Source organism: Mytilus trossulus, chromosome 10 (assembly GCF_036588685.1).
Source record: "Mytilus trossulus isolate FHL-02 chromosome 10, PNRI_Mtr1.1.1.hap1, whole genome shotgun sequence".
In the NCBI taxonomy this organism is placed as follows: Eukaryota; Metazoa; Mollusca; class Bivalvia; order Mytilida; family Mytilidae; genus Mytilus; species Mytilus trossulus.
Genome location: NC_086382.1, coordinates 37,592,376 through 37,715,976, shown reverse-complemented (window position 1 = coordinate 37,715,976; position 123,601 = coordinate 37,592,376). Strand labels below are relative to the sequence as shown.

At 32.0% G+C, this 123,601-nt stretch overlaps 6 protein-coding genes and 3 long non-coding RNA genes across 9 annotated transcripts; 6 read left to right on the top strand and 3 right to left on the bottom strand.

The window, feature by feature from the left end:
* The first annotated feature begins 4,572 nt into the window (after positions 1–4,572).
* LOC134687874 (location of vulva defective 1-like) lies at positions 4,573–7,537 on the top strand. The gene is made up of 3 exons (XM_063548333.1): positions 4,573–4,591; positions 6,147–6,500; positions 6,708–7,537. The coding sequence occupies exons 1-3, from the start codon at positions 4,573–4,575 to the stop codon at positions 7,535–7,537; spliced, it is 1,203 nt and encodes a 400-aa protein (XP_063404403.1).
* A 7,081-nt stretch (positions 7,538–14,618) lies between these two features.
* LOC134687873 (uncharacterized) lies at positions 14,619–35,071 on the top strand. Its single transcript, XM_063548331.1, has 9 exons — positions 14,619–14,832; positions 15,403–15,921; positions 20,634–20,737; positions 22,358–22,743; positions 30,138–30,427; positions 30,997–31,350; positions 31,981–32,577; positions 33,998–34,101; positions 34,949–35,071. The coding sequence occupies exons 1-9, from the start codon at positions 14,619–14,621 to the stop codon at positions 35,069–35,071; spliced, it is 2,691 nt and encodes an 896-aa protein (XP_063404401.1).
* Positions 35,072–40,160: 5,089 nt separating this feature from the next.
* LOC134687872 (mucin-2-like) lies at positions 40,161–46,726 on the top strand. Its single transcript, XM_063548330.1, has 4 exons — positions 40,161–40,271; positions 43,384–43,752; positions 44,714–45,067; positions 46,002–46,726. Exons 1-4 carry the CDS (start codon positions 40,220–40,222, stop codon positions 46,724–46,726), a joined length of 1,500 nt encoding a protein of 499 aa, XP_063404400.1. The 5' UTR covers positions 40,161–40,219.
* A 1,775-nt stretch (positions 46,727–48,501) lies between these two features.
* Positions 48,502–50,267, top strand: LOC134686217 (uncharacterized). Its single transcript, XM_063545895.1, has 2 exons — positions 48,502–48,682; positions 49,367–50,267. Exons 1-2 carry the CDS (start codon positions 48,629–48,631, stop codon positions 49,877–49,879), a joined length of 567 nt encoding a protein of 188 aa, XP_063401965.1. The 5' UTR covers positions 48,502–48,628; the 3' UTR covers positions 49,880–50,267.
* A 1,402-nt stretch (positions 50,268–51,669) lies between these two features.
* LOC134686216 (uncharacterized) lies at positions 51,670–55,391 on the bottom strand. Its single transcript, XM_063545894.1, has 3 exons — positions 55,305–55,391; positions 53,885–54,063; positions 51,670–52,189 (listed from the first exon to the last, which is right to left on the bottom strand). The coding sequence occupies exons 1-3, from the start codon at positions 55,336–55,338 to the stop codon at positions 51,995–51,997; spliced, it is 408 nt and encodes a 135-aa protein (XP_063401964.1). The 5' UTR covers positions 55,339–55,391; the 3' UTR covers positions 51,670–51,994.
* A 1,446-nt stretch (positions 55,392–56,837) lies between these two features.
* LOC134687871 (uncharacterized) lies at positions 56,838–79,911 on the bottom strand. Its single transcript, XM_063548329.1, has 4 exons — positions 79,798–79,911; positions 58,885–58,972; positions 57,767–57,843; positions 56,838–57,029 (listed from the first exon to the last, which is right to left on the bottom strand). Exons 1-4 carry the CDS (start codon positions 79,903–79,905, stop codon positions 56,838–56,840), a joined length of 465 nt encoding a protein of 154 aa, XP_063404399.1. The 5' UTR covers positions 79,906–79,911.
* On the top strand, positions 62,828–64,308 carry LOC134686215 (uncharacterized). The gene is made up of 3 exons (XR_010101564.1): positions 62,828–63,219; positions 63,614–63,714; positions 63,974–64,308. It is a non-coding gene; the product is annotated as an uncharacterized LOC134686215 (long non-coding RNA).
* On the top strand, positions 70,255–71,472 carry LOC134687305 (uncharacterized). Its single transcript, XR_010101758.1, has 3 exons — positions 70,255–70,646; positions 71,041–71,141; positions 71,401–71,472. It is a non-coding gene; the product is annotated as an uncharacterized LOC134687305 (long non-coding RNA).
* LOC134686214 (uncharacterized) lies at positions 73,258–77,666 on the bottom strand. The gene is made up of 3 exons (XR_010101563.1): positions 77,135–77,666; positions 74,269–74,370; positions 73,258–73,369 (listed from the first exon to the last, which is right to left on the bottom strand). It is a non-coding gene; the product is annotated as an uncharacterized LOC134686214 (long non-coding RNA).
* Positions 79,912–123,601: the final 43,690 nt, after the last annotated feature.

Sequence of the window (123,601 nt, the reverse complement as noted above, 5' to 3'; positions counted from 1 at the left end):
ATATGAAATACGGCGGTCAATTTTGTTGTTTGAATTGTATGAGGTTGTCATGCCTGGGCTTTTTATAGGTGACTACACGGTTTGGGCTATGCTCTTTGTTGAAGGTCGTACAGTAAACTATAGTTGATAATTTCTGTGTCATTTTTTCTAATGTGGAGTGTTGTCTCATTGGCAATCATACCACATCTTCTTTTTTATGCAAGTGCTAACACGGTGATTTCATCCCGTCGAACCAAGATCCATCTTCAAACATACGGACATAAAGCAGTTAAAAGGTAGAACGTATAAAAAACCCAAGTAAGGAACAAATGCGTATCGAACATGAAGTAAAAGGACCGGTTGAGCACAAACACATATAAATAGGTCATAAAAAGATCATTTTACCTCAACAAATTTAGAACTATTACCATATGTAAGAGTATTAACAACTAGATTTGTAATTGCTAGCAATAACGGATTGCAATCTTCCCCCTATTACCAGGTGAGCGGCAGCCATTTTGACAATTCCAAAGTCAAAAAGAGCATCTACAGATGTCTAGTAACATTTTTGCAAAGTTTCATTAAGTTTGAACATTTTGAAATGTTTGATATTTTTGCTGTTTCCATGGTTACGACTGCTATTTTGAAAATTCTAACTTCAAAATCGGACTCTGACTATGCCAGTTACCATCCTGTAAAGTTTCATCCAGTTTACTCAAAATTCTTATTTTTTAAATTTTTGACATTTTTGCATTGTTTCCATGGTAACAAGACCTATTTTGGAAATTCCAACTCCAAATGCCACATCTACCATTGTTGCTCATCATTACTATGAAGTTTCATGAAGTTTTGAGCATTTTGAGAATTTAGAAAATTTTGGTGTAGTTTCCATGGCAACAAGTAGTTCCAATGATCGCCAAAGTCATCCAACACCTGTATATAGTGGGCACCTTCATTGTTTTAAAATATGATGATTCTAAGTTGAAGCATATCCAAACAGTTTACCAAAAACCAAAAACTTATTTTTTTCACAATTGTGCCGTTTCCATGGCAGCCATATTAAACTTTTCCATGTCATAATTAAAAAGGGGGAAGGATATTAAAAATCAAATAAGTAACGAATAGGGAATAGGGAATAGGTAACGAATAGGCAACGAATAGGGAATAGGGAATAGGTAACGAATAGGCAACGAATAGGGAATAGGGAATAGGTAACGAATAGGCAACGAATAGGGAATAGGGAATAGGTAACGAATAGGCAACGAATAGGGAATAGGGAATAGGTAACGAATAGGCAACGAATAGGGAATAGGGAATAGGTAACGAATAGGCAACGAATAGGGAATAGGGAATAGGTAACGAATAGGTAACGAATAGGGAATAGGGAATAGGTAACGAATAGGGAATAGGGAATAGGTAACCAACTTGACGCCCATAGTCTAACAGGCAAACGTAAGATAAAGTTTGAAAGTATTTTTTGTTTAGCTTCTTTTTGCTGATGCAATTTCAGGGGAAATAAACCTAAATTTACAACCGTTCTTTGCAACAGTTACTTGCAACGGTTTGCTGAAAGCATAATCGAGTACACGCAATATTGTTTGATATGAATAGGTAACATATCTATATAAATGTTATACCAAGTTGTAGCTTAAAATCATCTAAATACGTTTAATAATGATTCATGAAACATACATCGACATAAAGGGCATACATGAATTAATTTCAAAGCTTCAATGATGGCTTCCAGTTCGTACTACGGTTGGTACCGTAGCAAATCGTGAAACCTCTATTATGACAATTCTAGAATTATTATGTAAGTCAATTAGAAAGATTTAATCATTCCAACGGTATGAACGATTGTTCCAGTGATTTCCCACCCAATCATGTAATCATATTATCAGGCCACACAGTCAAATAAAGCCAACTTTGAAGATGAATAATCATAATATTTATAAACTCATAATAATATCTATTTTAAACAGTAAACGAAGTCTAATACTCAAGGTGGAAATATTATACCATTATTCCAGACATCGACACACTTTTGAAAACAAAAATAACAACACCTAAAGTGGACAAGGATTTTACTTTTAAATATTTTTTTGTGACATTTTACCTCTATTCACATTTTATCGACGTCTTCTATGGTTGCTGAATATCACACAAAATACAATTAAAAAATTCAACGAACAAGATGCGAGTCAAAATCTGATATTGGTGTTTTCAATTCATAATCTGTTATCGGCATTGCATGTTATATGCAGCATATTAATCTATTGTAAAAAAACCCTCATTATATCTAAAAAAAAATTGTAGATTTAGCTAACGAAGTTCTTATATTTGTATAAAGTAACATTCGCTTATAGTTGAAAATTGTTATAATGTTAAATAAAAGAGGGACGAAAGATACCAAAGGGACAGTCAAACTCGTAAATCTAAAACAAACTGACAACGCCATGGCTAAAAATGAAAAAGACAAACAGAAAAACAATAGTACACATGACACAACATAGAAAACTAAAGAATAAACAACACGAACCCCACCAAAAACTAGGGGTGATCTCAGGTGCTCCGAAAGGGTAAGCAGATCCTGCTCCACATGCGGCACCCGTCGTGTTGCTTATGTGATTACAAATCCGGTAAATAGTCTAATTAGGTAGGTCAAATTCATGAAAGGGAAGGGGATTGTAGTTACGACGTAAGGAACATATCCGATATCATTTGTGAAACGGTTATTCCATAACGGTGAACCAACTCGTGATGGCGTCCGTAAAATTTACGAAGGGATGATTTCAACTTCACCATTTGGAACTCTTGGTTTAAAAGCTTCCTTGTGAGCAGTAACCCTATATCAAGAAAATCATGATAGAAAATGCAAGCACGGGAATATCGTATCAATTGGGAGATATATACCCCGTATGCAGGTGCTGCTGGAATGTTGCTACTTAGAAATGGAAAGTTCACAATTGGAAAGCTGAAATCATCTCTTTTGTCGTAAAGTTTTGTCTTCAACCGACCCTCATTGTCAATTTCTAGATGTAAGTCAAGATATGAAGCCGACTTAACTGTATCTGTAGTATCCTTTATTTCCAATTCGATGGGATAGATGCGATCCACATAGTCACCAGAATTTGAATTGTTTAGTGAAAGAACGTCATCTATATAGCGGAAAGTAGAGTTAAAGGATATTGCTAACTTCTTATCTTTCTTCCTAAGAAGTTCCTGCATGAAGTCAGCCATAATAATAAAGAAACAAGTCAGCAAGTAGAGGGGCACAGTTTGTTCCCATTGGGATGCCGACAGTCTGTTGAAAAACACGTCCTCCGAACGTAACAAATATGTTGTCAATCAAGAAATCAAGCATCTTGATAATATCGGTTTCAGAGAATTTTTTGTTTGAATCAGAATGATTCTTTACAAAGTAGGATTTATCCCTCCCTAAGACAAGATACTTGTATCTACGTTGGCCATTCTTTTTTATGAAGCAAAGTAATACCAACCCTTTTAATTTGTCTTTTAGTTTGGAATGTGGAATACTTGTGTAAAGAGTAGAAAAGTCAAATGTTTTAATACTGTTACAAGATGAAAGAGATTTAGATTGTATGTACTCTAAAAGATCTTTGGAATTTTTAAGTATCCACATCTGATTCACGCCACCTCTAGAATAGGCAGTTTCACAATAACTTTGAAGCCCGTCTTTGATTGCTGATAAAATGTATGTTAATAATTTAGAAAGGGGTTTCGTGGAGCACTTGGAAGACCCAGCAATATACCGTTGTTTGTAAGGACACTTATGTAGTTTAGGTATCCAATACAGTGATGGAAGATCCAGTTCTTCATCTTTGGTTGAAATACCAAAGGAACAAAGAACAGACCTATGATTATCCAGGATTTCCTCTTTGGTAAGTGTCGTGAGGGTATATGTTGGGTTTTCAAGTGAATTGTCTATACCTCATTCGTTTATCAAGCAATTAATGTAATGACTTTTACAGACAAAAACGATGTTATTTGGGGCTTTGTCTGCGGGGACAACAACATATTTATTATGGAGGTCAGATAGGTGTTTAGCAACATTTGGATCTTTGAAGATTGACGTAGCATGGGCATTGATGGACCCATTCAGTTTCTTAATTCTGATTTGTATTAACGACCTCACTGCCTTAATCCATTCGGATAGAGTGTCTACGTCTTCCTTCTCGCGCTTAGCCCATTGCTTGGCATAATCCTCGACTGAATCCATCAAAATTTTAAAATTGTATTTCCAATTGATGGATTTAGGCTCACGATATTTCGGACCTTTTGATAACACGTTTCGTAGAGAAGTGTTATTAACAATGTTAAGGTCACCGGTAATAACGTGGCCAGCAGGATTATATGTGAATTGGGAACTAGAACAAGTGCAATCAGGAGGTTTAGACTTGAAGTCGTCAATATCGAGATCCTGCAAAACACGTTAAATAAGCTTCAATTAAAAATTGCTTGCTAGTCCTTATCTGTGATTATTATTAGATAGCTCTGGTCTTTTTCCAAATCAATCTATCTTGAAGAGGAGATAAGTAATTCGATTTACATTTATAGTCTTCTTAAAAAATTATGAACGATTCTTTATATGGTATGTTATCATCTTTAACATTTCAAATTTATGAAAATATATTCGTACATATACACCAGTGTTTTTGATACACCAATAACATAAACTGAAATATATTGAATTGATACATTTTGTAATTATTCAGAAATATATTGAATTGATACATTTTGTAATTATTCAGAAATATATTTGAAACCTAAACTTAATTATAAAATAATGAATCTGTTAAAGGGAGACAATACTAGCATAACTTTTTCGAATCGGCACATACTACAAAGGAATGTCACTTTTGCATACAAATGGCACATCAATATAATTAATTTACTGTGCATTCGTGCTCCACCTTCAATGATGATTCTAAATTATAAATCTAAACAAAAGTTTTTAATCTATAGATTGTGAAAACTATTGAAAGCTAAACCACAGTTCAAAATATTTCTTTGCAATTTTTTTAAGGTTTTTGTACCCTTCTGTAGCCATTTTTGTACGAACTTTTTAAACTTCAATTGTATCAAAACTACAGATATAATGAATAATAGAGATAGGCCATTGTGTACATATTCCAAGGGGAAACTTGATGCAAAGCATTATTTTTTACTGTTCCATTGTATTTAATAGAAAAAGAGGACTTTGTGGCAAATAAATTATTATTTTAATAGAAAATACACAGCCTTTATCCTTGTACTCTCATATTTGGCAATTTGATGACTGATAGGTATAGGATTACTGCGTGCAGTGCTAGCATTGATTTCCTTAAAACAAGTTTATAAATGTAGTTATTGGTTAAAACATATATAAATATGGCCAAAATCAAGTACACCTTTTAGGGTGCGCTCGACTTTAGTGACTCAGCACGAGGTGTTTTGGAATTTACAGGTTGCTTAGAACTTTTTGTAAAAAATAAACATTAGCACATCATAGAAAATCAAGTGAGTAATTTATGTTTCAAATTTTATTACAAGAATCTCTGTATTAAAGGCTGTGGATTTTCTATAAAAATCTTGATTTATTTGCCACAAAGTCCTCTTTTTCTATCTAATGCAATGAAACAGTAAAAAATAATGCTTTGCATCAAGTTTCCCCTTGGAATATGTACTAAAAGGCCTATCTCTATTATTCATTATATCTGTAGTTTTGATACAATTGAGGTTTGAAAAATTCGTACAAAAATGGCTACAGAAGGGTACATAAACCTTAAATTACCTCAGAAAAATGCTCGAGCCACTTGACTTTCATAGCTCATAATTAACGTTTATACACAATATTTTAATAAAGAAGTTAAATATTATTCCCTTCTCAAATTATAAAACGCAATACAAATCGTATGCTTGCATCATCTTACCCAAATACAGATTTAATTTAGTCCTGAACATTTCTACATTTCTTCGTTTTTTTGTTTGTTTGTTTTTTTTTTTTTTTTTTTTTTAATCAAAACCGGTTTCAAACAAATCACAAGTACGTGTTAAGATCCGACTAAATACCTATATCCCGATATCGTCAGGTAAATTTGCTATTATAAGTACTTTTATCTGACTGTTTCAAACATTTGTTGGACTACATTGTCTTTTCTTTTTAGATCAAGGTCTGGACCCTTGTTCTAGTTTGTACACTACAAACACAAAAGTTTTTCTCTGGAACCCTGGATACCCATCATCCCCTCTAACAGGATCTTCTACCTGCACATGCTCAGTTGAAACTTCATGTGATTCTAGGATAATGTTAACAGCAATAGACCTGCGATTAGGTACCAGTACAACTTGTAAGCAACATATAACAATAACAGATGGCAGCACAGTAATCATTTTTGATTGTAACGACAATAATGATTACCTACCAACACCACTCTATGTCAGTACCTCTCATTTCATACAGATACAGATCGTTGATAACTTAGGCTTGGCAAATGGATACTACTTTCTCTTACTTCAAGGTAATTTGCTCATAGACTGAAGTCTGAATGCATTAGGATTTGATACCAAGATTTTTCACTTATTTCAAAAACATAAGATATTCATTTACAATCTGAACTGGAATACCAACATTTGTTCGTATTACATGCCAAATTCATACATTATTTACTGCTAATTAATTTACTTTTCTTGAGGTAAATTTGAAATCATTATTTTGTTCTCTTCAGGAACCTCGTCTGGGGCAGAATTAACATTGTCCTGTGGCAGTACAGCCCTGGCGTCACCTTCTATACCTTCTACTAGTTTGTCTGATTGTTCAAGAACCGATGTCACAACAAAAATGAAAACATTGCCAACTGTCACCTCTACAGACCCATACATTGGTTCGGAAGTTTCAAATCCACCTATGCTTAGTACAAAAAAAGAAACAATGACCATCATGACAACTCCAAAAGTTGTCACAACAGAAAGCACAACAACACAACCTTTCACTTCTACAAAATCTGACATTAGTTCAGAAGCTCCGATTCTGTCTATGCAAAGCACTAATGTAGAAACAATGATAATTCCAACTGATTTTGGAACATATAGTGTCATTAAAGATTCACATACGACTAGCGATATATCACATAATGTTGTTACCAGTAGAGACCTTCCAATTACTAGGGAAAATGAAGTAACATTAACAACAAGAAATGACGTAAACGCAACTGAAAAAACAATAACAGATTTATATTCAAAAACAAATAATGAAATCACAATACCAGGTGGCAAAACAACAAACAGGTCAACAGATGGGATTTCATATTCAACAGAAATAAACAATTCCCAAACAACTAAAGATGTTTTGAATTATACACCAACAGAATCAGTCTATGTTACTCTTGGGTGGACATCAACACTGCAAAACTTAACTGTAACAAGATCTTTTACTCCAATATCACCAGACAGCAATAATTCTCAAAAGACGCCTTTAACTGAAATTGAGCAAACAACATTCACAAATGCATCAGTTTCAGTTGACAGATCTTCACCAAATACAATCCGTCGTAAGTAATCATGTTGAACGTTAAAATTGATAGTGTTTTTTTTTTATATTTTTCTTTCAGTGTTATCTTTGAAAACAGTCTTTATATTCCGAATTCTTTTACTTGGAGATCGTTTTTAAGACATGATACTTGTGACAATTCTATGTTGTTTGACTAGTTGTTTATTTTAAAAAAAAGGTGGAGTGGTATGCTTGCAAATGAAAATAATTACCCACAAAAATCTTAATGGTGCGGATTTAAGGAACTATTGATCTTCAACAATGAGCGAAACACATATCACATAATTAGCATTGAAAAAAACCTTGCAAGACAAACGTGACCTTATTTATAATAAAATAATTTACTAAAATAATTTACGATAACAAATATGACCGACATCTGTCATCAACAACCAATAAAATTACAGGCTCTTGACTTGGGACATGATAAAGTGAGTTAGATGTAGACGAAACGTGCATTTGGCGTATTTAATTAAAATCCTGGTATCTTTGTTAACTATTTTACACCACTAGCATGACTGGGTCAATGCCACTGCTGGTGGACGTTTCGTCTTTGAGGGTATTACCAGCACAGTAGTCAGCTCTTCGATGTTGACATACATATCAATTATATGGTCATGATTATAAATTTCCTGTTTACAAAACTTTGAATTATTCGAAAAACTAAGGAGTTTCTTATCCCAGGAGTAAATTACATTAGCCGTATTTGGTACAACATTTTTGTAATTTCGGGTACTCAATGCTCTACAACTTTGTACTGTTTGGCTTTTTAACTGCTTTGATATGAGCGTCACTGATGAGTCTTATGTAGACGAAACGCGCGTCTGGTGTAATAAATTAAAATCCTGGAAACTTTTACAACTATTTTAAACATATTGTTCAACCCTCCTTAACCGTATACAACATTGGTGTAACATCACAACAGAAGAAAAAAATTAAAATTTGAAATGGTTTTACTCAATAACTTTTTACGGAGCACAGAACCAACAAGAAAAGGTACCGATCTGAGAGTACTTGCACTTCTGAAAGCAATGGCACCTGGTGGATAGTTATGTTCTCGAGACTATATCTATTTACAAACAAAATTTTCTAATAATAATATGCGATATCGTAAAATTTCTATTATCAAGAAACTTTGCAAACAAAGGTAAGCTTTACTTTTTTTATGACAGAAGAACTCGTATGGTCAAAATATTGTACTTGTGGTAGTTTTCAAGAAAGGTTTAATTTTATAATTTTTTTTTTGAACGCTTCTGTTTTTATTTTAGCTTTGATCATTGGATTATTCGTTGCAGTAATTGTAATATGTATCTTGGTTATGGTGTTTATGCTCTATAGATATAAAAGGAAAGGAATGTGTTGTAAGGTAGGTATGAAAACACCATGTGAAAGAAATAGAAGATAACAAGAGACTATAGAAAAATCATCAGAACAAAAAACACCAAAAACAATATATAACACCTTGGCAAAAAAGAAAATTCAAACCAGACGGTCATTTTGTTGTCTAGTCATGAAAACTCAACAATAAGAACATGATATAGGAAGATAAAGATACCAAACAATAACGAAACTATATTCGCGTACGTTCAAAATAATGCAACATTTAGTTAGCCTTGTTTGAAATAATTAATTCCATTCAAAACACTGTTTCTTTTTCATCACTCTTTATTCGAAACTCATTAATTTCAGTGACTAAGCTTGTATTAAATAAACTCATCATAGATACCAGGATTGAAATTTTGTATTTACATCAGACGTGCAATTCGTTTACAAGACTCAATGCGTCTTGCCAAAACAGGTGGGCTCTGAGTCAAAATTATGTGTCTAGTTATGGTAGTATGTTTCCCTGCCGACCTTAACCTTGTTTTCTAGCATGTTAAAAATCCTTCTCAGCATTTTGGTTTGGTAAACAAGAGGGTTCATACTTGTATAATATTAACATTTTTTTGGCCCGTTATGCGTGCGACATTTGCTACACGACACTTTAACACCAATTCATCACCATATAGAAAAAGTCTTACAATAATCTGAATATGACTTTTTCGGTTTTTGACGTAACGGTCACCTCTAAGTTACCAAATTACTCTTCGAATCAATAATTAGACATGTGAAGAAAAGATTAAACAAGTTATTTTCTATTGAATAATAATGAGTTAGACAATCGGCCGTCTTTTCATTTGAGTAGAATGTCATTTATATTAAGTTTTAATTATACTTTATTGTAAAATATTTAAATCATCTTGAAATATCCCTTATTACTCCTTTCTTATGCTGCCATAATTAAGATCGAATCAGAAAACTAACGTTTTATATTTTTCATTTTGTAGTTTTCTTCAAGAACCAATGATGACGATTGTACAATACACCAAATGACAACAATTTAGACATTAAAAATAGACGTAACCACTTCATATTCTGCCTTAAATGCATTGCTTATTAGACTCCAAAACAACTTTTATACATAGAGAACTATATAAAGAACATTGAAAATTCAGAGAGAGAGTCCTGATTAGATGATGCTGAAAAATTTCTAGCAACAACATCAATAAGCAAGTCGTTGATACAGATACAAACAATAAGAAGAAAAGGAAGCAATACAACAAATATTCAAGGACAATGAAGGGCAGTGAACTGGAGTGAAAAACAAAACCAAGCTTCTTTTTTTTAAACTAGTTCTGTTTCTTCTGACATTAACAACTAAGTTTATTAAGATAAAAAATTGTTTTAAAGATTTAAAAGATTTAATCAGTAATTCATTTTGAATCTTCAGACATTCGATATAATAACGTTTCTTGAAACGTACGATATATATAAATAAATTAAGATTGGTCAATTATTTTTTAATGAGATTTGCATTTTTATTTTTTTGTCTTTGATCATCACTGAAGAAACATTGACTGTCGAAATGCGCATTCGGAAAGTCGGGAAGAAATCTTATTGTTTATTTTTGGTTACGGTCAATCCTTAAAAATCAGGATGCCTAGAATTAAAGTTTTATCCAAATTCAAACTGGAAATTCAACATGGCCAATGTTAGATATATGAGCTTTGCAAAACATGGCGGAAGTGATGCATTGGTGATATCACGAAATGAGTTTATGCCATGGATGTCCAACTACAATATACAATTGCCATATTTAGAAACAAACGGGTTTTTACATTTAAATCAACATTGATATTCTGTCATCTTCAGAACCTCAATGGATATAGCATATTTAATAAAAGACGAATATTTTCAATTTTCAAAACATAATATGTCAGTCATTATTGGTTAAAGATAGATAGAACATGAAATATAAATATAATTGAGACAATGCTTTGCAAATAGTAAGACGAAACATTTTTTCTTGCTATTTTCAACGTTCATGTTTTGAAATAAGTATTTTAGAAATAGATAGCATCCGTGGTGAGTTATATCAATTATTGAACTTTTTAGTTATTTGCATCTTATATATTTTCAATTGTTTTCGTCAAAACACTATTTTAGAATAAGATTGTTATCTGGATTTCTATTGAATTCATGATAAAGACAGGGGATATTTACATATGTTGCTTTTAGAATACACATGAATAGTAGGATAACGTTTAAATTTTCAAACAAAAACAATTACATTTAAATTTCTGAAGTAGTTCAACGCATCAGATATACTGTTATTACTTATAAAATCTTTTCAAATCTTCATCTTCATTTGATAATTATCAAAATACAGATTTATGTTAATCATTTGTTTATGTTTGTGTATAATTTTTATCTATGCGTTGAAAGAAATGGATAGACTTTTTGTTGCAGTTTATGGATGTTATTTTCTCTTATTCAAAGGTATGTAAAGGAATCATTGAACACATGTGCAAAAAAAAAAAAAGATTAAAGTTTTCTCATTTCTTCATTTGCTGAATTTTAATGCAAAGTCCGAGTTAAACAAATAAAACAAATAAAAGAATCGTGACTTAATAAAAAAAAGAGAGAAAAAAAAATACCAAAGGAACAAGCAAAAAGTAAAAAAAAACCTAACAACTTCATGGCAAAAGACGAAAAAGAACAAAAGATAAACAACAGTATACAAAGCATAACATATAACACTAGAAACTGAGCAAAACGAACCCATGGATGACCTCATGTGCCCCGAAATTGGAAGCAGACTCTGCTCAAACTATTGCAACCGTGATGTTGCTTATATTAAAACCTGGCATTAGTCTTATTCAGTAGGTCACATTTGGATAAAAAAAAGACCGCATTGTGGATATAAAAATGGGAACATATCCGTCGACATCTGTAAACATAAATCTTTCATTAAGGTCTACGAAGTCGGGATGGGTTTGTAAAAAATTCGAGGGAATAATTTCAACTTCACCACTAAAAATCACGTTTCACATCTTCCTTGTGAGCAGCAATTTTCTTGGAAGTAAATCACGATAGATAAATAGCATATCCTGGTACCTTTGATAACTCTATAACAAAAAAAAATCGAGTTCGAGGGAAAATCCAAAAATTCCATAAAAACTGAAAAATAAAAGGTTTTCAATCAACAAAACACGAGAACCTCACGATTGTATGACTCTTGTTTATAGTTCTGTTTGCATTGACAATATTTGGTTAATTAACCAAATCGACATATTAGGTTAATGTGGCAATACTTTGGATTTGGAACTGTGTAAACACACATCACAGACAATTCCGTTACATTGACAAATTTTGGTGAGCATCCGAAATAGACTTTGAAAGGTTAATGTGACGTGAATCTGGATCCAGAAACTTAAATGGGCACTAGCTACGAAACATGTAAAACTCTTAAAGATGATATATTTTTATTTAAACATTTATAAAAGTGAAATAGAGAAATAATAATGCGCTGTCAGCAGCCTGTATGGATCAATTTTGTAAAAAAAAAAGCAAAGAAACATTGATACTGTATTATCCCCTTGCAAGTGAATAATTCGACTTCATTAAATCCGTATTCATGTGAACTGCAATTTAAACCGTTAGCTAGAGATGAGTAACACGTGAATTATGTGTGTAAAGTGATTTAAAGAAAAAAAGGGTCAGTAATGAACCTGAAACAAATGTAAATCATTTAATTGACTAATTCGATCCACAAAATAATCATTCTTATATAGGTAAAAACATATAAACATATATTTTTAATCTATAATATGAAATTAAACAGACCTAGTAAAATACAAAAGCACGAGTTCGCTTTATCTATCTATATCTTTATTTATGTTTATATTACTTATATGGTCATCGGAAGTATTCGGAGGCCAACTCGATAGTTAATTAGATAGTGTCTATACTAAATTGCACACGAAACGAAACTTCATATTCTCGACTCGATGCCCGGTTGATTGTTTATTTTAGACTTTTTATAAATTGGATCAATGTTTTACATTGCTATAAATCAAAATTTCAAATTTGAGTCCAATCGGTGAACATGAATTTGACAGCTAGTGCCCCTTTAAGATGATTCTTATACAAAACTTTTAAATCTAACACGCACACTCACCGTTAATGAAATTACATTTTGATAGTCAAATGGGATGAACAGATATGATACCATTTTTAAGGAATACAAAACTCAATACGAGTAAATTAGTCATGCTAGAAATTTCTACTTCTGAATTTAGAGAGTCTTATCAATGGAATTTATTCGCAACACTAATTTAATGTTTAAAAAATAAGCTAAAATACACAAACCATTCTAAAGCAAAGAGGATCTCAATCATTTTGGACTGTTACTGTTTCTTATTAACACATTGATTTGTGTCCTCAAATTATTGAAAACAATGGTAAACTACTTTATATAATTTGCCAAATTTAATATGTGTATTAACACAACTTCGATTTCTAGATGATAAAAAGTAAAATCACAAAAATACTGAACTCAGAGGAAAATCTAATCGGAAAGTCCGTATTCACATGGCAAAATCAAATGACAATACACATAAAAAACGAATGGACAAGAACTGTCATATTCCTGACTTGATACAGGCATTTTCAAATGTAGTAAACCCGAATCGAGCCGTTGATGATGGCGGGTTCTCAAAGTTAAAAATAGTTCATCATCACAATTGAAATTACTATAAAATTGATTGAAGTACAAATAAGTAGCTATATTGATGATGTAGGTGTTTTTTTTATTTAGAAATCATGACACTGCAACTTCAATCCTATACTGTTTGTTATGGCAGCATTGGACTGGACAATTTTCTTCAACCATCGTGTGCAACAGGAGAGAAAATGGCTGTTGTTGGTCTGCACGCATTGGCCAAAAAAATAAGTACATCATGTCCTTTTGAAATTACCATATCGAATGTTGAAGCAACAAAAGACACATGCTGTCATTTCGACCAAGTCGATTGTTCTATTCCCCTTGACAATTCCTTATATAGAAACTACTATCAACAGTGTAACGGAAAAGAAGAGTGTATACGGCAAGTGACATGGGTACCTACAACCTGTAATCAAACTGTGTATCTGGCGAGAACAAATTACATGAAGATGGATTACTATTGTATTTTCGGTGAGTGACTAAAAGTTGGATCTAAATGTCTTTTGATTTGATGCAAATGTGCAAATATGCTTATGTGAGAGCGCCAATTTTATTTATATTTATATAGTTCTTGACCCCCTCCCCCTTCCCATATGTATTGGGTTAATTCTGATTCAGCTTAAAGGAGATACACATACATCTTACAATTATCTTTATACCTATGATGGGCATTTGATCACTTATCTATGGTTCACAACAATAAGACAGAAACAAAACAACTCCACTAAATCAAATATGTAGAGGTCAACATGCAGTCTTGAAAAATAGACAGGTGTACCATACAAAAAATAAGTTTAAAAGAGACTTTAACGTATCCGGCATACTCAAATTATTTCCGTCATCGATTTTCTTTTTCACCTGACAATTTATAAATCATTATATCAAATTTCGTTTTGACCTTCAGATCAAGGTCAAGACCCTTGTTCAAATTTAAACACGAAAGACAGTAGAGTATTTCTCTGGAACAGCGGATACCCATCATCCTCTTTAACCGGATCTTCAACCTGCACATGCTCAGTTGAAGCTTCATGTGACTCTACTATAATGTTAACAGCAATAGACTTGCGATTAGGTACAAATACAACTTGTGACCAAGGTATAATTATAACAGATGGAAGTACAGTGATTTGGTTTGATTGTCGCGATAACAACGATTACTTACCTGAAACAATATATGTCAGTACCTCTCACTTCATACAGATTCAGATTGTGGATAACTTAGGATTTGCTGATGGATATTATTTCATCTTAATTGAAGGTAAACAAATAATTTCTGTTTAATTCTTTTGGTTATGAGAAGTTGAATTATAAAAGTAGAAATAAAATGAAGGCTGACTAAAAATGTAGGAAATAAAAAAACAAAATTCAATAATCATAATTTGAATAACAAGGATAATAAGAATAAATGCTACATAAAAATGGACTAACACTTAAAGAAAGTCAGGGGATGATCAATAGGCGACATGGAGGTAATCGGATATATATTCTCCAGCATATTTTGCCCGATTGATGCTATATATAAGTTTGACATACTAATTTAATAATGATAATAATAATTATGATTATAGTATTAATGTAAAAAAATCATCGTATTTTATTTTTCAGAATTGTGTAGCTCAATACTTAATATTCAGTTTGGTGTTTTTTCTCGTTTATTTTTATCTTTTCATTTTTACTTCTGGCCATGCAGTTAAATGTTCTTATTTCTTTACAATGAATAGTTTACCTGGTTTCCTTTAATTTATATGAAATAACAAGTTTTAAAATTAAACAACCTCGTTCAAGTTACTTACATTTGATAAGTTTTAACTCCATTATGTTACCACAGGAGTTTCAAATGGTGCAGAATTGACATTATCTTGTGGTAGAATTGCTCAAGTCACACCTTCTGTACCTTTCACTAGTTTACCAGTTTGTCCAAGTACCGATGTAGCATCAGATAGTACAATAATACCGCCTGTCACTATTACTGAGGTGTCCATTAGTTCAGATGTATCAATTTCAACTATCAAAAGTACCAACGATGAATCTATGACAAATTCTACTGCTGCTGATATGGACACTTCAACAACTGGCGTCAATACAGCTGCATCAAATACAGACGTGACGATATCAACAGACGTTTCTAATTCTCAGGCAACTGTTTCTAAACCAATGACAATGAATTCAACCAATCACGTACCTGTCTTCCCTTTTAGCTTGTCATCAACAGAAAAAGATATAATTGATAACGGAACCATTACAACGATATCCTCAGTCAGTGAGAGTTTTCAAAGGACGTCTTCTATTGTATCTGAGCAAACAGCACCGAGACATTTAACTTACGAAGAATCGTCGACAAGCAGGTGTAAGTGAAATGTTAAATGAACCAACTTAAAAAAACAAAACATATAAGACTAACAACAAAAGCTCATGACTTGGGACTGGCACACAAATGCGGGGGTTGGGGTACGGGTAGGGTGAATTATTAGATCTCAGTCCTCCTCCTAACCCTCTAGCCAATGTAGGATAACCATACACACAGTGTATCATTCAAATATCTAAAAGTGTTCCCAAAATTTTGTAATCATGCATCACCGGTCATGCAAATCCACATTAAGAGCCAATCCGCCAGAAAACCATGCAATATTCAGAAAATCGTCCAAATCGACAATCACAACTTGACAAATTTTTATACATCATCTTAATCCTTGACAAAAAATAAAAGAATTTGGCCACTTATTTTTTCCCAGAATCGTATCTATTTTTAGTAACAGCCTCATTTGCATAATTCTCTAAATTCAAAATGAAGCCAAGGAAATTTCCAACGTTTTTATGACTTTTAAGAATTACCCAGGAGCATATTAAATGGGGTAGTTGAGTTTTTAGAGTAATGTAAGCTGGAACCCATCCATTTTACTATGTTATGGTCAATACAAATGAAAATTTAAACAATTTGGCACATTGCCAGGAGCACGGACACAAAGGCGGGATTTTTCATACATTAATTTACATGGTTTTTATTTGCTTCTAACTTGCAAGATCCATTCCAGATATGTTTGCAACCTAAAACGGTTTTAATTTTAGGATATTTCTTATATTAAAACAAAATATTAAGCTTGGCAAATGACTATTACATGTTACTTCATGCCTTGGAAAAATGGTGATTTTAGTCCAGAATTGACACATTTTGATTTTGATTTTAATTAAATTCTAAACACAAGTAGTAATAAAATGGCTCATAAAATCATTTAAAAATGTAACATAAATTTGTATAAAAAATGAAATCAGACGTTTTTGTACTGCAAGAGCTACATCTTTTATTCTCTTCCATTAATTGACTTATCTCTCTTGGGCAACATGTCAGCTCCCAGTGATGGTTTGACAGACAAATGTTTGCAGTGAAGTTTGTGACTTGAATGATCTAGGAGGAGCATGTTGGCTATTCCATCATTATACAACTACATATAACAAAGTATTCAAGATATCTGAATGCACTAAAGACCAAATAGCATAACAACTGCCAAATGTTACCTTGTTAGCATACTAGGCTCAAAGGCTCATAAAAAAATTTCTATCTCTTAGTGTCTGTAGAAATCATCTCTATATTGTAACTGTTTACCATGGTTTAAAGTTTTCTCTTTTAAACCATTATTTTAATAACTTTAGAACAAGTGTCATACATATATATTATATATAAAATATCAACATGACAAGATCAAGTACCCAAATTTTTTTTTAATGATTAGACATAACATCTATGAGCTATTGTCCCTGAAATGTGTAAAGGAATAGGTCCAGTAAGACCCCTTTCTGGCCCCAAAATATAGCAGTTTTACAAAGTAAAATTTGAGTTATTTATTGGACAGTAGAATGCTTTTGCTACATAAATATGGGCTGTTTTTGACAATACAATACACATATATCGGGTACTAGCACCATTAAGTCATGCTAAATTACTGAAATCTTCACAATTCTAGCATTTTAGTTAAATTTTAGACGGTTTCCATGTAAAACGAAAGTGGCCGCATTCGTGTTCATCCTTAATATTGAAATGTAAGTTGTATTTGATGATAATACATAACATACATAGAAGTTGTGGATGAACACGGATGCAGCCACTTTCATTTTTGACAAAAAAACATCTGAAAAGTGACATTTTTCGGTATATTTGGTATATTTTTCATATTTGAGCTTAAATCGTATCGTTTTTAATGACTTAATCAGTTAAAATCTTTCACAGAAAGTAATTGATTCAAATGAAATAGACACTTAAGTGTTCAAAAAGTAGTCAAAATCTTTCGAAGGATGAACCTGAAATTTGAGGCCAAAATCGGTCCTTACCAGACCTACTCCTTTACAAATTTTCACATTTTTTTGCTATTACCCGACATCTACAATATATATATGATAAGAATAAATTGCAAAAATGGTCTGAAGAAATGTTAATTACAGTCTGAACTTTTTCTGAAGTGTTTAACTTCTTTTATTTTAATTTTTTGTTTTTTAAATATGTTTTTTTGTTTGTTGTTTTTAAGTGCACAATTTGTCAACATGGTCAATGCAAGCCATATCGGCTCCTTGGAGCCTATAGATTTATAATGAATAATTTGTATTTATGTATGATTATTTTCTTAATGTATTAAATGAAACATTAATTTTTTTTTTCATTTGTTGTTATACTTATTTGTAAGTCCAGATCCTATCATATGTCAGATGTTACAAATGAGACGGCAAAATTGACAAAATTTGAATATGCAGGCTACCCCATTTTGTTGTGGCATATACTAGACACCAACATTATTTGCTGAGCTCACTATTTTTTTTTGATAGGGTATATATGGTAATACTTTGCAAGTAGATATGCTATTTTACAATAATAATATGATCTTGGAGTATTTTGGCTCTGAAAGATGACCAAAATCAGCCATTTTGGACATGAGTCTAAATGAGACATATTTTAACGGGTAGATTATACATACACTTAATAGACAGCATTGTCATTTCTATGCATTCTTACACTTAATGTGATGTTTTTCTAGGAACAACTATCAAAAAATTATAAATGTTGCCATATTTTTTTATTTAAACCAGCGAAATATGTCAAAAAAAGGCTTATTTTTGTCGTTTTCGAGCAATTTCATCTGTTAAAAGATGGCGCCTAAAAAAAATACAGATCGGTTCAATATTTCCCCAAAAAATTTTGTGTGGTTATTCATATCAATAAGGTGCAACAATGTGCCAAATATGAACTCATTTGGCCAAAGTGGCATTCGGACGGTTTTGCATGGTTTACTGGCAGTTTGGCTCTTAAGTCAAATAAAAAGCATGGTACCTTTGATAACTAATTATTACGATAAATCCCCTCAGAAACACAAAGCACAATACTTAATATTCAGTATAATTTTGTTAAGAATTTGTGTTTTCAGTTGTTTGTATATTTCTATTTGTGTGCCTAATGCTGTACACATATAACTAAAGATAATTTGATCTGTTCACATAGTTCAATAGATTAATTTGAAAATAGTCTTCATGTTTACTATGCTTGACATTCCCATCGGCTTTTTCAAAAACTGCCTTATTTTTTTTATTATTTCGTCCCATTTTTCAATAAAACTTGAGCACATTTTATATGGTCAACTTGTTTATGAATACTATCAGATAACTATATTCTGTAAAACATATAAAACCAAATAATCATGTCTGAACAGCATATTGATATGTCACATATGCAAAAGCATTTTAACAAATCAATATTCTTTTATATGTTTTATTTAATTGTTTGGTTTTTTGGGGTAGAACATAAAAAAATATGAAGACGAGGGTACAGAAAAAAACATTTTGAAAATTGACGCTACTACACACTGATGTTAAAACTAGTAAATAGATTAAGAAATGATAAATCAAGCTATTAAACAAAGGCTAAGGAAATCTCAATAAGTAGTGAGACCCAGTGCCTCGACAAGTAAGCGTCTCCTACCACGAAAGCGGTAAAAGTACAGAGCAAGTCAAAAGGTCAAGGATCCTAAATACACGTAGCTAATGAGTTGAGACATGTACATCGTTTTGGATTATAGCTCTTCATCTTTTATATAAGCTTTGGATTTCAAATATTTTGGCCACGAGCATCACTGAAGAGACATGTATTGTCGAAATGCGCATCTGGTGCAAGAAAATTGGTTCCGTTAATTTTATTACTACCACTGGGTCGATGCTTCTGCTGGTTGACTATTAGTCCCCGAGGATATCACCTGCCCAGTAGCCAGTACTTCGGTACTGGCATGAAAATACGGATTTTTTGTTATTAAAATTTGCTGTTACAAAATGATAGAAATTATTATAAATGAAGGAATGTATCTCCCTCATGCAAAGCTCTGATTCCTTTCACGGATTTGGCTATAATTTTTGGACCTTTTGGATTATAGCTCTTCATCTTTTATATAAGCTTTGGATTTCAAATATTTTGGCCACGAGCATCACTGAAGAGACATGTATTGTCTAAATGCGCATCTGGTGCAAGAAAATTGGTACCGTTAATTTTATTTTTAGTACATCGTAAAGGTCAACCAATTTGTGAAGTACTAGTAAAACGTTTATGTAGTGTCATTTCAGTCGCTCTTTCTCATAACAAACGAGGAATATGTTTCGTGTATGGATGTAGAATGAAAGCAACGGTAGTATACCGCTGTTCAGTAGTAATTAATCGATTCAACTGAAAAAATAGGGTCACAAACCAAAACCCAAGGGAACTATAAGAGGAAAACACATAACGAAAGAAACACCGAACTGCTTCAAAGGCCAACATAAAAAAAAATTGATAAAAACTGCCATATTCAAGAGCGAGGCATGATCACAAAAATGGACGGACACGATATTACACAAAGCACAGCCTTCTCTTGAATGAATACACTCAAGAACTTTTATCAGTAAACTACTGTTATATTTATTTATACATAAATTGTAAAGTTATCAAATATAGACAAATAAAACTTATAAGACTACATATTGTATAACACTGCGCTGCCCAAAAAAAGGAAATGTTTTTTTTTTCGTTTTTCATATCTTTTCTTCTGGTTTCAGCTGTGACCATAGGAGCTTTCTTTGCAGCGCTTGTGACTCTTGTCATTTTTGTATTGTTGATACTCTACATATATAAAATAAAAGAAAGTTGTGGAAAAAAGGAGGTAGGTATTTACAACAATAAAGAAATAAAACACCATCAGAAACAGAAAACTGACAACGCCATGGCTGAAAAAGAAAAAGACAAACAGACAAATAATATACTAGTACATAAGTCACAACATAGGGAGCTTAAGACTAAGCAACACCAACCCCATCAAAAACTTAGGTGATATCAGTTACTCCGAAAGAGTAAGCATATCCTGTCCCATATGTGGTACCCGTCGTGTTGCTCTGTTAGTACAAATCTTGTAAACTGTCTAATTCGGTAAAATCATTAGTTACAATAATAAACAGAAAAAGTCAAAGTTCATATCAAATATTATGTACAATATCTGTGAAACACTATATTTAAAGATGACTATTTTTACAAATAGACCATTGATAAATCAGTCAAGTGTCGCGCTCATTCTTTAAAATATCTAAGTAGTGTTTAACGAACTTTATTGTTTTTTCGTTGTCTCTCCTTTTCACATGGTGTTATCAATCAGTTAAACCTGAACTTAACATTGTTGTATGTTCTCTAAGATAATTTACAATTTGAATAATTACTCTCCGATTTAGAACTTAAGGTGGTACCTAACACTACAGGGAGATAACTCTGTAAAATCAGCTAAACGTTTAATAACTGTGTAATGTTACAATATTTAGCTTCTCAATGATCAACATTAGTATTTGTGAAACTGCTATCTATCCAACCATTTTTTTCCCGAGAAAGTGATTGGTTCAAGATATCTGAATTTTTATATTTTTATCAAAGTGTCAAAGTTAATATTTTGTCAAAATTTTATGAAAATTAAATGAATCAAATTAATTTTAGTTAAGGTGTTGGGTACCACCTTAACAGAACATCATTAAAGTGATATAAATTGTTCAAAATCTGATGTATGAAAAATCCTTTTGATTATTTATTTTGTGCATCTTATGGAACCATAAACAGTTTTATGGAAGGACACTTTCTTGTTATCGAAGACCGTGAGTTGGCTCATTGTTTTTGGTTTCTACTATTTATACTGCATAGCATGTAAAAAAAATTAGTATGTGATACATCAATAATCTTTTGACTTATACTAGGTACTACCTATATTGTTATCGATATATAAATAATCTTTTGAATTATACTAGGTATTAAATACGGGTGCCACTTTTTTTTTTTGGTGGGGTTCGTGTTGTTTATTCTTTAATTTTCTATGTTGTGTTGTGTCTTGTGTACTATTGTTTGTCTGTTTGTCCTTTTCATTTTTAGCCATGGCGTTGTCAGTTTATTTTCGATTTATGAGTTTGACTGTCCCTCTGGTATCTTTAGTCCCTCTTAAATAATCTTCTGTATCTATCTTAATTGTCGTTTCTATCCATTTCTGTCTATTTTTTAATGACTGAACTAATCATTTGTTTCAGCTCAATAAATAGGACAAAGGGGATTTAGTAATCATTAAATGACCCATAAAGATGCATGAAAATAAAAGAGTCAGAGAGATTTAAATAATTTCCGAGCCATTAAACGAAGTTTGTGCTATTTGCATGTAAAATTTAACCTAACGATTTCCTTACCATAATGTCATCATCTTATTTATAAAGACTGTGATCAGACCAAGCCTTCGGTTTAAACATATTTTTTTTTGTAGACGTCTACAAGTAAAGACGTAGAAGACACTACATCATGCCATTCCATCTTTGACAATAATTTGAATTTCATAAACAGACCCCATGCTCGACAACTGCCAACTTTAAAGCACTGTCTTCATGAACCACCTAAACAACTAACGGAAGAAAATAAACCAATAGAAGAAATAATGAAAACGCAAAAGAGAAACCCTCGATTGGCAGACAAACATAAACAATCACATCGGGAGCAATACGAAGGAGCAGGAATAGTTAATGAAAACAATGTCAAACAACAGGAGCAATACGAAAGAGCAGGAATAGTTAATGAAAAAAATATCAAACAAAAGAAAAAGAGGAGGAAACATAAGAAATTCTATAATAAAATAAAGGACAGTAAACTTGTTGAGTATAAGCTAAAGCCAAGATCTTATTGAAAGAGTACATTTTCTCCTGACATCAAGAAATTTTTGGCGGATGTTTATTGTGAGTCAAAAATAAAGATATACATGAACATGCAACATAGGTATATATGATCCTCATTGTAACTATGAAAAAGCCGTAAGGATCAATATTGTAGATGATGGGACATCTGGTTATATCTTCAAACATCTGATGTGATGATTATTATGCAGTTCTAATTCACTCAATTTGTATTGATATAGATGTTTGATTAATGAATAATAAGCCCGAACGTTTTTCCCCTATCATTTTACACATTCATTATTTTGCTTGTATTTAATTGTTTCGAATTGTTTTAAGGATATTATATTTTTCTTTATATGCACATATGGGTTTAGACGCAGATGATACGAGTTATTTAATGTTTTCTCAGTGTTTACCTTCCGTTTAAATGTCGCAAAAATCATTGATTGAATAGCAAATATAAATGAATAACATTGGCGTTTTTAAAATTGTAAACGAGCACAGTTAAAAATTGGGATGTATTACCTGTTCGCTGCATTCCAAACAAAGAGTTTAAAGGTTGTACGTCCTTTACTATATACTATGCGATCTCCCATTGGAACTTCTTTTACGTCTTAAACTGTGCCACTTTTACTATCATGTGAAGTTTTGTGAAAAGTAACATCCTAGTAAAGATTGCCTTAGCCGTATTGCGCATACTTAATTCTAGAATTTTCGATTTTTAAAATCTCTACATCATTTAGAAACAACAAAAACTCATATAATGACTTATGAAAGAGGAAAAACATTTATGAGGAAACTCAAATACTTGTTCAGTTTGAAGCTCAATATAAGAATGTCGATTTACAATTGTCCAAAGTATGATTCATAAATCTGTTTCGGGTCCTTAATGCTCTCCAACTTTGTATTTGTTTGGCATTTTAACTGTATTGATCTGAGCGTCACTGATGAGTATTATGTAGACGAAACGCGCGTCTGGCGTATTAAATTATAATCCTGGTACCTTTGATAACTATTTACACCGCTAGGTCGATGCCACTGCTGGTGGACGTTTCGTCCCCAAGGGTATCACCAGCCCAGTAGTCAGCACTTCGGTGTTGACATGAATATCAATTATATGGTAATTTGTATAAATTTCCTGTTTACAAAACTTTGAATTTTTCGAAAAAACTAAGGATTGTCTAACTCCAGGAATAGATTACCTTAGCTGTATTTGGCATAACTTTTTGGAATTTTGGGTCCTCAATGCTCTTCAACTTTGTATTTGTTTGGCTTTTTAACTGTTTTGATCTGAGCGTCACTGATGAGTCTTATGTAGACGAAACGCGTATTAAATTATAATCCTGGTACCTTTGGTAACTATTTGTAATTATATCAATTTTCGGGGATTGAAAAATAAATGGATTTTGTAGATACATTATCCTGGTATCTATGTTGAGTTTTATCTATGTTGAGTTTATTTATATACAAACAGTGAGGATCAAGTGAGAAACTCAAAATTAATCAAATGGCGTATTGTTGAATCTTTGAAATTTCTTTTTTTAGAAAACGACCGAAATAAGAGCAGGTGAAAGAAATCACAATTTTCTCAAATCTACTGTGTAGGAGAATTAACAACTTTGTCTAATGAAATCACGCTACGATTAATTGGAAATTATGTTCTCGACTTAAAACCACAGCAATTCAAATATTCGTTTGTGTCGAACTTTTGAAATCTTGAAATATTTTTATATAGTTTCACTGACTTCGAGATAACGAGAATCGATGTATTTGATATCGTTGATTTGGTGAAGTATATATACATGTATATGGAAAATGTATATTTCATGGAACATTTAAATTCGTTGTTGGCCCCTACCATCAAAATCAACGAAAAACTGGAATGGTAACAAAGACAATATTATCTAATGACGTCATTGATAACAAGGACTCATATGAAAAGCAGTAAATTATAGAGAACCACTTTGATTATTATGCTTATTATTTTAAATTCGTTATACAAATATATCCAGCATCTAACGATTTTATAAAAGTTCTTGTTGAAGGTATTTAATGTGAAACAGAGGTTATTTCTATAAATAATGTCTTAACCAACAAAAAAGACTAAACTTTTCATTTGACTCAACAATAGAAAAATACAAACTTAATACCAATGATTTTATGTTTATGTTAATGTGGTCTTTATAGCAAATGTACCTAAGTTTTGTTTCAAAAATAGTTTTGTGTCATATTAACTATAACAAAATACATGACAACCTTTATTCATTGATGCATGTAAATGTGATTGTACATTAAAAAGAGTAATGATATACTATATATATTGTTTTTTCCAAATGCCATTTTGAGTAAAAGGATAGTGTGTCATAAGTATAAAAAAAATTAAAACAACGCATTTAATGATATTTGCGTCCGGAGCGCTTTTTGTCGAGCCTTCGACTTTAGTCGAAAAAGCGAGACTAAGCGATCCTACATTCCGTCGTCGTCGGCGTCGTCGTCGGCGTCGTCGTCGGCGGCGTCCACAAATATTCACTCTGTGGTTAAAGTTTTTGAAATTTTAATAACTTTCTTAAACTAAACTGGATTTCTACCAAACTTGGACAGAAGCTTGTTTATGATCATAAGATAGTATCCAGAAGTAAATTTTGTAAAAATAAAATTCCACTTTTTCCATATTTTACTTGTAAATGGACTTAGATTTTCTGCGGGGAAACATTACATTCACTCTGTGGTTAAAGTTTTTAAAATTTTAATAACTTTCTTAAACTATCCTGGGTTTGTACCAAAATTGGACAGAAGCTTATTTATGATCATAAGATAGTATCCAGAAGTAAATTTTGTAAAAAAATAAATCCATTTATCCCATATTTTACTTTTAAATGGACTTAGTTTTTCTGCGGGGAAACATTACATTCACTCTGTGGTTAAAGTTTTTAAAATTTTAATAACTTTCTTAAACTATCCTGGGTTTGTACCAAAATTGGACAGAAGCTTATTTATGATCATAAGATAGTATCCAGAAGTAAATTTTGTAAAAAAAAATCCACTTTCTCGGTATTTTACGCTTAAATGGACTTAGATTTTCTTCCAGTTAACATTACATACCTGTAAAGTCTGCAGTTAAAGTTTATAAAGCATTTATTAGAATAATAAACTATGCTGGATTTTACCAAAATTGGACAGAAGCTTCTTACAATCAAAAGATTGTATCAAAAGGAATATTTTTATTGATTTTTTTCCTCATTTTTGTTGAGCCTGCAATTTACAGCAAAAGTAGGCGAGACACTGGGTTCCGCGGAACCCTTACAAATTTTTTGGATTAATATTCATCAGGAACGCTCAAAGCCAAATATTTGAAATCCGAAGATGAATAAGTACCGAAAATAGTTGAAGAGCTATATGTCAAAAATACCTAAAATATTAGTCAAATTCATTTAAAGCCAACTTTGCCTGAGTAAGGGAGTTAAAACCTTAGTTTCATAATAATTTCAAAATCAATAAACGGACAATTTTAGTAAAGTTTGTTAAATCATGTCAGTACCGAAGCACTGACTACTGAGCTGATGGTACCCTCGGGAACTGATAGTCCACCAGCAGAGGTATCGACTAATTTCTTGCGTCCGAAGCACTTTTCTGGATTTACTTCATCATGAACGCTCAAAGCCAAATAATTCCGAAGATGAATAAATACCAAAAATCGTTGAGGAGCTATATGTCAAAAATACCTAAATAAATAGCCAAATTCATAGCCAAATTCATCTAAAGCCAACTTTGCCAAATTATGTTCAATTTTTACTTAAGGAGAAGTGTTAGCTATCTTCATCACTGCATCCGTTGTCTGTCAGCTTCAGCACATGCGAACTATTATATTCGTTTCTTGAATTAAATTAATATTACTGTTCATGATGCATCGAATATTGCCACTCTCGGTAGGTAATTAACCTCAATATTGTTTTTCACTTGTATGTTATTCAAGAGTAAGCTTTATTCATCACTGTGACCGTCAGTTTCAAATTGTGCAGAATTTGTCTATTCGTTATTTGGTTATCAATATTCTGTTTCCAATTTTGTTTTTAACATAGCCACGGTTATAATCTTAGATGTGCTTAACATAGGAAACTAATACTTTATTGGTCTCCTTAAAATGTAAAACAATGATTGATGACTCAAAGATTACTGTCAAAATAAAAAGAGACTCATTTTCCTTCTCAAAACAATGTCAATAAAAAACTATAACATTTTGTAACTGACAGTGACTACCAAAATTCTGATGCATATTGCATTTTTACCACCCAGACGTTTAAAACATTTCTAAAGACTAAAACTGACACAAAAAATACCAACAACTAATTAAAAATAGAAGATGAGATATTGTTATTGTTGTTTGAATATTGTCTGGTTTAGTAGCATTTTTTGTAAACATAATCTGTTACATACATTAAACTTATATATGTTAAAGTAAGAAGACATGATATGATTGCCAATGAAAAAAACTCGCAATTAGAGACCTAATGACATAGAAGTCGATAGCTATAGGTCACCGTTTAGTTATAATTATTCCATAATTTATTTCGTTAAAAATATTTTATTGAGTTAACATAATTACAACAAATATAACATGCAGAGAGAAACACAAATCAAAAGAATAGCTTTCGACATTCAGTTTTCATATGGTTAAGTAATGATAAGGCAGTCATATTTCTGGAAAATGGGTTTATTCGGAATAAGTATTGATATTTACCGGGTTTGTAATAACCGGAGCAACAAGACGAGTGTCACATATGGAACACGATCTGCTCACCCTTCTTGAGCACCTGGGATCACCCCCAGTTTTTGGTAGGGTTCATGCTGCTAAATCTTTAGTTTTCTATGTTCTGTCTTGTGTACTATTGTTTGTCGAATTCACTGCCAAAAAGAATGAGGTAGTTTACATCGACAGGATAAACATGTCCTGCTATGGATGCATTACCCCCCCTTTTGGCAGTTAGGATAATATTTTCTGGTCAGATAAATATTATTCTATAAAATAATTGAATATTGAGAAGTCATCACTTCAATGGTTTATTCACTTAATGTTAAAGGTTAAAAAATGTCCCAGCTGTGTTGTAACATTATTCAAATAGGTGTTTAAATTTCAATTGTATATTTTAAAAGGCAAACATCAGTTAAGCAATCAGTTGTTTTATGAGACAATTGGATGATATGATAAAATTTAAAACTTCAACCTAAGTTAGCTGTAACCGTTCATTCTTTGCTCGTTTAACGAATACCTTTGAAACGTTTTTTCAACCCTGTTTTTTTTGTGCATTTAAAAAATGCAAAATCATGTCTTTTTTTATTTATGTTTGTATACAGTTAAACTGTTGACAGAAATGGCTAAACCAAGCGTGGTAGTTCGTGGATGTTTTTTGCTTTTATTTCAAGGTATGTAAGAAAACAATTACAAACAATTCAATTATTTAAAGCAAAAAGATATTTACCATAATATTTTATTTCGTTGCTTAACGTAATTATGAATGCATATTTAAAAGTCCTAGTTAAATACATCAAAAATTGTTGTCAAAATAAATAATGAAAATGATTTGAAATATTTCAATCCTTTTAGAATTGAAAGATAGTTAACATAGTTTTAAAAACCCCGAAAGTAATCGTTTAAAGAAGTTTAATACATGTGTACATAATTATATTAACATGTATAAAGCAAAGTGAATAGTTACTTCTATGTAGGAAGATAGGCGTTGCCATCTGGGAAAATATTTCGAAGAGTGTCGTATCTGAGACATGGTAAACACACATGGTTTGGTAATTTTATTATATACTGAGGTCAATATTAGGAAAGTTGAAATAATAAAACATTAACAGATACATGGATATACTTTAAACATCTGTTCAAAATATCCGTCAAATTGTGTCTGAGACTTTCCCGGAAATATCTATTTGTTGACCAATTATTTTAGATTCGTGTATTTTTGTATTGGTATTTTATTAGCAACAAACAAAAAAACGAAAAGTAAAAAAGGAACACCTACCAATATACACAGAAAAATAAGAATAAAAACAACAAATCACACCAAAAAAACATACAGTGAACACATGTGCGTTCGAAGGATATGGATTTACTTTGTCAAGCAGTATTACTTACCGTGTTACTCATTGCGTGTGAAAATGATTTAATAATTGGTATGAAATTCTGTGATATACAATGTCAACTATTATTAATTAGACCCAGTACATGTATTGGTTAAAATTTTTCAAAAATAATGAAAGTAAACATAACGTGATATACCTTCAACAATCATTCGAATTATCCGTCAAATCTTTTAAGATGGGATTTCATACACAATGTATACATAATCTCCCAAAGGATTGCAAATGTAATTTCTTGTGCACGATGAAGACAATGTACAGCATCTTTATAATTCATAGATTGAATTTATATCTTTAAAGACATTATGATGGTCTCGTCTACACTAAGGAACAAAATTAAAAGGACACTAGCTGTGAAAATTATTTTTCTCCGATTTGACTCAAATTCTCACATTTAATTTTTAGCATACTTAAACATATATCGTGTTCATCTTAGTTTGGACGCCATCTTATTATCTTTAAACAAGTACATAATTCATTATCGATGTTTCTTTGGCTAAATTGAACCATACTGGCTGCTAAAAAGGAATTATTATTTCACAATTTCGATTTCAATGATGATTGAACAAAAAAAATAATATCATATTTTGATTTTTTGTATATATCTCGTTCCTAGTGCCCCTTTGAGTGTACTCATTACATTGATAAAGCAGTGGGGGAGTGAATTGATAGAATTTTAACTATCATTTTTTATTATTCCAATCATAACATGCATTTCTGTCAGTTTTTATGGACTTTGTGAATTTACTTAATTTTGTTATTTTTGTTATTTGTTAGTATGTTTTCATGCATGCAGATCATAGTTCCCGAATTCAGTCTTTTGTTTTCTTAACGTTAATTTTGCAACATGTGGATTATAGTTTTAGTGTATATTTAAATCTCTTTAACCGAATAACTGCAAACTAGTTCAAACTCCATACAAATACGAACAGTTTCAACAAGTTAAAAAAAAATAGTTTGAAATAGTCAAAGTTACTATTGAATTTTTATCATATGGGTTAAGTCATGAGTTATGCTTAAATTGGATATTGAATTGTTCTCTCTGCCAAAATAAAAAATATTTAAAAAAAAGGTGAGAGAATGACTTTTAAATGAATTTCAAATAAACATACACGAGTCTTGTTTTCATAAAAATAGTTTATATTTAGGTATTTTGACAATACAACTCAGATATTATACTGAATGTTATGGGAACACTGGGCTGCAAAATCTTCAACCTTCTTGTGCGATTAGAGAGAAAATAGCAGTCGTTGGTGTGTATGCCTTTGCGAAAAAATTGAGTACATCATGTCCAACAGAGGTCACCATATTAAATGCTGCAGGAACACCAGATTCCTGCTGTCAGTACGATTCAGACGATTGTTATATATTTTATGTTGGATCGACGTACAGAAGTTACTACCAGCTATGTAACGGAAACGCTTACTGTGACATACAAGTAGCGGCAGTTACTACAACATGTAATCAGTTTGTGTATTTAGCCAGCACTAATTATATGAGCATATATTACTACTGTATTTCTGGTGAGTAAAACCATGTAGAATATAAATTTCTTCAATAGATTTAGGTAGTTATACTTATTCAATTCCTAATATTGGTTAAGAAATCAATGTTAAGTGTCCTAACACATTGTTTCCTTGAATTTGTCAATGCAGAAGATAATCGTTACTACTCTTCCATTCTCGCTAGAAATGTAGCCGTTGTGAGAATAGCCGAGTGATAGTGCGGTCAAAAGTACTTGATTTGTATTTTTAACTGATAAATGTCAATTATTGGTTTCGGGAAAATTAGCAATCAAATTGAATATTGCTTGGTCACAGTTGACATTTTCATACCCTTTTTTCGATATCATATAATAAAATAAATGTACATGATTGTCATGGGTTCAAAGAGAATCCTATATCGTTGTTTTATCTTTTCGATATCAAATATTTTGAGGAGCTGATTAAATAAGTAAACACATATCTGACAAACAATTAAGCTTAATTTGTCAGCAGACAATTAAAAACCATTGATGTTTTCGATCTGACTTTATAATCCTTCTCCTCATTTCATTATTGGAATTATGGTTATTTTGCTGTTTGTTTTTCAGATCAAGGTTTAGATCCTTGCACGAATTTAAATACAAAAGACAGCGTAGTTTTCCTATGGAACTCTGCATACCCATTGCCTTTATCAGGTACTTCAACCTGCACATGCTCTGTTGAAGCATCATGTGCCTCTAGAATAAGATTAAAAGCTATAGATCTTAGACTTGGTACCACCACGAGTTGTGACCAAAGCATTACAATAACAGATGGAAGCACAGTAATGGTATTTGATTGTAGTGATAACAATGATTACCTACCTACCACATTGTATACCAGTACCTCTCATTTCATACAGATACAGGTTGTTGATAACTTATGGTGGTCGATTGATGGGTATTATTTTATCTTACTTGAAGGTAAATTGCTTATTAACTATCAATCATATGTTTTCACGATACGTTATTCATTTAAGTAGAATAATAAGGCTGACAGAATATTGGAGATGTAAGCAGTTGAAAAACATCATTAGTCATACGCGAGAAAACAACACTATGACTAAAGAAGATGGAAGAGAAATACACCAACAAGAAACCGAACGAAATCACTGTTACTTTCCTTTTATTTATTTTTTCTTGATTAAACGGTTATGTCGCCTTCTTCGATTTGTAACAAGATAATATTTGAATACTAGAAAATTGATAAGAAATGTAAGATGAAAACTAACTTAATTGAGGGGCGTCAGCTACGCATGCATGGCTAAGTTGGTTAGATAGTTTATGCTTGAAATATCAGTGCAGGTACAATTAAATTTAGCCATGCGCGTATGATTAGACCTATTTAGTTGGGTAAGTTTTGGATATTCATTTCTATTCAATTTTTTCCTAATTCGACATTATTCCCGATTCAAGCTATTCCTTGCTTTATGATATTTCTTAACTTTCGTTCTTGTTAATTTGTGTTTATGTGGTTTTGTATCATAAAAAGGAAGCTCTTTTGAAGTAATTTCAATGCGATATAAGTTTAAATCATTCTTCTTTTCAACACAGGAATTTCATCCGGCGCAGAACTAACATTATCTTGTGGAAGTACAGCCAGAAATACACCTACAGTACCTTTTACTAGTTTACCTGACTGTCATAGTACTGATGCCACAACAGTTAGCACAACGACGCCAATCGTCACAACAGTTAGTACAACGACATCAATCGTCACAACAGACAGTAAAACGACGATTATTGTCACAACAGACAGTACAACGACGCCAATCGTCACAAGAGTTAGTACAACGACGCCAATCGTCACAACAGACAGTCAAACGACGCCAATCGTCACCTCAGACAGTACAACGATGTCAATCGTCACAACAGACATCCAAACGAAGCCAATCGTCACAACAGACAGCACAACGACGTCAATCGTCACAACGGACAGTACAACTACGCCAATCGTCACTACTACCAAGCAAAACTTAGCCTCATCTGGATTTACCTCTGCAGAAAAAGACACGATTGTTAACGGAACTGTAACAACAATATCTTCAGTCAGTGAAAGTCTTATGGAGACTTCTTCTATTGTTTCTAGGCAAACGACAGAAACAAATATGAGAGTCAATGAAGAACAACCATTCTTATCCAGTAGCGTGTGTAAGTAATAGTAGGTAGCTGCAAAAGGAGTTTATATCTGGGGGATCAGAAGCGACATAGGTCATGCAAATATAAATACAAGTATTAACAGATTATTAGACATTTTTATATATTAGAACACAAATAAACAAAAATCAGGTATTTGGAGAATTTGTTTCTTTTTCAAGATTTAACGGTTTGCAATATATCTGTCGTTGAAATGGATTCAAATTATTATTTTATTGAGTTAACCTTTGTTTGCTTATTTTCTTAGTTTGAGTTGGATAATTTTATGATTTCTTAACAAACAGAATCAATTTATAAAACTATCTTTTAATTTTGATTAATTGATTACGCCTGTAACTATATAAAAAAACTACTTTCGTGTAGTGTGAATTGGTTCTTTTCCCTGATATTCAGTTTCTTTCATTATTTCGTTGAGTTTTATTTGCATTTTTTTAAATTTAATTCTTTGTGTTGTTGATGATATTTTTCATTGGTACCTCATGTTTCTCCATTTTCTATTTATCCTGGCCATTTTATGCATGACAAGGAAACTGTTAACGTCTTTATGATTATTTAGGATTATTTCATAAATGATATTTATAAACAAAAAATGTGTTCGAAGAAGCATTATTATATGAATTTTATATATTTTCAGATTGATATTCGTTCAATGAAAGTTTCATTATAGTTTACTGAAAAAGCGTGAGATTTTGTTTAAATATTTGTTTAAATCAACAATCTGTATTCTTCTTGTTGCTGGTTGATTCTTGTGCATCATCCAGGATAATAAAGTGATTATTTGAAATCACTGATAAAATACAATCATTGAAAAAAAATATTCCTTCAAATACAATTCAACAATAGTTTTGATTAAAAACATAAAATGGGTTCGAGAAATTGTATTTGATGTTGTTTTTTGTTTAAAACTATTTGTGAATTGTGTTGACAATCATCGATTTATTGAATAGCATTATTAACTTGATTCTTCATATCTTCTTTGTTTCCCGGCGCCGCTTTATTTTAATTCAGTTAATAGCAGTTAATTTCACGAGTCAAAATATCCATATGCTTTCTTCAACCCAATGTCTAATTGCATAACAATAATTAATTTAATTGTTTTGAGTATAATAAAAAAACATGAATATATTCATCATTAATGCTTAATATTTTTCACGCTAGACGCCCGTTTCGTCTAAGGAGTGACGCTTGAATAAGAATGTAAAAAGGGAAAATAAAAAAAGAAGCATATAAAAAGGTAGAAAAATCATATCGAATTTAACTTGTCAATCTATCACAAACTTTGCACCAAAATTATTCTGTGTGACCTTTTCTATTAATCAGCTACACAACGATTGAGTTGCTGGGTACTGATGATATATTAAAATAACGACGATTACAGTATTTGAAATTTATCTTTTATTTGTTTTGGTTTCAGTTTTGATCATTGGAGTTACCACTGCAACTATTTTAACGTGTGGATTGGTTATATCGCTAATGTTCTTCAGATATAAGACAAAAGGAAATTGTGGGAAAAAGAAGGTCAGTATAAAAAATATCGGAGGAAAATAAAAAAAACCCGTCATTTCAACAGGCAGTGGCAAGAACATCACTGTTATATTAGGTGGATTAAAAAAAAGGGAATTATTAAAAACATTTTTCTTGCTTTGGTAGTTGAAAAATTTAATCTTAGTTAAATGACGTATAGTCCAATATGTTAACATTAGTTAAAGAGAAATTATGCCATCGAATGAAATACATCTATTTGGAAGTCTGCATCGGTGGACATGAATTTGACAGCTGAAAATTTTTTAAATAGTTAAGCTGTCCATTTAATTTTCACTATAATATCAATGAACTTTGAATGCAGTCTAAAAAAATCCACAAAGAAAGTTAGAATATACTGTAAGTAAATTCATGGGTTATTTAAGGTTTCTGTACCCTTCTGTAGCCATTTTTGTACGAATTTTTCAAACCTCAATTGTATCTAAACTACAGATATATTGAATATTGATATATTAAATGCTGTGGATTTTCTATAAAAATCTTGATTTATTTCCCACAAAGTCCTCTTTTTCTATTAAATACAATGAAACAGTAAAAAAATAATGCTTTGCATCAGATTTCCCCTTCGAATATGTACAAAATTGCATATCTCTATTATTCATTATATCTGTAGTTTTGATAAAATTGAAGTTTGAAAAAATTCGTACAAAAATGACTACAGAAGGGTACATAAACCTTAAAAGAACTCAATATTAAAATTCCATATTTTTTCTGTATTTGAAAAGCAACTCTGAATCCATTCCGTGTTTCTAAACGTAGTTATCATCGACACCAACTAGCCGATGTTTGTAAAGTTTCATCACTTATATACATTTCTTTTTAGGTTTCTTCAATAATTGACGAGGGAGATATTGCAAACATACCTGATCAAATTCCGCCTATAAATCACTGTTTTACGGAAAGACACCAAAGAACTCTTGATAGAAATGATCATCAGCAAATATAACTTACAGAAAAAAGATTTAAAATTATAGTTAATAAACAAATTCAAAAAGAGCAGCATGAAATATCATGAGTTGTTGTTGAAAGAAAACATATCAATAAATATAAGAAGATGTGGTATGAGTGCAAATGAAACAACTCTCCATCCAAATCACAATTTCTAAAAGTTAACCATTATAGTTCAAAGAATGGTCTTCAACACAGAGCCTTGGATCACACCGAATTGCAAGCTTTAAAAGGTCCAACAAAATACTAGTGTAAAACCATTCATACGGGAAAACCAACGGTCTTATCTTTATAAAAAACGTAAAACCATAAATACTTATGAACTACATCAACATATGACAACTTTTGAACATAAGATTCATGACTTAGGACAGGTGCAAACAATTGCAGCAGGTTTAAACGTTTCAATTGTACAACACCTTCATCCTTATCTGAAACAATAGTGTAACAAAGATGAAAAACATCTGCATATTTTAATTACGTTCATTGTAAAAGAAAGATTAAACTACTCAATGATCAAAATTATTTGACAAACTGCTATGTTTTTTATGACATTTTATCAATAACGTGTGTGTGGTTCAAGTTTTTTTTTAAATTCTTATATTTTCATCAAAATGGTAAATATTTTGTAAAAATTTTATAAAAATTAAACGAGCATAATAAATTTCAGTCGAGGTGTTTGGTACCACCTTAACATGTGACAGTTATGAAACAGCATAATATAAGAATATATTGTTAAAACCAGGGTGCAATGGCCTACCTGTGCAGTTTGGCACAAAACCTTACTTACTGTTTTTGAATTTTCAGTTCTGAATTCTATGTAATTTTGCGATCATGCAAAGTTTACCACTGCAGATATAGATATTACATTTGTTCTTTCGACTTCGGTACTCTCTAAAAAGTTTCAGGAAACGTATTCCAGTAACATTTGCAGTGCGCCTGGTAACATATTATTAGTTCTAAGTATGGTCTTTTGTTTCGATGTTTAATAATGATGATAAGTTGACCTTTGACGAATTTAGATATTTCATTTGTTCTTTTGGTTCCAATACTGTCTAATGTGTTTTAGGAAACGTATTCTAGTAACATTTACAGTGGGCCGGGTAACATATCCTTCATTTTTATGTACGGTTTATTGATCCAAAGTTTGATAAGGACAATAAATACTAATACTTGAAAGCGTACAATTTGATTAAGACCAGTCTTTATATAGAGCAAACCCTTAGAAGTAATATTGAAATTGATTGAAGAAAAAATTCTTAAAATGGTAAATGCATACATTTATGAAACGCGCGTCTGGTGTACTAAATTATAATCCTGGTACCTTTGATAACTATTAGCTCTTTATAATTTTGTACCTTTTATAGTTTCACATTGTGAACCTTATTGATTCAAGCGTTACTGGAGTTACCTATCAAAGTACCTATGCTGAGTTTATAAAGAAGAAACTTGCATGATTGTAAATATAACGGAATTTGATGAGAGTGTCAACAAAGTGAAAGGTTTAGCGCTATAAGTTCACGCATCATTGTTAATATAACGGAATTTAATGAGACTGTCAACAAAGTGAAAGGTTTAACGCTGTAAGTTCACGCGTCATTGTAAATAGAACGGAATTTGATGAAACTGTCTACAAAGTGTGAGGTTTAGCGCTTTAAAACCAGGTTTAATCCACCCTTTTCTACATTTGAAAATGCCTGTTCCAAGTCAGGAATATGACAGTTCTTGTCCGTTCGTTATTGATGAATTGTGTCATTTGATTTTTACCATGTGAGTATGGACTTTCCGATTAGATTTTCCTCTGAGTTCAGTATTTTTGTTATTTTACTTTTTACACACCCTATACATGGTTAGTCTAAAACAATTTGACGTCTTGAAAAGCAATGATACTTTTTTCTTTGACGCCTTACATTTAACCGCAGTAAGGCGTCAAAGCAAAAGGTAGACGTCACAATTATTTGGACTAACCCTATGATATACTTAGGAGAAATATGATTTTGCTATTCCAAGTATGCTATTATCTTAAAATTGCATTTACGGAATATAACTCCTAATTTCGAATAATATACTATAGACAACTGACAAAGTATTATTACATTTAAATAATCTTGTAGTACAACAAAATGATATACATAAAGTTTTCATTCAGCCGGAAGTTTAAAAGATGGAAATCATAAAAGTAAAACATTTAGACCAAAAATCCATATATTTTGGACTTTTTGGACCAATTGTTTCGATTGAATATGAAAATGTCATTACAGTAAACGAAAAACAACAAATTCAATAACGACAGAAGATAAAATACAATATAGAAAATAAAAGACTGAACATTACCCTCATTACAAATCGACTGTGATCTTATGTGGTACGGAAGGGTATGCAGATCTTTCTGCATGTGGGACATCCGTTGTGATCCTCATGTAAGTTCAAACTCCATTATAAGTATAATTCGGTGATATGACATTAAAGGAAAAATAGAGAAAGGATTGTGGTGATGCCAATTGGAATGTATTTGTTATCTGTGATAAAGTTCAACGAATTCGTGACGTCTTCCGAAATCTTTTCGATATCTTACTTCAACTTCACCACTTGGAACACTTGTTGAATATCCTTCTTTAAAGATCGATCTTATATAAGAAAATAAATGATAGGAAATGAGAGCTCCGGGATATCGTATCAACAAAGAGATATATACTCAATATGCAAGCCTTTTTCACAATTGTGAAATCGCTTTTTTTACAGTTCACTTTTTGTTCTCAAATGATCCATATTGTCATTTTCTAGATGTAAATAAGATTGGAAGCAGACTTACCTGTGTTTTCCTCATCCTTTATTTCGACATAAATAATATACATGCGTTAACATAAGCAACACACATTGAATTATTTAGTCAGAGGACATAATTTATTTAGCGAAACGTAAAGTTAAAAAATAATGCTAGCTTCCTTTCATTTTTTCTAAGAACCTATTTATTAAAGCATGTTGTATATACAAAAAGGAACAAGTCAACATGAAGAGAAAAACAGTTTTAATTTGGATGCAAAGTCCTGGTTGAAAAAGCATTCTCTAAACTATACAAATATGGTGTAAATCAAGAAATAAATTATCTTGATAGTGTCATATTCATAATACCTTTGTAAATGATAAGCAATGCTCTTCAACTTTGTACTTGTTTGGCTTTTTAACTGTTTTGATCTGATCGTCACTGATGAGTCTAATGTAGACGAAACGCACGTCTGACGTATTAAATTATAATCCTGGTACTTTTGATAACTATTTACAACACTGGGTCGATGCCACTGCTGGTGAACGTTTCGTCTCCGAGGGTATCAACAGCCCAGTAGTCAGCATTTCGGTGTTGATATGAATATCGATTATATGGTCATTTTGTATTAATTTCCTGTTTACAAAACTTTGAAATGTTGAAAAAACTAAGTTTTTTCTTATCCCAGGAGTAGATCACCTTAGCCGTATTTGGCACAACTTTTTGGAATTTTTGGTCCTCAATGCTCTTCAACTTTGTACTTTTTTTAGCTTTTTAACTATTTTGAGCTGAGCGTCACTGATGAGTATTATGTAGATAAAACGCGCGTCTGGCGTATTAAAATATAATCCTGGTACCTTTGATAACTAATTATACTATCGCAAGAGGAAAGATACGTGTATGTAATAAATTAAATCGTTTGATCTTGTAAGTATCTACATATGCACCTGCCTATTGAGTATTTAAATGTAGAAGATACAAAACTGTGAAGCCCAGCTTTAGTTTCTGATATAATTGATGTTAATAGAAAGAACTAAGAATATAATGTTGTTTGTAGTAGTTGTTGTTATTTTGATATCAACTACAGTAAAGGCAGATCCAGGTCATCATGTTGGCTGAAATTCAAAAGTAACCTAAAAAAAAGACCAAAGATTTTCAAGATTTTTTATATGATTAGTGAACCACATCGGCAAACTCGTAGTATCGTAATCGTATCGAGTGCGGGAGGTAGTGGTTTAGGGAAAAACTCTCCTAGGGTCCGTAACCTTTTTAACAAGCACATTCAAAATTCGGCTCAGAATGTCAGTCTTGTACAAAGAAGTCGTAATACTCATATCGCATTAACATGTTTCCATCCTGATATGCAATTAATTTGAAACAATCGTTTGTAATTGAAAATTAATCTTTATATATAAAAAAAATTATATATATATATATATATATATATACGAGTCTAAATTGAAAACTACGTTCAAACCTATGACTGCGTTGGATAAAAACCGCAATTTTTATACGTATATATATATATATATATATATAAAAAAAAGAAACAAAAAGACAAAATAACAAAAATGCCGAACTCCATGAAAAATTGAAAAATTGAAGTCCCTTAACTAATTACAAAATCAAAAGCTGAAACGCATCAAAGGAATACCGGTATCATTTTTCTATTTTGTCATAAATTTAGTGCAGTTTATGCTATTTATTACTTTTAATTGAAACAAATCATAACTGTAATAACTGAAAACTTTGCACAGAAGACGGCGATACCGTGTAAAAATGTATCCTTTTTTTTTTATGATTTCCTTAAAATTCTTTAACACCAACATAAGAACCTTTGATTTTTGTGTTTATTTAGTTCAGACTTAATTATCTCTTTACATGCATGATTGATCTTTTTGGTCCTTAGTCCGATTTAAAGACAAACAATTGAAATAAAATTTCACGGTATTTGGGAAATGCGGAACAGCAAGTTTGGATCCAATTCGCATGTAAAATGTACTATCTTATTCTAGTGAACAGTAACATATTTTCATGTTATCATAATGATTTTAAAAGATTTATTATGTTATTTTTGAAAGTTCAAAAAACCGCTGAGGTATACTATAACATTATTCAAAATAGGTGTTTAAATTTTGATTGAAATAATGATAAAGGAAGGAGTCATTTAACTAATCTGTTGTTTAAGAATACACCCGATGATATTACGATTACATTTATATTTTAAATTGAAACAATTGTATCCAACCGTCATTTTTAGGTCGTCCGACCCTTCAGATAGGGCATTTTTCTATGTACAATCATTCAATAAATTCTGGTTCTTTGTTAAAATGCAGAGACATGTATATCCTGCTTGAATGTTTAGTATAATGGTTGACGGAAATGTCTAAACTCTGTGTGGTAGTTTGTGGATGTCTTTTTCTCTTGTTAAAAGGTATGTTAGGACTTTGAACAGATTGAAAGTTTATTGACTTTTGAACACCGGTATACTATTGTTGCGTTTATTGATATATAGTTAACGTCTCTAAAGATCCACATTATAGTTTTTAGTAGATGTTTGATGGAAAGTTACCTCTACAAAAGAAGACTAGTGATTCCATCTAGAATTATACAGACAAAAAGCAATTAAAAGAAATCTTACGACTTCCTCTTTATATATCTTTATATATTTCGGGAAATGACTGTTAAAACAGGTCTCCATCCTCTGTATAGATTTGAAAGTAGATTAAATCATTTGTAATTTTAAGTATTCACGGCGAAAGGTATAAAAATGTACTTCATTTCATTAACACTGAAATATATAAGAAACCTTATGGAATTTGAAAGTAAAGAAGTCCATATAATGTATCAAAATTATTTTTTACAGAATTTTGTAATTATTACAGTTGATTCCTTTCCTGGAAATATTCCAAAAATAGATTTAAATCTTTACCAACAATTATATAGAGAAATATTTGTTCACCTCTTGGTTTAAGTATATATGGTTGCCAGATATTTTTTTTCACATATTACAATTTTGAGTTCCAGGATAAAAATGTTATTCATCATTCGCCCTAACCACCGACTCATTTCGTTCGTTATCTATCTGAATTCTGAAATCACTGATTACTGAATTAAGATACCTTAAAAACTAGTCTTGATAAATATATGATGAATATAAGCATGAAAGAGTACGGCGTTCATTATCACTGAACTAGCATATATTTGTTTAGGGGCCAGCTGAAGGACGCCTCCCGGTGCGGGAATTTCTCGCTTCATTGAAGACCTGTTGGTGACCTTCTGTTGTTGTTTTTTTTCTATGGTCGGGTTGTTGTCTCTTTGACACATTCCCCATTTCCATTCTCAATTTTATGAAGGTAAGCATTAGGGTTCCAATTCCCTCAGACAAGTATTAATGCTACTTCATTTTTGTCGAGCCTTCGACTTTAGTCGAAAAAGCGAGACTAAGCGATCCAACATTCCGTCGTCGTCGGCGGCGTCCACAAATATTCACTCTGTGGTTAAAGTTTTTGAAATTTTAATAACTTACTTAAACTATACTGGATTTCTACCAAACTTGGACAGAAGCTTGTTTATGATCATTAGAAAGTATCAAGAAGTAACTTTGTGAGAAAAAAAAATCCATTTTTTCCGTGTTTGACTTATAAAGGTTCTGTGGAAAAACCTTACATTAACTCTATGGTTAAAGTTTTTAAAATTTTAATAACTTTCTTAAACTATCCTGGATTTCTACCAAACTTGGACAGAAGCTTGTTCATGATCATTAGATAATATCCAGAAGTAAATTTTGTAAAAATAAAATTACTTTTTGTCCATATTTTACTTATAAATGGACTTAGTTTTTCTGCAGGAAAACATTACATTCACCATGTTCACTCTGTGGTTAAAAGTTTTTAAAATTTTAATAACTTTCTTATACTATCCTTGGTTTGTACCAAACTTGGACAGAAGCTTGTTTATGATCATAAGATAGTATCCAGAAGTAAATTTTGTAAAATGATAAATTAATTTTTTCTGTATTCTACTTTAAATGGACTTAGATTTTCTGCTAGCAACACATTCACTCTGTGGTTTAATTTTAAAAAAATTTGATAACTTTCTTATACTATTTTTAATTTGTACCAAACTTGGACAGAGGCTTGTTTATGATCAAAAGCTAGTATTTAGAAGGAAATTTTGTTAATAATTTGTACCTGTGTATCAGTATTTTACTTATAAATGGACTTTTCTTCCAGTTAACATTACATCCAGTCTGCAGTTAAAGTTTTTAAACCATTTATTAGATTTATAAACTATCCTGGATTTTTACCAAACTTGGACAGAACCTTCTTACAATCAAAAGATAGTATCAAGAGGAATATTTTTATTGATTTTTCTCTCAATTTTGTTGAGCCTGCAATTGACAGCAAAAGTAGGCGAGACACTTGGTTCCGTGGAACCCTTACAAATTTTTATGATTATAGTTACTCATGACAGTTCTTGTCTATTCGTTTTTGATGCGTTTTGTTATTTGATTTTGCCATGTGATTATGGACTTTCCGTATTAATTTTCCTCTGAGTTCAGTATTTTTGTGATTTTACTTTTCACATGTTTGGGTAGTTACAATATTAGCGTTTCTGTTGAAGTAATGTTTTAAAAAAAATCGGATTCAACTGTTTTTTTAATTGTTATCTTTTTTTTTCCATTAAGACTTAAAGTTGTGTTTGCCGATATCTTATTTTTTGATATACTTAGGCATAACACAACCTTTACTTCCCGGTTACAAAGAGTATATAATAACATATTTTAAACAAAATAGTTCATACTCTTAACTGTAACGTTATCAATAATTAAAATGTTTGTGTAACTTGGTATCAAAGGAAAACCTAAGGACAACGGAATCACTGTAGAACTCCTCTTAATAGTTTCTTTTGTTTGTTAAAAAAATAGATAGGAGAGCATAGGTATTATGTTGCTTTGATCGGTACTTATCTATCTTCGGATTTCAACTGTTTGGCATTGAGCGTTCCTGATGAAGGTAAATCCAGAAAAGCTCTTCGGACGCAATAAATTATTAAACGTGTTGTTTTCCATTTTTTTAAAAATAGAAGCACCTGTGTTTTACTGCCCAAATTCCGATAAACAGTCTGCTCTAATATGCAATGCAAGGAATGTTGATTTTGAGCACAAATCTAACTGTTGAGGGTTGAAATGTATTGTTAGAGACGTGTAATAGTAGGGAATTTTGTTTCTCTGATGATTGTTTGCTTCCTTTTCAAAGATTTGCAGAACGCTGTGTTCATTATATTTGACGTCTTAACACATTGTCGCTTTTTTCCATGACGTCACAATAAGAAATCCAAGAAAACCAAGAAAACTTCACGTCTTTTAAAATTAAGATTCGACCAATCATTTGCCGAGAAAAATTATTTTACTAGTGAGGAGAATATTATCTTTTTCACAATCGGTTGAGAAATGTAAAAAAAAACCATCAAGAATGGACACATTCAAAGTTGTTTTCCTATAAATGAAGATTACATGTCTTGGAATCTGTTTTTATGTTTAGGAACTTCGACGTTGGAACTGAAATCCTACTCTGCATGTTACGGCATATTATTTGAAAACTTCCTCCAACCAACATGTTCGACAGGGGAGAAAATGGCCGTCGTTGGTCTCACTTCCTTGGCAAAAGAACTGAGTACATCATGTCCAATTCAGGTTACAACACCGAATACAGTTCCAGAAACATGCTGTCAATACAACCTAATTGACTGTTCTATACGTTACGTAGGGTCCACATACAGAACCTATTATCGACAGTGCAATGGCAACGTTGGGTGCACCATACAAGTATCATGGGTAAATGCAAATTGTAATCAGACTGTTTATCTGGCCAGAACCAATTACATGAAGATGGATTATTATTGTATTTCAAGTAAGTCACAAAAAGATTGATCTTTTTGATTTTCTTGTACGAATGTAACTGTGCCATATGCAAATAAACTCATCACAGATACCAGGACTAAATTTAGTGTATACACCAGACGCGCGTTTTTTCTACAAAAGACTCATCAGTGACACTCGAATCCCCAAAAAGTTAAAACAGCCAATTAAAGTACGAAGTTGAAGAGCATTGAGAACCGAAATTCCTAAAAGTTTTGCCATGCAAATACAGCTATGGTAATCAAAAAGAGGTGTAATCGTTAAATGGCATGAATAATGTTATATGAACATATTGACAAGTAAAATCAGATTGATTATGAGTATTGTTGTATTATTCAAGTATTCACCAATTACATGATTTTGATACAATATGGTACTTACTTAAGTTGACAATATAGAAGAACACAGCATTCCATTTTAAGAAAGAAACGTATATTCGAAAGTCAATTTTGGCTTCTTCATAACTTTTAGTCTTGTACTATCGACCACATTCAAACCAATGACAACCTTTATATATAAGATGAAAACTTTGATTGTTTTTAAAGAGACGCTTTTTAAATATCTGACACTGTTCTTTCAAATACTCATTTATTATAATCATTATATACTTTTAAAGACGATTTGGGTATGCAAGCTACTTCAATACACGAGTGTGTATATTCTATATATTAAGTTTTTAATCGCCTAGAATATGTAACAGAAATACATAAAATAAAAAATACTTTAAGAGATCAGCCATAGATATAGGAAGAAGTGGTGTGAGTGCCCATGAGACAACTTTCCATCCAAATAACAATTGCACTATTTATTTACCTAAATTAATATGTGTATTGTTGTTTTGAAAGGAACGCACAAACAAACAGAAGCCTGCAAAGATCTTTCTTTCTAAAAACATATGTGTCTGTCATCTCACCAGTTAAAACATGTTTGTGATAACTTGGATTTCTTTTCAGATCAAGGTCTAGACCCTTGTTCAAGTTTAAACACAAAAGACAGCCGAGTTTTTCTATGGAACCCTGGATATCCCTCATCCCCTCTTACAGGATCTACTTCCTGTACATGCTCAATTGAGGCTTCGTGTGATTCTACTGTAAGATTAACAGCACTAGACCTTAGACTTGGTTCCAGTACAGCTTGTAACCAAAGTATAACAATAACTGATGGAGCTACAGTCCTGGCATTTGACTGTAATGATAACAATGATTACCTACCTACCACGCTTTATGTTAGTACCTCTCACTTCATACAGATACAGATCAATAGTTACTTAGAAACACTAGATGGATATTATTTTATATTACTTGAAGGTATTTTACATATTTACTGTTAATCTTCTTTTTTTGTCGAGTGATATATGTTCACGACTTTTGCATTTAATATAACGTGACTGATTATATATCATCGTGCATCTTTCAGCTTTGATTTATTTTCACAAATGACTACATAAAAGAATTGGATGTTACAAACGAAATCCAACTCGAAGTTGAATAGAAAGGGTTTAAAGCTTTTATGTTTGAAAATATCTAAGAAAAAATAGCTGGGATACTGTACTAATTCTATAGCACATCAAAACTTATATTTTGATGTTTCCTCTGTTACTTTAAAAAAGATAAAACACTAGCAACTCAAACACATCCTGATTCCAACCAAAACAAGCATGTTTGTGTTTTTCTTCATGTAGATTTTTCATATCTAATTGGTTCCTTCATTTAAGCATTGTTTTATTTGTAAATGATTTTTATGTCAAAACATACACAATGTTCAACCATTCTCTTGTATAATGATTGCTTTGTTGAACAACAGTACTCAGTACTGAAGTCATAGGAAATATGTATTTTATGTTTATTCGTAGAGATGTCATATTCTTTCCTTTCATACAATTAGATTATTACATACTTTCATAGTTTTAAATATTGGACGTGTTCTTCATATAATAATTATCCTGATTTAATAATTAAAAGTTTATAAAAATTGTTTTAAATTAATGCGCTTTTAGGTTTTAACAATTAGCTGTATATAGTGATTTGTGGAAAATCGTACATTTCTTTTTCTTTTTTTCTTGTTTAGGCATAGTTTTGTTGGTAGATTCTTTACACATTTATAGGTCGCGTTTTTTTTTTAATCTTTTATAAGTCCTTTCATACATTTTACATATTATTTGTAGTAGTGGCATGATATTTATAAGTAGTTTAGGAAACTGTTTGACATAATCTACGTGTTAATTTGAATTTTTCTCAACAGGAACATCTCCAGGTGCAGAATTAACATTATCTTGTGCAAGTACAGCGCAATCTACACCTGTTGTACCTCCCACTAGTTTACCTGTATGTCCAAGTACTGATTTGACTACTGAGAGTTTAACAACGCCAGAAACTACAACAGAGGATAACATTAGTTCAGCAACTCCGACTTCATCAGTTAAAAGTACCACTGTCGAGTCGGACACTACTACAACTACTTCTGTTATCCGCACAGACTCATCAACAACTGATGTCATCACCGTTGTGTCCACTACTGGCGGCAAAACAATAACAGTTGGTACAGGCACGGAAATCTCATCTTCTAGGGCAAGTGAAAACCCCATGACAACTATCAGTGGGACAAAAGGGACTGCCGAAACAGTTACAAAATTGAATACAGGAACAACTAATGAAATCACAAGACAAAGTGGCATGTCAACAAAGGGGACTATTTCAATGATATCGAATTTAACCGACGATACTAATTCACAGCCTACCACCACAAAAACAACCACTAATATTTCAATAACGGAACCAATCTTTGTTTCTCTTGGTTGGACATCGACAGAAAAAGACATCAGTGCTAATGTAACTTTCACGACATTATCTTCAGTCAGTGAAAGTTTACAAACGACATCTGCTGTTGTACATGAGCAGACGACACAGACAAATGTAACAGATACTGATAAGGAGGAAGCGTCACCAACTAGTAGCAAGTGTAAGTAATCAGGGTAAAAGTAGTAAGTGTAAGTAATCATGGTAAAAGTAGCAAGTGTAAGTAATCATGGTAAAAGAAGCAAGCGTAAGCAATCAGGGTAAAAGTAGCAAGTGTAAGTAATCATGTTAAAAGTGGCAAGTGTAAGTAATCATGGTAAAAGTAGCAAGTGTAAGTAATCATGGTAAAAGAAGCAAGCGTAAGTAATCATCGTAAAAGTAGCAAGTGTAAGTAATCATGGTAAAAGTAGTAAGTGTAAGTAATCATGTTAAAAGTGGCAAGTGTAAGTAATCAGGGTAAAAGTAGCAAGTGTAAGTAATCAGGGTAAAAGTAGCAAGTGTAAGTAATCATGGTAAAAGAAGCAAGCGTAAGTAATCATGGTAAATGTAGCAAGTGTAAGTAATCATGGTAAAAGTAGTAAGTGTAAGTAATCATGTTAAAAGTAGCAAGTGTAAGTAATCATGGTCAAAGAAACAAGTGTAAGTAATCATGGTCAAAGAAACACGTGTAAGTAATCATGGTCAAAGTATAAAGTGTAAGTAATCATGGTCAAAGTAGCAAGTGTAAGTAATCATGGTCAAAGTAGCAAGTGTAAGTAATCATGGTTAAAAGGCAAGTGTAAGTAATCATAGTAAAAAGTACTAGTAGCAAGTGTAATTAATCATTAGAAATGATAGAGAATTAAAACAATAAATAAATAAATCAATTAATAATTATAGTTTATATATCAATCTAGTACAGCCTGCTAATATTTTTTTATTTTATTCTTCATCTGAACTGTTAATGTCCGTTTTTTTTCCGATTTTGACAAACGTTATCTTTATACCAAAGGGCTCTGTAGGTGTAGTTCAACTTTTGTATCACTACATGTCAACACTACGTTTGTGAGTTTGAACCCAGCACGTGGTATGCTATTTCGACTACAATCGATCATATTTGACAAACGATTGCCACTTCCCTCCGAAGGTTTATGGTTATATGCCGTCGTGCAGGCTTCTTTCAACAACAAAAAAATAAATAGCTAAACACAAAAAAAAATCAGTCAATCAATCAATCAAACCAACGTTACTGTTGTAAAAATTAGATATTCGTTATTTTTCAGAATACAGTTGAAGTAAAAAAGAATACTAACAAAAGAGACATATAGTAATTTGATCCCCGCTAAAAAAAAAAGGAAGTTTACTTATAAAGGAGTATGTTCGATAAGGTCCTAAAATGGCCCCCTTTTTTGGCGCAAATTTCGAATTCGGATTTATTTACCAAAGTCACGATAAATTATGGCTAATACCTTGACTAGATATGATATAAGCCATTTTGTTGAAAAGTTTACGTTTCTGGGTTTCATTATGACGTCAGAAGTTGTACTGAAATTGATTTTTCACGAAAAAGTCAATGAAAATGGGTAAATTTCCATACATTATTGGACAGGAAACATAGAGCGCATACGTCGACAACAAAGATCTTTTAAAATAATGTTTGTGAAGACATTTCACATGTCTTATTTGAATATTTAGCTTGTCGACGCCTGCGCTCTATGTTTCCTAGTCTTTTATTTGGTTGAAATCTTGCTGATTTTGTCAAATTTCACCAAAATCTCTTATCTTAACCTTCTTGGGGTGAAAAAACCAACGTGTTAGAATTAAAATTTGACCAAAAAAAAATCTGTTCAACTTTCTCTCATGTCTTTAAAGCAACATAAAACATTTATTGTCTTGAAACTATCAACTTTATAATTGGGGCCAAATATGGCCCTTACCGAACATACTCCTTTCACATTGTACTCGTCAACCTATCAAATGAAGGATTGTTAAGTGACATTTACGACTATACCAATTTTTAATGTATTTATCTTATCTCTTTTAGCTACAATCATTGGAGTTTCAATTGTATTAATAGTGATATGTGCCTTGGTAATGGTGTTCTTTCTGCATAGAGATAAAATTAAAGAAAAGTGTTGTAAAAAGAAGGTAAGTGAATACGATGTTTTAGTAGGGAAAACAAGGAAACATTACGCAATATATTAAGAAAAAAGACAGTTTTGAGACAAAACACGAATAAAAAATTTTCAAATAGATGTGTCTCAGTTATTCAATTGTTTTACTGACATTCATCATTCAATCAGAGTTTACGACTGTTTATTTCTGAATAAAAAATCCCGCATGTGCTCTACATTATAAGTTTTACAATGCGTAGGAATATGCATAACCGAACACTCACAAAAGCTTGATTTTAAACATTTCTCAAAAATTCTCATATTTTTGTATCGCTTTGGTCTGTCTTTTTCAATCATATTTGTAATAGTTTTCTGTTCTATCTAAATGAGATGTAGTACGAGCAAACTTCAAATGTTCTCGATAAAGAAGTCAACAGAATTTATTAGAATGTAGTAAGTAATTTAAGAATTCAAGAAAGATTATATCATTTTATTGTCAGAGCCATTGCATGACTCCCATTTCAGATGAATGTACCTGTGTTTTTCATTTTTTAGCCATGGCGTTGTCAGTTTATCTTCGATTAATGAGTTTGAATTTCCTCTGGTATCTTTCGCCCCTCTTTTAAACCGGAAATACTAAAGCATAACTTCATTTAAACATTCATGACTCATCCTAGTCGTCGGTTTAAAATTCATTCAACAAATTATTATTTTGTAGATTTCAGTAGAAACCAATGAAGATGTCAACCCATTATACCATACAATATTTGACGAGAATTTTAACATTGGAAACAGAGCTAAACCATTACAGCTTCCTCCATTAATGCACCGATTAAGGGAAGGAAGCCAACAAACCTTCAACGAAAAGGAGAAAAAGAAAAGTAAAAAGACAAAATCTGAATTGGCTAATACACAAATTCCGAAAGAACAATACGAAGGGTCAGGAATTGTTGCTGACAAGTCTAACAGACCAAAGAAAAAGAAAAAGAAAAAGAAATTATCACATATTTTGAAAGACAGTGAACCCGAGTATACTCCGAAGCCAAGATCTTACGGAAAGAGTACTTTTTCGCGTGACATCGGCAATTTTTTGGCGGATGTTGATGTGAATCAAAGGTTTAGACGTACCTCCATTATAGATATAACTGATCCTCAAGGTCATTTAGAGAAATCTGTAGAGATCAATACTATAGTCGATGTTAAACCGCTAGATGTATCGTCAAATGTATGAAATACTTACTATAGCATTCTTCCGCACACAACGTTTTTGGAATATCTAGGTATCTATAGGTCCGTCCGTCCGCCTGTTCGTCCATATGTCTGTATGTTTTTGTCCGTGTGGTACATGTATGTGAGCGCCAATCCTCGTGAAGTGAATGTCTAGATTGGTATAAAAGAAATTGCATACAGTTAAAATACTTCCTGAGGATGTGCACTAAGAAATATAATTCCGACCAAAGAAGAGAAGATATTCGCATTTACTTTACGATAAACTAATAGTATTGCGGGGCGGGTTTGTAATTTGTAAGTTTCACTCACAGTTCTAGTTATTATTGTATATTTATCTATCCGATTTGTATTTATTTAATCTGTTTCATTAAACTAATAAAAAACTTAAATATTTCTTGTAAATCTCTGAGCAGACCTTTTCACAATACAGGATACAGACATGCATGTGATGAAATATGACATTATTATATTTTAAATATTGAGCCCATGACGGGTATATTAAAGTTACTAGTAACTAAAAATAATGAATCGATTCCCTCATGATTTTATTCGTTACAGCCGATTCCAATGGGTGTAATGGGAAAGATAATATCTTTGATTAGCATGCTTGCTAGCTGAACTGTGAAGTCAATATAAGGTACTAAACTTTAAGGTAAACCACCCTCCTAGTCTGACATATAACCAATCTATCTGTCTGTAGGACAAGACTACTTCGAAAGGGGCACAGGGCGTTTTCGCTGTTTTACTTGTAAATTGATAGGACTTTTGCGCTTCAAATAGTATGGATATTTGCGCTTTAAATTTTTATTCATCTTTATAAAATTGACCGGACATTTGAGCTTTTCGTCTTCCTGTAATTTTAATCATTACGTAAATACATTCAACTTATATTTGTCATTAGTAAGTTGACATTAACACAGTCTGAGACATTGGAGTTAAAAGTTATAGAGACTAGTTACGCAAGTGAAAGCAAATGCATATATGGCATGATTGATTTTTATATCGTTTTGATAAAACCCTCAAAAGCTGGGACTATATATAGTCAAAAGAGAAGATCTTTCGTGGAGATGTACCTTGAAAAATTGCAATGCTAGAATTTAACGGGTTAATGGGACTACTAATAGTTTGAGTCAGAAAAATGAACATATTAAAAAAAAATCGTAATGGATTGAAATATGTAAGAAAGATGTTGGTGAAGATTCTTTGCATCCTAAGGATGTACATTCTGTATCAAAGGTTAGGTACAGAGTAAGAATAAAATCTCAACCGAATTTTTCTAAGTCAAGAGAAGATGTTTACACTCTCTTTGAAGGTTATCTCTTACAGACCTCAAACTCCTTAACATTTCTCTGACGGGACAAACCTGTTGGTCTCAAACCTGGAAAAAACAGGAGGGAAGTCTTAAACACCAAATATTGCAAAAGCGCAAATGTCCTTTGTAATAAGCTTAAATTTCCTTTTTTTAAAAAGCGCAAATATCCTATGGTTAGAGGCGTTAGTGTCCAAAATAAAAGCGCAAATGTCCTATGAAAAAGCGCAAACGTCCCGCGCCGTTCGAAAGAAGGGTTGTTTACCTTACCTAATAATGACTTCACGGTTCAGGAAGCAAGCAAGCTAACCAAAGATACCTACACACTAGTTGAAATAGGCTGTAAATGAACGCTAAAAAAAGTTTTGAATTTATAGTGTACGACAATACAATAACCAAAGTCAAAATTAATGCACATAGCGATGAAAATATAAATTGAAGCATATGACTATTAATTGATTATTGTGCTATTTAGTGGTGGTCAGTTTGTTATGGAGGAGGATCCCTGAGTGCTGGAAAAGAATCACTTATCTTTAGTAGAAAACTGACTTTACAATTTTTTTTAGACTGAAGTCGAGCACACCTGCCACGTGTGGGATTTAAACTCACAATCTCAATGTTGACAGGTTGTGAAATAATTGTTCGTCTACCTAGACCACTCGGTAACAGAGGCTTATATTCTCAATGAAGTACAATGATGATGCGGTAATATAAATAGTTTATTTATGGATTTAAACCTATCATTCCTAATATGAGCTTTTGTATTATCTCCAGGCTACGATTTCCGCCGAAGGTTTCAGCCTCTGTCTATTTCTTGGCAACTTTTCTGTATAAATATATATCTGTAAAAAACGGAAATTCTATGATGTCTTTCCCTTTAATTTCCGGATGTGTTGTTAAAATTTTACGGATTTCATCTAATTCCGTTTCTTTATCCTTTTCCTCAAGTTTTTGTAATCCGCTATGCGTTGAACAGTGTCGAAGCATAAACTCCACATCGCCCTAAATTGACAAATACAAAAAGTAAATGGATGCAAAAAACACAAAGTGCGTAACAAATGGTTAGTCAGCTTTATTACTGATTTTTTTTAATCTGATTATATGTGTAAATCAGTATTGACTCGAAATTTAATTTCCAGTCGCAAATAGTGCAAGTTCATCAACACGATATAATCATGGACCATTATTTGTTCTAGATCGATATGCTGGGTGGATTTGTTCCCTCATCAATTTATTGAATGATTTATAGGGTTTTAACGCCACTTTCAGCACTGTTGACTTTTTCGTTTGGGTTAATTTTTTATTGGTTGACCAAACCAAGGTGCTCGGAGAGATTAACCGACCTTCGGCAGAAAAAAATACAATTTAAGACCCGTTTACACTGACAAATAAGATAGATCTTTGGTCCAGTGTAAACGGGTAAGATCGATCTTCAATCGGACTTAAAAAGTCTACCTCTAGAGGTGTTTTTAAAAAGATCAATCTTATTTGAATCGATCCTATATTAGTGTAAACGCTAAGATCGACCGCGATCGATCTTTTTTTTTTTTGGTGTAAACGCTTAGATCGACCGCGATCGATCTTTTTTCAGGTGTTTTTTTTATATTTAGATAGGAAAATAAAGGTCAGATCGGTTCTTTTTATGTTGTAGTGTAAACGCACTGGATTAAATTCGATCGATCGATCGATCGATCTTGCTTGTGCAATGTAAACGCGAACTGGTCTTTTTAAGATCGATTCAAATAAAGATCGATTCAAATTCGTTGCCAGTGTAAACGGGGTCTTAGTCAGATTAATTTGCAGTCGGGTGTACCTGCCAAGTGCAGGATTCGAACTTGGAACCTTAATGTTGAGCTGATATCGTTACAGTAGTAAGACCACCGAGGCCTCTCCACTCATCAAACAGACACATTATTCGGACTCAAAGCAAACCGACTTTTACTCCAACTCCAAAAAATATACCATACTAAGGGTGATACCTGTATGGAACTTGTGAGTTGTCAGACGCCACATTTGGGGTCGGAAGCAATTTTTTTTTCAATTTAGGCAACAATAAATGTCGAAACTGATTAAAATTTGTACTAGCTTCCATTCATCTTTCAATAAATGATTAACACTTTAATGGACCGTTCATACTTTTCTTAATTGAACAGACTGAGCTTAAATTCAAAACATTTACCTGTTGTTATTTTGCATACGATAATCCACAATACTGTAACAACTGCAACAACAACTTGTGTACGGTGAACTATATTTGCTTAAATCTACATCATTTACACCCATGATGTGTTGTCTCATTGACAATTAGACCCCATACCAGTATCTTATATACAAAGGAATCATGTTTACAAGGTTGATCTATCATATATGGACACTTAGTCAGAGAAACCCCCAAGAAAACTGCGTTCGAAGAGTAAACAAAATGAGTTCTTCAAATTTGATTTGTTCACTTCTTACAGGGTCTTTTCTCAAAATAAACCAACGAGTGTGTCATATCAAACAAGATTTTTTTTACTTTTCAAATACGCATTATTTTTTTTAACTTTTTGGTTTTCAATAGCCTTTAGTCTATACTTATTTTTGCTGATTTTGCATCCAGCTTAATCGTATATAGAAAGCGTATACTTTTAGTATATTTTGCCTTTACAAGTTCTATATCAAGTCTTTATATTAATGTTGAAATGATATTTGTGTTACCTTGAAAACCTGTCCTTGTGTTATTTTCTGTTCTACAAACATGAACCCTGGATGAACATCAATAGCTGTTTTCCATTCCTTCCCATGGTACCGACATGGATCAGTTCTATTTTTGTCAATCCTTTTGAGAAGTTGATTGATCCAATCCACATTTCGGTCATTGAAATTCCACAGTAAAACTGAAATTGGTTTATAATCAGTGATTAAAATTTTGAAATGCAACATTTGCATGTAAATTGATATATGAAGATAGGGTACGATTGCCAATGAAATAACTCTCCAATCAACTTGTTTTACCAGACAAGGGGTATTTTTTTTTAAAATTTGGTCTGCATTATAATTAATTGAACGTAAATAGTTTGTACTTGAAGTTAAACAGTTGAAAATTCAAATGTGAAGGGTTTGGTTGCCAATGAGAAACTATCCCCCTGAATACATACACTCAAAACATTCCAAACAGAATAAATTGAAGATAAGGACATACAATTTTGATGCATTTAAAGAGTTGTTTTTTTAAATCATCATCGGTTATGTTTATAGCTAATAAATTCCATAGGCGCTTGGTTATATGATACAGATTTTTCAGTTTTATTTTTTTTTTATTAATTAAAATATTCAATTTTCTATATTTATAATATAACGTATCTATCAATTCCAAATACTTTTCTCTAAGTCGTTTAAATCATTCGAAACTAGGTGAGACATGCACAGAAGTGAAAGATACGTATTATAGATATAGCAAATTGAATATTTTAATCAACAAAAAACAAAAAATATTAAAAAAATCTGTATCATAGACCAAAGCGCCTGTGATATATTCCAAGAGTCACAATTTCAAAGTCATTAAAAAGCAAACAAAGACATTCTCTACAATGAATATGTGAAAAGAACAGACGAACCATATGTAGGTTGTCTTAAACATTAAACAGGAATCACGAAACCTTCTGGAAAGTCCACATCAAAAACAAGATGCAACTCCTCCGAAAATAGCTAATAATCAAAAGACTACACTTAACTGTAACAACATCGAGAAATACATTACACGGATGGCACGGCGTGGAATAGGTGACTGGTTGGAAACTATCGATCAAAGGAACAAATACATCAGAAAACAACACTCATTACAGGTACCTTTTATGAAGCATCATCTTTTATTAAAATATTTCATTGACATGATTTCTCATTTGCCAGTCATTTTTCAAATCGTCTGCCCATTATTTTTTTTAATTGAATTGTGGAGTGTATCACGCCTGTAAACATGACTGTTGAGAAGTTTGAGAAATTGAACTCGAAGTCAGTACAAATATATCAATCTAATACGAGATTTAAAAAAAATACAGGTAAAGTGTCGATAACGACCGACCGTAACATTTTTTGAAATTTCTTTAAAAGTCCAGACCCTCATACGGATTATACCTACCAACATTTCCATGTTCAGTAAGGACACGATGCATTTCATCCAATGATGTCTTTGTCGAAAACCAATGAAAAGACTGTGCAGCAACAATACTCTAAAAAAAAAAAACAATTATATAAAAGCATTCAATTCTATTCAAAATCTTTTATTTGATTCAGTATAAGCTGTGAGCAAAATATTTCGCATATGCCACATAGGCTGTGAGCAAAATATTTCGAAAAAGCCACATGCGGAACAGGATCTGTTTATCCTTTTATGACATCTTAAGTAGATCACCATTGCATTTTGGTAGTGTTTTAGTTGCTCAGCCTTAATTTTTCTATGGTTTGTTTTGTGTATTTCTTTTAATAGGATTCGGATAAAAACATTTTTTTGAATTATTGAAATTTGATATTTTACGAGCTTCCTACTTTGATTTCGTGATCTTCGTTTATATGACGTAATTAATACTACTTTCATTCCACTAGAAACTTTTTGTGGAGGTTTTATGTTTTAATATTTCCTCCAGATTCAAAATATGCAAATCATATGTTGTTTTATTTCGAAAATCAGTAAATATAAGAATTGCATGCTGTGTTTTGAGAAATTTATACGAAATGAAATATGTACAATATATGCACATTGTAGGAAATTATCAAATGTATTTGTCGAGCTTTAAATTTTAAAAACATGACGAAAAGCGAGGATCGCAGAGTATAAATCAATTTCTGTAAAAAAAATCATATATCCGACCATGAGCATTAATAATTTTTATACTGAAATTTACACCCAGCACTTAAAGCTTTTAATTTGGTTGGGTAAATCTGAATAGTTGTTTCTTTTTTTTTTTACAAGGAAATCGAATTGTTTAAATGCAGAACGCGAAGAGGACCCCACAATACTGTAACACTGACAGAAATATCCACTTTTATCGCTTGCTCAACGTGGAAGCGGGGTAACAAGAGACTGTAGTTGTACATTATAGTAGACAGTTTGCAGGATAAAGCAAATAGCCATTTCTACACTTTATGCAAAATGTGATGGTCACTTTTTTTATTCGTATAAATTGCTTGAAGATCTCACAGAGTCAGTATCTTATTTTCATAGAAATGTCTATATGTTTATTAAGATAACATCGAAACAATGTTTATAACCTATTATTTTTTAAAATTATATCAAATGCCAAAAGTAGAGAAAATATTTTCATATTAGAGGAGACAACAAAACTAGAATGAATAAAAACACCAAAAATACTACCACAGTTTTAAAGACTACGAAATAGGATTTCACATGTAAAGAGCGTTAACTATGTATTCCGTTCATTGTTCAAGAATTTCATGCCTCTTTTTCAAATTTACTTGGAGGTAAAAGCGTTGACCGAAGCACGTTTTATATGAATCGCTTCATATTTAGCACTGAAAGCGCTACGCCTTTAAAATAAGCGCACGATCAACGGTTTCATAAGAAGACCATACATCGACCATTATCATTAAAATCTTTGTCATTTGGTCTATATGCCTAGTTGTCTCATTGGCATACCAAACCACCTAATTCTATTTACCACCGAGACTGTACCAAGGCTTCTGTCGTCACGAGTGAAGAATATATATTTTCGTATGATACCTGTATTGACCCATCGTCTATAGGTAGTTTCTCTGTTGCACACTGCTTTGTCTCAACTTCAGGGCAGTTCTTTTTCAAAATTTTGAGAAAATCTGACATTGGCTCTGTGGCAATGTAAGTAACTGTCTAAAAAAATTCATATTTTTATCAGTAATTCAGAATCTTCATGATTTATCCATATTGTAAAAAAGAATTGCGGCTAATCCATATATTTCTTTCCATAATATTAGTATATATAAAGGACATTGGAAAGTCTTATAAAATCCTTTTTATTTTTCATACTATTGAAAGGAAAAAAAGCTGCTAATGTAAAATGCATGACAAATCTACAGAAAACCTTTCCCGCAAATATTAACATCTGTTGAGACCGCATTGTCAAAAAAAGATTCGAATAAAAAAAGTGTTGACAGATACATGTACGTTGATAGAAATATTATCGTGCATGACTTTGAATAAGGATGAGATGAATATTTGATCGTGTAATCGTCGATATAAAGAGACAAAAATCTGAAAGCAAAAAATTATTAGACCATTTTATACTACCACTTATATATTTTTTTAAAGCTGAGATGAGACCTTTCATGAACGTGAACAGACTAAAACAAATATTTACTTCAATCAATTATTAAGTCATTATATACTTACTACATATTATTTTATATGCAATATATTTTATTTCATCATGTGCATGTAAAAATTTGTACAGGGCGCAATATATACATGGAAAGTGATAATTCCCACTAAAATAGGTCTACATACATGTATCCAACATTTGCATTTTTTATCCCTATATCCCACCTAACACACGTTTAATCCCTTATATCCTACATCCCTTTCATCTTTAAGGATTACATTGATCTTACATCGCTTAACTTTGAAATTATTTTCTGTGTAAATTTTCCAGTTCCAGCACCAAGCTCTAGGACTGTCATGTCTGAATCTGTAAAATATATATAGGTACATCTGTTCTTGGTTACAGACAGCAAAAATATTTATATTTATAGCCGATTCCATTGAGTGTGTAGGCAAATGTAATAGCCTCGGTTTTCTTGCTTGCTAGCTGAACCGTGAAGTCATTATTAGGTAAGATATACTGCCTCTTTTCGAAGTAGTCTAGTGACTAGTCCTATATACAGATATATTGTTTATCTTTCGGACTAGTCTACTCTTAAAAAAGGGTAGTTTACTTAACCTTATAATAACTTCATGGTTCAGCTAGCAAGCAAGCAAACCGAAGAGATTACCTTTGCCTTCACACTCAATGAAATCGGCTGTAATATCAATACAGTTTTAACATAAGACTGTGGCATGTTTTTTTTAATTGCCGAAGGTCGTACGGTGCTTGTAGTTGTTTACTTTTACATTAGTTTCTCTGTGGTGGAGAATTGTCTCATTGACAATCATACCACGTCTTCTGATATTTTTTTTTTATATTTAAGAAGTTTTAGATAAGAAAACACCAGCTTATAAACCCCTGGGAACATTCAAAACAGAATGCTTAAAATCAAATGGCAAAATCAAAAGCTCTAACACATTAAATTAAAGGCAACATATACAAAACAAAGAAATACCAAATATTCGACTGTCTTTTAACTTAACTACAGCAGTGCCAAACACATACAGTGATGGTTGGGACAGAAGTCAAATCAGAAGGTACAAAACATAACACAAAACATGACCTATAGAAATATTTAGCGGTTTTACGCGTTGGTTATAGCCTTGACGGTAACACGTCCATTGAGAAGGAAAAAACAGGGTTTTGGTGCATACCACATGATTTGATCATTAACAGTTATGTATTTAATTCAGCTTTCAACCAGCAAATATTAATAAGACCATGAAGTAAAGAATGAAGATAATGATGCTAGATTTATTTATTAAGAGTTGCGCACCTGATCATGAAAATTAAAAAGAATAATCTAGTGCTGTGTTTTTAAGGTCCGTCAGTGTATTTAGTCATTTAACAAACAAAATAGCATACCATATTGAGTATCTCTATACAACATCCGTTTTACTTCATTCGCTGCTTCGTCTGTATAGTTTGGTCTGTTAGAATCGTAATTCGAACCCTGGATTTTGACAAGAATACTTAGAGAAAGACAAATTGAAATATTGATATATATTTTGCCTGTCCCAATTCCACAGTGTAGATACTATTCTGTACGCTATCCGGAAGTCGCGATTTTCGAAGCGATGACTACCAACTGGCTAACAGGACGGTTATGCCTACGGTGACTTTTCTCATCATTTGTTTACACCTATATCTATAAAGTGCTTTGAACATCTTCAAGGTATGTAAAGCATCATAAATATGTGTAACTTTAACAAAAACATGCAGTAGAATATAAAATATACGTGTGCATCATACCAACTTCATAGAAAAAAAGTGAAATCGATGGACAATTTTGCTCTCGTAGTACAAAACAAATAACCTTTTATTGCAAATATTTGCATCAGTTTAAAGTTCAATATATACTGTTTCAATATTCGTTTCGTTTTTAAGTAGAACATTCGTATTTCCCATAAAAAATACGTTTTCCTTGAGGATCCCAAAATAAATTACTGTACGATCAGTCCATAACTGACTGTATTCTAGTAGCGATTTCAATTTTTTTACTGTATGACCAGTCGTGATTTTGAAGAAAAAAAAAGGCAATTTGAAGGTATCTACGTATTTATATGATATTATGAACTGTCTGGAGGGAACTTTAAAGTGTAATATCGTTCATCAGACAATATAAATATAGATATGATGATTTTTGTAGACTACAAAATAATTGTATTTTTGTTCCGTCAGTCTTGTTTAAAATCAAACGCCTAAAAAGCAATACTTGATTTGCTTGTGGACTTTGTAATAGTGTAAAGTTGCAGTTATCTTTTTAGTTATAACATTTTAAAAGACTATTTACACCGTCCGCCGAAACATTCAGGTTAAAAGTTAATATTAGTCGACCCTGAGAAAAACTTTGGGATGGGGTGAAAAGGAGGCACATTGTTAATATCTACTGACTTTGTTATTTGAAAATTATTAATGAAATGAACATGTTAAATTCAAATCAATATAGAATCATATTCAAAACTGTGTGGTCCTGGCCATTGATTGACGACCTAAATTATCCCATTGACTGGGACAGATCAAGTGAACGTTTGTCGGTAACGACCATTGCTCACTTCTTACTTATTATAGAATTTAAACTGTGGGGTCACCATAGGTTCTTAACGCCTTTAATAATAAAATAATTCGAAAAATTATTCAGGAATAACCTTTATGTTTTGATTTATATTATTGATATAAATCAACACATCGTATTATTCCGGATTAGTTTTTCGAATTACTTTATTTAGGTGTTGAGAACCTTATGTGACCCCACAGATTCAGTGTCTTTAACAAGTACATAGTGAGCAGTGTTTGTTACCGACACACGTTCACCTAATCTGTCCCAGTCAATGGGATAATTTAGGTCGTCAATCAATGGTTGTCAAAAAAAAGGCAGGATGAGTAACATGGCAAAAAAAAGGCAGGATGAGTAACTTGGCAAAAAAAAGGCAGGATGACATTTGTTGTAAAAAAGTCAGGATAAGCTAAGAAAAAAAGGCAGGACCGAATAGACTGAAAAAAAAAAAGGCAGGATAGAGATTACAAATAAAAAAAAAGCAGGAAACAATTTTTCATCCTAGCCCCCCCCCCCTCATAAAAATCAAATGGTAGCTTCCTAAGTTATATCACTGCTTCACTGCGTTGTCGTTTTGAATATTTGTGATTTTGTCCTCATTTTTGTTCGATGTTGTTTGCTTTAAGTTTGGCATTTTATCGGTCTGGCGAGTACAGCTTATTTAAAAGGGATTTAAACGTTTGTTTTTTTTCATATTTCAATTGTGCAGGGTTAAAAGGGTTGTTGGTGTGTATCGGTGTTTGTGTTGGTGTGTGTGTGTGTGTGGGGGGGGGGGGTTAGATTTAACAAATACGTATTACCTCGCTGTATATAATTTATGGTCGTTGGTTTGTCTCATGTGAATTATTTTATTCAGGGAACATTTGAGACGCGGAGGGAAAGTTGTATAATTAAATTGGCAATCAATTGGCAATCATATTTCATCTTCTTTTTGAGGTAATATATGTAAATTTAAGTATTTACAACTCAATACAACATGCAGTGATTTGTTTAAAAACTTGAGGTATTGAGAAAAGAATTACCGAAAGTATTCTCCCGCCGCTTCTGAAGTCCATGTTTTGGAAAAAAATACATCCCCCTAAAAAAAACAACAACCTGAAAACTAAAATATAGGTGCAAAGTGGCATCATTTGATAAAGAATCTGAGAAAGTTTTATTAATATACGGTAAGTTTAGGAAAGTTGCGTACAGTGAATGGGTACCACCCAATAAGGTAGTGGAAAAGCCCTTATCACGGAAGTAGAAAACAGTGAGTTTTCTAAAAAATGAAAATAAGAGGTGCACAATTGAATTAAATGATAAAGAATCTAAAAAAGATTCATAAAGTTAAGTGTCTGAAGGAATTTGTGGATATAAAATAGATACACCCAATATAAAGCTATGGCAAAGTCCGTATTTGAGATATAAAAACATGAAAAATATTTTCACCAAAAAATAGAAATAGAAGGTGCATATTTGCATTGATTGATTAAAAATGGAACAATTTCAGAACTTTAATAATTGGTTTAGGAGGTGGTTTTGGAAAAACCTGATAGGTGCCCCATATAATGCATAGTCCGTATCTTATACAAAGAACCCCCATAACAGATGTTTACTTTAATTCGAAATAGACGGTGCACAATACAGGCATTATAATTTATGATAAGGAATCCGGGAAAGATTAATTAAGTCATATCAGTGACGGATAAAAAAAAAGGCGATCCGGCGGATTGAAACCCTTTTTAACTATCAATGCATTTGTATGGGAACATATATTTGGAATCCCCTTTTCTCCTGGATTGGACCCTCTCTCCATTTAAAAATGGCTGGAAACCCCATTGTATATTAAGTGGTAAATGAGGAGATGCACTTACAAAACCGGCCAAACATAGTATAACTGTCCAACGAACGAACGGAAAGACGGACTTCATTATCATTATAAACCCCCGCAGTGTTGTACAATTGGGTGTCACAGAAATAGCTCTACTCCCAAAACAAAGTGAAGTAACTGTGATCAATTATAGGCTACAGTACGGCCTCGAATGTGTGTAAATACATGCATTTTTGTATTACAATTAAATCTGTGCGTTTGTACAATTTTAATTGTATTTGTTTGGCTTTTTAAGAGCCAATCTGCCAGAAAACCATGCAAAACCGTCCGAATGCCAATTTTGACAAATGAGTTCATACTTGGCACATTGGTGCACCTTATTGATGTTATTAACCACACAAATTTTTTTTTGGAAATTTTGAACCGATCTTGATTTTTTTAAGGCGCCATCTTTAAACAGCTGAAATTGCTCGAAAACGTCAAAAATAAGCCTTTTTTGGCATGTTTTGATGGTTTAAATAAAAAAACATGGCAATATTTATAAATTTTTGATAGTTGTTCCTAGTAATACATCACTTTAGGTGTAAGAATGCATAGAAATAACAATGCTGTCTATAAAGTGTATGTATAATCTAACCGTTTCAATATGTCCTATTTAGCTTCAAGTCCAAAATGGCTGATTTTGGTCATCTTTAAGAGCCAAAATACTCCAAGACCCGTTTATTATTGTAAAACAACATATCTACTTGCAAAGTATAACTATATATACTCAATCAAAAAAAATATTAAGCTCGGCAAATAATGTTGATGTCTAGTATATGCCACAACAAAATGGGGTAGCCTGCATATTCAAATTTTCTCAATTTTGCCGTCTAATTTTTAAAATCTGACATATTATAAGATCTGGATTTATAAATAAGTATAACTGTGGTAGAGACGATTTTCATTGATTTTATTATTTTAATCACTTCTCTGTATAGTTAATCATTATTACTTATTGATCAGTTTATCTATGTATTATTTAATCATTAGAGTATTGAGTATTAATCAGCTATGCTTGACCGCACAGTGGTAACTGTTTCTACCTATACAATTTATATATCATTAGTTAGAAAGCTCAGGTGAATTTCTCTGTGGTCAGAATTATCTGTGTTCTCATTGGTTAATTGGGACATACCCCCAGATTTGAAATGGGTATTGTTTGAGTAAAATGGAGAATTTATATTTACTTTAGTTTGTGCCATTTCTATATTGTTTGGAATGGAATGATATTTCATTGATAGTCATTTGCAGTATTTTGGACATATGGAATTTAGTATATTCACTTTATAAGGTAAGAATGCACTTTATTTACTTTGAGTAGAATGAGAGATGAATGAATTGTATGGAACGCTTTAAGCCCTATTTGGTAGGTATAACCCTATATCCCTATATTATGTAAATGTGTGTAAAAGAGATGATTCCGAGTATGAGTTATATGAAAGCGTAGTTTGCAAGTAGGGAGATAGATTTTTGAATGATTCTGAGAATGACCTTTGACCCTTATGTCATGAGTCTTATACGTCACATTGCTTTATACTGATACTACGTCATAGCCTGTAATTTTAATATATGATAATCAAGTTTATATTACTATTGTGATTGATTATTAAAAACATTGTAATGCTTTGATTATATGGAACTGAAATGTGTATTTGAATACTTATTGTGTTGTACATTGCTTGTAGGACCCATTGATCATACAGACATATATTTGATGTTAGAAGTAGAGCATTGGTTATAATGCTAATGTAGTGCTGTTGATGTTATAGCCTGATTCCATAAATCGGTAAGGCTTATCTTGATCTCTATTGATATACGTATTATTGATATACTATGGTACCTTGATATATGTTAATAGAATGTTTGATAGTTATATTCAAATATAGATCATATACTTATTATTACGTTTACGTTCGTTATGGCTATGATATTTTAACTTTGTATTTATTAAATGACGTCAGCCTTTATAAATGCAATATGTGATTACTTCATATGTAACTGTGATAGTTAATAACTTTATTATATATTTGTTATTATTATTTCAGGGCTGTATTTATTATATTTCTTGAATATTAATAAAGTATGAAGAACCCTAAACAGAGTGTTGTTATACGAGCATTAAAACCACCCTGTAATATTGGCGCCCAACGTGTGTTTCTGGTGGATTAAAGAAACAGAATTTGATGACATTTTCCGAAGCTGAAGCTGTTTTACTACACATTACGATATACAGGAAATTACTGGTGTAAATAGAGTTCACCTACAGTTATGTTGTACATGATTGAATTTAAACACATGTATATAAATAAACTGATTTATAAATAGATTCATTATATATATAGAATGGTGATTCACAGTTAGATGATTTCTAAATATACTGATTTGTATTAAACATTGTACAATATATAATATACTACGGAGACATTGAAATAGTATTGTGTAAAGAAGAACAACCATTCATTTTACACTCAAGGTATTGATTGGTGTAATAACTGACATTTGAGATATATTTTTTTGTTTCTACTAAAAAAAAAAAATTGAGTGATTAATTTGAGTTAAATAATTTATCTGAAGTATAATGAGGTGTATTTTTTATCTGTAGCTGTATATAAATGTATTGATAGTGTTTAATTGCTGTATTGCGAATTTTTGGTGTAATTTTTTTTGTATTTTGTATAAAAGAAAATATAGATTCATGACATAGCCCAGCCCTTAGCAAGTTCACATAAACTCGTAAAGTTACACATAACTTTGCTGCTGCGGATTACACAATAAAAAAAATTACCAGAACGGTAAGTTTTCATTAGTTCAGAATAGAAGCAGTGCAAATCATTCACGGAGATATTTTTTTTTCCGTGAGGAGTTATCTACTCATAGTTATTAGTAAGTATATAGAGTGCAATAAGTGCCAGGTTGGAATACGAAGGTAAATAGTTCCGAATTGATTCTTTGGGTGTGCAGTGGTTTTGAATTGCAGAGATTTTCATATTGCTGACATTGAATTGTGTTGGTAGAACTGTTATTTTTGTGTTTCAGGTATTAGCATTTTGATTAATTTAAGTGATATTGTATTACATATTTACTGCTGATTGTTTATATAATTTGTTAATTAAGTTAGTACTCAGAAAGGTATAACATTACGCACAATTGGTGAGTATTTGAGTGTGTGTAATTTGCAGAGGTACAGCAGTAGTTGAACATTTAAGTAGTAAGTTTCTTTATCTTATATTAATTTCATTTTGTTCGGTGAGGTTAATTTATTCATTATACTTGTTGAACATTTTAATTTTCAGTCAAGTAGTTACTACTTTATTTTTTTGTCATTCCGATACTTGCGTTACATTTTGTAAGGATCAGACACGTAGTTACTATATACATAAGAAGCCGCACTATAAATTACACCGTTAAGAACATTCAACATGTCAGATTACTTGACGGAAGAAGAGATTGCTAATATGGTAAAAGCATTCAACGATATGGAAATACGACCATCTGCTAGCTCACCAGAAGAATTTAAGACTTGGTTAGAAGAATACAAGGACGATGATGATGCATTGGATGCTTATATACCTAGGATATCGACATTTACTGGTGATGATACCAACTCAGCTAGATATGATATATGGAGGTATGAAGTCTTATGCTTAGTCAAGAACCGTTTTACTCATGAAACTATCAAAATGGCAATTAGAAAGTCACTAAAGGGAAATGCTGCAGTAATACCAATGAGATTAGGAGTAGATGCGACAATAGATGATATTATCGACAGAATGGATAGTATCTTTGGTTCCGTCTTCCCAGTAGAAGCATTACTTGGACAGTTTTATACTGCTAGACAACATGAAGATGAAGATGTCGCATCATGGGGATGTCGCTTAGAAGATATTTTACGAAAAGCAACAGACAGAGGGAAAGTAAAACAAGAAGATACGAACAGTATGCTTACATCTAAATTCTTTGAAGGACTTAGACCTGACATCAAGAACATTGGAAGATACAAAATGGATTCTGTCAAAGAGTTTGACTTACTGTTAAAAACATTTCGAATTATAGAGAAGGAACACAATCTAGGACCAAAGAAAGAAACCACACCAGAAAAGAAGACACACACAAAACCGAAACAGCAGACAACCATAGAGAATAAACAGATACAACAGCTTACTGCAAGAATTAATCAACTAACAACTGAGATTCAAGCTATGAGACAAACAAGTGACGAAAGCAATAAAGAACAGATTAAATGGAGACGTAGAGATACTTACCAACAACCAGATGAAACAATTTTACATCGACCATTATACCACAATAAGAGAAAAACTCCCAGATCAGAAACTATTTGCTGGAGATGCAAACAACCAGGACACTATGCAATTGAATGCACCGTTCGACTAGATCATTCTCGGAAAACTGTAAGAGCACTTAACTTACAACAGACTTTTGTTATGGAACATACTACTAACTCAGATTATGATACAAAGCTAGATCCAAGACTGATCGGATCAGCAAATGAAGTTACAGTTATTCTGAATGGACTTACCACTAAGGCATTATTAGACACTGGGTCAACTGTGTCCACCATAAGTCAGGAATTCTACGAAAGAAATTTACAGGATACGACATTGAAACCTATCAACCATTTTCTCAACATAGAATGCGCAGATGGACAACCGTTACCATACATGGGTTATGTTGAAGCAGATTTACAACTCACTGGATCATCTAGATTTAAAAGTTATACAGGATTATTTCTGGTAGTACCAAACAGTCCGTATCACAAAACTGTTCCGTTACTTATTGGAACCAACATTTTATCAACAGTGATGGAAGACATTAAAACTGCACATGGAGAACGTTTTCTTCAAGACGCAAATTTGCATACGCCGTATTATCTAGCTTTTAGATCAATATCACTAAGAGAGAAAGAACTAGAACGTCACCAAAACAGATTAGCAGTAATCAGATCCGCAGAATATAAGCCTATCACTATACAAGCTAACAGTGAAGTAATTGTTAAAGGATATATGGACAGAATGATTGCTTATCCATCTACCGTATGTATGCAACATGCCACACACAACTCTATCGTACCAGATGATTTAGATATTGTACCAAGCCTAGTAACTTATGACAACAACAACAAGCAAGATGTTATACCTGTACATATCTCCAACATCACAACTAGAACCGTTACCATTGCACCAAGATCATTACTTTGTGAACTTCAACCCGTAGTAGTTCAAGAAAACAGTAGTTCATCTACATCAGATATTGAGGATATCATGGATCAGATTAATTTACCGAAAGACACATTAGCGTTTGATGATTTAGAAAAAGGAAAATCACTGATACAGAGTTTTAACGATATCTTTTCTAAAAGTGACACTGATATAGGATACACATCAATGGTTAAACATAGGATTGAACTTACAGAAGATACACCATTTAAGCAAAGACATAGACGAGTTCCGCCATGTATGCTTGAAGAAGTAAGAAATCATCTTCAACAACTACTTTCGGCAGGAATTATAAGACGCTCTCACTCTCCGTGGTCGTCTAATGTTGTACTAGTTAGGAAAAAGGATGGAAAACTACGAATGTGCGTAGACTATCGTCAGTTGAATGACAGGACAATAAAGGATTCATACGCTCTTCCGCGCATTGAAGAAATACTGGATTCACTAGGAGGGAATACTTACTTTACCGTTTTAGATATGAAAAGTGGATACCACCAGGTAGACATCGCCGAAGAACACAAACAACGTACTGCGTTCACTGTTGGACCGTTGGGATTCTTTGAATTCAACAGGCTACCATTTGGACTTGCCAACTCACCTGCTACCTATCAACGTTTGATGGAGGAATGCCTTGGCGATTTACATACAAGAATATGTTTTATCTACTTAGATGATTTGATAATTTTCTCTCGTACATTCGAAGAACATCTGGATAGATTAGAAAGAGTATTACAACGTCTCCGAGAAGTAGGATTAAAACTTTCTCCAAAGAAGTGCAATTTCTTTCAACGCAAAGTGAAATATATTGGACACATTGTATCATCAGATGGAGTAGAACCGGATCCAGAAAAGATAGAAAAAGTAGTAAATTGGCCAAAACCAACAACAGCAGAAGAAGTCCGCCAATTTCTTGGATTCGTGGGTTATTACAGGAAATTTATACGAGATTTCTCAAAGATTGCACGTCCACTCACTGATCTTATGCCATCAACAGGAAGAAAAGTACGAGGAAAGAAAGATCAGAAACAACAACGTAAACCTTGGATGTGGAATAAAGAACAAGAAACAGCATTCCATCAACTAAAACAGCATTTATCATCACCACCAATACTTACCTTTCCAGACTTCAACAAACCGTTTGAATTACATACCGATGCCTGTCAAAATGGACTAGGAGCAGTTTTGTACCAAGAACATCATGGACTTAAGAAAGTAATAGCATATGCAAGCAGAGGTCTTACAAGAGCTGAAAAGAATTACCCCGTACATAAACAGGAGTTTTTAGCGTTGAAGTGGGCCGTAACAGAGAAGTTCAAGGACTATTTACTTCAACAAAGATTTACAGTATTGACGGATAATAACCCGCTCACATATGTACTATCAACAGCAAAACTCGACGCTACAGGTCATCGATGGTTAGCTGCACTATCTTCGTTCAACTTCGACATCATATACCGTCCTGGTAAGAATAATGCAGACGCTGATGGAATGTCTAGATTGCCTGGTATAACTAACCAACAAGAAACTATCACGTCAGATTCAGTAAAAGCCGTATGTAAGTCAACACTTCAATGCAACTATGTGGAGTCTTTAACACATTCATCAGAAGTATTGGATGATATACCGGAAGTTTTACATGGACAACAAATTGATATAAGAGAAGCTCAAAAGGAAGACCCGATTATCCGATATTGGTTGACACAGGTCAGTAAAGGTATCAAGCCACAGAAACATGATATAGAATCATCACCATACAACAACTTATTATATACCAACTTTGAAAAGCTCAGAATAAAGAAAGGACTACTGTACAGAAGGATCATGATTGAAAATGAAGAAAAAGATCAGCTAGTATTACCAACTTCACAAATACAACCCGTACTGAAGACATTACATAACAACATGGGTCATCAGGGACGAGACAGAACTACATCACTTATAAAAGAAAGATTCTTTTGGTATGGCATGACGAAAGACATAGAACAATGGATACAAAAATGCCCAAGATGCATATGGAGAAAGACACAAACAAATGAAAGAGCACCACTTAAAAGCATAACAACTAGTCAGCCTATGGAAATTGTGTGCATGGATTTCTTGAAATTAGAGATTTCAAAAGGAGGATATCAATATGTTCTTGTGATAACAGATCATTTCACAAGATACGCACAGGCGATCCCCACTAAGAATACAACTGCAAGAACCACCGCAGATGCATTTTTTCGAAACTTTGTTGTACACTACGGTTTGCCTCATCGAATACATTCCGACCAAGGTGCTAATTTTGAAAGCCGTCTGATTAAGGAGCTCTGTGAAATCACTGGGATTAGAAAATCAAGGACAACACCGTACCACCCACAAGGCAATGGCCAGTGTGAAAGATTTAACAGAACGCTTATTAACATGCTAGGAACACTCCAGAAAGATCAAAAGAGAGATTGGAAATCATACTTAGCTCCGATAACACATGCATACAACTGCACAAAACACGACAGCACAGGCTATCCACCGTTTGAATTGATGTTTGGACGAAAACCAAAATTGCCAGTAGATCTTATGTTTGGACTTACAGATGATAAAGAAGTGAAAAGTGCAACAAAGTATATACATGATTTAAAAGAAAAGTTGAAGAAGTCATACCAACTAGCATCAACATCTGCTGAAAAATCACACATGAGACAGAAGAAAGGATATGACGAGAGAGTGAAAGGTGCTATACTCCATAAAGGTGATAGAGTATTAGTCAAGATACTAGCATTCGAAGGAACCCATAAACTTGAAGATAAATGGGAGGAGGATCCTTATATAGTTATAGAACAACCGAACATTGAAATACCAGTTTTTGTAGTCAGGAAGGAAAATGGAAGCGGTAGGAAAAGAACACTTCATAGAAATAACTTGTTACCTATTGGAAGCATAGATGTTTTGGAAGAGGAGGTTAGGCCAGTACCAGAACCAAGAAAACCTGTTCCAAAGCCCAGACTCAGACGTAATCAACCACAAAATTTTCTCAATTTTGCCGTCTAATTTTTAAAATCTGACATATTATAAGATCTGGATTTATAAATAAGTATAACTGTGGTAGAGACGATTTTCATTGATTTTATTATTTTAATCACTTCTCTGTATAGTTAATCATTATTACTTATTGATCAGTTTATCTATGTATTATTTAATCATTAGAGTATTGAGTATTAATCAGCTATGCTTGACCGCACAGTGGTAACTGTTTCTACCTATACAATTTATATATCATTAGTTAGAAAGCTCAGGTGAATTTCTCTGTGGTCAGAATTATCTGTGTTCTCATTGGTTAATTGGGACATACCCCCAGATTTGAAATGGGTATTGTTTGAGTAAAATGGAGAATTTATATTTACTTTAGTTTGTGCCATTTCTATATTGTTTGGAATGGAATGATATTTCATTGATAGTCATTTGCAGTATTTTGGACATATGGAATTTAGTATATTCACTTTATAAGGTAAGAATGCACTTTATTTACTTTGAGTAGAATGAGAGATGAATGAATTGTATGGAACGCTTTAAGCCCTATTTGGTAGGTATAACCCTATATCCCTATATTATGTAAATGTGTGTAAAAGAGATGATTCCGAGTATGAGTTATATGAAAGCGTAGTTTGCAAGTAGGGAGATAGATTTTTGAATGATTCTGAGAATGACCTTTGACCCTTATGTCATGAGTCTTATACGTCACATTGCTTTATACTGATACTACGTCATAGCCTGTAATTTTAATATATGATAATCAAGTTTATATTACTATTGTGATTGATTATTAAAAACATTGTAATGCTTTGATTATATGGAACTGAAATGTGTATTTGAATACTTATTGTGTTGTACATTGCTTGTAGGACCCATTGATCATACAGACATATATTTGATGTTAGAAGTAGAGCATTGGTTATAATGCTAATGTAGTGCTGTTGATGTTATAGCCTGATTCCATAAATCGGTAAGGCTTATCTTGATCTCTATTGATATACGTATTATTGATATACTATGGTACCTTGATATATGTTAATAGAATGTTTGATAGTTATATTCAAATATAGATCATATACTTATTATTACGTTTACGTTCGTTATGGCTATGATATTTTAACTTTGTATTTATTAAATGACGTCAGCCTTTATAAATGCAATATGTGATTACTTCATATGTAACTGTGATAGTTAATAACTTTATTATATATTTGTTATTATTATTTCAGGGCTGTATTTATTATATTTCTTGAATATTAATAAAGTATGAAGAACCCTAAACAGAGTGTTGTTATACGAGCATTAAAACCACCCTGTAATATAACAACAAAAGGAAAAGAATAATTAATGTTTCATTTAATACATTAAGAAAAAAATCATATACAAATACAAATTATTCATTACAAATCTAGAGGCTCCCAGGAGCCAAAATAGCTTGAATTGACAAATTGTGCACCTCAAAACTATAAAAAACACATAATTCAAAAGCAATAAATTTAAAATAATTTAGAATAAGTTCAGGCTGTAAAAATAAGTTTTTCTGACCACTTTTGCAATATTTTCTTATATCATATTGATATAGCTGTCAGATATTAGCAGAAAACTCTGAAAATTTGTAAATTTTCACACTTCAGGGACAATAGCTCATAGATGTTACGTCCAAATTTTTCAGAAAAATTTTGGGTAGTAAAAGATCTTGACATTTTGATAGTTTTTACAATATATATATATATATATACATATATGTATGATACTTCTTCTAAAGTTTTTAAAATAATGGTTTAAAATAGAAAAATGTAAACAGTTGCAATATAGAGATGATTTTAACAGACACTAAGAGATGGACTTTTTTATGGCCCTTTGAGCCTAGTATGCTAACAAGGTAATATTTGCCAGATTCTTATATATCTATGTTGCTGCACTGTGGTCAATAAAAACATGAAAATCATAAATGCATCTACTGTAATGTAGTCAATACAAAAATGATAATCATAAATGTATCTTAAACTAGATGTGTCAAAGCAACACGAAAGGCTAAGTCTCAAAAATTTGAAAATCTGCAATTTCAATAACACATGTGGATACAAACATGATGGTTGTCTCACATATAAAAAGTCAGCTCTAAATCTGGAGGCATATAGAAAAATGTCCATATAAATGTGATTTTTGAACAATTTTCAAAGTTTAAAACCCTTAATTCTGGAAAAAATTACACAGCGGAACGAAAATTAAACTTGATATGTAACTCATCATGGTTAGCTCACATACCAAAAATCAGCCCAATATCTGAAAGCATTTTAATAGAGGAAATGTCCCTATATTTTGATTTTCCAAAATTTTTCAAAGTCCAAAGCCCGAAATTATAGCAAATATTAGGGTAGCATGACGAAACTTAAACTTGATCTGTAACTCACATACCAAAAATTAGCCCAATATCTGAAAGCGTTTAGGAAAAAAGTGCATATAACTGTGATTTTCAACAATTTATCAAAGTCCATAGCGGGTAATTTCAACAGAAATTAGGGGAGTGGAACAAAACTTATACTTGATCTGTAACTCATCATAGTCAACTTACATACCAAAAATCAGGCCAATATCTATGACGTTTAGAAAAAAACACTGTATAATGGTTTGTTTCGGAATGACTGAATTATGGAATTACGGAAAATCTGAATTTTAGTACAAGGGTAAAACTTAAGGCACCAACTACTTTGTAACTGGCCATAAAAATCCCATAACTAAACGAAAAACAAATTACTTCAGTTTATATTTACTAGTGCCAAATTTTCAAAGAATTTTGAATGAAATTGAATAGCTGTTTAGATTACTGTCATAACTGTACCTCTACAGGACATCCTGAGAAATAACAAAATTAAAGCAAGTCATATGAATCTTCAAATTTCAATAAAGTTAAATGTTTTTTTGATACTTGAACAGCAAGGTTTTACTATAAAAACAAGTGTACATTAACTTTCTTGTAAAAGAAAATCCATAACATAAAAATCTTCATTTAAATGATGAACTGTTATTTTTTGGAACATCATCCCATGGAAGATGTAAGTAGTGGTTTAAAGATCATGAAGATGCAAAGTTTCTGTTACTTGTTTGGTTGGTTGAAATTGTTTCTGTCAGAGGCATTACCAGTCTTCCAATCTGATGTTGACTGCTGTAAAAGTTCAGTTAGCTGTGAGTCTAGATCTGAAAATCACAAAACATACATGTACATATATAGATCAGGCTGTTAGCTTTCATATTTTTTCATTTTTCTAATTTTTTGGCCTTCTATGGCTAAATAGATATGCAGTATTGGTCTTGTGCATTGTTGAAGGCCATATGGCATATGAAGACCTATAGCTTACATATAAGTTGTATGTCATTTATTCTAATTGGCAATCATACCACTTTTTTTCATATTTTTCATTTACATGTTTACCACTGACAGGAAATAAAGATGACAACTTTTTTTTTTGCCATCCTTGGTGGCCATCTTGAAAATGTAATAGTTGTTGAATGCAAAACATAGGAGCCGCCCTACATACGTACAAATGTACTACATGTATTCCTACTACACATTGAATTAGTATAAAAGTGATTTTTCAATGGGAAAACCAAGATAACAAAGACATGTTCAATAAAACTGATGTATAATTATTATAAAGGTGATGACGTATATACTTTGTATGTCATGATAACCATATTTTCCAAACAGTTAAATTAATATATAAGTTAATAATTACATTAGATGTAAGTTTCATTATAATACGTTATTCTGATTGGCTAACATGTTATTCCGTAAACAATTGCATCAGACAATAACATTCATCATGCATGGTGACACGAGGTCCCACAAAAAAGTGCACAGGTGAATTAAATAAAACTGGATAAAAATCGTGTTTTCATGATTTTAGCTAAAAAAATGTAATTATAAGTATTGAACACTTCTTTTTGAAACTTTATAGGGTTGTAAAAGCTTTGACCGTGCATACATTTTTAGAATGAAGCGCTTCCGCGCTTCATACAAAATGTACTTCGGTCAACGCTTTTACCACCCAATAAATTTACAAAAAGAAGCATTCAATTCTTAAATAATATCTTACCAGTATCTTGTTCTTTACATGTATTTAGTTTGACCTGGCTATTTATTGTCACATTCACAAAAATCATCAGCATTGCCTGCATCTATTATCATGACAATAGTCCTACAAATGAAAAGTGTTAAACTATAAAATAATTCTTCAATTTTGTATCACAGGAATTGTAGGGTAGTGTAGCATCACTGTGCATGTTTTTTTTGTTTCTTTTAAAAAGGGCTCTATAGTTTACTTTTTAAATTGTTATTTGGATGGAGAGTTGTCTCATTGGCACTCACACCACATCTTCCTATATCTATCTATAAATATAATTCATACATTTATACATACATGTACATCAATGTACATGAAAGGTCCCAAAATTGAACTTTATAAAAGTTTGCAATGCCTTTTGATTTTTTAGTCGCCATGGCCTACATTCATTGACATTGTATAATAGATCATTAAACAAGATTATTCTTTAGATAAAGTTACCTAGTGTTTCATGTACAGTATGTTGTATGTAAAACATGTTTTGGAATGAGGCTTTACCACCAGGTAGAAGCTTTTTTAATAAACAGAGACCTGAACATGTACAACTTCCATTAAAAACTTAAAATTAAACTAAGGGTAAGAGAATAAAAACATATTGTCCTGCTTAATGTTGAACATGTTGAAATAAATTTTGATTACTATCATGCTTATGGTCTATAAATTGTTTTTTAAGCAAAAAATAAATATACATGTACATGATGTATATTGTACCCTGGTTAATAACTTAACAATTTAAATTCTGTCCTTAGCTGACAAGGATATTTTGACCATTCTAATCCCCCTTTCTTTTTTGGTAATTTAATGGTCCCAAGACTCATGCCATATACATTTAATATATAACTGTTGCATGGGTTTATTAATGCGGTTTTATAATTCAAGACTGAAATGTGATTTAAATTTTGCGATATTCAGAAATATCCTGTTTGATTCATATAAAAAATACTCAAAATGTGAGTTTTAATTAAATTGCAATTACAAAAAAAAAATGTTTTACATGATTACCCTTTCACATTCTAGCAATAATAAAAACATTACAATAATTTCTCAATTTACAGTATATTATTTGTTTGCACTTGGTTATAGGAAATAGATAAGATGTCCTAGAAACAGGTCAGGTGTAAAAGAATATTCACATGCCCTTTCAACTTCAACTCCCTCTGTTCTTTTTTTCATCTGGCTATTGTATCAAATGTTGGTCCCCTAATTTCAGATTGACTATATAGTGGGTCTTATTAGGGTCTAAGCGTGATGTGGGATTGCCAATTTTTCGTAAGCGTGACAGGGGAAAGTCAAATTATTGTGCCGTGAAAACAGGAATTAAGGTCTAGCCGGACAAGGGAAATTATAAACTAGAGGCTCTAAAGAGCCTGTGTCGCTCACCTTGGTCTATGTGCATATTAAAGGACACAAATGGATTCATGACAAAATTGTATTTTGGTGATGGTGATGTGTTGGAAGTTCTTACTTTTCTGAACGTTCTTGCTTCTTACAATTATATCTATAATGAACCTTGCCCATTAGTAACAGAGAAAAATATTTGGTAAAAATTAACATAAATTTACCGAATTAATGAAAATTATTAAAAATTGACTATAAAGGTCAATAACTCCTTAAGGGGTCAATTGACCATTTAGGTCATGTTGACTTATTTGTAGATCTTACTTTGCTGAACATTATTGCTGTTTACAGTTTATCTCTATCTATAATAGTATTCAAGATAATAACCAAAAACGGCAAAATTTCTTTAAAAATTACCAATTGGAGGGCAGCAAGCCAACAACCGATTGTCCAATTCATCTGAAAATTTCAGGGCAGATAGATATTGACCTGATAAACATTTTTATCCCATGTCAAATTTCCTCAAAATGCTTTGGTTTTTGAGTTATAAGCCAAAAACTGCATTTTACCCCTATGTTCTATTTTTAGCCATGGCAGCCATCTTGGTTGGTTGACTGGGTCACACCACACAATTTTTAAACTAGATACCCCAAAGATGATTGTGGCCAAGTTTGGATTAATTTGGCTCAGTAGTTTCAGAGGAGAAGATTTTTGTAAAAGATTATTTAGATTTATGAAAAATGGTTAAAAATTGACTATATAGGGCAATAACTCCTAAAGGGGTCAACTGACCATTTCGGTCATGTTGACTTATTTGTAAATCTAACTTTGCTGAACATTATTACTGTTTACAGTTTATCTCTATCTATAATAATATTCAAGATAATAACCAAAAACAGCAAAATTTCCTCAAAATTACCAATTCAGGGGCAGCAACCCAACAACAGGTTAACCGATTCATCTGAAAATTTCAGGGCAGATAGATCTTGACCTGATAAACATTTTTACCCCATGTCAGATTTCCTCTAAATGCTTTGGTTTTTGAGTTATAAGCCAAAAACTGCATTTTACCCCTATGTTCTATTTTTAGCCGTGGCGGCCATCTTGGTTGGATGACCGGGTCACGCCACACATTTTTTAAACTAGATACCCCAATGATGATTGTGGCCAAGTTTGGTTTGATTTAGCCCAGTAGTTTCAGAGGAGAAGATTTTTGTAAAAGTTAACGACGACGGACGACGGACGCAAAGTGATGGGAAAAGCTCACTTGGCCCTTCGGGCCAGGTGAGCTAAAAATGAGAATTGGTTAGGTGCATAGTATAGCTGGGATACTGGAATCTAACAAAACAATAAGCGGTGTTCCGCCAAATCCGGGATCAGAACCCCCCCCCCCCAATGAAACCCCCTTAAACGGCCTTTATACATGTATAAGGAACTAATGAAAATTGATTGTTAAGAGTTGTACTTATGAAAATTGATTGTTAAGAGTTGTAAAATGTACCTGATCCTAGTGGAATGACTCATCCTGTATACACCCTGTCACGAAATGATGAAGATCCTTGGTCAGCTTTCAAATTGGCTTTGCTGGAAGACGTTGGACGGGATGTTGACATCTTGCTTGACTATGATGTCAATGAATTCCATGAAAGTCCCTGTACTTCAAGCATATTCTAACATGTCTAAGACGAGATGATATAACAACCATAGGAAAATAAACCACTCCTCGTCTTATATAAAACAAGGACTCCTGTTGGAAATTCTACACCATAGTTTTCATCATGTTTATTCACTAAGTTATGATTATTGTCTGGTAATTTATTGTCATGATTGGCAGATTCTTGCATTGGCAGTAACTATTCTTTTGGGAAATGCTAATTTGGTCTTTAGTGCATTCAGATATCTTAAATAGTTTGTAATATGAAGATGCATAATGCTGGGATAGCCCAAAATACTCCTCCTAGATTATTAAAGTTGCAAACTTCGCTGTAAACTTTGTCTGCCAAGTCCATCACTGGGAGCTGACATGTTGTCCAAGGGAGATAAGTCAATGGAAGAGCATAAAAGATGTACTCCCTGGTTTCAGCCAATATTTATTGATTTTTGCACTTGCAGTACAAAAACGTCTTATTTAAATTTTTAGACATATCTATTTTACTTTTTTAAATGATTTTATTAGCTATTTTATTACAATTGTATTTCGAATTAAATTAAAATCAAAATCAAAATGTGCCAATTCGGGACTAAAATCACCATTCTTCCAAGGCAAAAATTAACATGTATTAGTCATTTGCCAAGCTTAATATTTTAATCTATTATAAAAAATATACCATAATTAAAACTAATATAAGTTGTAAACATATACGGAATGGGTCTTGCAAGTTAGAAGCAAGTAAAAGTCATGTAAATTCATGTATGGAAAATCCAGCCTTTGCGTCCGTGCTCCTGGCAATGTGCCAAATAGTTTAAATGTTCATTTGTATTGACCAGAACATGGTAAAATGAATGGGTTCCAACTGACATTACTCTAAAAACTCAACTCCCCTATTTAATATGCTTCTGGGTAGTTCTTAAAAGGCATTAAATGTTGGATTTTTCCTTGGTTTTCTAATGAATTTACATAATTATGCAAATGAGGCTGTTACTAAAAATAGATACAATTCTGGCGAAAATTAAGTAGCCAATTTTTTTTATTTTATGTCAAGGATTGAGATGATATATAAAAATTTGTCATGTTGTGATTGTCGATTTGGACGATTTTCTGAATATTGCATGGTTTTCTGGCGGATTGGCTCTTAACTATTTTGATCTGAGCGTCACTGATGAGTCTTATGTAGACGAAACGCGCGTCTGGCGTATAAAATTATAATCCTGGTACTTTTGATAACTATTAAGTATAACGGAGGACAATTCTGAAACTTATACATATAACAAACCTTCCTCTTGTTTTAACAACATTTAAACATCCTTATACTGAATGTAGTAAGTCGAGTACACCCTATTAAGCTAAACATGTTTCCTATAAGTTTTTTTCAGGATGTTAATTTATTGAAATATATTTGAGTTATTTCGAAAAATGACACCTTCTAAATGTATCGTAAATAACTTTGAAATCACTACTAGAATATAGTGAAATAAAGATTTTAACAACATTTAACATCCTTATACTGAATGTAGTAAGTCGAGTACACCCTATTAAGCTAAACATGTTTCATAAAAGTTTTCAGGATGTGAATTTATTGAAATATATTTGTGTTATTTAGAAAAATGACACCTTCTAAATGTATCGTAAATAACTTTGAAATCACTACTAGAATACAGTGAAATAACGACTGATCATACAGTTTCAAAATATACAAGCGAGACTGATCGTACAGTGAGAAATTCAAACAAGTGTTATTTTCTTATTTCTGGCTTCAAAGATCTGGTTGAAACTTTTACCACCACTTGAAATATATTTCATTTAGTTAATTAAGTCTGGTATTTACGTTAATTTGTACACTAAGAGGGTAAAAAGATTGTTTTTAGGTTCACAGACTGATTGTCCTTAGTGATGCACTTGAAAATCTATTGATTAAGACAGAGATACGAATAATGAATGTGCTAAATTTAATTCTAAACCATTTGAGAATATCGATGTCAGCTGAATTAATCATTCAGCAATGTACAAATGATCCAATTACCGTTTAATTCAGTATATCAATCAAATTTCACATACTATTCAAAGAGTTCTCGCTTCGAAAATCGCGACTTCCGGATAGCGTACAGAATAGTATCTACACTGTGAATTCAGGAGCCTGCAATTAAGTGGTTGTCGTTGTATATGTGTTACATATTATTTTTTCGTTCATTTTTTGTACATAAAATTAGGCCATTAATTTTCTCGTTTGAGTTGTTTTACATTTGTAATTTCGGAGCCTTTTATAGCTGACTATGCGGTATGAGCTTTGCTCATTGTTGAAGATCTTGCGGTTACCCATAGTTGTTAATTTCTGTGGCATTTGGTCTCTTGTGGAGAGTTGTACCATTGACAATCATTCCACCTCTGCTTTTTTATATGCTGTTAGTGTTGTCGGGAATGGGTCACCGTACCTCATTTATTTTTAACTAATGTTTATAAAAAAAAAAAATGAAGATGATCTTAATAATTAATTGTGATATACTCACGTCAGTAAAACCTTTTTTGACGCTGTTAGCCAAAGAACCGGCAAATCTTTTCGGTGAAGTAGACATTATGATCTTGACGGCACCAAACCACAAGCTAGTTTTATACATGTATACTCCTTGCTAACATACAGCTGAAGTGTTTTACATAAATATCTGTGTATGATACACACATCATAGATAACAAGTAAATTTATTCTGAAGATTAACGTTCCGGTTTACCTGTATATTTGTACCTGGCAATAAAAAATACCAGTATATGTAACATAAAAAAACATTCCATTTCTTTATAATTGAGTACCAGCGTTGGCGAGTACTTATCGGTGAAATAAGAACTCCTTTCATTGTCCGTGTTATATTTATAAAACTACATAACACAAGATCTAGAGAGCTTTTAATCGAATACAAAAACATATGCATCATAAAAAAATGAAAAAAAAAAAAAAATTAAAATTTGGAATTAACATTCAGAAAATTTAAAATTAAGAAAAAAAGCGTTATAACATTTGATATTATCTTTATATGAAGATCTGAGGGATAATTCTAAATAAACAAATATAAAGCATGGCATTAAATGTAAGCAAACTTAAGCATCTGCAGCAAGCAAAGCATAATATATAGTACACGCAGTCAGACTAAAATTTGAGTTCTTTGAACAAAAAGTTAATCTGAATATAGAGCCAAGCGGGGTTTCGTGTGACGATCACCCATTGAAGCCTTCCCTTAAATAGATATTCACAAAAACAGAATTATCAGTGTGATCATATCCTTGACAGCGTATCAATACCATGAACAGCAAACATTAGTAGAATTGTATGGAGGCTGCCTAGCGACAGCTTTAACCATTCTCGGACGGAGGCAAACCTTTAAAATGTTAAACACTATTTTTAGTCCTGAAATGGTATTAGGCAAGCTAATCCAGAGTGAAACGGCTGCATATTAGAATTAAGAATACCAAAAAATGGGAAGAAATTACATTTTAAATGCAGGCCGTAAGACTTTTAAGATCAGATAAAATAATTTGTGGGTAATCAATTGCTCCTTTTTGGTGTACTTTTAAAATTTCGGTAAATCGTTTTCTTCCTGTATGTTAATTTCGATCACGAAAATCTGAAAAAATGGAATGAAATGTGTATCAATTTATGAAATAGAAATATCGCAATCACTCATATAAAAAAATCCGAATCTTTGTATTACAGCTTCTTGGTATTACCAACAAATTAAACATCATATATGTAAAAAAATCTAAACAAAATAGTACGAAAATTACCCGGTATTTTCTAACTGAAAGCGAGAAAATGAGATATTTTGACATATTGATTCAACGTTACTAATTTTTCAAATATCCATTACTTAGTTGCTAATGTCATAAAACATATGTTATTTGAAACAGAGAACGCTGATATTCAAACAAAACATTATCCTTTAATTCTTTTTGAAATATTAGATTATTTTACTGTTTCATTAATATTTCTATATATTTGCTATTTTTCTGCCATTTTTTATTCCATGGTCTATTGCACTGGAAGTTATCGTTCTATTGCACCTGTGTGCAGTCTAATGCACGGACCTGTGCCGCTTCTAATATCGTAGCTGCCACGTAGTGCTACGTATATTTTGACTATTGAATGTGTATCTATAGACTAACTTCTACATAGATGTGTATTGATAGCAGCTACGTAGCCGCTTCGTTGCTGCTATCGTATTGAACTCAACCCTGTTATAACCTCTTATTCTGAAATCTGATTAGTTGAAAGGTATTCATGTTGTCCAATCAAATTGAGTCTTTTTAACGTTCTTGGTAGAGCCATTAAATTTTGAAGAATTTTTAATATGTTGACTTTGATGATTTGATTTCATGTCCGTTTTATTGAAAAGTATTGGTTGTACATGTATTCTCCTACACATTATAATTAATACAGTTGTTACTTTCAGGTGTTTTATCTCTAAGAATTTGTTAGAACTGACTCAGTATGTAATAGGTAATAAAACAGTTATTGAATGTGTAGCAGTGCAATAGATCAAAATATATTTCCCTCGGTATGAACATCAGCTCATTGTTCTATTGCCCTCAGCCGTTGGCTTCGGGCAATATAATTCATACCCCGGGAAATATATTTTGATCTATTGCATAGTTACATATCAAATAACTGCAGCCATCTGGAAATATTTCATATTTGTGTTTGTTTGGGGAGAATTATAATATTAAGTTTTTATAACCTGCTTCCAATTCTATTGTTTATTTAGACAACAAAACATGTTTAAAAGAAACTTTTTTCAAAAATAAAATTGACTTCATGATGCCTAAGAAAGAGTCAATATTATTTTTAAAAATTGTAGCATCGAGTCAATATTAATATTTTTCAAATTGTTTCTCATTGTTGAAGGCCATATGGTGACCTATATTTGTTAATTCCGGTGTCATTTGGTCTCTTGTGGAGAGTTGTCTCATCGGCAATCATTCCATGTCTTCTTTTTTAAAATTTATACTATTTACCTGTGTAATATATAAAGTGAGGACTTTTACCTTGTCACTACGAAATATATAAACCTGTTAGATTATATTGAATCTCGAACTTCGTCCTTGGACGGTCAATATAATCTTAACATGTCCATATATACATTTGTATTCAACGTATTCATGGAGTCATCATAAGTTGTAATGTTGTACAGATTATTTGTACAAGTTACATGTATAAGTGTTTTATGAACCATTTAACACAAATGGAAGATGAAAGCACACAGACTTCCCTCCCCCTCCCCCGCATATTTTTGTCACATGATACAGTCTAACACTGATCATTGATACAAAAAACATTATGAAAACACAAAAAGACATTGTATGGATATGATTTTGGTATAGAGAGAAAAATAAGATTAGAATTTAAACCATTCAGGTATCCTCATTTCCTGTTATTAATTCGTATATTTTAACAAATTTGATTCGTTTTGGGATAGTCACATGTTAAATGAATTTCAGGATTTCGTTAAACGTTTTGAAATCTTTGATCGATTATTTGACGAAAAAAATCTTTAAATACATAAGATGTCAAACAAACAAAAAAATAAAAATAATTAACTAATATATGTTGTTCTTGTCAAGGAGACAATATGATATCTTTCAAACAAAATCAAATTTCGATTTTGATTCAAATATGCATTTTGATAATGATCGAAATTAATAATATAACAAATATAGTCTTTGTATGAGGTCAATACAGGATATTGTGACCCAAAGAAGTATATCGACCTCGGACTTCGTCCTCAGTCAATATACTTCTTTCAGGTCAATATATCCTTGTATCGACCTCATACAAAGGCTGTATTTGTATATTAATAACGCTATTTTGTGCATTTTCCTTTGATTGTTTAGCTTGATATGGAAAAATTATCGCTAGAAACTAAGGAGGCCACGTGGCGTTGCTAACGAAATTGACATTGAAATTGACAACGTCGTCATAGGTAAAATAGCGATAAACAGATTATCATTGGTCATCTCAACTCGATTGCTTTTCTCACTTTTGCTGTACCAGCTCAAGCGAGAAAATCAATCTCGTTGAGATAATCAACAATAATCTATAATTATCATAACAAGGCATTTTTATAGCGCATTACATAAAACTACAATTACTCTAAGCGCTTTACATGTTAAAAAACAAAAGTACACAAGTTCGTACATACACGAAATTACAAAGTTAAAAAATAGACCAAAATATGTTTAAAAGCATACAACATCAAATCAACTATACAAATTTTAGACTCCAGAAACTTTAAAAAAATGTATTAAAAGAATTATTAATGAATTTGTAAAGATTTGAAAACTTGTAATCTTAACTAAATATTTTTAAAATTGCTGAATTTTGATATTAAAAAATAAGTTACTAAAATACTCCAGTTTGTAAAAAATAAAAATAAAAATGTTATTTAAGAATATCATTTCTTTTAACCCTTTTCGGCGCCAAAACGACATTTTTGTCGTTTACCGCTAGCACGCCAAAACGACATTTTAGTCGTTTTTCAGTAGAACATACAAAGCATTAAAAACGTATATAAAAAACTTCATTTGACTGCCGAAAACATACTAAGTTAAAAGAAAACTAATTGACTTTGTTCTGTTATTCAAGAATAAATATAAAAGTCTCAAATTATATATTGAATTTTGGGGTTGAAAACTATTTTTTTCTGAGATAATGTTTAATTTTTACACAATCTATACTCCAATTATAAACTTTGTAGCCTTTATTTATTAAATTAACTGAATGAAATTAGCTGCTCACATGGTTGACTGTGAAAAAGAAAAGTTGTTATTTTATTTTTAAATTGTAACGTTTATCTGAATGACGTCATCAAAACTGATGCTGTGCGTGACGTTTATGCGTATATAAGTGGCAGGTTCTTGATATTACTGGAAACGTTTTGCAGTAAAACCATTGAGTTTTACCGATTTTTACAATGTGAAGTGTTACAGATCGAAAATCATTCAACAATTTGTTTAATAGTTTGTTGTTTGTTAATTTATTCAATAAAACTGTTAGTTCAAATTTAGAAGGTTAGCTCTGCAAATATAGTCGGTAGAATTCGGGAATATCTCTTTTTAAATGCACTATTTTACCCATCAAATTTACCCATTTTGGGTTGGCTCAAACGTGGTTTGACTTCACTAGTTTTAAAAACAACAAATATTAAAGTTATAACTTATAATGAATAATTTTGACAATGCCGGTCTTCTCATTGTAAAATAATTTTCTGCTAAAACCAAATAAACTGGACCCAGATTTTTTTTTTATCATTCTAATACTTAATTATGGCATGCAATCTGCATATTCCGCCTTATGTGTCCATGTGTCTCTCTTTGCTGTCAATGTCAATTCAATATTAGAATACATATTCAACTTTGAGTTAAGATCGTGATTTGATTTACCCATCACTTACTGAGTATTTTTGGATTTATTTTTGTCCTTGTTTGTTACTGTGTTATTTTTGTGCTTGGTCCAATTTTGACAAGCAAAGCTCTTTTTAAAATTTTTTTTTTCTCTATCTGTCCTAATATTAAACTGGTACCCGACAGTTCTAGATTAGAGGAGGGAATTAATGCCTACAAAAAATGCTGAGTTGTTCCAAAGCCAAAAAGAAGCCTTTGACAAAGTGGCTGTCGTATCACATACCTTTTGTTTTCGTGTTCTTTTTCGATCCTGCAATGCTTAAAGCTTAAACATGTCATGTTCATCTCATTTGAAATGTATCACATTGAATTATATAGCGACCAATCGTGCATACAAAAAGAGTGGGAAAATACTAAAGAGATAGTCAAACTCACAAGTCAATGCAATGGCAAAAAAATAATACTGACCACAAGACAAGTTAAATTTACACAGACAGAAAAGAATACTAAAGACTGAGCAACATCAACCTAACCAAAAACTGGTAGAGATCATATGTACATAACTATTGTATAAGGCAGTACAACGACCCGTAGTCTTGTCCCGATGACTTTGGTGGCTATGAGTGACTCATTTGTAACCATACGTACAGCTGTCATGCATGACTTATTATAACGAACTCTTTCCAAAATAAAACTGGTGCCAAAAGAAAATTCTGAATTGGTTATTTTAACAACCATTAGTGTTAAAAAAACACCAGCTAAAGAATAAAACAATATATAAACACGGTTGGCAGTGCATGATTCTATATATATAAATTACATACAAGCTAATACTAGTACTGGCAATTCAAACCCAACTCACGCAATTGATATACGAACTTAATTTGTTTATATACAGAAGTTAGCATGAAGATCAGTCCATCTGATCCATTAAAATTATTACACTATTGTCGTCATTTTGAATCGGTTTTTATCGTTACTAAGAAAGACTAAACAAGACTGCAATTTAGCTACTTCGTATGACTAAATATGAAAAGGATTAAGAAATAATCGAATAGAGCTATGGAAAAGAGATAAAAATATAAAAACATATAATGAGGCATCTCTTGTAATTCCAGTGTTTTCAAATGTTTCCGTTTGGTTTAAAAATCAAATTTTCAACTTGAAAATAAAGGGTCGTCTAAATTTTCATATTATTCACACAAGTGCAATCTTCAATCTTACTATGGATGGGATATGAATGACTACATTTTAACCCGGGACCATTTATCTGTGTCAGTCAACAGCGTTGTTTTCCACTCATGTCTGATAGTTGTTTTATTGTCCCAGTCCAGTCGTTGTTTTCGATAGTATTTGAATGTTTTTTTTTTACTGACTAACAGTTGTGTTCGTTAATATCAGACTGCTAAATTTTAATTTAGGAAGTGAATGGTATAACAAATATGTGTAGCCTCCAATAATATATTCGCAGCTAATTTATACTTTTGCTTTTAGTGTTTGAAATATCATATAATGCATATGTTCTACTATCTTCTTCTCAAACTGTAAGTTGACCTCTATATATCTTTGTAAGTTTGTTTGTGTACTGGAGTTAAAGTTTCATTTTCACTGAGTCTGGCATGCATAGATCTCTTTTTAAAATTGAGAGAAGGACTTTTAGTGTAAGTCGACCAGTTTGTGATTATATTTGTGCTTTTATTAAAATCAAATTCATTACTTGAAGAATTAATCACAGTAAAAAGGAAAGTACGTCGTCCGTAATTATGATTGGAGTAAACTATTGGTATCAACATTTACCTCTTTTATTTCATTAAACTTCAAACTAACTGTGTACATGCATGTACTAGTAATTAGACACTATACATCATAATGTAGGAATCAATGAAGGATAATAGTTCAAGTATTTAGGGCTATATCTATTTTAACGAAATCCCTAGCTATAAGAATCTTCATTTATTTCCATATTATCGGGTGTTTTAAATAGTATTCTAGAAAAGAATAAATATTAGAAAAAAAGAAACTTCGAATTCTAGCCTGAAAATTAAACAAAAATCACTGGAAATACGCATTCGCTACGTGAACTCAAGTTTATAATGCAAAGGTGGCCGGAGATATGGGACATTTATCCGAATATATGAGATGTCCAATAAATCGATTAAGGAGGATAGCGTGCATGTGCTTGTAGGTAATGTGTTGACGTTACGTTACGTATCATTTTAGTAACGTCATTGAAATATGTATGGCAACGTAACCATGTGAAAAAACAACGTCTCGGCGATAAAAGGGTTAATTTAATTCTAAATTCCATTTTAAACCGTAGAAAACCATAAAAAAACGTTGATGACGTCACGTCACATGACTAAATTATGTCCATGGGCTCATAACAAAATAACGTCAGCCAATCAGAAGACACATTACATCCAAAATTAAATTATATCAATATCTTAGGTCCGAGAACACAATTAATTCGTAGTGCATTTCTTTTAGAACATAAATGAAAATAAAAAAAATCCCACCTGCGCTTTCTCAAAGAAACTTTTACAGTGTGTTGTACTACTTTTGGGACAAATTATATCAAATTTATAGAAAACTTCATCGTCTCTAACTCAAAATATGGACAATTTTATGTTTAGGGCGTCTTGAAATCTTTTGACAGCTTCCGAAGTGCTCATTTTCAACCTTTTTCAGCTGGACCAAATCACTACTTTCCTTTAAAATTCTGGACCCAAATTTTTTTACAGTGTAATTTCATCCCCCTTCTTGCAATTTGAGGCAGTGAACATGGAGAAATAAATTTGGAAGGGGTATAAAAATTAATGGCAAGTAACCCACTGTCAACACTAGGGACTATATTTACACCTTTATTTATTAAATTAACTGAATGAAATTAGCTGCTCACATGGTTGACTGTGAAAAAGAAAAGTTGTTATTTTATTTTTAAATTGTAACGTTTATCTGAATGACGTCATCAAAACTGATGCTGTGCGTGACGTTTATGCGTATATAAGTGGCAGGTTCTTGATATTACTGGAAACGTTTTGCAGTAAAACCATTGAGTTTTACCGATTTTTACAATGTGAAGTGTTACAGATCGAAAATCATTCAACAATTTGTTTAATAGTTTGTTGTTTGTAAATTTATTCAATAAAACTGTTAGTTCAAATTTAGAAGGTTAGCTCTGCAAATATAGTCGGTAGAATTCGGGAATATCTCTTTTTAAATGCACTATTTTACCCATCAAATTTACCCATTTTGGGTTGGCTCAAACGTGGTTTGACTTCACTAGTTTTAAAAACAACAAATATTAAAGATATAACTTATAATGAATAATTTTGACAATGCCGGTCTTCTCATTGTAAAATAATTTTCTGCTAAAACCAAATAAACTGGACCCAGATTTTTTTTTTATCATTCTAATACTTAATTATGGCATGCAATCTGCATATTCCGCCTTATGTGTCCATGTGTCTCTCTTTGCTGTCAATGTCAATTCAATATTAGAATACATATTCAACTTTGAGTTAAGATCGTGATTTGATTTACCCATCACTTACTGAGTATTTTTGGATTTATTTTTGTCCTTGTTTGTTACTGTGTTTTTTTTTGTGCTTGGTCCAATTTTGACAAGCAAAGCTCTTTTTAAAAATTTTTTTTTCTCTATCTGTCCTAATATTAAACTGGTACCCGACAGTTCTAGATTAGAGGAGGGAATTAATGCCTACAAAAAATGCTGAGTTGTTCCAAAGCCAAAAAGAAGCCTTTGACAAAGTGGCTGTCGTATCACATACCTTTTGTTTTCGTGTTCTTTTTCGATCCTGCAATGCTTAAAGCTTAAACATGTCATGTTCATCTCATTTGAAATGTATCACATTGAATTATATAGTGACCAATCGTGCATACAAAAAGAGGGGGAAAATACTAAAGAGATAGTCAAACTCACAAGTCAATGCAATGGCAAAAAAATAATACTGACCACAAGACAAGTTAAATTTACACAGACAGAAAAGAATACTAAAGACTGAGCAACATCAACCTAACCAAAAACTGGGAGAGATCATATGTACATAACTATTGTATAAGGCAGTACAACGACCCGTAGTCTTGTCCCCATGACTTTGGTGGCTATGAGTGACTCATTTGTAACCATACGTACAGCTGTCATGCATGACTTATTATAACGAACTCTTTCCAAAATAAAACTGGTGCCAAAAGAAAATTCTGAATTGGTTATTTTAACAACCATTAGTGTTAAAAAAACACCAGCTAAAGAATAAAACAATATATAAACACGGTTGGCAGTGCATGATTCTATATATATAAATTACATACAAGCTAATACTAGTACTGGCAATTCAAACCCAACTCACGCAATTGATATACGAACTTAATTTGTTTATATACAGAAGTTAGCATGAAGATCAGTCCATCTGATCCATTAAAATTATTACACTATTGTCGTCATTTTGAATCGGTTTTTATCGTTACTAAGAAAGACTAAACAAGACTGCAATTTAGCTACTTCGTATGACTAAATATGAAAAGGATTAAGAAATAATCGAATAGAGCTATGGAAAAGAGATAAAAATATAAAAACATATAATGAGGCATCTCTTGTAATTCCAGTGTTTTCAAATGTTTCCGTTTGGTTTAAAAATCAAATTTTCAACTTGAAAATAAAGGGTCGTCTAAATTTTCATATTATTCACACAAGTGCAATCTTCAATCTTACTATGGATGGGATATGAATGACTACATTTTAACCCGGGACCATTTATCTGTGTCAGTCAACAGCGTTGTTTTCCACTCATGTCTGATAGTTGTTTTATTGTCCCACTCCAGTCGTTGTTTTCGATAGTATTTGAATGGTTTTTTTTACTGACTAACAGTTGTGTTCGTTAATATCAGACTGCTTAATTTTAATTTAGGAAGTGAATGGTATAACAAATATGTGTAGCCTCCAATAATATATTCGCAGCTAATTTATACTTTTGCTTTTAGTGTTTGAAATATCATATAATGCATATGTTCTACTATCTTCTTCTCAAACTGTAAGTTGACCTCTATATATCTTTGTAAGTTTGTTTGTGTACTGGAGTTAAAGTTTCATTTTCACTGAGTCTGGCATGCATAGATCTCTTTTTAAAATTGAGAGAAGGGCTTTTAGTGTAAGTCGACCAGTTTGTGATTATATTTGTGCTTTTATTAAAATCAAATTCATTACTTGAAGAATTAATCACAGTAAAAAGGAAAGTACGTCGTCCGTAATTATGATTGGAGTAAACTATTGGTATCAACATTTACCTCTTTTATTTCATTAAACTTCAAACTAACTGTGTACATGCATGTACTAGTAATTAGACACTATACATCATAATGTAGGAATCAATGAAGGATAATAGTTCAAGTATTTAGGGCTATATCTATTTTAACGAAATCCCTAGCTATAAGAATCTTCATTTATTTCCATACTATCGGGTGTTTTAAATAGTATTCTAGAAAAGAATAAATATTAGAAAAAAAGAAACTTCGAATTCTAGCCTGAAAATTAAACAAAAATCACTGGAAATACGCATTCGCTACGTGAACTCAAGTTTATAATGCAAAGGTGGCCGGAGATATGGGACATTTCTCCGAATATATGAGATGTCCAATAAATCGATTAAGGAGGATAGCGTGCATGTGCTTGTAGGTAATGTGTTGACGTTACGTTACGTATCATTTTAGTAACGTCATTGAAATATGTATGGCAACGTAACCATGTGAAAAACCAACGTCTCGGCGATAAAAGGGTTAATTTAATTCTAAATTCCATTTTAAACCGTAGAAAACCATAAAAAAACGTTGATGACGTCACGTCACATGACTAAATTATGTCCATGGGCTCATAACAAAATAACGTCAGCCAATCAGAAGACACATTACATCCAAAATTAAATTATATCAATATCTTAGGTCCGAGAACACAATTAATTCGTAGTGCATTTCTTTTAGAACATAAATGAAAATAAAAAAAATCCCACCTGCGCTTTCTCAAAGAAACTTTTACAGTGTGTTGTACTACTTTTGGGACAAATTATATCAAATTTATAGAAAACTTCATCGTCTCTAACTCAAAATATGGACAATTTTATGTTTAGGGCGTCTTGAAATCTTTTGACAGCTTCCGAAGTGCTCATTTTCAACCTTTTTCAGCTGGACCAAATCACTACTTTCCTTTAAAATTCTGGACCCAAATTTTTTTACAGTGTAATTTCATCCCCCTTCTTGCAATTTGAGGCAGTGAACATGGAGAAATAAATTTGGAAGGGGTATAAAAATTAATGGCAAGTAACCCACTGTCAACACTAGGGACTATATTTACACCTTTATTTATTAAATTAACTGAATGAAATTAGCTGCTCACATGGTTGACTGTGAAAAAGAAAAGTTGTTATTTTATTTTTAAATTGTAACGTTTATCTGAATGACGTCATCAAAACTGATGCTGTGCGTGACGTTTATGCGTATATAAGTGGCAGGTTCTTGATATTACTGGAAACGTTTTGCAGTAAAACCATTGAGTTTTACCGATTTTTACAATGTGAAGTGTTACAGATCGAAAATCATTCAACAATTTGTTTAATAGTTTGTTGTTTGTAAATTTATTCAATAAAACTGTTAGTTCAAATTTAGAAGGTTAGCTCTGCAAATATAGTCGGTAGAATTCGGGAATATCTCTTTTTAAATGCACTATTTTACCCATCAAATTTACCCATTTTGGGTTGGCTCAAACGTGGTTTGACTTCACTAGTTTTAAAAACAACAAATATTAAAGTTATAACTTATAATGAATAATTTTGACAATGCCGGTCTTCTCATTGTAAAATAATTTTCTGCTAAAACCAAATAAACTGGACCCAGATTTTTTTTTTATCATTCTAATACTTAATTATGGCATGCAATCTGCATATTCCGCCTTATGTGTCCATGTGTCTCTCTTTGCTGTCAATGTCAATTCAATATTAGAATACATATTCAACTTTAAGTTAAGATCGTGATTTGATTTACCCATCACTTACTGAGTATTTTTGGATTTATTTTTGTCCTTGTTTGTTACTGTGTTTTTTTTTGTGCTTGGTCCAATTTTGACAAGCAAAGCTCTTTTTAAAATTTTTTTTTTCTCTATCTGTCCTAATATTAAACTGGTACCCGACAGTTCTAGATTAGAGGAGGGAATTAATGCCTACAAAAAATGCTGAGTTGTTCCAAAGCCAAATAGAAGCCTTTGACAAAGTGGCTGTCGTATCACATACCTTTTGTTTTCGTGTTCTTTTTCGATCCTGCAATGCTTAAAGCTTAAACATGTCATGTTCATCTCATTTGAAATGTATCACATTGAATTATATAGTGACCAATCGTGCATACAAAAAGAGGGGGAAAATACTAAAGAGATAGTCAAACTCACAAGTCAATGCAATGGCAAAAAAATAATACTGACCACAAGACAAGTTAAATTTACACAGACAGAAAAGAATACTAAAGACTGAGCAACATCAACCTAACCAAAAACTGGGAGAGATCATATGTACATAACTATTGTATAAGGCAGTACAACGACCCGTAGTCTTGTCCCGATGACTTTGGTGGCTATGAGTGACTCATTTGTAACCATACGTACAGCTGTCATGCATGACTTATTATAACGAACTCTTTCCAAAATAAAACTGGTGCCAAAAGAAAATTCTGAATTGGTTATTTTAACAACCATTAGTGTTAAAAAAACACCAGCTAAAGAATAAAACAATATATAAACACGGTTGGCAGTGCATGATTCTATATATATAAATTACATACAAGCTAATACTAGTACTGGCAATTCAAACCCAACTCACGCAATTGATATACGAACTTAATTTGTTTATATACAGAAGTTAGCATGAAGATCAGTCCATCTGATCCATTAAAATTATTACACTATTGTCGTCATTTTGAATCGGTTTTTATCGTTACTAAGAAAGACTAAACAAGACTGCAATTTAGCTACTTCGTATGACTAAATATGAAAAGGATTAAGAAATAATCGAATAGAGCTATGGAAAAGAGATAAAAATATAAAAACATATAATGAGGCATCTCTTGTAATTCCAGTGTTTTCAAATGTTTCCGTTTGGTTTAAAAATCAAATTTTCAACTTGAAAATAAAGGGTCGTCTAAATTTTCATATTATTCACACAAGTGCAATCTTCAATCTTACTATGGATGGGATATGAATGACTACATTTTAACCCGGGACCATTTATCTGTGTCAGTCAACATCGTTGTTTTCCACTCATGTCTGATAGTTGTTTTATTGTCCCAGTCCAGTCGTTGTTTTCGATAGTATTTGAATGGTTTTTTTTTACTGACTAACAGTTGTGTTCGTTAATATCAGACTGCTAAATTTTAATTTAGGAAGTGAATGGTATAACAAATATGTGTAGCCTCCAATAATATATTCGCAGCTAATTTATACTTTTGCTTTTAGTGTTTGAAATATCATATAATGCATATGTTCTACTATCTTCTTCTCAAACTGTAAGTTGACCTCTATATATCTTTGTAAGTTTGTTTGTGTACTGGAGTTAAAGTTTCATTTTCACTGAGTCTGGCATGCATAGATCTCTTTTTAAAATTGAGAGAAGGGCTTTTAGTGTAAGTCGACCAGTTTGTGATTATATTTGTGCTTTTATTAAAATCAAATTCATTACTTGAAGAATTAATCACAGTAAAAAGGAAAGTACGTCGTCCGTAATTATGATTGGAGTAAACTATTGGTATCAACATTTACCTCTTTTATTTCATTAAACTTCAAACTAACTGTGTACATGCATGTACTAGTAATTAGACACTACATGTATACATCATAATGTAGGAATCAATGAAGGATAATAGTTCAAGTATTTAGGGCTATATCTATTTTAACGAAATCCCTAGCTATAAGAATCTTCATTTATTTCCATATTATCGGGTGTTTTAAATAGTATTCTAGAAAAGAATAAATATTAGAAAAAAAGAAACTTCGAATTCTAGCCTGAAAATTAAACAAAAATCACTGGAAATACGCATTCGCTACGTGAACTCAAGTTTATAATGCAAAGGTGGCCGGAGATATGGGACATTTCTCCGAATATATGAGATGTCCAATAAATCGATTAAGGAGGATAGCGTGCATGTGCTTGTAGGTAATGTGTTGACGTTACGTTACGTATCATTTTAGTAACGTCATTGAAATATGTATGGCAACGTAACCATGTGAAAAAACAACGTCTCGGCGATAAAAGGGTTAATATAATTCTAAATTCCATTTTAAACCGTAGAAAACCATAAAAAAACGTTGATGACGTCACGTCACATGACTAAATTATGTCCATGGGCTCATAACAAAATAACGTCAGCCAATCAGAAGACACATTACATCCAAAATTAAATTATATCAATATCTTAGGTCCGAGAACACAATTAATTCGTAGTGCATTTCTTTTAGAACATAAATGAAAATAAAAAAAATCCCACCTGCGCTTTCTCAAAGAAACTTTTACAGTGTGTTGTACTACTTTTGGGACAAATTATATCAAATTTATAGAAAACTTCATCGTCTCTAACTCAAAATATGGACAATTTTATGTTTAGGGCGTCTTGAAATCTTTTGACAGCTTCCGAAGTGCTCATTTTCAACCTTTTTCAGCTGGACCAAATCACTACTTTCCTTTAAAATTCTGGACCCAAATTTTTTTACAGTGTAATTTCATCCCCCTTCTTGCAATTTGAGGCAGTGAACATGGAGAAATAAATTTGGAAGGGGTATAAAAATTAATGGCAAGTAACCCACTGTCAACACTAGGGACTATATTTACACCTTTATTTATTAAATTAACTGAATGAAATTAGCTGCTCACATGGTTGACTGTGAAAAAGAAAAGTTGTTATTTTATTTTTAAATTGTAACGTTTATCTGAATGACGTCATCAAAACTGATGCTGTGCGTGACGTTTATGCGTATATAAGTGGCAGGTTCTTGATATTACTGGAAACGTTTTGCAGTAAAACCATTGAGTTTTACCGATTTTTACAATGTGAAGTGTTACAGATCGAAAATCATTCAACAATTTGTTTAATAGTTTGTTGTTTGTAAATTTATTCAATAAAACTGTTAGTTCAAATTTAGAAGGTTAGCTCTGCAAATATAGTCGGTAGAATTCGGGAATATCTCTTTTTAAATGCACTATTTTACCCATCAAATTTACCCATTTTGGGTTGGCTCAAACGTGGTTTGACTTCACTAGTTTTAAAAACAACAAATATTAAAGTTATAACTTATAATGAGTAATTTTGACAATGCCGGTCTTCTCATTGTAAAATAATTTTCTGCTAAAACCAAATAAACTGGACCCAGATTTTTTTTTTATCATTCTAATACTTAATTATGGCATGCAATCTGCATATTCCGCCTTATGTGTCCATGTGTCTCTCTTTGCTGTCAATGTCAATTCAATATTAGAATTTATATACCTATATGGAGCTATTTTCTTTCAGAACGTCAGGTCATTCTTTTTCAGAATCAACCCGGACGATACCATGTTTCAATGGTATATGCTCCAAGGCATAAAATAATGACCTGTGTAAGGTCATTATTTTCCTTGATTAACATGCAATCTATGATTTACTTCAAAATTTTATTCGTCTAATAGTTTTTTGTTGCCGATTAGGAAATTTATTTTCTAAAGTTCAACTGATGATAGATGTAAAAAAAACGTCATTGTAGACCCGAAATTTAATTTTAGAAACAAATAACGTGAAATTTTGTTGATTTATCGCTACAATAAAGAAACATTATCATATAGGTCAGATGAATTTTAATGTAGACTTTCATAAAATAAATCCAGATTTAACATATTCGTGTGTAAGATTTTGAAAATCTTATTGAGTCGAACTGAATAGGTTGATTGATTTTTGGTTGCTTGCTTAACGTCCAGTGGCAACTATTCCATGCATGTTCAGAACGATACACACTGAATAGGACCTACATGTATTTATATTCGTCTTCGTGTCAGTGCTTAACTTTTTTAAATTTATGTATACCTTTTACTCTATCAAATGATCAACTAATAAAATAATCTGATATTCTATTGAATAACATTAACGTTACTCACGAAAGGGTCGGGTGCGGAGGGTATATAATTTTATCCTGATTATCTTTTAATAAAATATATTGCTATTCAAAAGACAATCTTTCTGAATTCATTCGATTCAAGTAAATGGTTAAATAAATAACAACTTTTCCGCGATAGAAATAACATAACAAATAGGAAAAAAACATACCCCCTCCCCCTTTTCCATAAGCTAACTGGTATAATAAATAACTTACAATGTGTCTTGTATTTATCATACATTGTTATCGGATGGTAACAATACGTGTGTCTTACTTCATGCAGTTACAGTAATATTTTTATTGTGTATGGATAACAATTTTTAAAAGTTTTATATCTAAATTATTTAGTGAGTTTTATTTCACATTTTAAATGAGCCGCAGGGTGTATTAAAACCTGAACGCATAAAGAAAGGAATATCTCACTTTAGTGTTGTCGGTAAAAAAGGATACTAAATTTACAAATCTTTATAAAATTAATATTTTTTGACGGTATATAAGTCAGATAATGCATATTTTAAGGTTTCTCTTGTCGTAGAACACACCTCGGGGTGTCAGGATTATTCAAAGAAAGACCTCCCTCCGGTCGGTCTTTCATTTGATCAATCCTGACACCCCTCGGTGTGTTCTACGACAAGAAAAACCTTAAAATATGCATTATCTATAACACATATTCAACTTTGAGTTAAGATCGTGATTTGATTTACCCATCACTTACTGAGTATTTTTGGATTTATTTTTGTCCTTGTTTGTTACTGTGTTTTTTTTTGTGCTTGGTCCAATTTTGACAAGCAAAGCTCTTTTAAAAAATTTTTTTTTCTCTATCTGTCCTAATATTAAACTGGTACCCGACAGTTCTAGATTAGAGGAGGGAATTAATGCCTACAAAAAATGCTGAGTTGTTCCAAAGCCAAAAAGAAGCCTTTGACAAAGTGGCTGTCGTATCACATACCTTTTGTTTTCGTGTTCTTTTTCGATCCTGCAATGCTTAAAGCTTAAACATGTCATGTTCATCTCATTTGAAATGTTTCACATTGAATTATATAGTGACCAATCGTGCATACAAAAAGAGGGGGAAAATACTAAAGAGATAGTCAAACTCACAAGTCAATGCAATGGCAAAAAAAAATAGAGCTATGGAAAAGAGATAAAAATATAAAAACATATAATGAGGCATCTCTTGTAATTCCAGTGTTTTCAAATGTTTCCGTTTGGTTTAAAAATCAAATTTTCAACTTGAAAATAAAGGGTCGTCTAAATTTTCATATTATTCACACAAGTGCAATCTTCAATCTTACTATGGATGGGATATGAATGACTACATTTTAACCCGGGACCATTTATCTGTGTCAGTCAACAGCGTTGTTTTCCACTCATGTCTGATAGTTGTTTTATTGTCCCAGTCCAGTCGTTGTTTTCGATAGTATTTGAATGGTTTTTTTTTACTGACTAACAGTTGTGTTCGTTAATATCCGACTGCTAAATTTTAATTTAGGAAGTGAATGGTATAACAAATATGTGTAGCCTCCAATAATATATTCGCAGCTAATTTATACTTTTGCTTTTAGTGTTTGAAATATCATATAATGCATATGTTCTACTATCTTCTTCTCAAACTGTAAGTTGACCTCTATATATCTTTGTAAGTTTGTTTGTGTACTGGAGTTAAAGTTTCATTTTCACTGAGTCTGGCATGCATAGATCTCTTTTTAAAATTGAGAGAAGGGCTTTTAGTGTAAGTCGACCAGTTTGTGATTATATTTGTGCTTTTATTAAAATCAAATTCATTACTTGAAGAATTAATCACAGTAAAAAGGAAAGTACGTCGTCCGTAATTATGATTGGAGTAAACTATTGGTATCAACATTTACCTCTTTTATTTCATTAAACTTCAAACTAACTGTGTACATGCATGTACTAGTAATTAGACACTATACATCATAATGTAGGAATCAATGAAGGATAATAGTTCAAGTATTTAGGGCTATATCTATTTTAACGAAATCCCTAGCTATAAGAATCTTCATTTATTTCCATATTATCGGGTGTTTTAAATAGTATTCTAGAAAAGAATAAATATTAGAAAAAAAGAAACTTCGAATTCTAGCCTGAAAATTAAACAAAAATCACTGGAAATACGCATTCGCTACGTGAACTCAAGTTTATAATGCAAAGGTGCAAAGGTGGCCGGAGATATGGGACATTTCTCCGAATATATGAGATGTCCAATAAATCGATTAAGGAGGATAGCGTGCATGTGCTTGTAGGTAATGTGTTGACGTTACGTTACGTATCATTTTAGTAACGTCATTGAAATATGTATGGCAACGTAACCATGTGAAAAAACAACGTCTCGGCGATAAAAGGGTTAATTTAATTCTAAATTCCATTTTAAACCGTAGAAAACCATAAAAAAACGTTGATGACGTCACGTCACATGACTAAATTATGTCCATGGGCTCATAACAAAATAACGTCAGCCAATCAGAAGACACATTACATCCAAAATTAAATTATATCAATATCTTAGGTCCGAGAACACAATTAATTCGTAGTGCATTTCTTTTAGAACATAAATGAAAATAAAAAAAATCCCACCTGCGCTTTCTCAAAGAAACTTTTACAGTGTGTTGTACTACTTTTGGGACAAATTATATCAAATTTATAGAAAACTTCATCGTCTCTAACTCAAAATATGGACAATTTTATGTTTAGGGCGTCTTGAAATCTTTTGACAGCTTCCGAAGTGCTCATTTTCAACCTTTTTCAGCTGGACCAAATCACTACTTTCCTTTAAAATTCTGGACCCAAATTTTTTTACAGTGTAATTTCATCCCCCTTCTTGCAATTTGAGGCAGTGAACATGGAGAAATAAATTTGGAAGGGGTATAAAAATTAATGGCAAGTAACCCACTGTCAACACTAGGGACTATATTTACACCTTTATTTATTAAATTAACTGAATGAAATTAGCTGCTCACATGGTTGACTGTGAAAAAGAAAAGTTGTTATTTTATTTTTAAATTGTAACGTTTATCTGAATGACGTCATCAAAACTGATGCTGTGCGTGACGTTTATGCGTATATAAGTGGCAGGTTCTTGATATTACTGGAAACGTTTTGCAGTAAAACCATTGAGTTTTACCGATTTTTACAATGTGAAGTGTTACAGATCGAAAATCATTCAACAATTTGTTTAATAGTTTGTTGTTTGTAAATTTATTCAATAAAACTGTTAGTTCAAATTTAGAAGGTTAGCTCTGCAAATATAGTCGGTAGAATTCGGGAATATCTCTTTTTAAATGCACTATTTTACCCATCAAATTTACCCATTTTGGGTTGGCTCAAACGTGGTTTGACTTCACTAGTTTTAAAAACAACAAATATTAAAGTTATAACTTATAATGAATAATTTTGACAATGCCGGTCTTCTCATTGTAAAATAATTTTCTGCTAAAACCAAATAAACTGGACCCAGATTTTTTTTTTATCATTCTAATACTTAATTATGGCATGCAATCTGCATATTCCGCCTTATGTGTCCATGTGTCTCTCTTTGCTGTCAATGTCAATTCAATATTAGAATACATATTCAACTTTGAGTTAAGATCGTGATTTGATTTACCCATCACTTACTGAGTATTTTTGGATTTTTTTTTGTCCTTGTTTGTTACTGTGTTTTTTTTTGTGCTTGGTCCAATTTTGACAAGCAAAGCTCTTTTTAAAATTTTTTTTTTCTCTATCTGTCCTAATATTAAACTGGTACCCGACAGTTCTAGATTAGAGGAGGGAATTAATGCCTACAAAAAATGCTGAGTTGTTCCAAAGCCAAAAAGAAGCCTTTGACAAAGTGGCTGTCGTATCACATACCTTTTGTTTTCGTGTTCTTTTTCGATCCTGCAATGCTTAAAGCTTAAACATGTCATGTTCATCTCATTTGAAATGTATCACATTGAATTATATAGTGACCAATCGTGCATACAAAAAGAGGGGGAAAATACTAAAGAGATAGTCAAACTCACAAGTCAATGCAATGGCAAAAAAATAATACTGACCACAAGACAAGTTAAATTTACACAGACAGAAAAGAATACTAAAGACTGAGCAACATCAACCTAACCAAAAACTGGGAGAGATCATATGTACATAACTATTGTATAAGGCAGTACAACGACCCGTAGTCTTGTCCCGATGACTTTGGTGGCTATGAGTGACTCATTTGTAACCATACGTACAGCTGTCATGCATGACTTATTATAACGAACTCTTTCCAAAATAAAACTGGTGCCAAAAGAAAATTCTGAATTGGTTATTTTAACAACCATTAGTGTTAAAAAAACACCAGCTAAAGAATAAAACAATATATAAACACGGTTGGCAGTGCATGATTCTATATATATAAATTACATACAAGCTAATACTAGTACTGGCAATTCAAACCCAACTCACGCAATTGATATACGAACTTAATTTGTTTATATACAGAAGTTAGCATGAAGATCAGTCCATCTGATCCATTAAAATTATTACACTATTGTCGTCATTTTGAATCGGTTTTTATCGTTACTAAGAAAGACTAAACAAGACTGCAATTTAGCTACTTCGTATGACTAAATATGAAAAGGATTAAGAAATAATCGAATAGAGCTATGGAAAAGAGATAAAAATATAAAAACATATAATGAGGCATCTCTTGTAATTCCAGTGTTTTCAAATGTTTCCGTTTGGTTTAAAAATCAAATTTTCAACTTGAAAATAAAGGGTCGTCTAAATTTTCATATTATTCACACAAGTGCAATCTTCAATCTTACTATGGATGGGATATGAATGACTACATTTTAACCCGGGACCATTTATCTGTGTCAGTCAACAGCGTTGTTTTCCACTCATGTCTGATAGTTGTTTTATTGTCCCAGTCCAGTCGTTGTTTTCGATAGTATTTGAATGGGTTTTTTTTACTGACTAACAGTTGTGTTCGTTAATATCAGACTGCTAAATTTTAATTTAGGAAGTGAATGGTATAACAAATATGTGTAGCCTCCAATAATATATTCGCAGCTAATTTATACTTTTGCTTTTAGTGTTTGAAATATCATATAATGCATATGTTCTACTATCTTCTTCTCAAACTGTAAGTTGACCTCTATATATCTTTGTAAGTTTGTTTGTGTACTGGAGTTAAAGTTTCATTTTCACTGAGTCTGGCATGCATAGATCTCTTTTTAAAATTGAGAGAAGGGCTTTTAGTGTAAGTCGACCAGTTTGTGATTATATTTGTGCTTTTATTAAAATCAAATTCATTACTTGAAGAATTAATCACAGTAAAAAGGAAAGTACGTCGTCCGTAATTATGATTGGAGTAAACTATTGGTATCAACATTTACCTCTTTTATTTCATTAAACTTCAAACTAACTGTGTACATGCATGTACTAGTAATTAGACACTATACATCATAATGTAGGAATCAATGAAGGATAATAGTTCAAGTATTTAGGGCTATATCTATTTTAACGAAATCCCTAGCTATAAGAATCTTCATTTATTTCCATATTATCGGGTGTTTTAAATAGTATTCTAGAAAAGAATAAATATTAGAAAAAAAGAAACTTCGAATTCTAGCCTGAAAATTAAACAAAAATCACTGGAAATACGCATTCGCTACGTGAACTCAAGTTTATAATGCAAAGGTGGCCGGAGATATGGGACATTTCTCCGAATATATGAGATGTCCAATAAATCGATTAAGGAGGATAGCGTGCATGTGCTTGTAGGTAATGTGTTGACGTTACGTTACGTATCATTTTAGTAACGTCATTGAAATATGTATGGCAACGTAACCATGTGAAAAAACAACGTCTCGGCGATAAAAGGGTTAATTTAATTCTAAATTCCATTTTAAACCGTAGAAAACCATAAAAAAACGTTGATGACGTCACGTCACATGACTAAATTATGTCCATGGGCTCATAACAAAATAACGTCAGCCAATCAGAAGACACATTACATCCAAAATTAAATTATATCAATATCTTAGGTCCGAGAACACAATTAATTCGTAGTGCATTTCTTTTAGAACATAAATGAAAATAAAAAAAATCCCACCTGCGCTTTCTCAAAGAAACTTTTACAGTGTGTTGTACTACTTTTGGGACAAATTATATCAAATTTATAGAAAACTTCATCGTCTCTAACTCAAAATATGGACAATTTTATGTTTAGGGCGTCTTGAAATCTTTTGACAGCTTCCGAAGTGCTCATTTTCAACCTTTTTCAGCTGGACCAAATCACTACTTTCCTTTAAAATTCTGGACCCAAATTTTTTTACAGTGTAATTTCATCCCCCTTCTTGCAATTTGAGGCAGTGAACATGGAGAAATAAATTTGGAAGGGGTATAAAAATTAATGGCAAGTAACCCACTGTCAACACTAGGGACTATATTTACACCTTTATTTATTAAATTAACTGAATGAAATTAGCTGCTCACATGGTTGACTGTGAAAAAGAAAAGTTGTTATTTTATTTTTAAATTGTAACGTTTATCTGAATGACGTCATCAAAACTGATGCTGTGCGTGACGTTTATGCGTATATAAGTGGCAGGTTCTTGATATTACTGGAAACGTTTTGCAGTAAAACCATTGAGTTTTACCGATTTTTACAATGTGAAGTGTTACAGATCGAAAATCATTCAACAATTTGTTTAATAGTTTGTTGTTTGTAAATTTATTCAATAAAACTGTTAGTTCAAATTTAGAAGGTTAGCTCTGCAAATATAGTCGGTAGAATTCGGGAATATCTCTTTTTAAATGCACTATTTTACCCATCAAATTTACCCATTTTGGGTTGGCTCAAACGTGGTTTGACTTCACTAGTTTTAAAAACAACAAATATTAAAGTTATAACTTATAATGAATAATTTTGACAATGCCGGTCTTCTCATTGTAAAATAATTTTCTGCTAAAACCAAATAAACTGGACCCAGATTTTTTTTTTATCATTCTAATACTTAATTATGGCATGCAATCTGCATATTCCGCCTTATGTGTCCATGTGTCTCTCTTTGCTGTCAATGTCAATTCAATATTAGAATACATATTCAACTTTGAGTTAAGATCGTGATTTGATTTACCCATCACTTACTGAGTATTTTTGGATTTATTTTTGTCCTTGTTTGTTACTGTGTTTTTTTTTGTGCTTGGTCCAATTTTGACAAGCAAAGCTCTTTTTAAAATTTTTTTTTCTCTATCTGTCCTAATATTAAACTGGTACCCGACAGTTCTAGATTAGAGGAGGGAATTAATGCCTACAAAAAATGCTGAGTTGTTCCAAAGCCAAAAAGAAGCCTTTGACAAAGTGGCTGTCGTATCACATACCTTTTGTTTTCGTGTTCTTTTTCGATCCTGCAATGCTTAAAGCTTAAACATGTCATGTTCATCTCATTTGAAATGTATCACATTGAATTATATAGTGACCAATCGTGCATACAAAAAGAGGGGGAAAATACTAAAGAGATAGTCAAACTCACAAGTCAATGCAATGGCAAAAAAATAATACTGACCACAAGACAAGTTAAATTTACAAAGACAGAAAAGAATACTAAAGACTGAGCAACATCAACCTAACCAAAAACTGGGAGAGATCATATGTACATAACTATTGTATAAGGCAGTACAACGACCCGTAGTCTTGTCCCGATGACTTTGGTGGCTATGAGTGACTCATTTGTAACCATACGTACAGCTGTCATGCATGACTTATTATAACGAACTCTTTCCAAAATAAAACTGGTGCCAAAAGAAAATTCTGAATTGGTTATTTTAACAACCATTAGTGTTAAAAAAACACCAGATAAAGAATAAAACAATATATAAACACGGTTGGCAGTGCATGATTCTATATATATAAATTACATACAAGCTAATACTAGTACTGGCAATTCAAACCCAACTCACGCAATTGATATACGAACTTAATTTGTTTATATACAGAAGTTAGCATGAAGATCAGTCCATCTGATCCATTAAAATTATTACACTATTGTCGTCATTTTGAATCGGTTTTTATCGTTACTAAGAAAGACTAAACAAGACTGCAATTTAGCTACTTCGTATGACTAAATATGAAAAGGATTAAGAAATAATCGAATAGAGCTATGGAAAAGAGATAAAAATATAAAAACATATAATGAGGCATCTCTTGTAATTCCAGTGTTTTCAAATGTTTCCGTTTGGTTTAAAAATCAAATTTTCAACTTGAAAATAAAGGGTCGTCTAAATTTTCATATTATTCACACAAGTGCAATCTTCAATCTTACTATGGATGGGATATGAATGACTACATTTTAACCCGGGACCATTTATCTGTGTCAGTCAACAGCGTTGTTTTCCACTCATGTCTGATAGTTGTTTTATTGTCCCAGTCCAGTCGTTGTTTTCGATAGTATTTGAATGGTTTTTTTTTACTGACTAACAGTTGTGTTCGTTAATATCAGACTGCTAAATTTTAATTTAGGAAGTGAATGGTATAACAAATATGTGTAGCCTCCAATAATATATTCGCAGCTAATTTATACTTTTGCTTTTAGTGTTTGAAATATCATATAATGCATATGTTCTACTATCTTCTTCTCAAACTGTAAGTTGACCTCTATATATCTTTGTAAGTTTGTTTGTGTACTGGAGTTAAAGTTTCATTTTCACTGAGTCTGGCATGCATAGATCTCTTTTTAAAATTGAGAGAAGGGCTTTTAGTGTAAGTCGACCAGTTTGTGATTATATTTGTGCTTTTATTAAAATCAAATTCATTACTTGAAGAATTAATCACAGTAAAAAGGAAAGTACGTCGTCCGTAATTATGATTGGAGTAAACTATTGGTATCAACATTTACCTCTTTTATTTCATTAAACTTCAAACTAACTGTGTACATGCATGTACTAGTAATTAGACACTATACATCATAATGTAGGAATCAATGAAGGATAATAGTTCAAGTATTTAGGGCTATATCTATTTTAACGAAATCCCTAGCTATAAGAATCTTCATTTATTTCCATATTATCGGGTGTTTTAAATAGTATTCTAGAAAAGAATAAATATTAGAAAAAAGAAACTTCGAATTCTAGCCTGAAAATTAAACAAAAATCACTGGAAATACGCATTCGCTACGTGAACTCAAGTTTATAATGCAAAGGTGGCCGGAGATATGGGACATTTCTCCGAATATATGAGATGTCCAATAAATCGATTAAGGAGGATAGCGTGCATGTGCTTGTAGGTAATGTGTTGACGTTACGTTACGTATCATTTTAGTAACGTCATTGAAATATGTATGGCAACGTAACCATGTGAAAAAACAACGTCTCGGCGATAAAAGGGTTAATTTAATTCTAAATTCCATTTTAAACCGTAGAAAACCATAAAAAAACGTTGATGACGTCACGTCACATGACTAAATTATGTCCATGGGCTCATAACAAAATAACGTCAGCCAATCAGAAGACACATTACATCCAAAATTAAATTATATCAATATCTTAGGTCCGAGAACACAATTAATTCGTAGTGCATTTCTTTTAGAACATAAATGAAAATAAAAAAAATCCCACCTGCGCTTTCTCAAAGAAACTTTTACAGTGTGTTGTACTACTTTTGGGACAAATTATATCAAATTTATAGAAAACTTCATCGTCTCTAACTCAAAATATGGACAATTTTATGTTTAGGGCGTCTTGAAATCTTTTGACAGCTTCCGAAGTGCTCATTTTCAACCTTTTTCAGCTGGACCAAATCACTACTTTCCTTTAAAATTCTGGACCCAAATTTTTTTACAGTGTAATTTCATCCCCCTTCTTGCAATTTGAGGCAGTGAACATGGAGAAATAAATTTGGAAGGGGTATAAAAATTAATGGCAAGTAACCCACTGTCAACACTAGGGACTATATTTACACCTTTATTTATTAAATTAACTGAATGAAATTAGCTGCTCACATGGTTGACTGTGAAAAAGAAAAGTTGTTATTTTATTTTTAAATTGTAACGTTTATCTGAATGACGTCATCAAAACTGATGCTGTGCGTGACGTTTATGCGTATATAAGTGGCAGGTTCTTGATATTACTGGAAACGTTTTGCAGTAAAACCATTGAGTTTTACCGATTTTTACAATGTGAAGTGTTACAGATCGAAAATCATTCAACAATTTGTTTAATAGTTTGTTGTTTGTAAATTTATTCAATAAAACTGTTAGTTCAAATTTAGAAGGTTAGCTCTGCAAATATAGTCGGTAGAATTCGGGAATATCTCTTTTTAAATGCACTATTTTACCCATCAAATTTACCCATTTTGGGTTGGCTCAAACGTGGTTTGACTTCACTAGTTTTAAAAACAACAAATATTAAAGTTATAACTTATAATGAGTAATTTTGACAATGCCGGTCTTCTCATTGTAAAATAATTTTCTGCTAAAACCAAATAAACTGGACCCAGATTTTTTTTTTATCATTCTAATACTTAATTATGGCATGCAATCTGCATATTCCGCCTTATGTGTCCATGTGTCTCTCTTTGCTGTCAATGTCAATTCAATATTAGAATACATATTCAACTTTGAGTTAAGATCGTGATTTGATTTACCCATCACTTACTGAGTATTTTTGGATTTATTTTTGTCCTTGTTTGTTACTGTGTTTTTTTTTGTGCTTGGTCCAATTTTGACAAGCAAAGCTCTTTTTAAAATTTTTTTTTTCTCTATCTGTCCTAATATTAAACTGGTACCCGACAGTTCTAGATTAGAGGAGGGAATTAATGCCTACAAAAAATGCTGAGTTGTTCCAAAGCCAAAAAGAAGCCTTTGACAAAGTGGCTGTCGTATCACATACCTTTTGTTTTCGTGTTCTTTTTCGATCCTGCAATGCTTAAAGCTTAAACATGTCATGTTCATCTCATTTAAAATGTATCACATTGAATTATATAGTGACCAATCGTGCATACAAAAAGAGGGGGAAAATACTAAAGAGATAGTCAAACTCACAAGTCAATGCAATGGCAAAAAAATAATACTGACCACAAGACAAGTTAAATTTACACAGACAGAAAAGAATACTAAAGACTGAGCAACATCAACCTAACCAAAAACTGGGAGAGATCATATGTACATAACTATTGTATAAGGCAGTACAACGACCCGTAGTCTTGTCCCGATGACTTTGGTGGCTATGAGTGACTCATTTGTAACCATACGTACAGCTGTCATGCATGACTTATTATAACGAACTCTTTCCAAAATAAAACTGGTGCCAAAAGAAAATTCTGAATTGGTTATTTTAACAACCATTAGTGTTAAAAAAACACCAGCTAAAGAATAAAACAATATATAAACACGGTTGGCAGTGCATGATTCTATATATATAAATTACATACAAGCTAATACTAGTACTGGCAATTCAAACCCAACTCACGCAATTGATATACGAACTTAATTTGTTTATATACAGAAGTTAGCATGAAGATCAGTCCATCTGATCCATTAAAATTATTACACTATTGTCGTCATTTTGAATCGGTTTTTATCGTTACTAAGAAAGACTAAACAAGACTGCAATTTAGCTACTTCGTATGACTAAATATGAAAAGGATTAAGAAATAATCGAATAGAGCTATGGAAAAGAGATAAAAATATAAAAACATATAATGAGGCATCTCTTGTAATTCCAGTGTTTTCAAATGTTTCCGTTTGGTTTAAAAATCAAATTTTCAACTTGAAAATAAAGGGTCGTCTAAATTTTCATATTATTCACACAAGTGCAATCTTCAATCTTACTATGGATGGGATATGAATGACTACATTTTAACCCGGGACCATTTATCTGTGTCAGTCAACAGCGTTGTTTTCCACTCATGTCTGATAGTTGTTTTATTGTCCCAGTCCAGTCGTTGTTTTCGATAGTATTTGAATGGGTTTTTTTTACTGACTAACAGTTGTGTTCGTTAATATCAGACTGCTAAATTTTAATTTAGGAAGTGAATGGTATAACAAATATGTGTAGCCTCCAATAATATATTCGCAGCTAATTTATACTTTTGCTTTTAGTGTTTGAAATATCATATAATGCATATGTTCTACTATCTTCTTCTCAAACTGTAAGTTGACCTCTATATATCTTTGTAAGTTTGTTTGTGTACTGGAGTTAAAGTTTCATTTTCACTGAGTCTGGCATGCATAGATCTCTTTTTAAAATTGAGAGAAGGGCTTTTAGTGTAAGTCGACCAGTTTGTGATTATATTTGTGCTTTTATTAAAATCAAATTCATTACTTGAAGAATTAATCACAGTAAAAAGGAAAGTACGTCGTCCGTAATTATGATTGGAGTAAACTATTGGTATCAACATTTACCTCTTTTATTTCATTAAACTTCAAACTAACTGTGTACATGCATGTACTAGTAATTAGACACTATACATCATAATGTAGGAATCAATGAAGGATAATAGTTCAAGTATTTAGGGCTATATCTATTTTAACGAAATCCCTAGCTATAAGAATCTTCATTTATTTCCATATTATCGGGTGTTTTAAATAGTATTCTAGAAAAGAATAAATATTAGAAAAAAAGAAACTTCGAATTCTAGCCTGAAAATTAAACAAAAATCACTGGAAATACGCATTCGCTACGTGAACTCAAGTTTATAATGCAAAGGTGGCCGGAGATATGGGACATTTCTCCGAATATATGAGATGTCCAATAAATCGATTAAGGAGGATAGCGTGCATGTGCTTGTAGGTAATGTGTTGACGTTACGTTACGTATCATTTTAGTAACGTCATTGAAATATGTATGGCAACGTAACCATGTGAAAAAACAACGTCTCGGCGATAAAAGGGTTAATTTAATTCTAAATTCCATTTTAAACCGTAGAAAACCATAAAAAAACGTTGATGACGTCACGTCACATGACTAAATTATGTCCATGGGCTCATAACAAAATAACGTCAGCCAATCAGAAGACACATTACATCCAAAATTAAATTATATCAATATCAGTATGCAATATCTTAGGTCCGAGAACACAATTAATTCGTAGTGCATTTCTTTTAGAACATAAATGAAAATAAAAAAAATCCCACCTGCGCTTTCTCAAAGAAACTTTTACAGTGTGTTGTACTACTTTTGGGACAAATTATATCAAATTTATAGAAAACTTCATCGTCTTTAACTCAAAATATGGACAATTTTATGTTTAGGGCGTCTTGAAATCTTTTGACAGCTTCCGAAGTGCTCATTTTCAACCTTTTTCAGCTGGACCAAATCACTACTTTCCTTTAAAATTCTGGACCCAAATTTTTTTACAGTGTAATTTCATCCCCCTTCTTGCAATTTGAGGCAGTGAACATGGAGAAATAAATTTGGAAGGGGTATAAAAATTAATGGCAAGTAACCCACTGTCAACACTAGGGACTATATTTACACCTTTATTTATTAAATTAACTGAATGAAATTAGCTGCTCACATGGTTGACTGTGAAAAAGAAAAGTTGTTATTTTATTTTTAAATTGTAACGTTTATCTGAATGACGTCATCAAAACTGATGCTGTGCGTGACGTTTATGCGTATATAAGTGGCAGGTTCTTGATATTACTGGAAACGTTTTGCAGTAAAACCATTGAGTTTTACCGATTTTTACAATGTGAAGTGTTACAGATCGAAAATCATTCAACAATTTGTTTAATAGTTTGTTGTTTGTAAATTTATTCAATAAAACTGTTAGTTCAAATTTAGAAGGTTAGCTCTGCAAATATAGTCGGTAGAATTCGGGAATATCTCTTTTTAAATGCACTATTTTACCCATCAAATTTACCCATTTTGGGTTGGCTCAAACGTGGTTTGACTTCACTAGTTTTAAAAACAACAAATATTAAAGTTATAACTTATAATGAATAATTTTGACAATGCCGGTCTTCTCATTGTAAAATAATTTTCTGCTAAAACCAAATAAACTGGACCCAGATTTTTTTTTTATCATTCTAATACTTAATTATGGCATGCAATCTGCATATTCCGCCTTATGTGTCCATGTGTCTCTCTTTGCTGTCAATGTCAATTCAATATTAGAATACATATTCAACTTTGAGTTAAGATCGTGATTTGATTTACCCATCACTTACTGAGTATTTTTGGATTTATTTTTGTCCTTGTTTGTTTTTTTTTTTTTGTGCTTGGTCCAATTTTGACAAGCAAAGCTCTTTTTAAAATTTTTTTTTTCTCTATCTGTCCTAATATTAAACTGGTACCCGACAGTTCTAGATTAGAGGAGGGAATTAATGCCTACAAAAAATGCTGAGTTGTTCCAAAGCCAAAAAGAAGCCTTTGACAAAGTGGCTGTCGTATCACATACCTTTTGTTTTCGTGTTCTTTTTCGATCCTGCAATGCTTAAAGCTTAAACATGTCATGTTCATCTCATTTGAAATGTATCACATTGAATTATATAGTGACCAATCGTGCATACAAAAAGAGGGGGAAAATACTAAAGAGATAGTCAAACTCACAAGTCAATGCAATGGCAAAAAAATAATACTGACCACAAGACAAGTTAAATTTACACAGACAGAAAAGAATACTAAAGACTGAGCAACATCAACCTAACCAAAAACTGGGAGAGATCATATGTACATAACTATTGTATAAGGCAGTACAACGACCCGTAGTCTTGTCCCGATGACTTTGGTGGCTATGAGTGACTCATTTGTAACCATACGTACAGCTGTCATGCATGACTTATTATAACGAACTCTTTCCAAAATAAAACTGGTGCCAAAAGAAAATTCTGAATTGGTTATTTTAACAACCATTAGTGTTAAAAAAACACCAGCTAAAGAATAAAACAATATATAAACACGGTTGGCAGTGCATGATTCTATATATATAAATTACATACAAGCTAATACTAGTACTGGCAATTCAAACCCAACTCACGCAATTGATATACGAACTTAATTTGTTTATATACAGAAGTTAGCATGAAGATCAGTCCATCTGATCCATTAAAATTATTACACTATTGTCGTCATTTTGAATCGGTTTTTATCGTTACTAAGAAAGACTAAACAAGACTGCAATTTAGCTACTTCGTATGACTAAATATGAAAAGGATTAAGAAATAATCGAATAGAGCTATGGAAAAGAGATAAAAATATAAAAACATATAATGAGGCATCTCTTGTAATTCCAGTGTTTTCAAATGTTTCCGTTTGGTTTAAAAATCAAATTTTCAACTTGAAAATAAAGGGTCGTCTAAATTTTCATATTATTCACACAAGTGCAATCTTCAATCTTACTATGGATGGGATATGAATGACTACATTTTAACCCGGGACCATTTATCTGTGTCAGTCAACAGCGTTGTTTTCCACTCATGTCTGATAGTTGTTTTATTGTCCCAGTCCAGTCGTTGTTTTCGATAGTATTTGAATGGTTTTTTTTTACTGACTAACAGTTGTGTTCGTTAATATCAGACTGCTAAATTTTAATTTAGGAAGTGAATGGTATAACAAATATGTGTAGCCTCCAATAATATATTCGCAGCTAATTTATACTTTTGCTTTTAGTGTTTGAAATATCATATAATGCATATGTTCTACTATCTTCTTCTCAAACTGTAAGTTGACCTCTATATATCTTTGTAAGTTTGTTTGTGTACTGGAGTTAAAGTTTCATTTTCACTGAGTCTGGCATGCATAGATCTCTTTTTAAAATTGAGAGAAGGGCTTTTAGTGTAAGTCGACCAGTTTGTGATTATATTTGTGCTTTTATTAAAATCAAATTCATTACTTGAAGAATTAATCACAGTAAAAAGGAAAGTACGTCGTCCGTAATTATGATTGGAGTAAACTATTGGTATCAACATTTACCTCTTTTATTTCATTAAACTTCAAACTAACTGTGTACATGCATGTACTAGTAATTAGACACTATACATCATAATGTAGGAATCAATGAAGGATAATAGTTCAAGTATTTAGGGCTATATCTATTTTAACGAAATCCCTAGCTATAAGAATCTTCATTTATTTCCATATTATCGGGTGTTTTAAATAGTATTCTAGAAAAGAATAAATATTAGAAAAAAAGAAACTTCGAATTCTAGCCTGAAAATTAAACAAAAATCACTGGAAATACGCATTCGCTACGTGAACTCAAGTTTATAATGCAAAGGTGGCCGGAGATATGGGACATTTCTCCGAATATATGAGATGTCCAATAAATCGATTAAGGAGGATAGCGTGCATGTGCTTGTAGGTAATGTGTTGACGTTACGTTACGTATCATTTTAGTAACGTCATTGAAATATGTATGGCAACGTAACCATGTGAAAAAACAACGTCTCGGCGATAAAAGGGTTAATTTAATTCTAAATTCCATTTTAAACCGTAGAAAACCATAAAAAAACGTTGATGACGTCACGTCACATGACTAAATTATGTCCATGGGCTCATAACAAAATAACGTCAGCCAATCAGAAGACACATTACATCCAAAATTAAATTATATCAATATCTTAGGTCCGAGAACACAATTAATTCGTAGTGCATTTCTTTTAGAACATAAATGAAAATAAAAAAAATCCCACCTGCGCTTTCTCAAAGAAACTTTTACAGTGTGTTGTACTACTTTTGGGACAAATTATATCAAATTTATAGAAAACTTCATCGTCTCTTACTCAAAATATGGACAATTTTATGTTTAGGGCGTCTTGAAATCTTTTGACAGCTTCCGAAGTGCTCATTTTCAACCTTTTTCAGCTGGACCAAATCACTACTTTCCTTTAAAATTCTGGACCCAAATTTTTTTACAGTGTAATTTCATCCCCCTTCTTGCAATTTGAGGCAGTGAACATGGAGAAATAAATTTGGAAGGGGTTTAAAAATTAATGGCAAGTAACCCACTGTCAACACTAGGGACTATATTTACACCTTTATTTATTAAATTAACTGAATGAAATTAGCTGCTCACATGGTTGACTGTGAAAAAGAAAAGTTGTTATTTTATTTTTAAATTGTAACGTTTATCTGAATGACGTCATCAAAACTGATGCTGTGCGTGACGTTTATGCGTATATAAGTGGCAGGTTCTTGATATTACTGGAAACGTTTTGCAGTAAAACCATTGAGTTTTACCGATTTTTACAATGTGAAGTGTTACAGATCGAAAATCATTCAACAATTTGTTTAATAGTTTGTTGTTTGTAAATTTATTCAATAAAACTGTTAGTTCAAATTTAGAAGGTTAGCTCTGCAAATATAGTCGGTAGAATTCGGGAATATCTCTTTTTAAATGCACTATTTTACCCATCAAATTTACCCATTTTGGGTTGGCTCAAACGTGGTTTGACTTCACTAGTTTTAAAAACAACAAATATTAAAGTTATAACTTATAATGAATAATTTTGACAATGCCGGTCTTCTCATTGTAAAATAATTTTCTGCTAAAACCAAATAAACTGGACCCAGATTTTTTTTTTTTCATTCTAATACTTAATTATGGCATGCAATCTGCATATTCCGCCTTATGTGTCCATGTGTCTCTCTTTGCTGTCAATGTCAATTCAATATTAGAATACATATTCAACTTTGAGTTAAGATCGTGATTTGATTTACCCATCACTTACTGAGTATTTTTGGATTTATTTTTGTCCTTGTTTGTTACTGTGTTTTTTTTTGTGCTTGGTCCAATTTTGACAAGCAAAGCTCTTTTTAAAATTTTTTTTTTCTCTATCTGTCCTAATATTAAACTGGTACCCGACAGTTCTAGATTAGAGGAGGGAATTAATGCCTACAAAAAATGCTGAGTTGTTCCAAAGCCAAAAAGAAGCCTTTGACAAAGTGGCTGTCGTATCACATACCTTTTGTTTTCGTGTTCTTTTTCGATCCTGCAATGCTTAAAGCTTAAACATGTCATGTTCATCTCATTTGAAATGTATCACATTGAATTATATAGTGACCAATCGTGCATACAAAAAGAGGGGGAAAATACTAAAGAGATAGTCAAACTCACAAGTCAATGCAATGGCAAAAAAATAATACTGACCACAAGACAAGTTAAATTTACACAGACAGAAAAGAATACTAAAGACTGAGCAACATCAACCTAACCAAAAACTGGGAGAGATCATATGTACATAACTATTGTATAAGGCAGTACAACGACCCGTAGTCTTGTCCCGATGACTTTGGTGGCTATGAGTGACTCATTTGTAACCATACGTACAGCTGTCATGCATGACTTATTATAACGAACTCTTTCCAAAATAAAACTGGTGCCAAAAGAAAATTCTGAATTGGTTATTTTAACAACCATTAGTGTTAAAAAAACACCAGCTAAAGAATAAAACAATATATAAACACGGTTGGCAGTGCATGATTCTATATATATAAATTACATACAAGCTAATACTAGTACTGGCAATTCAAACCCAACTCACGCAATTGATATACGAACTTAATTTGTTTATATACAGAAGTTAGCATGAAGATCAGTCCATCTGATCCATTAAAATTATTACACTATTGTCGTCATTTTGAATCGGTTTTTATCGTTACTAAGAAAGACTAAACAAGACTGCAATTTAGCTACTTCGTATGACTAAATATGAAAAGGATTAAGAAATAATCGAATAGAGCTATGGAAAAGAGATAAAAATATAAAAACATATAATGAGGCATCTCTTGTAATTCCAGTGTTTTCAAATGTTTCCGTTTGGTTTAAAAATCAAATTTTCAACTTGAAAATAAAGGGTCGTCTAAATTTTCATATTATTCACACAAGTGCAATCTTCAATCTTACTATGGATGGGATATGAATGACTACATTTTAACCCGGGACCATTTATCTGTGTCAGTCAACAGCGTTGTTTTCCACTCATGTCTGATAGTTGTTTTATTGTCCCAGTCCAGTCGTTGTTTTCGATAGTATTTGAATGGGTTTTTTTTACTGACTAACAGTTGTGTTCGTTAATATCAGACTGCTAAATTTTAATTTAGGAAGTGAATGGTATAACAAATATGTGTAGCCTCCAATAATATATTCGCAGCTAATTTATACTTTTGCTTTTAGTGTTTGAAATATCATATAATGCATATGTTCTACTATCTTCTTCTCAAACTGTAAGTTGACCTCTATATATCTTTGTAAGTTTGTTTGTGTACTGGAGTTAAAGTTTCATTTTCACTGAGTCTGGCATGCATAGATCTCTTTTTAAAATTGAGAGAAGGGCTTTTAGTGTAAGTCGACCAGTTTGTGATTATATTTGTGCTTTTATTAAAATCAAATTCATTACTTGAAGAATTAATCACAGTAAAAAGGAAAGTACGTCGTCCGTAATTATGATTGGAGTAAACTATTGGTATCAACATTTACCTCTTTTATTTCATTAAACTTCAAACTAACTGTGTACATGCATGTACTAGTAATTAGACACTATACATCATAATGTAGGAATCAATGAAGGATAATAGTTCAAGTATTTAGGGCTATATCTATTTTAACGAAATCCCTAGCTATAAGAATCTTCATTTATTTCCATATTATCGGGTGTTTTAAATAGTATTCTAGAAAAGAATAAATATTAGAAAAAAAGAAACTTCGAATTCTAGCCTGAAAATTAAACAAAAATCACTGGAAATACGCATTCGCTACGTGAACTCAAGTTTATAATGCAAAGGTGGCCGGAGATATGGGACATTTCTCCGAATATATGAGATGTCCAATAAATCGATTAAGGAGGATAGCGTGCATGTGCTTGTAGGTAATGTGTTGACGTTACGTTACGTATCATTTTAGTAACGTCATTGAAATATGTATGGCAACGTAACCATGTGAAAAAACAACGTCTCGGCGATAAAAGGGTTAATTTAATTCTAAATTCCATTTTAAACCGTAGGAAACCATAAAAAAACGTTGATGACGTCACGTCACATGACTAAATTATGTCCATGGGCTCATAACAAAATAACGTCAGCCAATCAGAAGACACATTACATCCAAAATTAAATTATATCAATATCTTAGGTCCGAGAACACAATTAATTCGTAGTGCATTTCTTTTAGAACATAAATGAAAATAAAAAAAATCCCACCTGTGCTTTCTCAAAGAAACTTTTACAGTGTGTTGTACTACTTTTGGGACAAATTATATCAAATTTATAGAAAACTTCATCGTCTCTAACTCAAAATATGGACAATTTTATGTTTAGGGCGTCTTGAAATCTTTTGACAGCTTCCGAAGTGCTCATTTTCAACCTTTTTCAGCTGGACCAAATCACTACTTTCCTTTAAAATTCTGGACCCAAATTTTTTTACAGTGTAATTTCATCCCCCTTCTTGCAATTTGAGGCAGTGAACATGGAGAAATAAATTTGGAAGGGGTATAAAAATTAATGGCAAGTAACCCACTGTCAACACTAGGGACTATATTTACACCTTTATTTATTAAATTAACTGAATGAAATTAGCTGCTCACATGGTTGACTGTGAAAAAGAAAAGTTGTTATTTTATTTTTAAATTGTAACGTTTATCTGAATGACGTCATCAAAACTGATGCTGTGCGTGACGTTTATGCGTATATAAGTGGCAGGTTCTTGATATTACTGGAAACGTTTTGCAGTAAAACCATTGAGTTTTACCGATTTTTACAATGTGAAGTGTTACAGATCGAAAATCATTCAACAATTTGTTTAATAGTTTGTTGTTTGTAAATTTATTCAATAAAACTGTTAGTTCAAATTTAGAAGGTTAGCTCTGCAAATATAGTCGGTAGAATTCGGGAATATCTCTTTTTAAATGCACTATTTTACCCATCAAATTTACCCATTTTGGGTTGGCTCAAACGTGGTTTGACTTCACTAGTTTTAAAAACAACAAATATTAAAGTTATAACTTATAATGAATAATTTTGACAATGCCGGTCTTCTCATTGTAAAATAATTTTCTGCTAAAACCAAATAAACTGGACCCAGATTTTTTTTTTATCATTCTAATACTTAATTATGGCATGCAATCTGCATATTCCGCCTTATGTGTCCATGTGTCTCTCTTTGCTGTCAATGTCAATTCAATATTAGAATACATATTCAACTTTGAGTTAAGATCGTGATTTGATTTACCCATCACTTACTGAGTATTTTTGGATTTATTTTTGTCCTTGTTTGTTACTGTGTTTTTTTTTGTGCTTGGTCCAATTTTGACAAGCAAAGCTCTTTTTAAAATTTTTTTTTTCTCTATCTGTCCTAATATTAAACTGGTACCCGACAGTTCTAGATTAGAGGAGGGAATTAATGCCTACAAAAAATGCTGAGTTGTTCCAAAGCCAAAAAGAAGCCTTTGACAAAGTGGCTGTCGTATCACATACCTTTTGTTTTCGTGTTCTTTTTCGATCCTGCAATGCTTAAAGCTTAAACATGTCATGTTCATCTCATTTGAAATGTATCACATTGAATTATATAGTGACCAATCGTGCATACAAAAAGAGGGGGAAAATACTAAAGAGATAGTCAAACTCACAAGTCAATGCAATGGCAAAAAAATAATACTGACCACAAGACAAGTTAAATTTACACAGACAGAAAAGAATACTGAAGACTGAGCAACATCAACCTAACCAAAAACTGGGAGAGATCATATGTACATAACTATTGTATAAGGCAGTACAACGACCCGTAGTCTTGTCCCGATGACTTTGGTGGCTATGAGTGACTCATTTGTAACCATACGTACAGCTGTCATGCATGACTTATTATAACGAACTCTTTCCAAAATAAAACTGGTGCCAAAAGAAAATTCTGAATTGGTTATTTTAACAACCATTAGTGTTAAAAAAACACCAGCTAAAGAATAAAACAATATATAAACACGGTTGGCAGTGCATGATTCTATATATATAAATTACATACAAGCTAATACTAGTACTGGCAATTCAAACCCAACTCACGCAATTGATATACGAACTTAATTTGTTTATATACAGAAGTTAGCATGAAGATCAGTCCATCTGATCCATTAAAATTATTACACTATTGTCGTCATTTTGAATCGGTTTTTATCGTTACTAAGAAAGACTAAACAAGACTGCAATTTAGCTACTTCGTATGACTAAATATGAAAAAGGATTAAGAAATAATCGAATAGAGCTATGGAAAAGAGATAAAAATATAAAAACATATAATGAGGCATCTCTTGTAATTCCAGTGTTTTCAAATGTTTCCGTTTGGTTTAAAAATCAAATTTTCAACTAAAAAATAAAGGGTCGTCTAAATTTTCATATTATTCACACAAGTGCAATCTTCAATCTTACTATGGATGGGATATGAATGACTACATTTTAACCCGGGACCATTTATCTGTGTCAGTCAACAGCGTTGTTTTCCACTCATGTCTGATAGTTGTTTTATTGTCCCAGTCCAGTCGTTGTTTTCGATAGTATTTGAATGGTTTTTTTTTACTGACTAACAGTTGTGTTCGTTAATATCAGACTGCTAAATTTTAATTTAGGAAGTGAATGGTATAACAAATATGTGTAGCCTCCAATAATATATTCGCAGCTAATTTATACTTTTGCTTTTAGTGTTTGAAATATCATATAATGCATATGTTCTACTATCTTCTTCTCAAACTGTAAGTTGACCTCTATATATCTTTGTAAGTTTGTTTGTGTACTGGAGTTAAAGTTTCATTTTCACTGAGTCTGGCATGCATAGATCTCTTTTTAAAATTGAGAGAAGGGCTTTTAGTGTAAGTCGACCAGTTTGTGATTATATTTGTGCTTTTATTAAAATCAAATTCATTACTTGAAGAATTAATCACAGTAAAAAGGAAAGTACGTCGTCCGTAATTATGATTGGAGTAAACTATTGGTATCAACATTTACCTCTTTTATTTCATTAAACTTCAAACTAACTGTGTACATGCATGTACTAGTAATTAGACACTATACATCATAATGTAGGAATCAATGAAGGATAATAGTTCAAGTATTTAGGGCTATATCTATTTTAACGAAATCCCTAGCTATAAGAATCTTCATTTATTTCCATATTATCGGGTGTTTTAAATAGTATTCTAGAAAAGAATAAATATTAGAAAAAAAAAAACTTCGAATTCTAGCCTGAAAATTAAACAAAAATCACTGGAAATACGCATTCGCTACGTGAACTCAAGTTTATAATGCAAAGGTGGCCGGAGATATGGGACATTTCTCCGAATATATGAGATGTCCAATAAATCGATTAAGGAGGATAGCGTGCATGTGCTTGTAGGTAATGTGTTGACGTTACGTTACGTATCATTTTAGTAACGTCATTGAAATATGTATGGCAACGTAACCATGTGAAAAAACAACGTCTCGGCGATAAAAGGGTTAATTTAATTCTAAATTCCATTTTAAACCGTAGAAAACCATAAAAAAACGTTGATGACGTCACGTCACATGACTAAATTATGTCCATGGGCTCATAACAAAATAACGTCAGCCAATCAGAAGACACATTACATCCAAAATTAAATTATATCAATATCTTAGGTCCGAGAACACAATTAATTCGTAGTGCATTTCTTTTAGAACATAAATGAAAATAAAAAAAATCCCACCTGCGCTTTCTCAAAGAAACTTTTACAGTGTGTTGTACTACTTTTGGGACAAATTATATCAAATTTATAGAAAACTTCATCGTCTCTAACTCAAAATATGGACAATTTTATGTTTAGGGCGTCTTGAAATCTTTTGACAGCTTCCGAAGTGCTCATTTTCAACCTTTTTCAGCTGGACCAAATCACTACTTTCCTTTAAAATTCTGGACCCAAATTTTTTTACAGTGTAATTTCATCCCCCTTCTTGCAATTTGAGGCAGTGAACATGGAGAAATAAATTTGGAAGGGGTATAAAAATTAATGGCAAGTAACCCACTGTCAACACTAGGGACTATATTTACACCTTTATTTATTAAATTAACTGAATGAAATTAGCTGCTCACATGGTTGACTGTGAAAAAGAAAAGTTGTTATTTTATTTTTAAATTGTAACGTTTATCTGAATGACGTCATCAAAACTGATGCTGTGCGTGACGTTTATGCGTATATAAGTGGCAGGTTCTTGATATTACTGGAAACGTTTTGCAGTAAAACCATTGAGTTTTACCGATTTTTACAATGTGAAGTGTTACTGATCGAAAATCATTCAACAATTTGTTTAATAGTTTGTTGTTTGTAAATTTATTCAATAAAACTGTTAGTTCAAATTTAGAAGGTTAGCTCTGCAAATATAGTCGGTAGAATTCGGGAATATCTCTTTTTAAATGCACTATTTTACCCATCAAATTTACCCATTTTGGGTTGGCTCAAACGTGGTTTGACTTCACTAGTTTTAAAAACAACAAATATTAAAGTTATAACTTATAATGAATAATTTTGACAATGCCGGTCTTCTCATTGTAAAATAATTTTCTGCTAAAACCAAATAAACTGGACCCAGATTTTTTTTTTATCATTCTAATACTTAATTATGGCATGCAATCTGCATATTCCGCCTTATGTGTCCATGTGTCTCTCTTTGCTGTCAATGTCAATTCAATATTAGAATACATATTCAACTTTGAGTTAAGATCGTGATTTGATTTACCCATCACTTACTGAGTATTTTTGGATTTATTTTTGTCCTTGTTTGTTACTGTGTTTTTTTTTGTGCTTGGTCCAATTTTGACAAGCAAAGCTCTTTTTAAAATTTTTTTTTCTCTATCTGTACTAATATTAAACTGGTACCCGACAGTTCTAGATTAGAGGAGGGAATTAATGCCTACAAAAAATGCTGAGTTGTTCCAAAGCCAAAAAGAAGCCTTTGACAAAGTGGCTGTCGTATCACATACCTTTTGTTTTCGTGTTCTTTTTCGATCCTGCAATGCTTAAAGCTTAAACATGTCATGTTCATCTCATTTGAAATGTATCACATTGAATTATATAGTGACCAATCGTGCATACAAAAAGAGGGGGAAAATACTAAAGAGATAGTCAAACTCACAAGTCAATGCAATGGCAAAAAAATAATACTGACCACAAGACAAGTTAAATTTACACAGACAGAAAAGAATACTAAAGACTGAGCAACATCAACCTAACCAAAAACTGGGAGAGATCATATGTACATAACTATTGTATAAGGCAGTACAACGACCCGTAGTCTTGTCCCCATGACTTTGGTGGCTATGAGTGACTCATTTGTAACCATACGTACAGCTGTCATGCATGACTTATTATAACGAACTCTTTCCAAAATAAAACTGGTGCCAAAAGAAAATTCTGAATTGGTTATTTTAACAACCATTAGTGTTAAAAAAACACCAGCTAAAGAATAAAACAATATATAAACACGGTTGGCAGTGCATGATTCTATATATATAAATTACATACAAGCTAATACTAGTACTGGCAATTCAAACTCAACTCACGCAATTGATATACGAACTTAATTTGTTTATATACAGAAGTTAGCATGAAGATCAGTCCATCTGATCCATTAAAATTATTACACTATTGTCGTCATTTTGAATCGGTTTTTATCGTTACTAAGAAAGACTAAACAAGACTGCAATTTAGCTACTTCGTATGACTAAATATGAAAAGGATTAAGAAATAATCGAATAGAGCTATGGAAAAGAGATAAAAATATAAAAACATATAATGAGGCATCTCTTGTAATTCCAGTGTTTTCAAATGTTTCCGTTTGGTTTAAAAATCAAATTTTCAACTTGAAAATAAAGGGTCGTCTAAATTTTCATATTATTCACACAAGTGCAATCTTCAATCTTACTATGGATGGGATATGAATGACTACATTTTAACCAGGGACCATTTATCTGTGTCAGTCAACAGCGTTGTTTTCCACTCATGTCTGATAGTTGTTTTATTGTCCCAGTCCAGTCGTTGTTTTCGATAGTATTTGAATGGTTTTTTTTTACTGACTAACAGTTGTGTTCGTTAATATCAGACTGCTAAATTTTAATTTAGGAAGTGAATGGTATAACAAATATGTGTAGCCTCCAATAATATATTCGCAGCTAATTTATACTTTTGCTTTTAGTGTTTGAAATATCATATAATGCATATGTTCTACTATCTTCTTCTCAAACTGTAAGTTGACCTCTATATATCTTTGTAAGTTTGTTTGTGTACTGGAGTTAAAGTTTCATTTTCACTGAGTCTGGCATGCATAGATCTCTTTTTAAAATTGAGAGAAGGGCTTTTAGTGTAAGTCGACCAGTTTGTGATTATATTTGTGCTTTTATTAAAATCAAATTCATTACTTGAAGAATTAATCACAGTAAAAAGGAAAGTACGTCGTCCGTAATTATGATTGGAGTAAACTATTGGTATCAACATTTACCTCTTTTATTTCATTAAACTTCAAACTAACTGTGTACATGCATGTACTAGTAATTAGACACTATACATCATAATGTAGGAATCAATGAAGGATAATAGTTCAAGTATTTAGGGCTATATCTATTTTAACGAAATCCCTAGCTATAAGAATCTTCATTTATTTCCATATTATCGGGTGTTTTAAATAGTATTCTAGAAAAGAATAAATATTAGAAAAAAAGAAACTTCGAATTCTAGCCTGAAAATTAAACAAAAATCACTGGAAATACGCATTCGCTACGTGAACTCAAGTTTATAATGCAAAGGTGGCCGGAGATATGGGACATTTCTCCGAATATATGAGATGTCCAATAAATCGATTAAGGAGGATAGCGTGCATGTGCTTGTAGGTAATGTGTTGACGTTACGTTACGTATCATTTTAGTAACGTCATTGAAATATGTATGGCAACGTAACCATGTGAAAAAACAACGTCTCGGCGATAAAAGGGTTAATTTAATTCTAAATTCCATTTTAAACCGTAGAAAACCATAAAAAAACGTTGATGACGTCACGTCACATGACTAAATTATGTCCATGGGCTCATAACAAAATAACGTCAGCCAATCAGAAGACACATTACATCCAAAATTAAATTATATCAATATCTTAGGTCCGAGAACACAATTAATTCGTAGTGCATTTCTTTTAGAACATAAATGAAAATAAAAAAAATCCCACCTGCGCTTTCTCAAAGAAACTTTTACAGTGTGTTGTACTACTTTTGGGACAAATTATATCAAATTTATAGAAAACTTCATCGTCTCTAACTCAAAATATGGACAATTTTATGTTTAGGGCGTCTTGAAATCTTTTGACAGCTTCCGAAGTGCTCATTTTCAACCTTTTTCAGCTGGACCAAATCACTACTTTCCTTTAAAATTCTGGACCCAAATTTTTTTACAGTGTAATTTCATCCCCCTTCTTGCAATTTGAGGCAGTGAACATGGAGAAATAAATTTGGAAGGGGTATAAAAATTAATGGCAAGTAACCCACTGTCAACACTAGGGACTATATTTACACCTTTATTTATTAAATTAACTGAATGAAATTAGCTGCTCACATGGTTGACTGTGAAAAAGAAAAGTTGTTATTTTATTTTTAAATTGTAACGTTTATCTGAATGACGTCATCAAAACTGATGCTGTGCGTGACGTTTATGCGTACATAAGTGGCAGGTTCTTGATATTACTGGAAACGTTTTGCAGTAAAACCATTGAGTTTTACCGATTTTTACAATGTGAAGTGTTACAGATCGAAAATCATTCAACAATTTGTTTAATAGTTTGTTGTTTGTAAAT

Bases quoted from the DNA above. Each gene is read 5' to 3' on its own strand.
- LOC134687873 (XM_063548331.1), top strand. From the start codon at position 14,619: ATGTTAACAGCAATAGACTTGCGATTAGGTACAAATACAACTTGTGAC. The intron at 20,738-22,357 runs GTAGGTATTTAC...TTTTTTTTGTAG, and splicing joins AAAGTTGTGGAAAAAAGGAG to ACGTCTACAAGTAAAGACGT. The intron at 32,578-33,997 runs GTAAGTAATAGT...TTTTGGTTTCAG, and splicing joins ATTCTTATCCAGTAGCGTGT to TTTTGATCATTGGAGTTACC.
- LOC134687871 (XM_063548329.1), bottom strand. From the start codon at position 79,905: ATGTATAAAACTAGCTTGTGGTTTGGTGCCGTCAAGATCATAATGTCT. The intron at 58,973-79,797 runs GTGAGTATATCA...GTCAAAATCCAG, and splicing joins TCAAAAAAGGTTTTACTGAC to GGTTCGAATTACGATTCTAA. The intron at 57,030-57,766 runs GTAAGATCAATG...GAATTTTTTTAG, and splicing joins TAATTTCAAAGTTAAGCGAT to ACAGTTACTTACATTGCCAC.
- LOC134687874 (XM_063548333.1), top strand. The intron at 6,501-6,707 runs GTAATTTGCTCA...TGTTCTCTTCAG, and splicing joins CTACTTTCTCTTACTTCAAG to GAACCTCGTCTGGGGCAGAA.
- LOC134687872 (XM_063548330.1), top strand. From the start codon at position 40,220: ATGTCTAAACTCTGTGTGGTAGTTTGTGGATGTCTTTTTCTCTTGTTA. The intron at 40,272-43,383 runs GTATGTTAGGAC...TTTTATGTTTAG, and splicing joins TCTTTTTCTCTTGTTAAAAG to GAACTTCGACGTTGGAACTG. The intron at 45,068-46,001 runs GTATTTTACATA...TTTTCTCAACAG, and splicing joins TTATTTTATATTACTTGAAG to GAACATCTCCAGGTGCAGAA.
- LOC134686217 (XM_063545895.1), top strand. From the start codon at position 48,629: ATGGTGTTCTTTCTGCATAGAGATAAAATTAAAGAAAAGTGTTGTAAA. The intron at 48,683-49,366 runs GTAAGTGAATAC...ATTATTTTGTAG, and splicing joins AAAAGTGTTGTAAAAAGAAG to ATTTCAGTAGAAACCAATGA.
- LOC134686216 (XM_063545894.1), bottom strand. From the start codon at position 55,338: ATGCATCGTGTCCTTACTGAACATGGAAATGTTG. The intron at 54,064-55,304 runs GTAGGTATAATC...AACCAATTTCAG, and splicing joins TACTGAACATGGAAATGTTG to TTTTACTGTGGAATTTCAAT. The intron at 52,190-53,884 runs GTAACACAAATA...TTGTCAATTTAG, and splicing joins CACAAGGACAGGTTTTCAAG to GGCGATGTGGAGTTTATGCT.